The 144,179-nt window shown below is 46.3% G+C and overlaps 1 long non-coding RNA gene across 1 annotated transcript; it reads right to left on the reverse strand.

Annotated features, from left to right (window-relative positions):
* Positions 1–24,616: 24,616 nt before the first annotated feature.
* LOC120875308 lies at positions 24,617–79,215 on the reverse strand. The gene is made up of 2 exons (XR_005723943.1): positions 78,893–79,215; positions 24,617–27,105 (listed from the first exon to the last, which is right to left on the reverse strand). It is a non-coding gene; the product is annotated as an uncharacterized LOC120875308 (long non-coding RNA).
* Positions 79,216–144,179: the final 64,964 nt, after the last annotated feature.

Genomic DNA, 144,179 nt, shown 5'->3' on the forward strand with positions numbered 1-144,179 from the left:
CTCCTAGAGGTATCCCAGCGAGAAGTAAAGATACCATTGGCAGGACATCCTGCCCCAGACTGTTTCTCCTCGTGTCTTCTTGGCCAGTATGTTATGTGCTCTAGTTTTCTTAAACCAGTTGCGGAAGAGGAATAATATTATTGTCATGGTATGTATCAATTAGGAATCATTGCTCAGCCATAAAACAGAAAGAACTTGGGTCATTTATAGAGATGTGGATGGACCTAGAGTTAGAAAGAGGAAAAAAATATCCCACATTAACACATATAATATGAAACCAAGAAAAATGGTACGTGCCTGCTCAGTCATGTCTGACTCTTTTAGCCCCTATGGACTGTAGCCCGCCAGCCTCCTCTTGTCCATGGGATTCTCCAGGCAAGAATACTGGAGTGAGTTGCCGTGCCCTTCTCCAGGGGATCTTCCCGACCCAGGGATAGAACCTGGGTCTCATGCGTCTCCTGCTTTAGCAGGCGGGTTCTTCACCATTAGCGCCACTTGGGAAGCCCAGGGAAAAAATGGTACTGATGAATTTATTTCCAGGGCAAGAATAGAGACACAGAAGTAGAGATCAGACATGTAGACACATGGGGGAGGGGGAGGGGAAGGCTGGACGAATTGTGAGATTGGGATTGACATATATACACGACCACGTGTAAAATAGATAGCTAGTGGGAACCAACTATAAATGTAAAGTGCGGGGAGCTCAGCTTGGTGCTCTGTGATGACCTAGAGGGGTGGGATGGGGGTGGGATGAGAGGAAGATTCTAGAGGGAGGGGATGTATATAAGCATATAGCTGATTCACTTCACAGTACAGCAGAGACTAACACAAGTATCCCAATAAAAATTTTTTTGAAGGGATCATGCCCTGGGCTGGAAAGGCCATACCTTCCCCCAGAGTCTGAACAAAAGGGATCTGTGTTGCAGAAAAGAAGAGAGGAACGACTTTGGGGTAGTTGCAAAGGTTTGCGGATTGCCTTCAGTGTGCCAGCCCTTGAGCTGGCCTCTTGCATATCGGTTCGATCACATCACCCTCTCTGCAACATGCAAGCGGGTATTACTATCCCCATTTCCTGAAGTTGAAGCCCAGACAGTTGAAGAGTGATTTGCCGACGGACGGTCCCACAGCTGGTTCCTGGGAGAGCTGGGATTTGACTCTGATTCCACCTTGGGGAACCACTCTACGTGCTGATTTGGAGAGGTTTTGCAAAAGTAAGAAAAACTTCAGCTTGGAAATAGCTGGCTAATTGAGGGAAGAGAAAGAAAATTGTATTCCCTTGCTGGAGGTAACCTTGTGTTTTAATAAAATAGTTTAAAGGGAAGAGAAATAGCTTCCTGTTGGCTGTTGAGAAGCCTAACTCTGAGCTGCTGAAATATTTACTCTCCTGTAATTGTTGGCCATCCCTCAGGCTCAGGCAAACTGCTGCGCAGGAGGAAAGAATCAGCAGCGACTCCATGGGACTTTCACAGGAAGAAACTCCTGCCAGTGGGTAGCCGTGGTCCACTAATGGGCTCCTTGGGAGGCTCATTGGGGATTTATTTCCAGGCGGAATTAATTTCTCTTTAGAGGGAAGACTCTCGGCTGCCTCTTCTGGAGGGAGTGGAGGTTAGATCTTGCTAATTTTCTTTCTAAATGGCTGGCAAAATTCCCCCTCCCCCACCAGGCACATGGGCTGTGCTGGCAAATTGCTTTGGACTTGAAGGTGGTTTTGTTTCTAATTCAGATACAGTCGGTTCATTTTAACTTCCACGTACTGGAGGCATCTACTCTGAGCCACACCCCGTGCCAGAAACTATGAAAACACATCTGGAAGGTCCAGTCTGCCCCCAAGGGTTCCACTGGCAGTGAAGAGAGGGATCCCTGATAACCTAGGACAGAGTTGGGATGGGGTCTGGGTGTCCTCAGAGGTCAATTCTCCCACCTGGGGAAAGGCAGGGGCAGGAAAGGAAGGCTCCCTGGAAGAGGTGAAGCCTAGCATTAAAGGAAGGGTAAAGGAGGCTATTTCAGGGGGAGGGAATAACCATGACAGCCTAAATGGCAAAATCACGAAAACCTAAATGTGAGTTGCCTGCTCTACCCCGGGCACATACCATAGAGCAGCAAAAGGAACAGACAGCATCCTAAGTGTTCTGCATTTATAAAATTATGCAATTCTCATAGCAAGGTGTGGAAAGCATTTATTATTGCTCTTTTACAAATGAACAAACAAGCACAGAGAGATGAAATAACTCAGTGAAGCTAAGTATATGGCAGAGATGGGATTAGAAATCAAGCACCCTGGCTCCAGAGCCCCCTGCCCTAAACTACCAAGCTGGATCACCTCTCTTGATGTATTACACATATAAAAATTATTTAAACACTGTTACATTTACTGGGCTTCCCAGGTGGCACTAGTGGTAAAGAATCTGCCTGCCTGCAGGAGACACAAGTTCAATCCCTGGGTTGGGAAGATCTCCTAGAGAAGGCGTGGCAGCCCACTCCAGTATTCTTACCTGGAGAATCCCATGGACAGAGGAGTCTGGCAGGCTACGGTCCACAAGGTCTCAAAGAGTCGGACACAACTGACGAGATTTAGCCCACACATGTATTTACTAGTGCAGCAACGTGTACGTGCACGTGAAAGTGAAGTGAAGTGCAAGTTGCTCAGTCGTGTCTGACTCTTTGCAACCCCTTGGACTATACAGTCCATGAAATTCTCCAGGCCAGAATACTGGAGTGGGAAGACTTTCCTTTCTCCAGGGGATCTTCCCAACCCAGGGATCAAACCCAGGTCTCCTGCATTGCAGGCAGATTCCTTACCAGGTGAGCCACCAGGGGAGTCCAAGAAGACTGGAGTGGGTAGCCTATCCTTTCTCCAGGGAATCTTCGTGACCCAGGAATCAAACCGGGGTCTCCTGCATTGCAGGCAGATTCTTTACCAACTGAGCTATATGATCTTACAAATCACTAGGCATCCAAAAAGAAATTCGAAAGCCCATAACCATATATAAAATTTAATTTGAAAAGCTTAGAATTTACATTTTCTTCCAACCTGCTGATGGCTTGTCTTAGCCATCTACACTGTTGAATAAGCAGCTTACTGGAAGGAAATGAACCACAATGGGTTGTGATTAGAGCAAACCAACCAGGGAGAACATATGTTCTGTAGGAAGTGGTATTTAGGATGGAAAAAAAAAAAAAAACCCTTCCTTTGTTTTGAGGTCGCTACACGTATTGGAATGGTCTTTCTGACTTTTCTCTTCTATGGTGTTGAAGTGAATGACAATCATGACTTATGGATGCAGAACTCTACAGTTTACTAAAACATCAAAAGCCTCTTTTGCCTCTCACTACCACTTTCAGAAGGAATCAGGGCAGTGGACGTAGTTTCCAATTCACAGACAAGGAGAGGAGGCTCAGGGATGTGAAATGATGCCGCGTGGGTCACAGAACAGGCAGTGGCAGAACATCCTAAGGAGTAGAACCAGAGAGACAGGTAGCTGCGAGGAGCAGAAGGGAGGCTCTGAATGGAGACTGCAGGCGACAAGTGGACGCCAAGTGATTCTAGGAGACTAACGGCATACGGATGGCTATCAAATTTCTTTTTTTGGATGCCTAGTGATTCATAAGATCATGCCACCTGAGGTGCAGAGAGAGGCGGTCAGAAGACCACTGGGCAGAAGGCCTAGGACTCTTAAATCTATGAGAACAACCTGGAATAGGAAGGGACCAAGAAGCATCTGATCTTCCTTGGATGGTGACAGCGTCACCCAAAATATTTAAGCAAAGAGGCTCAGGAGTTAGGCAGGCTTGGATTCAAAATCAGGTGTTCATTCTCCCTGAGCCTCATCTGTGAGATGAAGATCCAAAAGAACCTACTACATAGCATTAACTGAGATGACATATGTAAAGATCGTGTGATAGCGCCTGGCACAGGGCAAGTGCACTGTATTTGAGTAATTGTCACGGCAAGTTCTTGGGATGCTTAGCAATAAGGAATATAAAAGGTTTCACTTGCTTATCAGTTGTGCTAAAAGGCACTTACTACTGTGATAAGAGCTAATGTTTATTGAGCGATTTCTATGTGCCAAAAACCACTCTTGGTTTTTCCAGTAGTCATGTACGGGTGTGAGAGTTGGACCAGAAAGAAGACTGAGCACCAAAGAATAGATGCCTTTGAACTGGGTGTTGGAGAAGACTCTTCTTAGTTCCTTGGACAGCAAGGAGATCAAACTAGTCCATCCTAAAGGAAATCAGTCCCGAATAGACTGATGCTGAAGCTGAAGCTCCAGTATTTTGGCCACCTGATGCAAAGAACTGACTCATTGGAAAAGACTCTGATGCTGGGAAAGGTTGAAGGCAAAACGAGAAGAGGGTGGCAGAGAATGAGATGGTTAGATAGCATCACCGACTCCATGGACGTGAATTTGCAAACTCTGGGAGTTCGTGAAGGACAGGGGAGCCTGGTGTGCTGCCGTTTATGGGGTTACAAAGAGTCAGACTTGCATTGACTTAAATCCACCATGAGTGTACAGTAAAGTAAAGTAAATTAATTAATTTTTTTAAAAAAGCAAAAACCAACAAACAAAGAATTGGACACAACTTAGCAACTAAAGAGCAATAACAAACATCTCTCAAAAGACCTTTCATTTATCAATTAATTTAATCATCCCAATGACACCACAAGGTAGGGACTGCTTTGACAATAGAGTCAAATAATGGATCAGAAAGCTCACAGAATTTGAGTAACTCACCTAAGGTCTACACAGCTAGGATTTGAAGTCCAATCCTCTAGAAACTGCACTCAGCCACCATACTATTCTGCCTCTCACTGTTTAATATCACTCTTACTATTGTGACATTCTTGTCATTATTCTTTTCTATTATTATTCTCACTGTGATGCTTCCCATCAGCAATGGGTTTTTCAGACATAGCCTTCTTGTAATTGATATTTCCCCACTGTTTCCTTTGTGCAGTTTGGGGCTACTACCATCATCTGAGCAGTGAATAATGTGGAAGATCCTTGGCGGAGTATCTTGTTGAGGACACATGTGGGTTACATCCAACTGTAGATGCTGCTGCAAAGACTTATCTACTTTCCAGAAGACAGAGCTCCCCAGCTGTCACGGAAAGCTCCTTCCTGCACCTAAAATGGAACATGGACTTTTGGTTAATGAAACTGAACTTAACACACCCTGCCAAAGTGGTTTTTTGTTGTGTGTGTGCTCAGTCATGTCTGACTCTTTGCAACCCCATGGACTGTAGCCCATCAGGCTCCTCTATCCATGGGGATTTCCCAGGCAAGAATATGGGAGTGGGTTGCCTTTTCCTCCTCCAGGGATCTTACCGACCCGGAGATCGAACCTGTGTCTCTGGGATTTCCCACACTGGCAGGCAGACTCTTTACCACTAGCACTACCGAGGAAAGTGAACTTAACACAAACTGCCAAATTGAGGAAGGTCTAAAAAATAATAAAGAATTTGGTTAAAACATGACGTTGTGGTATTGCATCATCTTTCAATTGGCTTTCAAAATGACAAGTTTTATAAGATTAAACTTAACACAAATGTAAAGGCAGCATTTAGAGAAAGCAATAAATTATCATGCAGAACCCTGAAGCTAGCAATTTAGGGAGCTAAGGCCACTGCTAGGTCTGAAAAAGCAAGAAGAGGGAGTGGTTATCAGAGCCCAGATACAGAAAGATGTATGAAGGAGCCACCCAAGAGGCAATGTGGCTCTTGCATGGGCCACATAGTGATCCATCAGGGAGGGAGCAGGGAGAATAAATTTCTGGATGGCCTCTTCTCAATTCCTGCATTCTCCACAGGGGCTTCCCGTTGCCTGAACTTAACTGGAAGCCAGAGGCAAGGGAGGCACTGCTGTGGTTCATAGGGTTCAGCCTCTTGGAACACAGAACAGGGTGAAGAATAGTAGAGAAATATTCGGAGAAGCAAATTGAAGACATTCAGGGCTGCTAGTAAGTGATGGAGCTGGCAGGTAGGTCCAGGCAGCCTGATCCCAGGGCCCACGTTTGGAACCAGCACCTCTCACTTTGAACTTGGCAGAGAGAGCTGGGCCCACAGAGTCACCAGTGCACCAAAATCACCTCTTGGGGATTTCCACAGAGCTTCTCAGGCACTAAGCCTCACCCATGAATTATTCACTTGTCACATCAATATTTGATTTCTAACAAAAGAGCTGACTTTAAGAGTGCTGTGGTGCAGAATGGAGCCAATCTGAGCCCAGGGCTGCAACCAACTCTTTGTAGGTCTGATTCACCTTTGGCAGTTAAATGTTTTGGAATAGATAAGAGTCCATGAAGTGTTTCATGATTATTTTATACATTGAGGCTGGCTATCAAGATGATGGTATATTTATGAACATCAAGGGCATCCAACCAATTGAAGGCAGAATTCAATTCTGAGAAGACTCATATGATCCCGGAAATTGAAAGCCCATGCTTTGAGTACCTCTTGAGATGAAAAACACCAAAACAGCGGGTTCTGGGATGACCCAGTGTTACTAGACAGTGGCATGAAAAGTTGAGAGTGTTTGTTCTAGTGTACGTGCCAGTCGACTTGCCAGAGGCTGAAAAGAGCCCCATTCCCTCTATACCTTTGGTACCTTTGCACTTGGTGTTTTATCTGCTTATAACATCCTCTCCCTTTAATCAAATGACCAAATCTTACTCAGTATTCAAGTATCACCTTTTCTATGAAGGCTTTCATGATTTTTCCCCAGGCAGAGTGAAACCTTCTTAAGGAACATGATATTTATCTGTCTCCTCCCACCCCCAGACTGTGACAGCTTTATCCCATGGTCAGAGACCATGTCAGAATTACATCTGGAGACCATGTCACAGTCATGTCCGGAGACCATGTCACTCATGTCTAGCCTAGCAGGAAGCCTGCTCCATACCCTCTGGATTGATGGATAAAAGAGTTAATGAAGCCTGCAGTTTCAGAGGAAGCTATCTTTAGTGCTGGAGAAAGGACTCAATAAATTTCTATGAGAAATCCAACTGAAAATTCCTGTCTGTTCTTTGGGTTCAGTAGGGAACCTCAGCTGGAATTCTGAGCTCTAAAAAACGTACATGTGGCAAAAATGTGCAAGAAATATGTGTACTGGGTTACTGGGTTTGTTCTCAGTATGTGTGTGTGTGTGTGCGCACGCATGTGTGTGATTTTAGTCCCTGGAGGTCAGTCTATCCCTAAGTTTCTTTGTCTATAACATAAAGATCATCCTACCTAGCCTTCGGGGCTACTGTAAGTTTTAAATGCGATGATACACTGATATATGAAAATTGCTGGGCACATATTCAGCAATGAATGATGATTTCTTGCTCCCTCTTTAGGCTGTCCAACCTATGATTGCTAACATCAAGTGCAGGACTCCGCACGGTATTGTTGCCAAGGCAATGTGAAGCAAATTCCCAGAGCACCAGCCAGGAGGCTACGGCATGTTTCTCACACCCCCCTTAAGGTTTTCCCTTCCCACTGCCTTGGTACCAGCCTATGTCCCTAAAACCTTTCATCTCGGACTTCGTGCTGAACTGGTTTAACCTCCCTGGGTCTGATTTTTACCACTTGAATCCATCTCCCATACTCCAGCCAGAGTTATGTTCCTAGAGTGCAACTTAGACCAAACCACTAAGCAGCTTAAGTATATGTCACTGTCTCCTCCCTCCCAACTGAGCTGAGTCCAGGTTCACTGAGATAGCAGTCAACGCTAGCTGACATCTGGCTCCGCCGTTCCTCATTTTGCACTACTTTCTCCACTCACCCAATGCTCTGAGAGTGGAATTTCTCTCTTCTTTGTGTAATTCTGCCTGTCCCTCATTTGAGCCTTTGCCCTTGCTGTTCCTTTGATCTGGGATGCCCTTGGTCCCATCTTCATGCTAAGAGCAACTTGGCTTTCAAGAATCAGTTGTATAATAACTAGAACTGGAGGCTATCTTTCCCTTCCTGATACTTAAAGCTGATTCTGTGTCTCTCTCCATGGCTCACACAGCACCACAAACCACCACCATCACCACTACTGCTATAGACTGAATAGTTGTGTCCTACAAAAATTCACATATTGAAGTCCTAATCCCCATGCGTTAGAAGGTGGGCACCTTTGGGAGTGGATTAGCTTATGAGGATGGAGCCCTCATGAATAAGATTAGTGTCCTTAGAAACCTCAGAGAGATACCTTACCTCTTCTGCTATGTGAAGACACCTCAAGAAGATCCCATCTATGTACCAGGAAGATGGTCCTTGTCATATTGAATCTACCAGTGCCTTGATCTTTTTATTTTCTAACCTCTAGAACTGTGAGAAATAAATGTCTAGGATATCACCCAGTTTGTGGTATTTTGTTCAGTTCAGTTCAGTTGCTCAGCCGTGTCTGACTCTTTGCGAACCCATGAACCACAGCATGCCAGGCATTCCTGTCCATCATCAATTCTTGGAGTTTACCCAAACTCATGTCCATTGAGTTGGTGATGCCATCCAGCCATCTCATCCTCTGTTGTCCTCTTCTCCTCCTGCCCTCAATCTTCCCCAGCATCAGGGTCTTTTCAAATGAGTCAGCTCTTTGCATCAGGTGGCCAAAGTATTGGAGTTTTAGCTTCAGCATCAGTCCTTCCAAGGAACACCCAGGACTGATCTCCTTTAGGATGGACTGGTTGTATCTCCTTGCAGTCCAAGGGACTCTCAAGAGTCTTCTCCAACATCAAAGTTCAAAAGCATCAATTCTTTGACGCTCAGCTTTCTTTATAGTCCAACTCTCACAACCATACATGATTACTGGAAAAACCATAGCCTTGATTAGACAGACCTTTGTTGACAAAATAATGTCTCTGTTTTTTAATATGCTGTCTAGGTTGGTCATAACTTTCCTTCCAAGGAGTAAGCATCTTTTAATTTCATGGCTGCAGTCACCATCTGCAGCGATTTGGGAGCCCAAAATAAAATCAGCCACTCTTTCCACTGTTTCCCCATCTATTTCCCATGAAGTGATGGGACTGGATGCCATGATCTTCGTTTTCTGAATGTTGAGTTTTAAGCCAACTTTTCCACTCTCCTCTTTCACTTTCATCAAAAGACTCTTTAGTTCTTCTTCACTTTCTGCCATAAGGGTGGTGTCATCTGCATATCTGAGGTCATTGATATTTCTCCCGGCGATCTTGATTCCAGCTTGTGCTTCTTCCAGCCCAGCCTTTCTCATGATGTACTCTGCGTATAAGTTAAATAAGCAGGGTGACAATATACAGCCTTGACGTACTCCTTTTCCTATTTGGAACCAGTCTGTTGTTCCATGTCCAGTTCTAACTGTTGCTTCCTGACCTGCACACAGGATTCTCAAAGGGCAGGGCAGGTGGTCTGGTATTCCCGCCTCTTTCAGAATTTTCCACAGTCTATTGTGGCCCACATGGCTGAAGGCTGTGGCGTAGTCATACAGCAGCTCAAATTAACTTAGACCACCTCCACCATTACTGTTGCCCCCTTCCCTCCCCTCTGCTTCTTCATCACTGGGCTTGACCCTTGGGTTGGGAAGATTCCCTGGCGAAGGGAAAGGCTATCCTCTCCAGTGTTCAGGCCTGGAGGATTCAGGCCTCCTGTAGAGTCTATGGTGTTGCAAAGAGTCGGACATGACTGAGCGACTTTCACTTCACTTTAAGACTGGCTTATAAAGTCCTCCCACACACTCCCTGCTCTTTCTCTTTCTGTCACTGCCATCAGGACCAAGAGAAGGACAAAGCTGTAAGATGTAAGGAGGCTGGGTCCTAGAATTACCATATGGAACAAGGAGCACTGACTTTGGATTATGATGGGGTAAGAAATAAATTTACTGTGTTCAGTCAACAAGAATTTGGGTTCTGCTACTGCAGATAGCATTCATTACCCTGACTAGTACACCAGAGTTTGGGTAAAAGAGGAAACTGTGAATTTGGGTTCTGCTACTTGTAAGTCATATGACTCTGGTCAACTTGCAAGCTCTTTTTCTTCCTTTGTGAAACGGGGATAACGAAACCATCCACCTCATAGGGAGCCTGTAGTCTAAAATGAGATCACGAGCAGAAAGTGCTTAGCACAGCGCTTGGCACAAAGTGAAGTGCCTGTCAGTGTCTGTGATTGTTAATGTTATCCTCTGCCTGGGGTGTTGGGCCTTGAAACTTCTACTTTGCTTCCTGCCTGGCATTGCTCCTTGTGTTTCATCTCTTTTAGGAAATGCATAGAGTGAGGAGGCTACAGTTTGTTGCACCTTCTCAATCACTGCATCAGTACAGAGGGCAGTGTTTGTACAAAGAGCGGGCCGCTGTAAAGGGCTGGGAGCAAGGGATGTTTTTTAGAGGACGTGATGTCCAGAGGGCTAACTAGGTGTTAACTTGCCCTAATTTTTATCCATTCTAAGTGATTCATTTCCTCTAAGTGATTGGGTTCTGACAGAATGTGGTTCACTGGAGAAGGGAATGGCAAACCACTTCAGTATTCTTGCCTTGAGAACCCCATGAACAGTATGAAAAGGCAAAAAGATAGGACAATGAAAGATGAAACTCTGGGAGTTGATGATGGACAGGGAGGCCTGGCGTGCTGCAGTCCATGGGGTCGCAAAGAGTTGGACACGACTGAGTGACTGAACTGAACTGAACTGACTGAAGTGATGGGGGGTGCACCTATAATGATGGCACATGGTAAGGAATGGGCAGCACTTTTTTCTTTCTTAGAGGCACATAAAATGATGCACCCTAGACACACAGGATTGATGGGTGGAAGTGTACGTGGGAGGAGCAGGGAATGAGCTTCCGATGAAGCAGGGGCATAGGCAAAGACCCTGAGGAGGGGAGAACCTGGCCCACAGCGGGGGCTCTCATGCCCAGGGGTGGAGGCTTCTTGCTGTGCTGCAGATTAAGCATGGAGCTGCTGTCTTACATGGAGGGATGAGCATTCTTGAACTTTGGCAGCAACACATTCTGCTGAGATGGAAATGAGGAAGCATTATTCTTGGCACTCCCATGAAGACTGGGAATAAGAGGGCCTGGGCTGCTATGGTGATTGTACAAGGAGATTACACCACCACCATCCTTACCCTCCCCATCCTATCCTACAATTGTCATCTCCTTCTGTGGCCCACATCCCAGGCTGCCTCAATAAAGATTTATTCCCTAACCACAGAGATCCATGGGAAATTGGGGGCTGTATCTTATTTATCGTTGTGACGCCCACCCCCCCCGCAGTGTGGCACCTAATGTCCTGCACACAGTCGGTGCAAAATAAATACTTGCCGCATTGAATTAGATGAAAGAAAACCTGGACTCCCACTCCGGGGCACTTCATGCTACAATGAGGCTTCACACTGACACTTGTAAACAATCTGGTTCAGGGTGATCCTGACCATGAACAAGTCATTGTGGGCAACTGGCTTTTTTCCCCCCTTAGCATTTCTTCATTCCTGTCTCTAGGAATGACAACACAGGAAACCTTGGGAATTTTTTTTTTTTTTTAATTCTCAGATCTTAACTCAACATTGGAGATATCATCATTTCTAGGACTACAGCTGTGAATTTAGAAAAATAATAATAGAAATTCATTGAAAAAAGACTTAAAGAAATTTATTAGTTCTTGCAATGGAAAATCAGAAGCATGCTATCATCAGGTATGGCTGGATCAGGGGGCTCAAATAAGGTAATTTCTAGTAGGCTTCTTCCACATAGTGTCCCTTCTTTAGATTTACGAGGTCCTGAATGAACACTGTGGCAGATGCTACTCCCAGTCTCTGTAGGAGACCCACATTACTCGGAGTCATCTCCTTGAAGGCCATCTTTGTAAATGAAGCCGCAGACATCCCCTGTCCTCCAAGTCCTTTCCAAAGAACCACTCCCTTCTCAAAGCTCCAGACTTGACCCTTTTATATCCTCAGTGTGAGCAAAGGGCTATCTCAACACTCACCTTGACATCTAATATCTGTTGTATCTGGCTGCTTCACTCAAAGCTATTAGACATCCCATTATATAATTTCTGTGCAGCTGTAGGCAAAGTTGGAAGTGGATATTGATCTGAAGTTAGCTTGATCTCAAAGCTAAGATAACTTAGAAAGGATCAGAATGAGTGATGGAGACTTGGAAGTTCTGCTCATGGGATTGAGGCAAGTATACCTCATCCCCAAGTCTCTGTTTTCTCATCCAGATTGCCTTCACGGGGGTTTGACTGAGATTCAACAAGGCAGTGATTTGCACAGAGCCATTGTCGGTCCTGGATCATAAGAGCAAATCACTGTTGTTGGATAATGACATGTATGAACACCTACTCAATTCTCACAGCAAGCCAACGTAACAGGCTCTGTTGTTAACACTCCCATTTCACAGGCAAGATCATTAAAACACAAAGCAGTTGAATAACTTGCCAAGGTCTTCTGGTTAGTGAGTAGTAAAGATAGAATTTGAATCTACAGAGGTGAACTCTAGGACCTTGGTCTTCATTGCTGTGCCATACAGTCTCCTAGTAAGTTGTAGCTCCTTTGCTCCTGCCCCTTGAATTGAATTCAGCTGACTTTGCCTCAGTCCCCCCCTGCCATATTGTCCACACCTAGTTCCATCTTCATTATAGCTTGTCAAGTTACACAGCCCTGTGAGGTCGACTGCGCCAAAAATTTGGAGTTATAGCTTATGGATGGAGGTTTGGAAGAGTTTGCACAAATCTGTGTCTTGGAACAAATCTGGTTTTTTATATACATGACAGTCTGCATGCCAGATTTATGAAGCCAATATATATTCGCCATTTGGACGAGAATTCTCTGGGGGATAAAACCCAGTGGCTGGCTATTAACAAAGAAAACAAATCTATCACACTACTTGGCAGGAGAGTGCGGTACTTCCAAGTGACATCAGGAAAATGGGTTGTGTCTTTTTCCCACCAACTGGCAACCACATTCTCCACAGAGGGAGCCAGCCTGTAGCCCAACGCAGCCTGTAAGGCAGGAGCTATGCTAGGCCTGACCCTTCTACCTGGTGTCATTAGGGAGGCAGGCGGTCCTCATGTGGTCACGACACCTCCTGAGAGTACAACTCTGGGCTATTACTTTCCCTGCTTGAGCCTGTCTCCCCACCAATAAAACAGAGGGAGGGGTGAACCAGAGGATGCTGAAGGTTCCCCTGCAATGTATGATTGCAAATCCAGAGTCTGTGCGTAGTGCACTGTCAGTGGTTTGGATGCTGAGGAGCGACCATAAGACACCAAGTGAGATGGAAATCAGCATTTTGCAATCAGAGGTGTTAAGTAAAGGAGGGTCAGGAGGAAAGGTTTAGGTTCTCAGGATCTCAGAATAGGTTTCTATCTTTTCTAGCTCTTATCCTATTGTACCTATACCCTGAAAGAGAGTGAGAAGAGATGCTGGGCTGTTGTCTCACGCTGGACCTTTTTGATTGCTAGAAACATGAACTTTTTTTTTTTTTTTTTAAGTCCCTAAGACCTCAGCCCAGAAAGGGAAGTGATACACCTGGGCTTGAGGGACTCCTATTCTTCTTCAGATCTTACTGGACATGAGCTTCAGTCTCTAGGACCAGCCTCCTCTCATAGCCAGAAATCAAATGAGCAGTGCAGGGTAGTGGTTAAGCATTTCAGTCAGCCTGGGCTTAAACTGAAGCTCTTCTACTTATTAACTTTGTCTCATTAGCAGATCTGTTAATCCGTCCAAGCCTCAGTATTCTCAATTGTAAAATGTAGATGAGATATGAAACTACCCCAGAAAGTGTTGCAAATATTAGAGTGCTCAGTAACTTTTAGCTATGATGATGACAATAATGTCGCAGCTTTGCCATTCAAGCCACCAACAGTCTTTCTAATCTTTAGTCTAATTGTTATAGGTTGGTTTTGGCCCATTCAAAGCTGGTCACGTGGGAAGTTACTCTGATCGACTCAACCATGAGCCAGTCAAGAGAAAGGGGGAGCGCGGAGACGTAGGACTTAGAAGACAACAGTTCCTCACTACAATCATGTCTACTAACAGCAGAGCAGCAAGCAAAAGAAGGAATTCTGTTTTTGCAAACAAGATTGTAGGTATCCATTACAAGATCCGGTAGCTGATTCCCCATTAACTAACAAAGCCACCATTTCAGGACCTCTCACATCTGAATATGCTTTTTAACAAGGCTCTGGGTGGGGCACAAGCAATGTATCACAGGGCCATAGGTCTGGTGAAAGTAATATATTTAACCACAATTGATTAATACTGCTGTCTTTTTCCCATCTGATTTCCCCTCCATCATACCTTCCTCTGGGTCAGGTAATATTGGAGCGGCTGTGAGCATATTTAGTATCTGGCTAAAGGGATGTTGAGTTAGGGACACATTTATTTTTAGTTTTGTGGACTAAATTTATGTCATTCAGTCTCTTTCACATACAGTTAAGCTATTGATAGCTCACTCTGTGCAGGAAGAGTTTCCAGGGAAATTGTCACTCATTTAACTGACTTAGCTGGCATTATGACTAAAAGTACAAAGCCAGAGATAGATTCTTAAATGAACACAACCTATGGCACCCAGCAGCAGAAATATGTGGTTAACAAAGGGGGAGAAATAAAGTTTGAAATATACAAGGAAGAAGCTTATCTGGAAAATTTCTGATTCCTTCAAGCTCCCAGAGTCTCATAGTTTGGAAGATTTTAAGCACACATGACAACTTGGAACTTACAGTAGGAGTAATGAGGTCTGCATATGATAAAACTGTTTAAGTCCTGCACTGTGGGTGACATCTTGACATCTTAAAGGGCCTAGCAAATATTTTGGAAACTCATTTGGAAACTCAGAAGATATTAGATGCAGGAACTTTATTCTTAATGTGGGTGTGTAGTTGGCATTTAAAAATTTCATTTTCCTATTGATTAATGATATTTTCAAGTGATTATTGCTCATTTGTACATGTTCCTTTATGAAATTTCTATTCTAGTCTTCTGCTCATTTAAAAAAAAATGGGTTTCCCTTGCTTTTATTAGTGAACTGCATATGATCTTTGTGTATTCTGATGACAATTAAATTATTATGAATGCTTTCTTCAGTCTGTTTCAACTTTTCTAATGGTATCTTTTGATGGACAAGTTTTAAATTTTATGAAATATCATTTATCAGTTTACTGTTTTCTAGTGAGTGCTTTCTGTGCCCCATCTGGGAAATCTCTACTGATCTCAAGATTGAAGTATTCCTTTGTGTTTTCTTTAGGAACTTTGTAGGTTTAGCTTTTTCATTGGTCTTAGACTCATATCAAGTTAATTTTGAATAATTTGTATAAGACAGGGAGTAAAGGTTCATTTTTTCCCTCCATAAGGATATTCAACTGATTGAGCATTATTTGTTGAAAAGATTTTAATTTCCCCATTAAACTGCACTAGAATTTTGTAAAAAAATCAATTGCTGTATTAGGTATGGGCTCATTTCTGGCTTTTCTATGTTGTTCCATTCATCTCTTTGTTGCTCTTGACATCAAATACCAACACATCTTGTTAATTCTAGCTTCTGAGTGAGTCTTGAAGTTAAGGAAGTAAACCCTCAAACTTTGTCTCTTTTTGTAAAAAATTAGTTTTTATATGTCCTTTGAATTTCCATATAAACTTTAGAATCAGTTTGTTTATTACTGCCCAGAAAACCTACTGAAATCTGATAGAGATTGTTTTAAATACATAGGTCAAACTTGGGAAAACTGAAATCTTAACAATATTAGCTTCTGGGTCCATGAATATACAATGTCTATTTATTTAGATCTTTAAAATGTCTCTTAGCAAGAATCTATTGCTTTGATCACAGACCTGACATATACTTTTGAATTTATTTTTAGTGACATCATACTTTTTTGCATTAGTATTTTGTTCCCAATTATTTGGGGGAGGGAAGCATTCAGTTTTTTACCATTAAGATAAATTTAGCTATAGTCTTTATTTATGGATATCCTTTAGTACTTTGAAAAAGTTATGTTGTATTCCTGGTTTGCCAATAATTTTTACCACAAATGGGTGTTGAATCTTGTCATATTGTTTTTCTGTGTCCATTGAGACATGATCTTATGTTTCTCCTCCTTTATTCTGGTATATATATAAGGCTTTTAAGTTTTTTTATTTCTTTTTGAGTCACGTTTAACAACTTGTGTCTCTTAGAGAATTTATCCATTTCATCTAAGTTGTTAAATTCCTTGACATGTAATTGTTCATGCATGCGTGCGTGCTAAGTCAATTCAGCCATGTCTGATGCTTTGCCGCTGCGTGGACTGCAGCCTGCCAAGCTCCTCTGTCCATGGGACTCTCCAGGCAAGAATACTGGAATGGGTTGCACGCCCTCCTCCAGGGGAACTTCCCAACCCAGGGATGGAACCTGAGTCTCTTACATCTTCTCCAGATTCTTTACCACTAGCACCACCTGGGAAGCCCATAATTGTTTATAATATGCCATTATTATCATTTTAATGTCTCTAGGCTACATAGTGATATCCTTTCATTCCTGATACCAGTAAATTGAGTCTTCTCTCTTTTTTTCTTGATCAGTCTTACAGATTTATAATTTTATCAATCTTTCCAAAGAACCAGCTTTTAGTTTCACTGACTTTGTTTCCTATTTTTCTGTTCTCCTACTTCACTGACTTTGCTCTTACCTTTATCCCTTTCTTTCTACTTACCAGGATTCTTACTTTGCTCATTTTTGCATGGCTTCTTTATTTAATTTATGTATTTATTGCCTGTTCTGGGTCTTCACTGTTGCATGGGCTTTCCTCTAGCTGTAGCGAGCCGGGGCTACTCTCTCGTTGCTGTACAGGGGCTTCTCACTGCAGTAGCTTTTCTTGTTGTGGAGCATAGAATCTAGTGTGTGTGTGGCTTCAGTATTTGTGGCTTGAGAGCTCAGTAGTTGCGGTTCCCAGGCTCTAGAGCACAGGCTCCGTAGCTGTGGCACACGGGCTTATTTGCTCCTTGGTTGTGGGATCTTCCCAGACCAGGAGTCAAACTCGTGTCTCCTGAGTTGGCAGGCAGAGTCTTTACCACTGAGCCACCAGGGAAGCCCTCCGTGTCGTGTGGCTTCTTCACGTGGAGGCATAGATTATGTGAGTGCTTAGATTTTCTTATTGAAGCTTATTTTATGTTTTCTGAGGCAAACAGTAATGTTATGCTTAATATCATTTTTCATTTGTTCATTTCTGGCATATATAAATTGTTTGCATATCAACCTTAAATCTTGCAATCTTATTAAATTCACTCATTATTTCTAATAGTTATGTTGTGAATTTCATAAGATTTTCTATGTAAACAATAGTACTATTTGTGAATGAAGATGATTTTACTTTTCTTGATCTAACCTTTATGACTCTTACTTATTTTTCCTCCCATTGCACTGGCTGGGACCTCTGGTATGTGGTTATGGGTGCGTGCTCAGTCACGTCTGACTCCTTGACCCCATGGACCTGGCAGGCTCCTCTGTCCATGGGATCTTCCAGGTAAGAATACTGGAGTGGATTGCCATTTCCTTCTCCAACAGGTGACTAAAACTTACTTTCACTTTCACGCTCCAGGCTTCCCTGGTGGCTCAGACAGTAAAGAATCTGCCTGCAATGTGGGAGACCCAGGTTCGATCCCTGGGTAGGGAAGATACCCTGGAGGAGGGCACAGCAACCGAGTCTGGTATTCTTGCCTGGAGAATCCCATGGACAGAGGAGCCCGGCGGGCTTACGCTTTCATTCCACGGGGAGATTTGGTGCCCCCCTCTTAGGGTGGCTTTTCACCAACTCTTTGCTCTGCTGATTCTCTCATCTTGCACCAGAAGTACCGGATCCATCGGAGGCATTCACGATTACCAGGATTAGATTCATCCCACTCTGTACATAGAGGTTTCAGAGTGCTGCGATACGAGCTTTCGGTGTATCCATTGCGACTTGTGGCACAAACATCTAGATTAGTTTTATGTAGAAATTTGTTTCAGATTGTCTGCTGTTTCTTTGTTCCTTGATCTTGTTTTCTAAAGTGGGAAGCATATTAAATACTCTTCCAAAAGAGGAGGTTAGTGTGTTCAGTTGGGAACACAGACAGCTGAGAAAGAAGGTTGCCCTTTTACGTGGTCACTGCCAGGAAAATCTCCTCAAAACCACTAAAAATAGTCATATTATATATTCCAGTCTATGGAGTAACATCTTTTTGTTATCCTGCCAAGATTAGGGAAACAGTACAGCAGTGATTTCTTTATAAATATTGATAGAGGAGTTTGGCATAGAATATTTAAATTATATCTATGACAAGGCACTTGGTATAAATGCCTAGAATGTGAATTGTAAATATAGTTATGATAATGTTTACAAATAGTGTTTACAAATTCTATTCTATAACTTAATGCTGACAAATAAACTATGGATTTAGTTTTGGAATTGAAAACTAAAAAAGAACAGCTATCAGCCCTAACAGTGAGTATATCCATGCTGGTGTCTACCAAAAAGACCAGTTCTGAAAGGAGGGGAGGAAACAGGATGGAGGGTCTAGAATGAGACACCCAAATTATCTTGCACCCAAATTATTGGAGACATAATCAGAATTATATTAATATATTTCATGTATAAAAGTATTTAAATTTATATTTCATAAATGGAAAATACTTTAAATTTAAGGAGGAATAGTAAGTCTTAGAGTGTTACTATCTATCCTTGGAGACTTTATTCAGATATCATTGCCTCTAAAAAAGTGCTCATACACATAATTTGTCTCAAGGCCATACAACTAGTAAGGAACAGAACTCTTCAACTCCTTACGCTTTTCAATGCAAGATCACTTTTGCAAGAGGAGTCTAGAATATCATGTTAGAAGAAATAGTTGGTTGGGACCATTTACAACCAAGCAGTGCCTAAGACTCCATGCTCCCAATACAGAGGGACCCATGTTTGATCCCTGGTCAGGGAACTAGATAGATCCCAAAGGGCACAACTAAAGACCCTGCATGCCACAACTAAGACCCAGAACAGCCAAATAAATAAATATTTTGTGGTTATTTATTTATTTATTTGACTGCACCGGGTCTTAGTTGGTTGGTTACTAAGGTGGTTACTAAGGCTGGCTTCAAAGGAGCTGAGGAGTCCTGTACTCCAATGTCTTGAGAAATAAGGCTCAGTAAGCACCTTCTGGGTACCAGACCCCATGCTAGGCACTGAACATGTGCTAGACACATGAGCTATAAACCTGATCAAGTCTTTGCAAGACAGCATCCTATTTTATAGATAAGAGAGCTGAGGCTCCCAGAAGCGAGCCAGGCTCACTGTGTAAGAGAGCAGAGACCAGGCGTTATGGTGACCTCTTCCAGCAGCCATGACCGTAACTCTGTCTCCTGGAAAAGTAAAGAGCCAGCAGAGGAAGGACGTGCTCGTATCCGACTGAGACTGGAGGCTGGTCTCCATCTGCTTCATCCATTCCACAGAGATTCTTCTGAGCACCTGGAATACAGAAGCTTAAAGTACAGGGCACAATCTGTCTGCACGAAAGAGCTTTCAAATTTCCCATCCTGCCACACTGTTCACAACACATTCACATATATACCTTTGTCTTCCTAATGAGTACTTTTCTTTTAATTTTCGTTTTGAGTAGAAGACAGAGCTAAAATTTCAAATTACTGATGAAGAGCTGATTATGCTCTCATTTTAATATAGGGCCACTTCCAAGTCTCCGATACTTATTTTTCAATTAAATAGACCTTTGCATCATCCCGGGTGAAATGAATCACTTAATATTGTCAGGAAAAGGATTCTGAAACACCACGGAATCTGATTTTTGTGTCCTTATTGTTATTCCTTAATGGGAAAAGATTTTTAAAGACATGTTTTTTAATTGCTGGTATTAATAGTTAATGGGCTTCCCTGGTGGCTCAGACAGTAAAGAATCTGCCTGCAATGTGGGAGACCTGGGTTCGATCCCCTGGAGAAGGAAATGGAAATCCACTCCAGTATTCTTGCCTGGGGAATTCCATGGACAAAGAAGCCTGGTGGGTTACAGTCCATGGGGTTGCAAAGAGTCAGACATGACTGAGCTGCTAACTATTAATAGCTAATAGAAGCTTGCATTCCTTAGTTTCCAAAATGCTATTACATAAAAATGTAATCCCCTGGAGTAAGAAATGGAAACCCACTCCAGTATTCTTGCCTGGAAAATCCCATGGACAAAGAGCCTGGTGGGCTGCAGTTCATGGGGCTGCAGAGTTGGACACGACTGAGTGACTGAGTACACAGCACAAAAATGTAATCTACACAGCAGAACTGAGAGATCAGATTTATTAAATGCATGACAGGAAAATGAAATATTCTTTCAGAAATATTAAGGATCCATCTCAAGATCAATAGTCAATCAGTGGCAGAGTTGGGACTCAAACACAGATTTTCTGGTTTTGAGCCCCAGCCCCATTTCTGAAGGTCATCCTGGTTCTTAAAATAAATGAGAGAGTGGTCCCTGATGAGGAGTGAGTGATAGATTTGGTGCTCACGCTTACTGCTGAAATACTCACAGGCGACAGAATTATCCACCAGTTTTTCAGGAGGAAAGTGTGGGAGGAAAGACTTATTGCCCAGCTCTGGTGGCCAAAGCTCACATCAAACCAGAGTGTCCCACTGAAGCTGAGTTCACACATCTCTTTAACACAGAGGCAGAATCTTTAGAACTTCAGAACCCCAAGTTCAACAGCAGAGTCGTCAGAACTAAAAACACTAAAGTTGGACTCTTTAGAACAGAAAGCAAAGAGACTAAGGAGAAAGCAGGGCCAGTCTGATCAGGTAATGTCTCAGAGGCCAGGACAATAGAGGCTCAGACGGTGAGAAGGTAATACAACCAGGAGAAGGACAAGCATGTTGGGCTGTGTTCCCTGATTCCTATTCAGAATTATAAATACCAGTCTCTGGGAACTGACTAAGGGGTTAGCTAAGCTAACGATGTATGAACTCCAAAGGAACCTACTAGTTTATCCTGGAATGTGCAGGTTTGTGAGGAAGTGTTTGAAGTCCACATTTCCTGGGCTGGAGGTCCCGGAGATTCAGAGAGCTGTAGGCATTCCTGGAGTCCTGGTTTGTGGCTGGTCCATCCCAGTGGATCATCAGTTTGTGCTTTTGATCTTTTGCGATAGAAGCATCTTCCTGGTTTAGAAAAAGATGTCAGCTTACAGGTCAGGGAGATGTGAGGAGCAAACTGGATCACCTCTGCTCGATTTAACTTCGATTCCTTTAGTCCCAATGCATGCTGCATGTGAAGTCGTTTCAGTTGTGTCCGATTCTCTGCGACCCTATGGACTGAAGCCCACCAGGCTCCTCTGTTCATGGCATTCTCCAGGCAAGAATACTGAAGTGGGTTGCCATGCCCCTCTCCAGGGGATCTTCCCGACCCAGGGACTGAACCCACACTTCCTACATCTCCTGCCCTGGCAGACGGGTTCCTAACCATTAGGGCCACCTGGAAAGCCCAGTCCCAGTGAGACAGATACTAATTTAAAATGTTGTCCTTTTATTGCTGACTAGCTACTTCCAAGTACCTTAGAAGCATTCAGCTGTTACCCTTTGGCTTCCTGCCGTCTGCTAGTGTGAGGAGTGGATGGGATGCTTTGAATGTCTGAATAGGACGTTGGGTTGTGCTGTCCTCCAGCAATTAGGGGCAGGTGACAGAGTTGATGTCCAGGATTTGGAGCCAAGTCTCTGCATATCTGGCAGGCTGCTGTCCCAGGTAGAGAGAGGCATGCTGCAGAGACATCCAATCATGACTCTTACCTGATTCTGCATTCTCCATTATTGTCTAATAGAAATAAAGTAAATAAGCACACCTCTTAACAGTGAGTCTTGTAGTGAAAAATTATATATTATGTGATCTTATTTCTCATGGCAACATGTAGCCCTTCTATGAAAAGCACACACCAGTTTTGTACAACTTGTTTACAAACAACAGAAAATATTAAGTCTGTCCATTCCATCTGCTTCCCACAAGAGGAAAGAATCATTATGTAGTAAGGTCAGAAGGTACCCCAGTCCACAGGGGCATCTTTCTGGGGCCGTCTCATATAGAGGTCCTTCCATTAGGGGGCGGAGCTACAGAGCACTCCAGGAGAGTCTCTCAAAAGAGAAGGCAAGAATTTGGCCTCTGGAACTTTCTCGTCCCAAAGTGTGACATGATCATAGCCAGTCTGGGTTCCCAAAGTAGCTGTTAGGAAATTGTTTAAGCAGCCAGTGAGACTGTCTCTATGAAAAACAGTGAAACAAGGAGGCGGGGGGGCTTTCTGGTGTTCCGCAGGCAGTTGACAGAAAAAGGGAGCACTTAGACTAAGTATGGGGATGGCAACAGTGAGAGACAGTGAGCTGGGGCCCTGGGGCTTTGAGGGAGACAGGGATGGGAAATGAACAGAGGACGGGAAAGAAGGAGAGAGAGGAGGAGAGCGAGAGGGGACTGTGGGAGAGAAAGAGACAGATAAGAACTGCTCCCACATTAGATGCACATAGGTGTTTGTTAGAAGCAATGTGAATGTAAGTTTTGATCCAGTGTTTCTTTAGTAAATGGTACTCATATCCAGGGGCTTCCCAGGTGGCACTAATGGTAAAGAACCTGTCTGCTAATGCAGGAGACATAAGAGACATGGGTTCGATCCCTGGGTTGGGAAGATCCCCTGGAGGAGGTCATGGCAACCCACTCCAGTATTCTTGCCTGGAGAATCCCATGGACAAAGGAAGCTGGAGGGCTACAGTCCATGGGGTCACAGAATCAGACACAACTGAAGCGACTTAGCACACACACACACACATGAACAATGACATGTGGGTTTAAGTGACATTCTTTGGCTGCAAAGGTGAAGGCAGCAGCTTCTGGACCCCTGGCCACATGACGCCATGGTCCCCTAGTCAAAGTGAAATTGTTATTTGCTCAGTCGACTCTTGGAGACCCCGTGGAACCTGCCAGTCTCCTCTCTATGGAATTCTCCAGGCAAGAATACTGGAGTGAGTGGCCATTCTCTTCTCCAGGGGATCTTCCCAATTCAGGGATTGAACTCGGGTCTCTCACATTGCAGACAGATTCTTTACCATCTGAGCCACCAGGAAACCTTTGCTAAGTCAACTCACCTTTCCGGGCCACAGTTTCTGTATCAATAAAAATGAGGTTAAAACTCCTGATGAGACTTGGGGGTTATTAGCACCCCCTGTTGACAGATGAGGAAAATTGAGGCTCACAGAGCTGGTCATATCGATCATATAAGGCAGATTGAAAGTCAGGCCCAAGCCGTTTCTGGCCATCGGTAAGCACTTTGCAGCCCCAAACCACCAGGGGCACACTGCCATGGGTGCCTGGCCCTCCCCTGCCAGAACCCAGGCTTTCCGAGTTGCTTTCTAGGGTAGAAGTCAAAGGTATCGATTCAGACCTGGTGGCCAGACCAGTTGTGTTATGACCTGGGAGAGGCAGGTGTAGTGGGAAGCTGTGTGACGTGACTGGACTGGTCCAAAGACTCCAGCAGAGCTCAGACCCACAGCCTGGGCCCCTCAAGGTCTGTGGATAGCACAGAGGTGAGACAGGTATGATTCTGCTGGTTTCGAGCTGTGTGACCCTGGAAAAGTCGATCAGCCTTTTTGAGCCTTTCTCCTCATCTGCCAGGGCTTCCCAGGAAGCCTTCAGTGGTAAAGAGTCAGGCTGCCAATGCAGGGGATGTGGGTTTGATCTTTGGGTAGGGAAGACCCCATGGAGGAAGGCATGGCAACCCACTCCAGTATTCTTGCCTGGGAAATCCCATGGACAGAGGAGCCTGGAGGGCTGCAGTTTGTGGGGTTGCAAAGTGTTGGACACAACTGAGTGAGTGAACACACACACACTTCATCTTGTGAGACGGGGTAGGCACGGACATTTCACGGGCTGTTGTGAGGGTCCCTTAAGATGGGTGGGAAGTCTCAGCCCTCGGGCTGGTCATTTGGGTTGCTGCTATTCGTGCCAAGGCTGGGCTCGGCATACTAAGCCCCAGGGCCACCAGCTGCCTGCCCATCACATCCCCACGAGACGCCTTGAGATCATGGAGGAAACTATGAGTTTGCCCAGTCTGTGTTCTTGGGCTTTGCTAAATGAGGGCAGAAATGAAAGACTCTCTACAGGAGAGAGCGCTGCCACTCGGGTTGGCAGTCATTGAACGGGCAGCTTTATTTCCAGGCTGTGGATTAGGACAGTGTAGAAGGACCATCGGGGAGCTGTTGAGAGGATCAGAAAGGCAGTTTTTCCCCTCAATAAATTTCAAATTAGTGCACTTGAGAAATCACCAGGGTTTCCACAGTTCAAACAAAACAGTTTCATTGGAACAGAGTCCCATTCAGTTTTGTCTGCATAAAAAAAAAAAAAAAAAATCAGGACATCCCTGGTGGTCCAGTGGTTAAGACTTCACCTTCCAATCCACGGGGTGTGAGTTCAATCCTGGTTGGGGAGTTAGGATTCCCAAATAAACAAACAAACAAACAAAAAAAACAGAAAATAGGAAAACAAGCAAAGGTAAAACAGAAACAACACTGTAACAAATTCAAAAAACTTCAAAAATGGTCCACATCAAAAAAAAATCTAAAATAAAATAAAACAAAAATATATATAGGTAAAGGAATGATGTGAAGGTTTAAAAATACCAGGACGCTTCAGGAGGGAAAAAGGACATCGGTAGATTTTTTTTTTTTCCATTGCACCTTTATTGTTTACTCTGTTTACTGTTCAGAATTCTCACAGTCTTTCTAGAACCACACGGAACCCGTGAGATGGCTCCCTCCCGCAACAGTCCATTATATTTCTAAGCAGTCTCCTCCTGACCTCCCTCCTCAAGTCCTCACATGGCCAGCGTTGTGCCAGGATGCAAGGGGTTCCCAGGGGTTATTTATTCTTAGGAGGGAAGGAGGGCAGGGAGCAGAGCTGGCCCTCGGCAAACCATGGGTGTGCATCCAGCCCCGCGGGCCCTTTCCTGGCCAGTCCCTGCCTCTCCATTCCCTCTTTGCCCAGCATTTGATGACCCTCAGCAGGCTAGGGAATCAGACAGCTCTGAGAATTTGCGTTCTGACTCACCACTACCAGCTACCTGACCTCAGGGAAGTTTCCCCATCTGAGTTTCCCTTTCTTCCTCTATGATGTGGGACAGAGACTCTCCAGCTCATTTCCTGTGAGCATTCAATGACTGAAGGAATACAGGGTCTGGCACGGCGCCTAGCACACAGTATGTCCTGAACACACATCGACTTCCATTCCTTCTGGTGGGGAAGAGAAGACTCCTGATGAGGGCCAGGTGCTCGGGGCATCTGCTTTAAAAAGAGCCTGGTCTTTAACACAGTCCAAGAAGTGACTCTATAGGTGAAATTTCAGACACCACGACATCAGGAGGGAGAGACGTGGCGGTGACCTCCTGGACATCATTTGACTCCACCTAGGCAGCCTGCTGCTCCTTTTGCCCACAGGCAAGGCTGGCGCTGGCAGAAGGAACACTACCCTCTTTATAAGGCCATGCCGCTGCAGCCAGTGAAAGGCCCATCTCAGGCAGTTAGGAGAACAGGGCGCATTCATCCTGATTCAACCGCCCCTGCCAGGGAGGAAGTAGCTTCATGTGGGTGTAAACCAGGAGCTTGAAGAAATGTAGCAATCTTTTAGGGTGACCGGTGCACCCCCTTCTAGTGCTCTTGAAAAGTCACTTGTTGCAGGGGTGTGCTCCCAGCCTCAAACAGCCAGGTGAGCTCTTACAGCGAGAGAGTCCAAGTGTCATCTACACCCCACCTACTTTGCAAAGGCTCCCAGGAGGCTCACTACAGGAATTACGCACCTAACGCTGAGCTTTCCCCACCTTGTCCTTCCCACCCATCTTTCATGGCATGTGGCCATTAAAATCAAATCTCATCGACAAATGGTCACAAGAATGAAATAACGCTGCCAATGAGAAGCTGAATACTCCATCCTATAGTTGATCCACAGATGTAGCCGTGCCCTTCCTCCATGGTATTCCTTGCAAAAAAAAATTTTTTTTAAGCTGATCTATATCACTCAGCCCTGTTCATGCATAATTCTCAGTAAGGATACGGTACATCCAAACTCCACATGCCCCCAACCGTTTTACATCTCCGGTATAACAACAAAAAGTCGCTCAGTGGACAATCTTAAAACATGCACCAACCAAGACCACAGCTGGTCTTACGGGAAAATGTCCTCCAGATCGAAAAGCATGAGAGGGAAACGATTCCAGATAAGAGAACGAGGACTAGAGCGATTACACAACAGAACAACTGCAGTCTAAGGTAGATACAGCAGGTAAAACCAAGGAAAGCTGTATGGATCCAGGAGCGCTTCTCCAAATATTTGGTTCATGCTAAAAAATAGAGCACATTTATTAAAAATATATATTTATAAACCTTGATATGAACAGATACACACATCAAGCCAATGAAAAAAAGAAAAAATAAGTTATCTCCCCAGTATCAAATAGTTAGACACTTTTGATGAATGGGATGCTTGTCAAGGATTGTCCCTGTGGTTTTTTGGTACCAAACAGTTCATCGAGTTAGGAGGAAATATGTGTCCTGGGAGACAGGCCGAGAGCTGTGTCTGCTATGAGCTTCGTCCACCCTTGTTCCTCTTTTTGAACACGTGACATCCGTTAGTGACCTGGGATAACCCATCTTTGCACCCATCCACTCCCTGATGGTGTCAAAGGGCGGTTTTCCAAGCATCCTTTCGGGTCCCCTGCCAACGATGTTGAGTTCCTTGCTGTGTGAATGAGTTTTGGTGGATTCATTGTGCTTTAGTGTCTGCTCCTTGCAGCAGGATTGGTTGATTTGGGTGACCCTTTATCAAGTTCGAAGGTGCATCTGATTGGGTGGTCGGTATGTGTCGGTCAAGGCTGCTTGTTGGCGCAGTGTCTGGTCACCGATCTGCCAACACACAGGACTCCTCCTGTCTTTTGGCCATCCTGAGGCCTGAGGACCCACTGGGCCATTCACAGAGTGGTGTAGATGTATACAAATATGATGACGATCAGGTTCAGAATGGTCCCAATAATCCCCAGCATCGCCAAGACACTCTCTTCTTTACTCTCTTTTTCCTGGCCTCCTCTGTCTTCGTCATTTCCACTCGTGATTACCATCTTGGTGGCAAATGTCTTTATCTTCCTCCCCAGACTAATCTGCAATTGGAAAGAGGCAGCACAAAAAAATGACAGTTTATAAGCATCCTCTCCAAAGCCTGGCAGACCGGGTGGGGGAGTGATTTCATGTCTGGGGACTAGGTCTTGGGTGGGCCCGAAAAGTCTCTCATGGAGAAAACCTTGGGACGCACTGCTCTTTGGCCATGGAGAAATGGCAGAGCATGGCTGATCACTTTCAAGGATGAAGACTGTGATACTGGCATAAGGAGCTCAGCCCTGGGGTTCAGCTTGGCCACCACCCATTCTACTGGGATTTTGCTTTAGTCATTTTCCTTGAAGCAGAGACAGACAGCTGCACAGTCAACCCCACCCTGGACAAGTGCAGTCCTGCATGTGCATGAAGCGGGCAGGAGGGCATCATGGTCACAGTGTGCTGTAAACACTGGCCACCCTGTGAACAAGGGTGACTGAACCTAGGGAGGGCAATTTACTGAGATCAGAGAGGATGGAGAGGGGGGAGGGGGACAGCATCATAAGAAACCCACATCACCGCCAGCGGGAACACACACTGGTAAAATCATTCTAGAAAGTTCCCTGGCATTACCCAGAGAAGCAAAGAGATAGTCCCCAGCTGGGCTGAGCACCTGACCTCCTGGATGTTCATCTAAGAGAAATCCTTGTACCTGTGAAGCTGGAGACGGTGACAGGAATGCTCCTGTGAGCTTCAGCTGGGAAGGCAGAGGACCAGAAGTTACCCAAACAGGCATCAAGAGTTGAAGAAACGGACATGTGGCTCCTACGATGGACGCGTCCACACCAAAGAATATGACACGGAAGGGAAATGAACGCTCAGCGGCTACACGCAACGGTGGGGATGAGGCCCCATCTTGTACGAAGAAGCATGGTGCAGAGAATACCCACAGCACGTGTCAATTCATAAAGACTCAGACAGGGCACATCAAACAAGTATACTTAGCGACACACACTTTGGTGTTTGTAAAATGCAAGAGAATGACCAACAGAATTCAGGAGAGTGGCTACTTACAGGAAAGGACAGAGTGGGAATCCCCTCGGAGGAGCAGCAAAGACCTTCAATATACTGGTCATTTTCCATTTGTGAGGCTGTGCGGGAAGCATGTGGAGGTTCGTTTTTTATTTTTATCCTTTCAACGGTTTCAGAGATTGCCTGACATATATGATGTATTTTGCAATAACTAAGACATTTCTATTTAGTCTTTAAAATCATAAATATGACCATTCAGGGGGCCTGGTGGGCAGCTGAAGCCTTCTTTTCCACTGATGACTAACAAACAACGTGGGGGGTGAAAATGACTAATGTGTATGAGATGGCAACAGCAACAGCCTGTCCTACTTGATGAGATGGGACAGGGACCAGGCCAGGGCCCCTGGCTGAGCCTCTTCTATTACAGAGCTGTGTCTTTTCGAGCTAGCAGGCTTTTCAGGCTCCAGAGTGGTGACAATTAATTTTCTGTCAACCTGACTGATTCCTGGATCCTGGGGTGCCCAGACATTTTTCAAACATGATTCTGGGTGTGTCTGTGAGGGTGGTTGCTGGATGAGATTGACATTGGAATCGGTAGACTGAGCAAAGCAAAGGTGCCTTCCCCAGTGTGGGTGGGCCTCATCTAAGCAGTTGAAGGCCTGAATAGCCAAAAAGGGCTGAGTGAGAAGGAACTCTTCCTGCCCGACTGCCTTTGAGCTGGGATATCAGCTGTTTTCTACTTTTGCATCCAGATGGAAACCTAGGCTCTTCTTGGGTATTGAGCCTGCCAGCCTTCAGACTGAAATGAAACCATCAGCTCTCCTGAGTCTCCTGGTTGCTGACTCACTCTGCAGATCCCAAGACTTGGGGGTCTCTATAACGACATGGGGCTTCCCAGGTGGCACTAGGGGTAAAGAACCTGCCTGCCAATGCAGGTTAGACGGAACAGGCGCAGGACAGGAAGATCTCCTGGAGGAGGGCATGGCAACCCTCTCCAGTATTCTTGCCTGGAGAATCGCATGGACAGAGGAGCCTGGTGGTCCAGAGCATCACCCAGAGTTGGACATGACTGAAGTGACTTAGCACATGAACGATATGAGCCAATTTCTTAAAACAAACCTTTATCTATCTATCTATCTATCTCTGTCTCTCTCTCATTGATTCTGCTTCTCTGAAGAACTCTTAACAAGTCAGTTCAGGGGTCAAAGGATATCTCAGGACAAACATATTAGAAGAATCACAAAAAGGACTCCAGGTAGGCAGAGAGGGTGGCTGCCAGGTGAAACGCCTGCACGCCTCTTCCTTCCTCTGGGCACATGAACCCCTGCAAGGGCCAGGTCACACCTTGGGAATCTAGTCTGGATTCAGGACACAGTCTAGGTGGACAGATTTCTGTGTGAAGGAAAGACACACACTGAAGACCAAGGGAACTGATGCAACAGGCACGTGTGCACAAATGAACAAATGTGTGCCTTAAAGGGAAGTCTCATTCCCTTCACAACTTTGGTTTACTTCACAGACTCAGAGTGGGTTCCTACCACCCTAAAGTGGTCAGGGCAAGACTTCCATCATTTCAGAGCTATCCACTCTGTCCTAGCCAATGGGATGAAACTTATTGGAATAACACCTGTATACAGAATGTAATTTCTAATTAAAATTGCTTCTTAAATGAAAAAAAGTAGCTTTAGCTAGGCAAAGCTTCTAGGCTGGATATGTTTGGTTTTCTTTCTTTTTCTTCCCAGTATAGTTTTTTTTTTTTAATGATGTGTAATACACAAACAGAAAGGTGCACAGACTTTAAACATACTTGATGAGTGTTCACACCTGTTAGCTGCCACCAACATCAATAAACAGAACCTTCAATTACCCCAGGAGGCTCCCTATTCCATTCAATCCTTTTCTTCCTTCTTCTTGAAAACCGTTACCTTGATTTCTAACATCCTAGGCTAGTTTTGGAGAAGGAAATGGCAACCCACTCCAGTGTTCTTGCCTGGAGAATCCCAGGGACGGAGGAGCCTGGTTGGCTGCCATCTATGGGGTCACACAGAGTCGGACACAACTGAAGTGACTTAGCAGCAGCAGCAGCAGGTAGTTTTGCCTGTTTACGGATTTTATGGAAACAGAACCATACAGGATGTCCTCTTTTGAGTCTTTCCCCCTTCAACGTTATGTTGTGTGTAGCTTAGCGCGTTCATTCTCATTGTGAACAGTACTCCATTATATAAACAGGCCCACTATGTATGCATTTATTTTACTGCTGATGGGCATTTGAGTTGCTTTCAGTTTGAGGTCATTATGCTATTCTGAACATTCGTTTAAAACATTCCCCAATGTTTTAAATGAAAATTTTCACATACAGAAAAAAAAAAATTACACTGAGCACCCATACACTCAGCAACTAAATGCCACTATTAGCCTGTTACTATGACTGTGTGGATCACAATAAACTGTGGAAAATTCTGAAAGAGATGGGAATACCAGACCACCTAACCTGTCTCTTGAGAAATCTGTATGCAGGTCAGGAAGCAACAGTTAGAACTGGACATGGAACAACAGACTGGATCCAAATAGGAAAAGGAGTATGTCAAGGCTATATACTGTCACCCTGCTTATTTAACTTATATGCAGAGTACATCATGAGAAACGCTGGACTGGAAGAAACACAAGCTGGAATCAAAGATTGCCAGGAGAAATATCAATAACCTCAGATATGCAGATGACACCACCCTTATGGCAGAAAGTGAAGAGGAACTAAAAAGCCTCTTGATGAAAGTGAAAGAGGAGAGTGAAAAAGTTGGCTTAAAACTCAACATTCAGAAAGCGAAGATCACGGCATCCGGTCCCATCACTTCATGGGAAATAGGTGGGGAAACAGTGGAAACAGTGTCAGACTTCATTTTGGGGGGCTCCAAAATCACTGCAGATGGTGACTGCAGCCATGAAATTAAAAGACGCTTACTCCTTGGAAGAAAAGTGATGACCAACCTAGATAGCATATTCAAAAGCAGAGACATTACTTGATGACTAAGGTCCGTCTAGTCAAGGCTATGGTTTTTCCTGTGGTCATGTATGGATGTGAGACTTGGACTGTGAAGAAGGCTGAGCGCTCAAGAATTGATGCTTTTGAACTGTGGTGTTGGAGAAGACTCTTGAGAGTCCCTTGGACTGCAAGGAGATCCAACTAGTCCATTCTGAAGGAGATCAACCCTGGGATTTCTTTGGAAGGAATGATGCTGAAGCTGAAACTCCAGTACTTTGGCCACCTCATGCGAAGAGTTGACTCATTGGAAAAGACTTTGATGCTGGGAGGGATTGGGGGCAGGAGGAGAAGGGGACGACAAAGGATGAGATGGCTGGATGGCATCACGGACTCGATGGATATGAGTCTGAATGAACTCCGGGCGTTGGTGATGGACAGGGAGGCCTTGCATGCTGCGATTCACGGGGTCACAAAGAGTTGGACACAACTGAGTGACTGAACTGAACTGATACTTGCTTTTATTCACTCACCTAGAGCCAGACATCCTGGAGTGTAAAGTCAAGTGGCCCTCAGGAAGCATCACTACGAACAAAACTAGTGGAGATGATGGGATTTCAGCTGAGCCATTTAAAATACAAAAGATGATGCTGTTCGAGTGCTACACTCAATATATCAGCAAATGTGGAAAACTCAGCAGTGGCCACAGGACTGGAAAAGGTCAGTGTTCATTCCAATCCCAAAGAAGGGCAATGCCAAAGAATGCTCGAACTACTGTACAATTGCAGTCATTTCAAATGATAGCAAGGGTATGCTCAAAATCTTTCAAGCCAGCCTTCAGCAGTACATGAACTGAGAACTTCCCAGTGTACAAGCTGGGTTTCAAAGAGGCAGAGGAACCAGAGATAAAAATGCCAACATTTGCTGGACCATGGAGAAATCAAGGGAGTTCCAGAAAGCCATCTACTTCTGTTTCACTGACTACGCTAAAAGCCTTTGAATGTATGGATCACAACACACTGTGGAAAATCTTTAAAAGATGGAAGTACCAGACCACCTTACCTCCCTCCTGAGAAGCCTGTATGCAGGTCAAGAAGCAACAGTTAGAACCGGACATGGAACAATGGACTGGTTCAAAATTGGGAAAAGAGTAAGACAAGGCTGTATACTGTCATCCTGCTTATTTAACTTATATGCAGAATACATCATGTGAAATGCCAGTCTGGATAAATCACAAGCTGGAGTCAAGATCACCAAAAGAAATATCAACAACCTCAGATACACAGATGATACCACCCTATTGGCAGAAAGCAAAGAGGAACTAAGGAGTCTCCTGATGAAAATCAAAAAGGGGAGTGAAAAAATTCATTTAAAACTCAACATTCAAAAAATGAAGATCATGGCATCTGGTCCCCTCACTTCATGGCAAACAGAAGAGGAAAAAGTAGAAGTGGTGACAGATTTTACTTTCTTGGGCTCCATAATCACTGTCAACAGCGACTGCAGCCATGAAATTAAAAGACACTTGCTCCTTGGAAGAAGGAAAGTGATAAGAAACCTAGACAGTGTATTAAAAATACAGAGATATCACTTTGTTGACAAAGGTTCATAGTCAAAAAGTTATGGGTTTTTGCAGTGGTAAAGAATCTGCCTGTCAATGCAGGAGACGCTGGAGATGTGGTTTTGATCCCTAGGTTGGGAAGATCCCCTGGAGTAGGAAATAGCAACCCACTCCAGTATTCTTGCCTGGAAAATTCCATGGACAGAGGAGCCTGGCTGGCTATAGTCCATGGGGTTGCAAAGAGTCGGAGATGACTGCGTGCACACATCATCTTTCCAGTAGTCATGTATGAATGTTTCAGTTGAACCATATGGAAGGCTGAGCACCGAGGAACTCATGCTTTCACATTGTGGTGGTGGAGAAGCTTCTGAGAGTCCCTTGGACTGCAAGGAGATCAAACCAGTCAATCCTAAAGGAAACCAAACCTGAGTATTCATTGGAAGGACTGATGCTGAAGCTGAAGCCCCAATACTCTGGCCACCTGATGTGAAGAGCTGACTCACTGGAGAAGACTGATGCTGGGAAAGATTGAGGGCAGGAGAAGGGGACGACAGAGGATGAGATGGTTGGATGGCATCATCGACTTGATGGACATGAGCATGAGAAAACTCCAGGAGATAGTGAAGGACAGGGGAGCCTGGCGCGCTGCAGTCCATGGGGTTGCAAAGAGTCAGACATGACTTATTGAACAACAGCGTTTGTTTTCTCAGATACCTATCCCTGCATCTTATCCAGCCATCTTTTGGGGGTGCATTTCAAAGTAACCTGCAAATATCATTATCTGTGTCAGGCGCTCAGTCATGCCTGACTCTTTGCAACCCCATGGACTATGGCCCACCAGGCACCTCTGTCCATGGGATTTTACAGGCAAGAATATAGGAGTGGGTTGCCATTTCCTTCTCCAGGGAAATATCATCCATTTAAATACTTCCCTTTAAATACTGCAGTTTACATGTATTAACTAGAGTCAATGTTTGTTTGCAATGTTTTCTTTTGATGTAAATCTGTGCCATTTCCTATCGGCTCCATCCACCTAAGAGAAGAACTGCTAGGGTATAAGGTATAAGTGGTTGTATCCACTCACTTGTTTCTGAGTGTGAGGTTGGCCCCTTGTTTTATCTTGGTGATTCCATGGCCTTTGCATGAGGGTCACAAGAAGGCAAAGGGACATCCATTCCCTTCTCTGCCCTGGACAGACATCTACCCAAGCACCGGTTATCTCTTTCATGGGTCTCTTGTTTTTTGTAGTTCCCTTAGCCAGACTTCAAGCCCTGAGAGCAAGCTTTTGAAACTCCAACACCAAGCACAGGGCTTGGAATGGACCAGGCATTTGGGGAAAGTGCACTGAAGGACTGTGTGAGTGGGTGCTGCAGGTTGGGGGAGCAGGGGGCGGGGAGTGAATCTGGCCACCCCTGTCTCTGCAGGGCAGGGAAAAGACCACCAAGGTCGGTCTAAAGAGACACAATTAGTGCTGCCCTTACAACCCAATCCCCATCATTGCGGTCACTCAAGCAAAACAAAGTGCCAGTCATGGAGGCTGCTTGGTTTCAAGGCTTAATTTAGCCTCTTCCCTGAGTTAACCCAAGACAGCTCTGACTCAGGAGGAAGTGGAGGAGAATAATCAGGTCGACTGTGTTTACTTTCTGAGGTCTCTGCAGCAAACCGAGAGCCCAGAAGAGGCCTTCTCCGACTCCCAAGAGCTGCATTCCCAAAGTCTGCCTCCAAGGGGCTTGAGTCATCAGCCTGAATCTCCCCAGAGAAATCGCGCTGGGAGTGCAGCCGGATTCCCAAGGGAGCCACTGAGGGTTTCCTCGGAGAGAAGTGATTGGAACACGGTTTTTCTTGGGAAAAGCTGTCTGGCCAGGGAGTGGAGGAGAATGAAAGAGGTTGGGAGATTAGCTGAAAACGAGACCAATAACAGAGATGGGAGGGGAAAACAGAACCAAAATAAAACAGAAAGGAAAGTTGGGGACTAGGCAACTTCTGACATGAAGCCAGCTGCATAGGCATAAGTCCATTTATTCACTCCCTCACTCATTCCTACCTGCCAGGGGCTGGAGTGGGGCAAGGGGAGTGAGAGTTAGCTGTTAATGAGAAAGGCATTTTGGGGGGCATGATAAGAATGTTCTAGACTTAGATTTTGGCGATGGCTGCACAACTCTGAATCGTACACTTTGAAAAGGTGAATGCGGTGGTTTGTGGATTTTATCTCAATAAAGAGGTTTATCTCAAAAAGAGAGCATTTGCAACAGCAGTGGAAATATAAATTACCTAGAAATCAATCTAACAAAAATATGTAAAATTCTCTAAAAAGAAAAGTTTACAGACATAAAGTTGCACCTCCATAAGAAGGAAGGCACACCATCTTCAAGGAGGGTGAGAGTCAATATCTAGAAAACAGGAGTTCTACCTAAGGTTGATCTATATACAGAGCTACTACAGACAAAATTTCTACAGGGTCTTTGGTGCTACCTAGCAGGCTGATTCTAAAATGTATATCAAAGTGCAGAGAGATAATAATAGGCAAATTATTTATTAAGGAAAAATAAGGAAAAGGAACTTGCCTTATAAGATATCATGAATTATTATACAGCTTCAGGAGTTAACCCCTAGAAAAATAAGTCCAAAGAACAGAAACAGCCACACATATATGGACACTGCTCATCACTGGGGAAAATGGGCTTCTGGATAAACAGTGCTGGAATAATTGGGTAACCATATAGAAAAAAATCAAACCAAATTCCACCAGTTCCAGAGGGATTACAGACAACTGCAAAAAGGAAAACTTAAGAACTTTTATAAGACAATATAAGTGAATATCTTTATGACCTGGAGGCAGAGGATACCTTATTGAGACATAAAAGTTCAAACTATAAAGAAAAATAGTAATAAATTCAAAAGCATTAAGTTTAATACCTCTGTTTATTTAAAAAATGTCATAAAGTTAAGCCATAATCTGGGATATATATATATACACACACACACATGTGTGTATGTACTATGTGTCTACATATACATACTATATACACTGTATATCATACATATCATGTTAGTGTCATGCCAGTAAGAAAATGATAAAACTCACAGCAGAAAACTGGGCAAAAACCATGTTCAGGCACTTCTCAAAACAGTAAGTAAGCACCGAAAAGCTAAACCTCAGTAATCAGAGAAACGCAAATTAAAATACAATGAGAAAAAAAATTAATAAAATACAGTGAGTTACTACCCAACAGCCATGATGGACAAGAGGTAAAAAAATCAGAGAAAACCATTCAACACTGACAAAGGCTGTAAAGCAACAGGGAGGCTTGTTGACCAGCTTCGGGAGTACTGGGGCTTTCCAGATGGTTCAGTGGTAAAGATCCTCCTGTCAAGGCAGGAGACGCAAGAGACACGGGTTCGATTGCTGAGCTGGGAAGATCCCCTGGAGAAGGAAACAGCAACCCACTCCAGTATTCCTGCCTGGAGAATTCCATGGACAGAGGAGCCTGATGGGCTACGTCCGTGGGGTTGCAAAGAGTCAGACCTGTGGGAGTGGCTGAGCACACGCAGAAGTACAACTTGGTCCCTGTCACTTTGTAAGGTAGGATGCTATCATCTTGTAAAGATGAGTATACTCAGACCCTGGTGACCCAGCATCCCACCTGTGGGCACATACCTGGGTACACCTGCACCAATGTCCAGAGCAGCCAAGAATGCTGACAGACAGCAATGTCAGTGTTCGCACCATGTTGGGAACAACACAACTGTCCATCCACAGTTGCCTGTCATATATTCTATATGGCAAGAAAAGGAGTGAAATGCTGCAGCCTGCAAAAATAAATTGCTACAACATAGATTTAAAAAGTAAGCCACCAAAGACTGCATAAAGGATATTCCCATCTATATGAAGTTCAGAAACAGGGGAAACTGAACAAGTTGTTTAGAGATAAGAGTGAGTGAGTGAAAGTCACTGAGCCATGTCCAAGTCTTTGGGACCCCATGGACTATACAGTCCATGGAATTCTCCAGGCCAGAATACTGGAGTGGGTAGCCTTTCCTTTCTCCAGGCGATATTCCTTCCCTGGTGGCTCAGACGGTAAAGCATCTGCCTACAATGCGGGAGAACTGGGTTCAATCCCTGGGTCAGGAAGATCTCCTGGAGAAGGAAATGGCAACCCACTCCAGGATTCTTGCCTGGAGAATCCCATGGATGGAGGAGCCTGGTAGGCTACAGTCCATGGGGTTGCAAAGAGTCGGACATGACTGATTTCATTCATTCCCAACCCAGGGATCGAACCCAGGTCTCCTGCATGGCAGGCGGATTCTTTACCAGCTGATCTATCAGGGATAAAATTACAAAGAAAAGCAAGAGAATAATAAACCAAAAGGCCAGGGGAGTGATTACTACCAAGTAGAGAAGGGGAGTGGATGGGATTGGGGACCCCTGAAGTACTGGTAATATTTCTTAAGTGGGGAGGTGGGTACAGGGATGCTTGTTCTTTACACAATACATTTTCTAAATAGACTTTTGATATTCATCCAATAATTAATACAATTAATTAATGAGTAATTATTTCAGCTGAATACTTACTAATGAAACAAAGCTTATAATAAAAACAAATTTAGAATTCATTAAAACAACTTAAAAAAAAAAAGATCCACAGGGTTCTAAAGACTAGAAGTATTGAGTGCTATGTAAATATATATGTGTAAATTTCAGGGGGATTCCTGTGCTCTGTAACCAGGAGGGGCACCCTCTCTTCAAAGACCAAGGTGATGTTATGGAACTCTGCTCAATGTTATGTGGCAGCCTGGACGGGAGGGGAGTCTGGGGAGAATGGATACATGTGTATGTATGCCTGAGTTTCCTTGCTGTTCACCTGAAACCATCATAGCATTGTTAATTGGCTATATCCCATACAAAAAAAAAAAAAAAGACCAAGGTGATTGTGCGAGGTAACAATGCCTCAGGTTTTGAGAAAGTGATATTCAGTGGGAAGAAATGACAATGCAGCCCTCAGATGCATCTGACATCCTATCTCGGCTCTGTGGTTTCCCAGCTGTGTGAGTTGGGCAAGCGGCTTCACCTCTCTCAGACTCAATTTCCTAATCTGTAAGGTGCGGCTTAATACTCAGCTTGTAGGGCTAAATAGAATGGCTGTGAACTGAACTACTGAGATTAATGAAGATGATGTGGATGGTGATGGCACTTGTTCTCGTGGCCCCATGAGCCTCCTTTCCTCCAGCTAAACACCGACCACCCCTAACTGGTTTGTGCAGTCTCGCCTAATCACGATCCTGCACCTGGAAAGACCCATTCCAAAATCACAGCATTTACGAGGAAAACAGTACTCCAGGAAAGGTCTTCCCAGCCTGGTGGGGCAGGGCTATCCCCTCCATCCTTCTGGGGCAGCACACCCACCAACGCTGCCCAGAACCACACTGGCTTTGGGGTCACCACACCACGCTATGGAATCGTCATGCTACAGAGCCACGTGGACCACTCCCAGTCCGAGCGAAGTGAGTGTTTGGAAGCCAAAGCCAGGACTGAGTATTCTGACTCGGTTACATTTCAGCAGGCTGACTTCTGCCCATGGAGCTACCCCGTGAGGCCGTCTCAGCTTCCAGAGGACCCCTTCTACCTACCCAGTCCTTCTCCTCCAGCTTCAAATTGTCCACAAACTGGACATGCACACCCCCCACGCTGTTGTCCAGACGACTCACGTCCCAATTTTTGACCAGATTTCCAGGGTAATGCTAACGTGTTCGTAGCATCACAAGTCATTTGACTTCTATTGTTTGCTTTCCCCTTCTATGCATATTTCTCTATCTTTTTTGTAAGATGCTGTGAAGTCCAGCTAAGATCTCTAGGTCTACCATGCCAGTGACCTTGCCAGAGGAGGACACGGCTGAGAGAAGCAGTCCTAGGGACCCACACTGGGTCCTGGTGTCCTAGGCGACCCCAATTCACTTGCAGGGTCCCCTTCTCTACACCCAGTTCCTCAGAGCTGCTTAGTAAGTCACACATCTTCCTTCAGCTGCCACTTGGCAATCAACAGCAAACAGGGAATGAAAAAAAAAAAAAACTCACAGGATTATGAAACATTGCGCAGCAGTTTAAAATGAGGATCAAAAGACCAAGTGGCCTAAAGGCAGATGCCCCAGCTACGAGATGGGGGAAAAAAAACCCATAAGATATTGCAATTCAGTCCTACTTAGGATTCCAAATAATAGTTTTAAAGCCTCACTAGAACAGGAGAAAAATGCCTGGGGGGAGAATATTTTGAAATTTTCTGTCATGTAGTTGATTATGTTATTTTAGATGTGAAGAGCTGACTCACTGGAAAAGACCCTGATGCTGGGAAAGATTGAAGGCAAAAGGAGAAGTGGGCAGCAGAGGATGAGATGGTTGGATAGCATCATCGACTCAACAGACATGAATCTGAGCAAACTCCAGGAGATAGCAAAGGATGGGACAGCTTGGAGTGCTGCAGTCCATGGGGTCACAAAGAATCAGACCCGAATGAGTGACTGAACACACGTTGTTTATATTCCCTCTTATTCAAATCACATATATGCGTAAATAAAACCATGAAGACTCCACGTGCTTCTGTCTTTCTAAGAGCCTTAGAAAATTCACTATACGAGTGAAAAGGACAAAGCAGGCAGCCTTCTCTGTGACAGTACCTCTCTGCTGGGGGAAGGAAGTGGGGAGGAGGCTGGAATTTGAGCTGGGAAAGGGGTGTGGCTGCGTGTGGGAATGCCAAATGTTAAAAGTTCTGACAGTGTTTTTGTTCCACCAGAGATACTCAGGCCACATGGACCTGACTTCGGCACCCTTTAATTCTAGCAGAAATTCGCCAGTCTTGGGACTAAACCTGTGCTCCCCGACATGCTAAGAGTTACCACTCATTCAAGACAAGGAGGGGAAAGACTATTTCATTCAAATTCTTTCCAGGACTCGCTGACCACCTTCCCAGGAGTGGCTCTGGTTCAACTGTAATTCCCAGTGTTTTTCCATCTCAAGGACATTTTTATATTGTTGGAGGGAGGAAGTTTCATTCCATTCTATTTAACGAGGATGAGCTTTTGCCTGAACATTCAGAAACGCTGGATGACAAATCCAGTGGATGATGCCAGAGCATTAAAGAACCACTGACATCTCCCTAGAGAACAGATCTCAGTGGTCACTTAAAACACAGCATCCCCTGGGGAACCCATAGACCAGGATTCCCAACAGTATCCTCCAAGCATCCACAGAGCATCCGCCAATAGAAAACCAGGTCCCTCGGGCATCTCGTGACCCAGGGAGGGGGAGCCATAAACATCACTATGGTGATGTGAGCCCTGGGCACCGGGGAACACACAATGGGGAGTCCCCACTCACCTGAGGCATGCAGGGAATTCTCCCAGGAAGATGGGAGGGAGCTAAGCTGAGACCTGAATGGCTAGCAGGACTAGTTCAGCCCATCGTAGAAGAAAACTAGGCATTAGGAGATTGGCAGGTGCAAAGAAAAGGTGAATGTGAGAAAGGCTGCATGCAGTGAGTCTGGGGCGATGAAGCATCCTGGTGAGTCTGGGGACAGCTGAAGTCTCAGGGGGAAGAAGAGGCCAGTACAGGAAGGAGCTCTTGTAAACCACACAAAGACTATGCAATAAGTACATGGATGCTCGTTTCATATTTATTGTCTCAACCACACATATACACTATTTATACGTGAGATGGGCTTCCGCAGTGGCTCAGCGGTAAACAGTCCGCCTGCAATGCAGGAGACATGAGAGATGCAAGTTTGATCCCTGGGTCAGAAAGATTCCTTGAAGGAGGGCATGGCAACCCACTCCGGTATTCTTGCCGGAGAATCCCATGGACAGAGGAGCCAGGCAGGCTATAGTCCACAGGGTCGCAAAGAGTCAAGAGTGACTGAGTGTGAGCACAAGCACGCAGAGAAACTTCATGAAAAAATTGCAAAAACCCATTTAGCTCCTAAATCAGACCCCAGTAAGTAAAAATTGGCAACTTGCTCTCCAAGATGAGATGTTCGGACCAGGTGGCCTCCAGCTCTGCCTCAGGAAATCAGCTGGGAAGCACTGTCCGAGGGACAGACACCCAGCATCCAGGTCAGGTCCTCTGCAGAAGCTGGGCAAGAGTTCTCCAGAGGACAAACTCCTGCTCATGTGCCCACACCCAGTCTAAGCAGCCACAGAACAGCCTGTGCTTCATTAGATGCTACTCAAGGCAGATGGCAGCTCGGACACACCTGTGAATTTACCCCCGGGGGTTCCAAAGAGCCATCGAAGAAAGAACATTTGTAAAGCATTTAACCTGCTCAACAAAGGTTTACAATTGTTATTATTACCATTACTGAGTCCAAGTTTGTACTGCTCATCAGAGACATGGTTGTTGGGTCAAAGAATAGCTACTTTATTTGGAAAGCTGGAAGACTGAGAAGATGGTGGACTCATGTCCCAAAGAACCATCTTGCCTGAGTCAGAATTTGGGCTTCTTTTATACCAAGAGGGGAGAAAGTAAAGTCAAACATTTCTTGGTTCTGGTCAGCCTCCAGAAAGGATGTGCTAGTTTTTTCCTTCCTGCAGTTATTCACAGGTGGGCCTGGCCAAGAGGTTTCCTGTGAGCTAAACAAAGTTGTTTTAGCTTAATGCTCATTACCTGGGAGACAGGGTTCCCAGAGATGGGCCATTAGGTATAATGTAAGCTTATAGGCATCATCCCTTTAGTGATTAACGTGTAATGAAATACAAAGGTTTTCTCCTCTATTACATCATCATTATCATTGTCTTTTCCTGACAGATATTGCTGGATCTGCACATGAGACCCGTCATGACATGACCAGTAACTTCTCTAGCTACCCAAGAAGATAACAATCGTAGCTGCTAATCAGTAAGTACAAGGTGTGGGCCAAACTCTATATTGTCATCCAGCCTGTCAGCCACTTGAAAAATATTCATTGAGCACCTTCTGTGTGCCAGACCCTATTTGAAAGTACTGGGATGCAGTAGCAGCCAAAAGAAGTGCTTGTCCCCTTTAAGAGACACAGAATTGAGACTCAAAATAGTTACTGAACACCTACAACATGCCTGGCACTACCCTAGGCACTAGGGATATGGCCGTGAATAAAACAAAGAACTCAAAACTGAGTCAGGATCGAACCCAGCAGCCATCCCCTGCCGCCCCCTCACGCCTCTCACTCTGGTCCTACAGCCCCCTCCCCTTAACTCCCACCTTGGTTCTCTGACCTCAGCACATCTGCCCACTCTCCTTCCAGCTTGGACAACTGCCCTTCATCCATTCAGGTTCAGCATACTTGGCAGCCTCTCTCCAAGGATCCCTTCTTGACGTCGGGAGGCCCACTGCAGACCGCGTTTGGAGCATATCCAGTCCTATTCTATAACCATCACTTTATCCGGGTCCTTCCCTACTCAGCTGTGAGCTCCTGAGTCTGGTTCATCTCCGTGTCCCAGCCCTCCCCGACCTGGCCTGGAGTTCCTATGGTGCTCAGTGTACTGCAATAGCAAGTGAATGAATGAATGAATGAAAAGGTGGACTCAAGGGAGCCTGGGGAAGCCCAGGGCATATTTCTTCTCTTGTCTGCCATCTACAAATGGTAACACCATTTGCACTCAGAGTGAGCAATGGACAGACTGGGACCAGCCCCCTACCTGCTCCTAACCTGGGAAAGAGCCTGGGCAAATCTCTCTGTGCTCAGCTCACCCGTGTGGTCAAGGAGAGTGTGGGTCCAGATAATAAGATATGGGGGTCCTCGTCAGTAGCTGGGCTTGTTTTCTTTCCCACCTTGAAGTCTGATGAAAGGGAGGCTTAGTTTACTATGTGGAAGGTAAGAAAAGTTTAAACACTGATATAAACAGAAAAAACAGCTCCCTGTACTAACCCTTTAAGGGACTGGTTCCAAATAGGAAAAGGAGTACATCAAGGCTGTATATTGGCACCCTGCTTATTTAACTTATATGCAGAGTACATCATGAGATACGCTGGACTGGAAGAAACACAAGCTGGAATCAAGATTGCCAGGAGAAATATCAATAACCTCAGATATACAGATGACACCACCCTTATGGCAGAAAGTGAAGAGGAACTAAAAAGTCTCTTGATGAAAGTAAAAGAGGAGAGTGAAAAAGTTGGCTTAAAGCTCAACATTCAGAAAACAAAGATCATGGCATCTGGTCCCATCACTCCATGGGAAATAGATGGGGAAACAGTGGAAACAGTGTCAGACTTTATTTTTGGGGGCTCCAAAATCACTGCAGATGGTGATTGCAGCCATGAAATTAAAAGACACTTACTCCTTGGAAGAAAAGTGATGACCAACCTAGATAGCATATTCAAAAGCAGAGACATTACTTTGCCGACTAAGGTCCGTCTAGTCAAGGCTATGGTTTTTCCTGTGGTCATGTATGGATGTGAGAGTTGGACTGTGAAGAAGGCTGAGCACCAAAGAATTGATGCTTTTGAACTGTGGTGTTGGAGAAGACTCTTGAGAGTCCCTTGGACTGCAAGGAGATCCAACCAGTCCATTCTGAAGGAGATCAACCCTGGGATTTCTTTGGAAGGAATGATGCTGAAGCTGAAACTCCAGTACTTTGGCCACCTCATGCGAAGAGTTGACTCATTGGAAAAGACTTTGATGCTGGGAGGGATTGAGGGCAGGAGGAAAGGGGGACAACAGAGGATGAGATGGCTGGATGGCATCACTGACTCGATGGACATGAGTCTGGGTGAACTCCGGGCGTTGGTGATGGACAGGGAGGCCTGGCGTGCTGCAATTCATGGGGTCGCAAAGAGTCGGACATGACTGAGCGACTGAACTGAACTGAACTGAACTGAATCAGTCTTTCTCTCGCTCAGATGAGAGTACACTTTTTAGTTTTGGGAAGAGTGAATTATATTAGCCTAGACTTCCCTAAGATCAGCAGGTAGCTCCAGGGCAAGACGGCTTAAACTCAGCAGTGAAAACAAGACACAACCCCACCAGCCAGATCACACCTGCCTGCTTACTACTCCCTCTGGGCCATGGACCCCACTTACCAGGAGAACCTACTCCCAATTCTCAGGAGAAGCAGGAAGTAGGGAAAGAGGTGGGGACTCTGGGGAGCTGTATCTGAGTTCTAGTTTGGCCCCCAGTGAGCTGTGTCACCTTAAATACATTATCCTCTGTCTCCAGTCCTCATCTGTAATCAATTCGAGATGGACACAAACCTTGACTTTCAAGAAACAAATATTTTCCAACCGTGGAGGGTAAAGCTTACTGGAGGGAAAGTTGGCAACACCCAATAGAACTGCATGTGCATTTATCTGCCAAGCTGGCAAGCTCACTCCTTGGACAGAGCTCTGAAGATATTGCCCAGCACTACAAAAATATCCATGCAGTTTATTCAATGCAACACCATTGGAAAATGCAAAAATGTGATAAGCAACCTAAACACTCAGACACAGGAGGGGAGCTGAATGAACTCTGGTAGAGCCACACGGTAGAGTACTATGCAACTGTAAAGAAGGAGGGCAAAAGAGTGAGATGAACTAAGCTGGAGATCATTGCGGGACTTACAGTTAAATTAGAAAAGCAAACAGTGAGAGTGGAATGCTACAATTCATTCAAGAATGAGGCTGTAAGATATACAACCTGCTCATCAGTATAGAGGAAATACAGAAAGGCTAAATTAGAAATGAAAGAGATGGGCTACCTAGAGGAGGTAAGAAAGGGGTAGAGAGAAGTCAAGGATGAGATCAGATTGGCAGGGATGAAGAGGGAGTGACATGTCTCCGAGTATATCTTTTGGTTCAGATCTGATGGAGACGCACTGTGATGTTTCATATGATCTTCATATGCACATAAAAAAAGCAACTAAAAACAACCAAGATGTGAGAGAAACTCAAAATAGGATGTCAACGCTAACAAAAGGACCAAATTACTATAAATAAATAATATAACTACACTGAAGAGGGTGGGAAAGAAAAGCATTAACTTCAGTGGCTTTGGAAAACCATGTTTTTGAATGTGTAGTGTGGCACTGAGGATAGAAGATGTTGTCATCACTTAGTAAATGCATTTCTCACAGGGATGTGGGTCAGAAATTCTGAAACTACTCTATATTGGAGTTGAATACATGTATCTGCGATAATGAGAACTGGGCTTCTCACTGCTGGAGAAAGGAGTTACAAATAAGGAAAGGAGGGAAGGTTAAATGAACCTTGTGCTGTTGAACCGGAATTAGAGCTATCAGGATAGACCTGTGGTTTTTAACATACATACAGATAGGTGGATACAGAAATACAGATGAGGATATTTAGTGCATCACCATGTAATTCCTAGCTGTGTCCCTGGGAGGGTCTAAACGCAGTGATACCTCAGTAGCAATGAGCACACCCAACACCCAGATCTTGGTTTCTATACACCATTCTCCAATGAAAGGAACCAGGACCTTTGGAGAAGTGGCTTGCCACAGGATTTGGGAAAGGAAAATACAAGATAACTTTGAACATCTTATGACTTGAAAAAATAAAGAAATGCTCACACACACAAAAAAATGAGTGGGGCTGGTCAAAAACACAAGTGCAAAACTGAAGGTGTTCCTGATATGAAGCCAAAGCTGGAACAACATAAGCAAGAAAATAAATAGCCACAGTAACAAATCATAGCTTATGGAATAATGTAAATATCCAGGGGTCTATATAGCTATAAATAACCACATAAACAAACAAATGGGGGAGAAGAGACGGTTCTTTCTTACAGTAGAATTCCAAGTAATAAAAGCAGAAATAAAGAAGGAAATATTATCATTAGGCAAAGCTTACTGTTGTAGAAAAGACCCATTGATGGAAGCTAAAATTAATGGGTGAAAGTTTAGGGAGAAACAGCGTTTGCTTAGTCTCCTGGGTAAAGTACCTCCCTCAAGACATCTAGTAATTAGAAAGGAAAGATAGGAACTTGGCAGTGGAGAAGCCTGGCAGACAGCACCTTAAACAGGTGGCCAAGGTCAACATCACCAGTCATGAGACACAGACACTCTGAGCCCCTGATAGGAGGCAACGAGCAGGACACGGCATCACCTCCATGGGATCCCCGCCAAAAATGGACCAGCTCAGAACATCGCACAAGCCCAAACTGAGGGTCATTCTACAAAATAACTGATCGGTGCTCTCCAAAAGTGCCAAGATCATGAAATGCAAGGAAAGACAGAGCAACTGTTACAGACTAGAGGGGACGAAGGAGCCAGGACAATTAAGGGAGGTGGGATCCCGGGTGGGACGCTGGAACAGGAAAAGAACCTGCGTGGGAAACCTGCTGACATCAGAGTAAGGTCTGCGGTTTAGTTAGCAGCCGTGTACGATGCTCTCTGCCTGGGTTTGCTCACTGCACTCTGACCATGCAAGACGTGAACCTGAGGGGAAGCTGGGGGAGGAGAACTCTGTGCTACTTCCGCAACTGTAAGTCTAAGTTAGTTTTTTAAGAGGCAATGCTTAGCATCATCATTCAGTTACTTCACAGCTGCTTCTGCCAGATCACCAGGCCTTTGCCGGGCCCTACAGAACTGTCTGTGGCACGTGTGTGGGCATGCTCAGTTGTGTCCGACTCTTTTGCGACCCCATGGACTGTAGCCTGCCAGGATCCTCTGTCCGTGGGATTTCCCAGGCAAGAATACTGGAGTGGGTTGCCTTTTCTATCTCGAGGGGATCTTCCTGACCCAGGGGACAACCTGCATCTCCTGTACTGCAGACAGATTCTTTACCTCTGAGCCGCCTGGGAAGCCCTGCTGAAGTGTCAGTCACTCTGTGGGGGCTGGAAAGGGCACCAATCCTTGGTGAAAGGAGCTCCAGAACTGCAGGGAACTTGTGGCACATTTGAACGTCCTCAGCCAGGGCTGGGGTCCTAAAGCGTGCACAGTCAGTCCCTGCAGAGGTCCCAGACTGGGCTGTCTCTCAGCTCCCCCACCCCTCTGCAGACACCCCACCCAACCCGTGCCCTGCTTTTCATGAGCACCCAGGACTCAGGGCCTCCGCCTCTCAGGGGCTGAGTCTCAGGGACCCGGGTTCCAGTCACTTCAGATTCTGCATTTCCAGACTGACTATGGGGCCCCTGGTCAGCACCCACCTGCACTGCACTTTGAACCAGGCCTCTGCCTGAGCACAGCTCCTAGTTCCTGTCTGAGAAGCTTGCTCGGTGACCCCACGCCTGGGCTGCTGACCTTCATGTCCATCCCCATCCTCCAGGGAAAGACTGCTTTGCTCCAGAAGCTGACTGTCGGCTGGCGCTCTGCTCCTGAGGCCCGTCTGCCCCTCAGCCCTGCTCATCTTGTGGCATGTACCCCACTGACCAGTGTCCCACAGACCCCCAATGCCAACTGCTTCCCGGCCTCAGTCTGTCTGCCAGACCACTTTTTCCCAGCTCCCCAAAGATGCAGGTCCTGGCCAACCACTCAGGCCAAGCAGCATATCTCCAGGTGTATCAGGCAAGATCCCAGATCTATTCTCAGGCAACTAGCAGAACCCACGTTACACGGAAGTGAGCTGCCAAACACATGCACAGCCCACAGCATCTGCCAAAACCCTCTGCCCCAGCTGTGGTGGGTCCAGATGACCAGAGAGCCTCGACACGCTCTACCCTGGAGGGCCGGACCCATGTCCCCTCCCTTGGGGTAACACCACACAGTTGGCAGTGACCCTGTGCCAGTTTCTGGGTCCAGCCTGAAGACACTGGCGGCTTCCACTTCCTACCCTCTGGAACACTGCACTCCGGGGGAAGCCAGGTGCCCCGCAGGAAGGTCAGTATCCCTAGGACTGCCTGCCGCAGAGAGGCCCGATCCTGGCCTGTGGAGAGGAACGAGGAAAGAGAGGCTGAAAACCCTGGCTGTGCCAGCCACCCCACCCAGGTACCAAACGTCTGCGCGGAGGAACCTTCCAACCACATGACTCCAATGCAGGAGTGCTCAGGCGGAAACTGCCCCATCAAGCCCAGTCCACCCACAGAGCCTTAAGAGATGATGACCACTCATGTTTCAAGCCACTTAGTTCTGGCTGGTTGTGCAGAGGATGAGACAGTTGGATGGCATCACCGATTCAATGGATATGAACTTGGGCAAACTCTGGGAGATGGTGAGGGTCAGGGAGGGCCGGCGTGCTGCATGAGGTCGCGAAGAGTCAGACACTACTTAGTGACTGAACAACAACGACGGCACCGCAGCAAGAAATAACATTGGCTGAAAGAGGCTTTTGTTTGCAACCCTCCAGGAGAAAGAAGCTTGTCTTCTGCAAGTAACAGCAAGTGATTACAGCAGATAGTTAAACAGACAGACTGTCTTCTGGGAGAATAGCAAAGATCATGAACATCAGTTTTCTCATCTGTAAAGTGGGTGGCATAATTCCCCAGCGAGTCAGATGAGAACTGGGTGACCAAGCTGGCTATATCTGAGATCTGTGTCCAGTGGGTGTCATTGGGTGTGGAAGGGGGTGGGGAGGGGCTTCATTCTGAAATCCACAGATGTGAGTTCAAATAGATCCAGACACCTAGCAGGGACTCAGGGTATTGAGTCTGGCTGCCCCTCATCTGGACAGTCCTGCTTGACTAAGCCATTATCTCTCACTTCCTGCTGGCCAAGGGACCTTGGACACCCAGAGGACAGTCAGGGGAGCACGGGGTGATGGAGCCCTTCCTAGGGGCCAGGCAGTGTTCTGGGCACTTCACATCCATGGACAATTTCAACCCTCATAAGAACCACAGAGGAGGAAGTGCTGTCATCATATTTTATCAAGCAGCAAAGTCAAGCCAGTGAGAGGAAGGGACATCCTAAAGCAGGTCCCACAGCTGGGAGGTGTCAAGAGATCTGGACACACATCTGGCTTTAAGCTTACGCTCCCAAGTACCCTGTTCTATTGCTTCCTGGCAAAAGGCCACAAACCTCCCTCCCTCCATTCATCTCTGAGCCTCAGTTTTCCTGGTGTACAAAATACGATGGGAACACCTACCTGCTAAGTGTTGTTGAGAGCTGGACCATAAAGAAGGCTGAGCACTGAAGAACTGATGCTTTCAAACTGTGGTGCCAGAGAAGACTCTTGAGAATCACTTTAGACAGCAAAGGAGGTCAAACTAGTCAATCCTAAAGGAAATCAACCCTGAATATTCATTGAAAGGGCTGATGCTGAAGCTCCAATACTTTGGCTGCCTAATGCGAAGAGCCGACTCACTGGAAAAGACCTTGATGCTGGGAAAGATTGAGGACAAGCGGAGAAGGGGATGAGAGAGGATGAGACAGTTGGATGGCATCACCGACTTGATGGACATGAGTTTGAGCAAACTCCGGGAGCGAGTGAAGGACAAGGAAGCCTGGTGTGCTGTAGTTCATGGGGTCGCAAAGAGTCAGACACGACTTAGCAACCAAACAACAACTGAGAAAATGTATGTTCCTTAACCTCCCCAAAAAATCACACAAGGGAGAGGACAATCCTTTTAAGGAAACTCAAAGTGAAGGTCGTGATCAATGAGGAACAGAAGAAGCTGAAATGACTGTGAAGGAATGTGGACCCTTCCTCCTGCAGGGGACATGGAAGCAAAAGTCTCCATTCTTTGCCCCCCCACCCCAGTCCAGACTGAGAATTTTAACTAGCATATGAAAAGGATGTGGCCAGAAAGTCCTTTAAAGCAGGTCCCCAAATCTACAGGATCTAATGCCTAATGTAATGATGATAGAAATAAAGTGCACCATAAATGTAATGAATCATCCAGAAACCACCATGCCCCCACCTCACAGTCTACAGAGATTCTCTTCCACGAAACTGGTCCCTGGTGCCAAAAAGGTTGGGGACCGTGGCTTTAAAGAAGTGAGTTCCTCATCCCATCTCCTGATTACCCAGCACTTGTGTGTCCCCATTTCTCAATGCCCCTGGGGGAGGTCCTGGGGTTTCTGGAGGACAAAGCACAGTGCCTATAATTGAGATTTCTTAGCACTCAGGTCTTGCTGAGCAAACAGCTCAGCCAGCTAGCTGTGGATCAACAGCCCGTATTTCACGAATATTTTTCTTTGGAGGGTTGTACCCATCAACATTTCACTTTCTCAGGAGCATTTGCATCTTGATGTGAATTTTTTTCTCGACACGACCAGACAGCTGGGTGGGGTTTACCATTGACTGAGATACCAAAATCCCATCTCTGCATATGGATGCTCCAAAGGTGTTTGTGTCCTCGCTGGAAATAACATCCGTCTGAATGATAGCCTTTCTGAAGAAGCTGCTACTCACATGCAGAGAAGTAAGGGCTACAATTTTGATCCAATGCGTGTCTAAAACTAAAGGGGAAAAATTTTTTTTAATGGATTTTGCTATCAGGTCTCATCCTCCCTCAAACATATATAATATAGCTCCTGCCTACCTGATCAAATTCCCCCTACTCTCCTTCTCAGTCTTTCCTATACCAACTGCACCCTCAACCCTTTTGGCAAATATCACCCTAGACCCTTTGCACTTGACATTTTCTCTATCAAACACTTTGGCCAAACTTTTGTGCTGACTTGCTCCTGCAGTATTCAAGTTTTGCTCAGATAGTCTGCTATCAAAGAACTCTTCCTGGCTACCCCATCTGTAAAGGTCCTACCTCTTCACCCTTCATTCACATACTTACTTTATTTTCCTCAAGGTACTGATCATGACCCAAAAGCATATGATTTTTTATTCTTCCTCTTCTTCCTCGCTTAGATTAGCCACATGAAGCAATCTTGTCCTCCAGGGAAGCCCCAGTGCCAAGAACAATGTCAAGTGAATTGAAGAGACTCCATAAGTTGCTTTAAACAAATGCATAAGCGCCCACTTTCCAGATGAGACACTTGTGGCTCACTGGGGAGGTAAACGATTTGTCCATGACAGCAGGATCCAGGGGCATCAACCCTTACACTGTCGTGAGCCCAAATCTATCAGATTAACTCTTACAGTCTATATTTGCAAACCTTCTTTCTTTTTTTAATTATTTATTTGGCCACCTCAAGTCTTAGTCATGGCATGTGGGATCTTCGTTGCATTATGTGGGATCTTTTGTTGCAGTGCAGAGTCTCCAGTTGCAGTATGCAGGTTTAGTGGCTCTGGGGCATGTGGGATCTTAATTCCCTGACCAGGGATCAAACCCACATCCCCTGAATTGCAAGACAGACTTAATCACTGGACCACCAAGGAAGTACCTATATTTGCATAATTTCTATTTCCTGACTCAACCCAAGCACATTGGCCCCCTTGACATCTCCGACACCGATACCATCTACATGGGGGCTGGTGCCCAGAAGATGCTCAGGCAACATCTGCAGAAAGAAGTCTGAATGCACGAGCAGGATTCCCTGTCTGTGATTCACATGGGGGAGAGGAGACGGGAACATCAGGGGTCTTCCCATCTGACCACTCCCTGGTCACTCAACCCCTTTTCTAATATCTTCCCCGCAGGGGTGCCCAGATTTCTGCTGGAACATCTCAGGGCTGCAGGAATCACCGCCTCCTACGAGTAATCGCTCTTGTCAGAAAGTTCTTCCACCAGCCAGACGATAGCTTGTGCTCCTTTCTCTGCTAAGCACATGCCTTTTGGAACTCTTCCTTGAATCACTTCCTACCCATCTCAAACGTTATGTTAGAAAATAAAAGAGAGAATCAATAAATGATTGCTGAAGATAAAAGGCGGGGGAAAAACACGCTCTTAAAATGCTAAAGAAGGCCGAAAAAGAGAGAGAAAGGAATTCAAGAAAAGCACTTGTAAACCGCGCGCCCTCAGTCCTGTCTATCTGCACATAAAACAGCCCAGAACTTCCCGCTGCAAGACTGTCTGTCCATAAAATGGGGATGTGGGCCAGATGGGTTCACCGCTTCTAAAGGCAGTGCTGCCCCTCTCTTACTGCCTTTTGTTAGATGCTGACAGGTGGTCAGAAATCCAGCACCACTTGCCCTTCCGGGACTATTCTCTGCCTGGGACCCTGAGCACCATGTCCTTCATGGGAGCAGCTGACATGGATGAGCACTGTGTCCAGGCTCCCCACTCATTGCCTAGCACAGCCCTGTACACAAGGCGGCCTCCGTCTGCAGCCTGCATTCAACAGACTTACGGCTCCCCACGGGGAAAGAGGGTGGTGGAGGGATAAACTCGGAGTCTGGGTTTAGCAGATACAAACTACTACCGATATAACAGATAAACAACAAGGTCCTCCTGTATGGCACAGGGAACTATATTCAACATCCTGTAATAAACCGCAACGGAACAGAACATGAAAAAGAATATATGTATGTATAACTGAATCACTTTGCTATACACCAGAAACTAACACAACATTGTAAATCAACTATGCCTGCATGTTAAATCGCTTCAGTCGTGTCCAACTCTGCGACCCCACGGGCAGTAGCCCGCTGGGCTCCTCTGTCCATGGGATTCTCCAGGCAAGAATACTGGAGTGGGTTGTCATGCCCTCCTCCAGGGGATCTTCCCAACCCAGAGATACAACCTCCATCTCTTACGTCTCCTGCATTAGAAAGCGGGTTCTTTACTGCTAGCGCCACCTGGGAAGCTCCCAAATACTCCAATTAAAAAAAAAGGGGGGGGGGAATAAACAGGAACCCAAGGCTGCAAATGGCAGACTCCTCCGATGCCCTGGGCTCCGCCCGCGGCCCAGCGACCGTGGAACAGGACTCTCCCTTCCGCAGCTCTGGCCCCGGCTCTGTCCTCAGCCACGTCCTGCCATCCTCACCTAGTAACATTCAGCTCTCGCTGTGCACAGAGGCTGAGACTCACGCTGAGGGCAGACTGCCCCCTCCCACCCCTTGTAATCAGCACTATTCTACGCTTACAGAAAGACTCCATACACATTTGCGGAATAAACAAAAACCGTCAAGGAACAGCCAAAAGCTCCCGATACGTGCCTGCATCTCAGGTCCCCTGTGATTTGAGGACCTTCCAAAGCTGAAGGGCTCCTGTGAATTTCCTGTAAGTAACTGTACTGTTTCCTCTCCACAAGTCAGAACATTCTAAGTAGAAAGCTCTCACTAGGAGGGTAAGTGAACTAAAGAACCCGTGGTTAATGTTTACTCCACGTTTTCCCTATTTTGCACCTTATCTGGAGTCATGAACCCCTTTGAATTCTTCCCTAAGCAGGCAGAAAGCCCTGGGCACCTAGAAGTCCTTCTAGGGGGCGCTGGTACACTGGTACACTGGGATGCCCATGTGGCCTCCTCAATGAGAGGGTCTCCTGTCCCGAGAGGGAGGACCCAGGTCTTTTCTGGGGTTGCAGGGAGCCTGGGAGTGGATTATGCAGGCCTCCCACCTGGGGAAAGGACATGGGGTCTGGGAGAAGCAACCAGTCCGGGACTAATCTGCATGTCCCCTGACCAAACCACTGGACTCAGAAGGAACTCAAGCAGACCTCCCCCTGGGGCAGCAGAGACAAGTGCACGGGAAATGTGACCCCAGTCAGAAAGGAAATGAGAGAAAAGGAGGAAAAAAAGCAAGCATCTGCACCTGAGCAGAGCGTGGGGAGTGCCCCTGCCCAGCTGTGTGACTGAGGCTGGCCACTCCCTCTTTGCAGGTCTCGCTGTTTCCATCTTTAAATTAAGTGAGGTGGACAAGATACCAGACAATCTGTGGGGCTGCTTCCAGCTCCTGCATCCCATTATTCAATAGCCTCAGTCGGGAAATATATGAGAGAGTAGATTGGGATCAGAAAGCCAGGCACCTGTTGAAGCCACCAGCATCTGCCAGCAGAAATAACTCTTCCTCCTTCGCCGAGAAGCTGGGCCAATTGCTCTCCCTGGCATTGCACAAGGCATGCTGCATCTCACTGATGCTCTGACTACCCTCGGCCTCTTCTGCTACACTTGGTCAGATGAGAAATGCGTCTTACTTCTTTCTGGATGGCCAGCACCTAGCACAGGGCTTGGCATGCTGTGGGCACACAATAATACTTGATGGGTGGGGCTCCAGCAAATCGCCGAGATGGCTCACAACACCCACTCTTGTGGGGACTGCTGACTGCCTCACCAAGTCCAGGGTCTCCTTTTCCCTGGTACACAGCCCGGCTTCATTTCCCATCCGTCTTGCAATGAAGTGTGGCCACGTGACTGAGATCTTACCACCGGGCGCGAGTGAAGTGATGCATGCCAGGGCTTGGGAGGTGGAGCAGTCGAGCTGCGCTCTTTGTTATTCTTCCAGCCTGGGACAAATGGCGAGAAAGTCTTAAGAGTATGGAGAAGTCCAAGATGGGGAAGTTGGGTCCCCGCGCCGCTGCCTGGAGGAGAGTTGTCCACCCACCAGGCACACCCACTGCACTGTTTATGCATGAGAAATAAACTTCCAGTGTATCTGAGACAGTACATTTTGGGGTCATTTGTTATAGTCTTTCTGTTTGCCCTAACATTCTCTCTGCCCTTTTAAAAATGGAAAAGAAAACTGTTGAATTGGAAAAGGGGAAACTTACAGAAAAGCTGAGGCATTTGCAACATTTCGTTTAGAACTGGTGTTTCCAGGGCTCTGAGGATCAACTCCCTCCTCTGCTTATTGACACACTGATGCCACCCTTCTCCCACAACCTATTATTAGCAGAAAATGCCAGCGTTCCGACAGTCAGCAAAGTGAATGAGTCTGGGCCTAAAATCAATCAAGTCTCTTGAAAAACAGGTACCGAAGACCTACTCATTATAAAGCATGGGGATGGATGCCCTAAATTTGCTGTCTGTGTTTCCAAACCCTAAATCAGTCTGCGTGGTCTGAGAGGCACAAGTACAATCATCACAGTCAGAGGTGGTGGAAGAGCGTAACTGACATTAACAGAGTCCCAGCACTTCCAAGACGGATGGAAGTCAGAGGGCAGGGTATCCAGACATGAAAGATACAGACCTTTTTATGGGGGGAGGTGGTTAGTCATATACGAAAAGAAAGAAGCACTCAGCTACCAAGAAACAAAGTTTCACCGAAGAGCAGATCAGAAAGCACAGGGCTGGGCGCACCAGCTGCGCTCTTCCTCCTTGTGGGACCTTGGCCAGCTCCTCAGTCTCTCTGAGTCTGATCACTCGTCTGCCCGGGAAGAAACTTACAACAGCTGCTAGACTTTTCTCAACTCCAGATAAACAGGCACATGAGCCAATGGGCAACACGAGAGAAAGATCCAGATAAGCAAACACAACAACTGACCTTAGAGGAGAGAAATAACTCATGGGTTAAAGCAAATAAAGAAATCACAATTTTTAATTCATATCCTACCACTCAGCATAATAATAGTTATGGAACAGAAATAGATTCTGAAATAGATTTCAGAAACAGAAATACATTTCCTACCAGGAAAAGGAGCAGAGAATATGGGAAAGCCCTTAGGATTTAAAAATATTTCAGCAAAGATGTTTTTTAAAAAATGACTTTAAAAGATGGACTGGAAAATGAGATCAACAAAATCTAGAATAAATAGCAGAAAGTCAAAAAAAATAAGAAAATACGAGAAGAAAAAATGTGGAAATACCTTGATCCATTCTGGAAGGTTTAAGAGCCAACAAGTAAGGGGTTCAGAAATGCAGAATGGACACAGATTGGAGATATGTTAAAAAATCAAATATATTACAATCTCCCAGAGCTAAGAGACTAAGTCTTCAGTTTACAGAGTCCATTAAGTGTCCAGAGCAATGAATGAATGAAGAGTATCCTCAGGTAGTGCATTAATGTGAAGGCTGAAGAAAAATTGTTAAAATCTGCCAGGAAAGAAAAGCGGGAAATAGACTACATGAAAGTCTTTGACCATGTGGATCACAACCAACTGTGGAAAATTCTTAAAGAGATGGGGCTTCTGTGGTGGCTCAGAGGGTAAAGAATCTGCCCGCTATGCGGGAGACCCAAGTTCAATTTCTGAGTTGGGAAGATCCCCTGGAGGAGGGCATGGCAACCCACTCCAGTATTCTTACCTGGAGAATTCCATGGATGGAGGAGCCTGGTGGGCTACAGTCTATAGGTCACAAAGAGTCGAACATGACTGAGTGACTAACACTTTCACACGTTACCTGTCTCCTGGGAAACTGTATGCAGGTCAAGAAGCAACAGTTAGAACCAGATATGGAACAACAGAATGGTTCAAAATTGGGAAAGGAGTTCGTCAAGGCTGTATACTGTCACCCTGCTTATTTAACTTATATGCAGAAATGCTGAGCTCGATGAAGCCCAAGCTGGAATCAAGATTGCCAGGAGAAATATCAACAACCTCAGATATGCCTATAATGTCAGAAAGTGAAGAGAAACTAAAGAGCCTCTTGATCAGGTTGAAAGAGGAGAGGGGAACAGCTGGCTTAAAAGTCAACTTCATAAAACTAATACCATGGCAACCCGTCCTTTATTTCATGGCAAATAGATGGGAAAGAAGTGGAAACAGTGAAATTTTATTTTATTGGGCTCAAAAATCACCGTGGACAGTGATTGCAGCCATGAAATTCAAAGACTCTTGCTCCTTGGAAGGAAAGCTATGACAAACCCAGATAGCATATTAAAAAAACAAGAGACATCACTTTGTTGACAAAGGTCCATATAGTCAAAGCTATGTGTTTTCCAGTAGTCATGTACAGATGTGAGACTTGGACCATAAAGAAGGCTGAGTGCTGAAGAAATGATGCTTTTGAATTGCGGTTATGGAGAAGACCCTTGAGAGTGCCTTGGACTGCAGGAAGATCAAATCGGTCAGTCCTAAAGGAAATCAACCCTGAATATTCATTGGAGGGACTGATGCTGCAGCTGAAGACCCAACGCTCGGGCCACTTGATGTCAAGAGCCAATTCACTGGATGCTAGGAAAGATTGAGGGCAGGAGAAGAAGGGAACAACAGAGGATGAAATAGTTGGATGGCATAATCGAAACAAGGACAAGAGTTTGAGCAAACTCTGAGAGACAGTAAAAGACAGGGAAGCCTGGTGTGCTGCAGTCCATGGGGCTGCAAAGAGCCAGAGCCGACTTAGTGGCTGACCAATGACAACAGAAACTCTGCGAGGGGTCTGGAATCAAACTTCTCATCAGCAAGTATAAAGCTCTAAAGTCTTCCAGATTCTTTAGGGAAACAATTTTGAACCAGAAGTCTGCCCTCAGTGTGAGTATAAAATACAGATATTTTCAGTTTAATTTCCAAGTATCTTTTCTCAGGAGACCCCAACCCTGGAAAGCAATAAAGGGAAACCCAGATGATCTCAAGGGAGCAGACATGCAGAGGAAGCAGCCTGCTTCAAAAACAGAGAGGGTCTTGAGAGGACAAAAAGCAAAAACGAAAAAACCGGCAGAGGCTTAATGGAGCAGGTGGTATGAACAATAGGGAGAGTATGAAAAAAATGAAGATAACAATAAACGCAGATAAAGCAAGAAGGAAAAAGAAAGACAGTGAGAAATCCCAGTGAGGAAGAAAAAACAAAACACAAAACCCTGAATAATAAGGTCATGATCCAAACAAAAATATGGCATGATTTTAAACAGTGGACGGAGTTTCAGCTAAGAGAATCCATCTGAATCTGTTATGGAACGTTCTGCCATGAGGGACCCAGGGGTTGTGCAGCTGATCTTTGGAGGAAGCAATGGAGCCCCAGGACACAGTTTAACCCAGCATCAGACACTTCTGATAGAGCAATTACTACATCAAGTCACCTGTCGGTTTTGATTTTTAGAGTCAATTTACAACAAAGCATATGGCAGAAAATACAGGACCAGAGGTAAATAGAAACAACCCCGATGTAACATCAACCATATAAGGCATGTGATTCTGAATCTGAGAGGAAAGGCTGGAAGAATGGCAAGACACTGATAACCTCAACTTCCAAAACATGGAGACGGAAGCGTCATGGAAGGGTAACGGGGAAGACATTTATATAAATAAGTAAATAAAAGCACTAGAGGAGCTATTTGAACTTCACTTGCAAGTAGTTTTTTTCTCCCCCAAACTTACTTATTTTTAATTGAAGGAAAATTGCTTCACAATACCGTGTTGGACCCTGCCATGTATCAGCGTGAGTCAGCTGTAGGTACACAAGTGTTCCCTCTTTAGCCTTCGTCCCACCTCCCACCCCTTGCCACCCCTCTAGGTTGTTACAGAGCCCCGATCTGAGTTCCCTGAGTCATACAGCAAACTCCCATTGACTGTCTATATTTTACACACGGCAGTGTATATGGTTCCATGTTTCTCTCTCCATTCGTCCCTCTTCTTCCCCCTTCCTCTCCGCCCGTGTCCATAAGTCTGTTCTCTGTGTCTGCGTCTCCACTGTTGCCCTGTAAACAGATTCATCAGTACCATCTTTCTAGATTCCATATATTTTTGTTAATACATGATATTCGTTTTTCTCTTTCTGACTTACTTGGCACATACCCCGAGGAAACCGAAATTGAAAAAGGCACATGCTACCCCAATGTTTATTGCAACACTATTTACAATAGCTAGAACATGGAAGCAACCTAGGTGTCCATCATCAGATGAACGGATAAAGAAACAGTGGTACATATATACAATGGAATATTAAGTTGGAAAATAAGTTTTTTAAAGTTCTCAGGCCCCCTAAAACATCTGCAGACTTATTTTGTGTCTGTATTATTTGGAAAAACAAATACTTTCTGTTGATCAAACAACTTTCTGTTGATTGAATGCGGCAGTAGAGAGCTATATAGTTTGCAGACAGTTTAGGAGTGTTAAGAGTCGAGTCTCCCTCCAGCCTTCTCTCTGGGAAGCCTTCCTCACCAAAGACTCCCCCCTCTCACATTAGGCCTAGTGGTGGGCTAAATCCCTGATGGGACCTTGTAGGGATTCTAAATCATTGCTAAAATGCAGTAAGTCTCACTTTGTGGAAATGTGAGGTTTAGTGACCTATGACTCTGACATGGGGGCTGACTCCTGTGACCTCCTGTGAGGCTATAATGGTAACTACGTGGCAGAGCACAGTTGCCTGGCTGATTTCATCACCCCAGTGCCTGGATTTGGGCTTGACTCATCCTACAGCAACTCTCCAAGGCCCTGACCCTACACCCGTGAACACATGCACCAAAAAAAGGCCTACGCATGCTCTGCTGGAGTCCAGTTCTGTGGACACAGAGCTAGGCTGGGGTCCAATAATCCTCCCATCAGCTCAAATCTGCATGCAAATCTGTCTTTCCTGCCCCAGGTCTGATGGCCTGCCCCTCCCACTGGTCCCTGCCAGGTCCCAACATGTTTTTGCCTGGAGCTGAGCTTCCAGGTAAAGAACCCACCTGCCAATGCAGTAGACATAAGGGATGCAGATTCAATCCCTGGGTTGGAAAGATTCCCCTGGGGAAGGACATGGCAACCAACTCTAGTATTCTTGCCTGGAAAATCCCATGGACAGAGGAGCCTGGCGGGCTATGGTCCATGGGGTCACAAAGAGTCAGACACGACTGAATTGACTTAGCACTCTCCCCTCCCCAGTTCTTTCTGCCCGGACTGCCCTCTTTGAGGAACTTATTCTGGTTTCAGTGCTGGTCTGAGCTCTGACCATTATCCAGAGATGCCGCTCTCTGACCTGACTCCCAGAAGGGTGAGCCTGCCTCGTCCAACTCTGCCCTTGGCGCCAGCCCAGAGCCACCGAAGAGATGCTATCGGGAGATGGCACACATGGACGAACGCTCCACCCAATGGAGATGCCACACAGTGCCCGGGCACTCAAACAGAGCTCTTCGAATGAGGATGCTTCTGGCCTCTGGATCCTCCCATCCTGCCCGTCACTAAATACCTCCAGAGCACACCCCTCTACTGTACACCCCTCCACTCCCATCAGCAGCTTGCCAGGGGGGCCGGTTGGCAGGCTCCTCTCTTTAGAGCTCTTGAAGCTCTGCAGTGGTGCAACAAGAAGCAGGTCAACTGGTGGAAAAGCCTGCTCTTTCAGGCACAGCCTTAGGGGTTTTTTTTAAATGTAAAAACCTAACAATCTAGAGACCTACAGCTCAGCACCTGCAGAAGGTCACGGGCCTGATGCCAAGCCTTCTTCCTCTGTCGACTGGAACAGTTTATACTCAGAAAAAAAAAAATGTTTTGATGAGCATGGAAGCCACAGAGGCCTGCAAACCCTGAACCTCACGGAGCTCGACTGCCTCTGTCCCTCCCTTAATCTCAGGCGGCCCAGGGAGGGAGCCCAAAGCCCACTGGGCTCCATCAGGGCGTGACGATCTAAACTAATTCATCTAGGGATCCCCAACCCCTCCTTGCACAGACGTGGCACAGAGCGTGTGCTCAATGACAGCTCATTAGTGGGAACTGCGGCGCCTAATCCCAAGCACACACGTTCTGACAAAATGGCATTTGTTTCACCCCAAAAGAACACCAAGTCCAAGGACATGAGCTTTTCTTCCCTGAAACACTTTCCCGTCCCACTGACCCAGAGCGGGACCACCCCGCACAAGCTGCCCCTCTTCCCTCTTCTAGAAACTTGCTGTTTCCCTGAGCAGAGTCTGCCCAGTCTGGGCGTGGCAAATTGGCTCTCTGCTTTTGAAAAAACATATCTTAATTTATTTCTTAATTTTTGGTTGTGCCCTGCATGGCATGGAGGATCTTAGTTCCCTGACCAGGGATTGAACCCATGCCCCCATGCAATGGAAGCGTGGACAATGAAGCACTAGGCCACCAGGAAAGTCGACTGGCTCTCTGGTTTGAGTCAACAGGCACAAGGGTGTCTGGGCACCAGGCACTGTGCTAAATCCACCACACGCATCACGTCTGCAAGGCGGGGCCTCAGGCTGGAGGATGAAGCAGGCAGGCCCGGCAGTGGAGCCGCAGTCAGTCCCGGTCCCACATCTCAGCCTTGGAGGCAGTGTCCATGGGAGCTTTCTCAAGGACTGCTGTCCCGGCCCCACTGCAGACTGCCTGAATCCTAATGCAAAACAGAAAAGACCCTGATGCTGGGAAAGACAGAAGGCAGGAGGAGAAGGGGACGATACAGGATGAGATGGCTGGGTGGCATCACCGACTCAATGGACGTGAGTTTGAGCAAGCTCCGGGAGTCGGTGATGGACTGGGAAGCCTGGCGTGCTGCAGTCCACGGGGCTGCAAAGAGTCGGACACGACTGAGCGACTGAACAGCAACAAATGCAAAATGAGGAGGCCCAGCGTCAGGATTCTCCAGAAGGCCCTAGCAGGCAGTTGAGGTTGCATACTCGGGACTGGGCACGCGGCCTTGGGTCATGGTCTTCTCAGTGTGCCCATGTATGGCGCACCTGGCGCTCTGCTGGCTGCTGGGGGAGCCTGTGGTCTTTCAGAAACAGCCCTGCCCTCCAGGCACATTCGGGCAGCTTCCGGAACCAGGGCCACACACCGAGGGGGAAGCCAGCTCCAAACTGTCAGAGCTACAAGGGGCTGGTGGAGCATGGCCCTTGTGCTGAGGGTCCTGGGCCACTGGGATTCTTCCTGGCGGCCCCTCTTCCTTAAAGGGCCAGGCAGGCAGTACCTTCAGGCCTGCCACACCCATGCCCACCCAGGGTGCCCCAGACCCCCATCTCTTAAGACCCGAAATTCCCATCCTCCAAACCTAAGCATCCCAGGCTGCCCTCTCTGCTACCAACAGGACAGACTGCTCCTGCCCAAACTCCCCTACTGCCCCCACCCCATGCCCTCTCTCCTCTTGGGTCTCCTCTAGGTCTTGGCAGAAGACCCCTTCTAGAACTCTCTAAAGGCTCCCTGCTTCCCTGGTGGCTCAGCAGTAAAGAAGCCACCTGCAATGGGAGCGATGCAATAGATTTGGGTTCAATACCTGGATTGGGAAGATCCCCTGGAGGAGGGAATGGCAACCCACTCCAGTATTCTTCCTGGGAAAAATCCCATGGACAGAGGAGCCTGGTGGACTGCAGTCCATACAGTTGCAAAGAGCTGGACACAACTGAGCAACTGACCACACACGCAGACACACACACACAGAGACACACACTCACACACAGGGTCCCTGCCTATCCTCCTCTCTCTGGTCTCCTCTGGCGACAAGATTTTCCCACCCTGTGGGCCACAGTTGCTGCAGACTGGACAGATCTAGAGCACTGCGCATGTCCATGCTTCCACTTGTAAACACAACACGTTTACGAGAGGGCCAACTCCACCCACCCCCAGTCCTTTCCTCAGATCTGTCCCACCCGTCCCTGCAGCCAGATGGTGAGGAGCCGGCCTTGACAATGCTCTGCTCTTCAATCAAGTCCTGCCACTTACTCCTCACACATCGCCCACATTATGACTAGAGCTGACATTTCTCAAGTGTGGGGTTTTAATAAACATACACCAGCTCACCGTATCCTGAAGCAGCCCTGAAGTGCACACGAAGCGAAGAGACTCGCCCACGGGCATCTCAGGGGCCCCCAGTGCCTGCCACGGGGTGACTGAGTTTGTAAATACGTGGCAGATGCCATGCATCCAAAGCTGTGCTGGAGGGAAAATAGAACTGACCAGAAGTCCCTGCCCTGAAGATGTCTGTGAACTGGTGCGGAAAGAACCAGACTAGCTCGAAGGTCTAAGGTCTGAGCCACCTCCCCAAACATAGCTGCCCCTTGGTCTCCCTGAAGTCAGAACGATACCCAGACTGAGCAAGCACCGGTGCCGTCTGGAGCCCTGAAGAAGGATGCTCCAGCCAGCCGGACCACCCTGCATCCTCCAAGACACAGCGTGCCCACGCTGCCACCCACTCACTGCATCCAGGCTTTGGCAGCATCCCAAACAGATGCCCAAAAGGTACAACCTGTCCCCGTGAGCCCTAAACCAGCAGCAGCTGACTTCTTGCCCCATCCTAACTCAGAAGCCAGAGGGCTCTCCAGGAGTATGTGCCAAGTCAACCTGAGAAGGGGACAGGTGAGACCCCTTTGGGCCAGAGATAAGTGACTACTCATAGAACCTTCTGGTTGAAGACATGGTCCACTAGAGACCCCGCCACCCAGGCAGTCTCTCAGAAGATGGATTGTATTTTGTTCCCCCCAAAGACAATTCAACAAAACAAGTTCAAGTCCTGACCACTGGTACCTGTGACCTTATTTGGGTCTCTGGAGATGTACTCAGGTTAGGATGAGGCCACACTCGACTGGTGTTGCTTAGTCACTGAGTCGTGTCCCACTCTTTGTGCCCCCTGAGCTGTAGCCCACCAGGCTCCTCTGGCCATGAGATTCTCCAATCAAAAATACCGGAGTGGGGTTGCCATTTCCTTCTCCAGGGGATCTTCCCAACCCAGGAATCGAACCTGCGTCTCCTGCATTGGCAGGCAGATTCTTTACCACTTGAGCCACCAGGGAAGTCCCTACACTGGTTAGGATGGGTTTAAATCCAATGCCTGGTGTCTTTATAAGAGAAAAGAGAATGTTTGGTACAGAGACACTCGGTACGCAGGGAGAACGTCATGGGATGGAGGCAGACACTGGAACGATACAACTATAGGCCAAACACCACCAAGGACTGCCAGCAATCACGAGAAGCCTGCAAGAGGCAAAGGCAAGGTTTTCCTCTAAAATCTTCAAAGGGAGGGTGGCCCTGCTGACACTGCGATTCCAGACTTCTGGCCTCCAGAATGCATTTCTGTTGTTTTAAGCCATCTAGCTTGTGTTATTGTTACTACAGCCCAGGAAACTAAGCACTCAGCAAGGACACGGACAAAGGAGCAGCCAGATCAAAAAGCCCCGCCCACGTGCAGGTGCTGTGCAGAATCACAGGGCTGTGAGTGTGGTAGGAAGTCGTCCGTGGGGTAAGACCTGGCAGTACAGAGACCCTGGTCCACATTCCTGCTCCACCCGTGTGACCCTCTGGGCATGCTCCCAAGGCAGTCTGAGCCTTTTTCATCATCTGTCATTTCAGGCCATTAAGCGCCACCCATCCACCCACAGAGCTGCAAAATTCAACCGGGCCCGAGATGGGCTTTATGAACAAAATGGTTGTATGAATTACAAGACTTTCATGGGAGAGCTATGACAAACCTAGACAGTGTATTAAAAAGCAGAGACATCACCTTGCTGACAAAGGTCCGTATAGTCAAAGCTATGGTTTTTCCAGTAATCATGGACAGATGTGAGAGTTGGACCATAAAGAAGGCTGAGTGCCAAAGAATTGATGCTTTCAAACTGTGCTGCTGGAGAAGACTCTTGAGAGTCCCTTGGACAGCAAGGAGATCAAACCAGTCAATCCTAAAGGAAATCAACCCTGAATATGCACTGAAAAGACTGCTGCTGAAGCTGAAGCTCCAATACTTTGGCCACCTGATGCGAAGAGCTGACTCACTGGAAAACACCCTGATGCTGCGAAAGAATGAGGGCAGAAGGGGGAGTCAGAGCATGAGATGGTTGGATGGCATCACTGACTCAATGGACATGAACTTGAGCAAACTCCAGGAGACAGTGAAGGACAGGGAAGCCTGGAGTGCTGCAGTCCATGGGGTCACAAAAGAGTCAGGCCCAACTTAGCAACACAACAGTAACAACAACATGGAACAAAGTGGAAGTCGTTCTAAAAGCCAGTGGTTTTCTCCAAGAAGGGAATTTAATGTTCAAAGTTGACGTTACTCTCAAGGCTGCCCTCTAGGAAAGTGAAACTCAATATAGCTTTCTCACCAGAATGCATTTTCAAAAATCAGTTGACTCATTTGAGTGTCTCTGCATACTGAAAACATTTGCTCTATTTAAAAGTGTTTCCCAGCAAGGATTTCTAGTTTGCAAATGTTGCTTCCACCTCCACGTTACCAATCGGGCTGTCCTTCTAAATCACAGACTGGTTGGTGTCACTTTTGTGCACCCCACACTGGGCTGGCTCTGACTGTCACGGTTCTCCGTGCTCTCCCAGACCTGTGTCCACATTCCTGCGTCCATCCCCCACCTGGGGAGCATGCTTCCTTCCTCGGGCCAGTGCTTCCTCCTCATCCTTCAAGGGCTGACTAGGGAAACACCTTTACGGGGAGATTTCCAGGGCAGCTCTGTTAGTCTCTGAGCAGTGTGTTCATTGTGTTAGCTCACCCATATCACACGCTTCCCTCTGTTATAGATGGGACCGTCACCTTCACCCAAAAAGACCCTTTTTAAGGAGTCAATACCTAGAATCAAATCTCACTCCTTTTCGTGCCATCTGTGCCACTCTGGACAAGGCTTTGAGCTTCATTTTCTCCATCGCACAAGATGGAGGCAATAACAGTGACTACGGGAGGCTCGGAATTAAATAGTGCATGTCAGGCTCTGAGCCCAGTGCCAGCACATGTCACTATCATTAAGTGACCTCTGAGGCTTCCCTGGTAGCTCAATGGTAAAGAATCTGCCTGCAATGCAGGAGAGGCAAGTTCAGTCCCTGGGTCGGAAAGATCTCCTAGAGAAAGGAATGGCACCCCACTCTAGTATTCTTGCCTGGAGAGTTCCATGGACAAAAGATATTGGCAGGTTATAGTCCATGGGGTCGTAAAGAGTCAGACACAACTGAGTGACTAACACTTTCACTTTTTTTCACTTTCAAGTGACCTCTACAGGCTCCTCAATGCCTGTGGATCCCCAGCGTGAGTCCACAGACCAGATAAGGGGGACCCACAGGCATTAAGGAGACCAAGGTCTTAGCAACAAAAAGAACATGTTGATTGGTTAATTAATTAGATATAATTAAGTGAATTAATGAAAAATAAATACTCTTTGGAAATTCCAATAGTAGAGTCTTCCTATTTTTTTCCTTCGTATTCATCAACTGAGAATGCTAACAGAGAGCAGATCAGAATTTGGCAATCTCATGCTGATTCCTTGATTAAACAAATTTCCCCACCTGCGGACATCAAAAGGCTAGCAACTGCAACCCTACACCATGAAATGGGGAAGTGAAACCTCCCCTCTGCATGCACTTCCTGGGGAAATATCCCAGTTACATGTAAGGACAATCAGCTCTCCCCACCACGTGACTCCAGCGGCCCAGCCACAGGTGCTTAGAGCAGAAGCCTCCCACCCCCGAGCCAGGCCACTCAGCTTCTCTCCTGGGAATCCAGGCCCCCAAGGAGAGGGGGTGAGGTGTGAGGTCATGCAGATACAGGGCTGAGGCTGCCACTTGGGGATGACCACGATTGAGCCACAAGCTCAGAAGAACAGAAGAGAGAGCCAGAGTTGAGAGATGGGAGCAGGAAGGGGGTGCCAGATGGTGAGACCCCAGGCTCCCGACAGGGCGAAGGGAGACCCCAGGCTCCCGACAGGCGGAAGGGAGGTGTCCTGACAGCTGATGGTTTTTCCGTGACTGTTTCTCCTTTGTGAGGCCAGACTGCACTTCTTGTTTTGGTCTCCATGACATGCCAATTCCTTATCCACCATCTCCTAGGGCTTATAATAATCCACGTGTTGATTTTTCCATCTTTCCACCCCTCTGGATTCCATGAGGGCAGACACTGGGTGGGTCCTATTGGGACAGAGCAGCTTCTCAATGAAAAGTCTCTGGGTGGATGGAAGGATAATTATAAGCCTGCTTGGGGTGGGGTGGGGTGTCTGAATCCTGCCAGCCCATGTGCTAATCAAGACGCACGACTTCCCCGGGAACAGCCCCGAGAGAAGTCATCTGTCTGCGCTGTTACCTCTCTAAATCTTCCGGGAAAACAAGAAGTGAGAGAGCCCGAAACCAGAACCAGACAGGGGTGACTGCTCGTGGGCTTATGGGGAAGAAGCCCCTGCCTAAGTCCCTTCTCACAAGCAAGGCCCATCCCCAATGAAGGACCAGGTGAAAGAGGCGGCCCAGAGTCATCGGAAACATTCTGTTCTCAGTCCTGGTTCCAGCCCAGAGGATGTAAGACAAGAACCTAGGGCATCATGGTCCAAGGCAGGAGAATGGCCTGCAGAGCGGGGACCGGAATCAACTGAGAAGCAGTGCAGGTTGGGGGAGAAGAGAGGAGAGGACATGGAGGGATGGGAGGGCGGGGGGTCGGGAGAGAAAGGAGGCAGAGAAGGAGGTGCAAGGAGGTCTGACTTCTCCACGAGATGCAGCAAGCACAGGGCTGAGGACCCATGAACATGTTTCCATCTCTTTTAAAGTGAGAAGGAAAAAAAAAAAAAACACTTTGTACTTAGAAGAAAATGTTACAATATATAATACAAAAGTATTCCTCGTGACATTAATTCAATAATGAGATACAGCTTTTAATACTTTTTGAGGCGGAAAGGCCCATGGAGGCAAAAGGGCCGGTGAAAATGAGCAGGAGGCCTGGGTGCAGGGGAGGGAGGCAAGGGGATGAAAGAGGCGGTGAGGAGGGGTGATGACACGTGGTCTGCACCAGCGCCTCTCTGAACCAACGAGCAGACATCAGACTCTTAGCAGCTTTGTGTGCTTCTTCAGGGAAGATGCATGGAAGACGACAGGCTTTAGGGAGCTCCAGTTTCCCGCAAAGCAAGGTGGTCAGTGTTTGTAAATGTCAGTGGAATGACCAGATGTGCTCAGGGTCGGATCGCCTGAGTCACAGCCCACTTGGCTGCCGACCACAGACCACCACCTGTACAAGCCACCCAAGCTCTCCACGGTGGCTTAAAACGTGTCCCAAATTCCTCAACATAATTCCCTTCAACAGGGGCCCCGATGTGGACAGCCTTAGTGATTTGCTTCTAAGGGACAGCTTACGCCAGAAGTGACGCTGAGTGAGTTCCAAGACCATTAAAGGGAGATACAGACAGCCCTCCCACCCCTGGGTGCCCTCTTGGGACATGCGCACTGGAGCCCTGAGCCACTGTAGGAAGTCCCGGCTGACCTGGCCTGCCTTGCTGGACAGACCATGTGGAGAGACTGCCCAGAGATCCAAGGAGCCTCAGCTGTGCCAGCTCCCTCCCCCACACCCCCAGGCTGTGTGCATCCTCCAGGCCCAGTGCCATGCATGGAAGTGAGGAAGCTTCTGGATGATTCCAGCCATAGCCACAGCCTGACTGCAATCTTACATGAGGCCTTCAGCAAGAACCATCTAGCTGAGCCCAGGCGGCCCCTAGACTCCTGAGCAAAAATAAAGTTTTAAAAGCCACTATTTGGAGATGTTTTATATGCAGCAATCTCTAAGCCTTAGTTTCCCCATCTGTAAAATGGGAATGATAAAAGTAACTGCTTTCTTGAGCTGTTGCTCAAATTAAATAGTCCATGGAAAGACATTTAGCAGTCTCCATCGAGACTAAGCACCTAGTATGTAAAAGCTATGATTATCATTGTTATTACAACCATTGTATGGAAGAAAAACAGGGCTTGGCGGACTAAGGCAAACTGAACACACTGTGACTCCGATTCTGCGTGGCTTGACCCTGAAAACGGGTTCAACTAAAACACGCATGCTCCCCGGAAGAGGCTGTGCCAGTAATCAAAATCTCATTGACGGGACTTCCCTGGTGGTCCAATGGTAAAGAATCTGCCCGCCAATGCAGGGTACACGGGTTCCATTCCTGATCCAGGAAGATCCCACATGCCATGGGATAACTAAGACTGTACTCCACAACCACTGGGCGACCCTCCTAAAGCCTCTGCTCTGCAACAAGACAAACCACACCAGTGAGAAGCCTGAGCACCAAACTAGAGAATCGCCCCCACTCGCCTCAACTAGAGAAAGCCCATGTGCAGCAATGAAGACCGGCACAGCCATAAATAGTAAAGTTTTGTAAAAGGCACTTAAAAAAATCTCATTGAAGAACTGCCATTCCCATCTGGGAGGGGCTATGTTCTTGACCAGAAAAGCAGAGGGACGAAAGTCAGACACTCAAAACATCTTTAAAATAATCACCCTGCCTATGTGCATGGCACTCAGACATTTTCCAAAACATTTAGCCTCCCTCCACAAGAGGATAATATTTTTTAGCTCTGCTCTCTCCTTTCGTTAAAAATAAGTATAAATAAGACAGTGAAAACCTGTGAAACTTGCCAGCAGGTAGATTACTTCTGTCCCAAACTGCCGTAACACACGGGCCTCCCAAGATTATTTATCTAATACATATATTCAAACAAGTTTGGGGGTAATAACCTGGGAAAGTTTGCAAACAATTCCTTCACGTTCCTGAGGGCTGTGACGGATGCATTTTATGAACGGGAACTGTACTTATATATCTGCCTAATAAAGCCTTGAAGGTTTTACTGTTGTGAAATCAGCCGGCAGTACTGCCATCAATCAGCTCTCACGCATTTGGGAGCACCTACTTGATAAGGCGAAACACAGCCGGGAGAGCCGGATTGCTACAGAAGCTCATCAAACAAGTCCCTTTCCACACAGCACCCCTCACTCAGCCCCAGGAGGCCTGGAGTCACTCCAACGCTAAGCGAGCTCTGTCCATGGTGCTGGACATGCAGGAACAGAGACACCGATGGGGATACAAAGGGTGCTTTGGACTAAACTCAGGTACATCCAAGGAACTTGGAGAATCTGGGTGGCAGGCTTTCCTGGATGACTGATGGGGCTTTTCCGGATACCCCGAGCTCCAAACAGACGGCAGCCTCAGTGCTACGCATGCCCAGATCCTGAGAAGCATTCTAATTTGCTCTGATACCATTCTCTCGAGTCACATATCCATACAAGGTGCAGAACTGCAATGAACCACAAAAGGGCCAGAGACCTAGGGGGTCACTCCCAGCCCCCTCCAACTGGGGTTGCCCAGAACCGACTCTGGGCCTGACTTCCAAGAGGAAAGGCAAAGGAGCAAGGAGAAGGCCACATCCTTCCTGACTGGTTGGGGGCAAAGCAGCACGAGTACAAACTGTCCATTTCCAAGTGGACTTGCGCCAACCCTGGGCACTGGCCAACTTCAAAGATCATGACCGGCTCCAGACTGATTTGATGCCCTGCTGGGCTCCAGTCCCACTGTGTGACCTTGGGCCAGTTGCTTCACCTCTCTAGGTCTCTATTTCTTGACCTACAAATGGGGCCTTTGAGAGGGTGGAGCTGTGTCCCTTCCCCCAGCCCAAATTCCCAGACAGTGAGCCTGCCAGCGGACAGCAGTTCTTCAAACTGCCCATGATGCTCTGCCCTTGGCATGATCTGGCAGTCAGCCTGCCTTAGGGAAGGCTCTTTTTCCAGGGCCAAACTCCCCAGAAACAGCTAAGAATTTGCCCGCTGGCCTACAGGACACACTCTGTATTTCCCTCTCCTTCTCTTAGCAACAAGAAGGTGGAGGATGGAAGTGGCATAACCACATTCACTAGTGACCCCGGGACCCTCTGCCTTGTGCCCACTCCACCGGCTCTGCAGAAGTCACCTGTCCTGCCAAGGATGCCAATTCCAAGGCTAACGATTAGATCAGCACAGGCTTGGGTTCTTGACACTGACCCTCTTCCCATGCATCGAGTCCAACGCTTGGGGGAGCTCAGGGAGGCCGGCCGGCAAACACACACCCTGGATTCTCTCAGCTGTGGATGTAGGTCTGGGAGCATCGTTTTTAGGCCAGGAGCAGCCTGAATGCGCTTGCAGAGTCGCGGGGAGACCCATGGCTCAGTGAATCAGGCTGGGACACTGCCCGCTCCATTTCCTGTTGGCTGGAGGCCACGATGGCTGGGCAGCAAGTGCCGCAGCCCGCGGCTACCTCGCTCTCCCTCAGAGTCCGGCAGGGTCGGTGAAGCTGGGATCTGGGCAGTGGGGCCAGACTGTATCTATCCCTCAACAGATACATAGCAGTAGCAGGGTGCAGGTCACAGTCACGCTCATCCAGACAGTCACACTCATCCCACAGAGACAATGTCTTCTTTTTATACATCTGTGTGTTCTACATACCTTCACTGTAATGTAGAATTTACAAAGGGAGTGTGAAACAGGATCACCAGCTATCTTGTTAAAAGCCACACCCTTGCTCAAGCACTTCTCATGGCTCTCATCACCTGTGAGACCCAGTCTTCCAGACACACTCCCACGGGGCCAGGACTGACTCACCTGTGCTCCCGCAGCCCGATGCTACAGCCTTGCACCACCTGCTCATCTACCTGCAATGACCCAGCCTCTGCACCATTGCTCTCCTCTTCCCTCCTGCCTGGTATGCTTCTGGGCTTCGTCTTTGCTTGGCAAATCCTTACTTGTCTCTCAAGACTCATGGCAAATGGCCCCCACCCTCCCCGATCTAAACCCACCTCTGCCTTCAGAGGGCACATCAACCACTCTAATTAGCTACAGATAGTCACACGTTTCCCCAACTGTCTCTGAGTCCACTGAAGACAAAGAGCATCTTGCCAGGCTCCATCCCCACACCATCCTTCCTGATGGGCTCTTAGTTGTGGCCTGGTCCCTGTGTCCACTGCAGGAATGTGCAAGATGGATGCTAAGAGTGAACATGCTTCCTTCCACAAGATTCAAGGAAAAGCACCTACTGTGGGCAGGACCCAGAAGGGTCTGAGGTTTGCATGGCCTTTTTCAAGCGATATACTGCCATAGACTGGCTTCAAGGGACCCTGAATTAATGTTGTATGTTGACCCATCTAAGATCATCTTTATATCTTCCATCTCTATACCAGGTCATGCACTCAGCTCTGCTTGGAGACAAATCTTACAAAGTGGTCCATCTCTCCCTCCTACTCAGCACACAATACTTCTGAGTGTGGTTTGCTTCACGCAGGCCCCAAGAAAGCCACTCTGATAAACCTTCCACCTCTTCCTCGGTGAAAGACGGAGGCCAGAGGACTCTGGTCCAGGCCTCACTGTTCCATCTGCATGAAAGCAAGAGGCAGTGTCAGAGACGAAAGCAAGCAGACGCCAGAGCCGCTGCGTCTCCCGTGTATGGGGGCCCTGCAATGGTGCCTGGACATAGCTGGTGCTCTGGGCATGTTTCTGGAAGGAAGAGAAGGAGGGACAGCAGGCCCCCACCCCAGGATTAACTGTGGCTGAAGAAACATCTCACCCAGTGGAAGGAATGGAATCAGGGTCTTTCTAAAAAAATTCCTCTGGAAGAGAACTCCAGACCCACTTCGATGACCCCATCAGGGATGAATCACCCTATAATACGGTGCTCTGAGTTAAAGGGCTGCTCCTAAAACAATGCGTATGTGGCGGGGGGCCTGGAAGCTGAGACTGGCCCCGTGAGCGTGACAGCGTCACCTGGACAAGGTTTCAAAGCCATGGGGGCACGTAGCATGGCAGCTTATCAGGGCTGCTCCCCACCTGCTGAGCCCCCTGCCCCTCCAGCCCCCAGGTCCCGTGGGCTCCTGAAGAGTGACAGGGCTGCAAGCAGTTGTGAGGGTTTCAGAAACATCATGGAAGCTGGTGTGCGGCTAGAAGGGGAGAAGCAAGGGGCGGGGCAGGCGAGGTTGTGCAGGGCCCTGGAGACAGCCCCTGTCAATGCTCTCGGGGACACTGGTGAGCTCCCAGCAGAGAAGACCGCGATCCTTTAGAAGGCTCCCTCCAGCGGTGGCTGGAAAGCAAACTGTCGAAGGTGGCGGGGGAGGAGAACAAAAGGTTGTGAGAGAGATAAGAGCAGCTGGGGTGGAGGTGGAGAGACAGGTCAGCATGAGTCGGGTGCCGTATTCTAGGTGTTTGGGGGCAGGAAGGGGCATGAGTGATCAACCACCTGCAAGAGCCAGAGGTTCTCACCTGCTTATTGCTCCTGAGCTAAGAATTACAGGGAGGGTGCTAAAAATACAGATTCTGGGCCCCCACTCTCTGAGGTTCTGACTCAGTAGGTGCACAACAAGACCCAGGAATCTGTATTTTAGTAAGCTCCCCCGATGCTTTCATGGAAGTGGCCTCACTGTATCCCACTTGGTAAAAACCCTACATTATGACTCAATCCTTGAACCTAACAGCCCGTGGAGAGTCAGAGTGGGATGGAGGCTTGTACCCAAGGGCCCAGGTGAGATGAGAAGGGGAGCCGGGCTGAAAAGTAGGCCCCCTGACTCCCAGGCTGGGCCCTCCTCCCTGGCCTCCTTGTTCTGCTGCAGATGGGCAAGGGTGCACTCCCAGGCCTACAGGAGGCACGCAAAGATATACTGCAGTTGTCCATCGTCTACCAGTTTGGCCCCAATGCCCAGCAGTGCCTAGACAGAGCTGGTGTACAACAGATTTTTGTTCAGCCATTGATGATCAACACCTGTCCAATGGGAGAATGATGGGGGCAGATCTCAGTGATCAAGCAGGACCAGAGAGGCACACAGGATGGAAGAGATAGCAACACTCCTGGACAGATGGACAGAGCAGCTCTGCAACTCCACAGGGATGCCCTGGAGCAGGCCAAGGACAACCAGACCTCGTGGAGAAGCAACCTCAGCATCTACAGAGATTTTTGGACCCATGTTATCTCGATAAAACTGTGAAAAGCCTCAGCCTTACCTTATAGTGAACAAGTATATCCTTCCACTCCTGCCTTCCACGTGGAGAATGGAGATTTCCACGTCTATCTTTAGAGTTTAACACTGCAAAGCCAGGCTAACTCTCTTAGAAGTTTTCATTACAGCCCTCTCACCAAGTTAACAGGAACGTGTGCTCATAAATTGTTTCCAGTTTAGGCATGATACTCTTAAGGCACATTCACTTTATTAAAAAAAAAAACTTTTTAATATCAATCATTAAAAGATGGTGACTGTCATTATCATCTATCTTCTGAATTTAAAAAGAATCAAGAATCTTTCAATGGGGAAGGGGGTGGATGTTAGGCCAATGTGACTTGCGTGGTTTATCTGTGGCAGAATGAGAGAGTCTTGGTCAGGCTCCCAGACTATATAAGCAGATACAGACTCAAAAGCTGGGATGATGAAAAAAACAGGAAGCCCTGGGCATTCCTTATGTGTGCTTCTGCTTGGAGGTGCTAAATGAGGCATACAGAGTGGCTCATCACAGTTTATTAAGAAACTGAAGCAAGTGAGAATACACAGACCCTCCCCAACATCCTATCTGATCTGTGATTCTGGTTTCAACGATGCTGAGTGCAGAAGCATTCAGCCTAGCAAATACTAAGACAAGTCCTCGAAGTCTGCCAGAAGGGTTTACAAAGGTGCAGGCTTTTTAACCCCAGGTACGATTTCATTTACACTTGTCACAAGCCACATACGAAGATGGTATGAGACATCTAGAATTCTTTAGTAAATTTATTCTGTGATTCTCGATGCTGGAAATGGATGTTAAATCATTTCTACTTACTGGGCCCCAAATAACTGTTCGTAGGAATCACCAATCAGAGGCCAGGGACTTTACTGCCTTCTTGCCTCACCCCGCCCCCGCAAAGCCTCTGTACTGCCACTTTTGTATTCTCTGTCACTGAATAACCATATACTAAAAATCGGGCCCAGAACTGAAGCTACCAGGAATCTGTTCACTCAAGGTTTGGGTAAAACCTTGCCATCTTTGCTGATAGCTCCACAGATCTGGAAGAGTGTCATCCATACCCAGGATGGGTCTATGGGTCTCTATGGGTCTCACTGGGGACAAACCATGTAATTTCTAGTTCACCAGATCAAAAACAGTGTGCTGGCTGCTAAGACATTTTGGTACTTTACCGATGACAGATGAATCACAATTGAATTTTTCAACTCATTCTGTCTGCTTTTTTCTCATTAATCACCTATCACAAATCTCAGTGCTCTTGGCATATAAGCCATTTAGGAATCCAGAGGAGACGGAGGGAGGGTCCTTTTTGTTAAGACATCACTTGCTCTGATGTGGGCAAGGCCAGAATAGGTGCTGAAAGGAATTTAAACTGCTGGTGAAGACAGTCCACTTGAGTATCATTGCTAGAATGTAAGGACGGGTGATTTCAATGAGCTCGCTTTAGCGTCTGTGTAAACTTGTGCGTTGCAGACGAGATTCTGGAGTCTCCTGTCCTGGGTATGGATGACACTCTTCCAGATCTGTGGAGCTATCACCAAAGACAGCAACAGCTACACCAACGTGGGTGGGCTTCTGCAGGCTCCACCAAGTTTCCGCTACGACTGCATCTCTATTCCAGGGCTTGAAAAGTTCTTGAAACTGACATTCCCTCCTCCAAGCCCTGGAAATTCGTAAGAGCTGGAGGAGGATCTTTATATGTTCCTCCTACTTCCTTCTCTCCTTTGTTGTGTGGGGGAGGATTAACCCGTGTGGCATCCTGGAACCGCAGTCATACTCATTTTGGAAGCTTCTGTTACATAACTTTTAGTCTGTGTCCCTTTTTGTGAGGTGCAGGCTGGCACTGCCTTTCAAAATATCCCACGTGTCAGCCTGTGATCGCTCCCAGGGTGACATGGGAACTACAGAGTTGCTTTAGCTTCCTCCAAAGAACCACCAACTCTAACCTTTATAGGGTAATACTAGACTTATTTCTAATTATCTTTCGAATCTAATACATTCGACACAGAGTTCAAAGAAACTCAACGGCTTGAATGCAGAAGTCTTTCAAGAACTGGATGGCTCCCCACCCATGTTACCTACATCAGAGCTACATGCTCTCTCTGTGCCATGGTGCTATTTAGAAATTCGACAAGAAAGAACACAATTTGGTTTCCAGACACACTGCAGCACTCATGGAAATGAAGTCTGAGGGGCAAGGGCAAGGATGTGTTTTCAACCCTAGCCCCTGAAATCGTGCTTTTTTCTGCCATTCCACAACTGTGTGACCCTGAGTGACATACTGCCCCTCTCTGACTTCGGGCTCTGAATCTAGAAGAGGGGTTCATAAGATCTACTTTTCAGCAGAGTGGGGAGGATTAAATGTGTAAAGACTGGTGGTTCCTTTCTTCCACCCTCTTTATCTGACAACAATTGCAGCTTCGCTAGGAATGCTGACCTCTGACCGCAGACTGCTTAAGTGTGACAAGCCAGGCTGCCCAGGGAACCCAGCAAAAACACCACTGCCAAATCGACAAACTTCTCACCATTTCTCAGCTTCAGCTGAATTCAAGGCTCTAATTAAAGTACTTTCCATTTTCGAAACAACTGTAAAGGGTAATTACACACTTACCCTCCTACCTTCCAGGAACAGCCTGAAAAGACGACGGAGAAACCTCCACGGCCCCTGGACCTCAAGCTATACAGTTAGACGTGACACTTCTCCTACCCCATGGGCCCAAATTATGTAAGAGCTCCTGCGGCTCCGGGCACAGAGACCCTAGGGAGGGTCCTGGCTCAGCCCTCTCAGATGCGTGCCGAGACTCCACCCCGCAAAGGTGCCCTGATGGGGAAACTGGCATCACTGTTTTTGAGATGAAAAGTTGTTTCATCACATACTCAGGGTTGCTCCCCCTTAGGATAATCAAGACGACTGTTTATAATGGCCCGTTCTTTACTGTTTATACGGATGTTTAATAGGAAACGTTATGTAACCTTAAAGCACAGAGCATTCTGGAGCTATTAATAACCAGCTGCATCTAGATTCCGAGGACTCTTTGGGCTTAAGAGTTGAAGAGGCCCTCCTGGCACTAATATACACACATGCCCAGGGACAGAGAGACACATAACCATACAAGCTCACGGCACAGACATAAATGAAGACCCCAAGAACGGGGATGACTCGTCCAAGGTCACAAAGCCAATTATCAGAGTCAAAAATAATTCCTAGGTCTCCTGGCCTCTGGAAGATGTTTCTTTTCTCTAGACACCCCCACCCCACCCCATAAGTACCTGTGTACCTCCTAAACCCTGTACAAGTACCACAGTGTCCAGACTGGGTTCTCACAAGGCAGGGGCTAGTCAGCCCCAGTCAAGAGTTCCTGGTCTAAACACTCCAGTTAGAAATGGGACACTCATGAGCAAACGTCTTGTCATTCATTTATGATAAGACCCCTCCTGCCCTCTCAACAGAAACAGGAGGCACTGAAATATATTTGAACATGAGGCCATTACAGGTGTGGTATGGAAGAGGTCCACTTTAGAGATTTTCCAGAAAAGAAGTGGGTTTAAGACAAAGCAGAATCAAAAATGGAGATTTTGTTCTCAATCGCACACTTTCCCACCAGGAAGGTTAAAAAAAAAAAAAAAAGAGCAAAAAAAGAGAGAACTGATGAATTAAAAACTATAGATGAGGAACAAGGGTAACGTTTTCCCGGGAAACTCAGCTTTGGGTAGCAACAGCATGATATATGACACAAAAACTGTTCTCTCATAATTACATTATCATTTTCAAAAGTAACTTCATGAAAATTGTTTCTCTGCATTCATTTTTATTCAAAACCTCACCCGTTAGACATGAGGTGCTAAAACACACAACGTTGGGAGATTAATATGCCCACACAAGACGCATTACTTGCCATTCACAGACCCTGCGAGCTTGTAAAAAATAAAAGCTCTGCTCTGGTTCTGTGAACAACAAACAGTCATAAAACCCACTGGGAGCTTAGTTTCTGGGGAAAAAGGTGGGATATGCCTGCTTCATTGGAGATTCAGTAACACTTTAAAAGGTTCATTAATCCGGATCTTTAAAAGACCTATGACAACTCCATTAAGAGCCCATAGGTCAAGTTGATGAATTTAGCTGTAATCAACAGGCAAAGACTAAGTCAAGGTCTAAACAGCCTTGTGGCCCGTTTCATGTGACAAAACCTCTGAATACCTGCTGAGGCAAGCGCCACCACTCGCTAATACAATCAGCAAACAGTGCAGAGAAGAGCGTCTAAAAATCACTTTATTTCCTGGCATTACTGGGTTAGTTGGAGAAGGTTTTACCTTGCAACTACGATGGATTCCTTCTGGAAAGAACAGGCAGGCTCACCAGCTGGCTGCTTTCAAGCTGGCTGGACATCCAGTCGATGTGCTGTATTTCATCAGTTCTTAGAGATCAATGTCATCTTTCCAAATGCAATGCCTAACCTGCCCCATAACCCCAATCTGGCACCTTGGGACGTTTGACAGCTATCATGCTTTAGCCCAATAAATAATCCACTAAAGCATGGCCCGGGCTTCACCTCCTGTGGATGCAACCTGAATTTTGCAGCTCCCTCGGGCACTACGTCCTGCTCTTGGAGATCAACAACCTATTCAGTGTGGAGCTATTCTTCCAAACGTATGTGTCTGACTAGCTCACACACCTCAGCTCTGGCCTGTGACCCACCCTTCTCCCACTTGAAGAATAATTTCATTGGAAGGGATCTGAGGGTTCACCCAGTGTAACTCTTGACATTTCACTATCAGGGAAACCGATGGCCCTTCCCTGCCCTGACACCAGGACCATCCAAGTCCTGTAGACAACCAGGTCCAACACTTGCTGACTCAACCGAATAAACAAGCCATTCAGATGAGGACCAAAAGACTCTGTGTGGCTTCCCCCTTGATGCTCGCTCTAAGTGCACTTAAGCAGACAGTTAAAAGCGGCAAAGCTGGAGAGCTGGGAGCAAGCAAAGGCTTCCAATCTACATGAAAGCCCCCTCTCCTTTTCTTCTGGATTGAGCTGTGGGAAGTTCTGCTGACAAGGAGGGTTGGCAAACATGAGCCAAGATGAAATTTCCAACAGGGCTGATTCCTACACAGTGGCCATCTGGGATCAGCCAGTTAAGTAACCATCTCCAAGACTTACACAACCAGGGGCAAGAGCCTTGATGAGCCCTCACCCTTTAGAAAGGTTCAGGACTCAGTTCTGAGGCCAAGCATGTGCTAGGCACACGCAGCGCAGAAGCAGCACACAGGAGGATCCCAATGCCCACCTTTTTCTCCTTTAAGTGGTCTGGGAGAAAAAAGAATACAAGAAAGAGAGCACCCAGGGGAACATCTCTTCCTCCCACATGAATGGAAGTGGCTGAGCACTTAACAATTCACATTAAGGCTGAGCAGTTGCATGATGAAGGGAGGGATAAAAACATACATGTCACCAGCGATTTATGTCATCCGAGCAGGTACTCATCAGCACAAGTGTTTTCACACAGGCGCAGCAACTCCAGACAAAAGCAGGTAGCAGGAGAACTGGGACAGGTGTGCTTGTTACAAACGGATCAGCTCTCCAGGGAGCGGGGGAAAGCGCTCCCTGGTTGCCAATCTGTGGTCTCCCTGGTTTGCACTTCCCGGCCCTGTGACCTTGACTAAGTCATCAACCTCCTTGGGCCTCAGTTTCCTCATCTGAGCCAGAGAAGAAGGGGAACCCACTTCCTCGGGTGGTTTGGAGGCTCCCTGCCCTGCACAGCCTGGACACCCTTTTCCAGGTCACTATATATGAATCGTCTCCTTCCCACAAATGATGAGACTGAACCCAGGTTGCCTATGTCATTATCTCGACCAAACAGGTCTCCCGCCTGCGTGTCAAGCCCGTATCCACTTCCCTGATGGCCCAGGGAGGCACCAGGTCTCGAATGCAGCCCGACAGTGTTCGGCCTCCAGGCAGGGCTTGGGGAATGGGGGAATACAGGGGTTCAATCGGAAGCGCCGCGGGCAGGCTCTGGGCGAGTGGGGGCCAGGCAGGGGCTCAGAGGCAGCCTCCGGGGTCCGTGGCAAAGGGGCTTTGTTCCGGTGGCGGAGGGCCTGGCTTACCGAGCAGCGCATCCGGAGGCGGGCGGGGGGGCGCGCGGGGCACGCAGCAGAGCCACAGCCCGGCCGGAGCTCGGGGCGCCCAAGCCGAAGGAAGGCGAAGAGGAGGAGGAAGACGAGGTGGAGAACCAGGAGGCGGCCGCCGGCTCCCGCCTCATTCTCCCGGGCACCGCCGATCCGCTGGCCGCCGCCTGCTGGGGCTGGCCGCCCGGCGCCGGACCCCGTGCGCGCGGCTCATGTCCCCGTCCGCCGCTGGCGAGGTGTGCGCGCAGCCGGGTTGTCTCCGGGCGGCGCCCCGGGGCTCCTCATGCCCCGCGCGGGGCTCGGCAGGAGGACCTCGGGGAGGCGGCGCGGAGGGAAAGAGAGGAAGAGAGAGCGTGAGTGCGCGCAGAGCTGCGCCCCGCCGGTCCGGGGGCGGCGGGCGCCCGGCAGGACCTCGCTGCCCCACCCACCGCGCCGCTGCGCCCGGCTCTACGCGCCCGCCCGGTGGGGCACGGAGCCCCAGAAACTTTAGCACATGGCCGGTCCGGCGGCCGTCCCCCCCCACCCCCTCCATCTCGCTTCCCCTCCCGGGCCCAGGTCCCCGAGAGCGGCTTACCGGCGACGACGGCGATCGCGGCCGCGGGGTGCCCAATCTGCCGCGCGCGGAACTGTGCGCACCGGCTGGGAAGGAGGGAAGGGCTGGCGGCGTCGAGGTCCCTGCAGGGGAGGGGCACCTCGGCGGCGACCGGCCGCGCGGGTTTAAGGGAGCCGGGGAGGCGGGCGGCGAGCCAGCCTGGGTCCGCAGACCCCGATGGGGGAGGGCCCGTGCGCCCCCCGCCCCCGCCCCCGGCCCGCGGCGCCGCTGCTGACGACGCGCGCGCGGGTTTCCCCGGCTCGGGGTCTGCGGAGCCAGCCCCCGTTACTTAGCGACTCGCTCCGGGGAGCCCACGCTGACGCGCGCGACTAGCGGGGCTGCGGCAACCGAGCGAAAGGGAGGGGAGGGGAGGGGAGAGGAGGGGAGAGGAGGGGAGAGGAGCTCCGGGCTGCGGGGGGGCGGTGCGGGGAGGGCGGGTGGCCGCGGCCGGAGCTCCTCCCTCCGCCTCCCCTTCTGCGCTGGGGAGGGGGCCCCGGGGAAGACGTCCTCCAGCCCGGGCCTGGAGGATGCGGGGTGGGGGAAGGCCCGCACCGAGCTGGGGCGGATGGGGAGGGGGGCGCCGCGGAGATGCGCCTTCCCCTTGCTAGGGCTGCAGCAGCAGGTGGCGGCGACGTGGCCCGTGGAGACCCGGCGCCCGCAGGCGCTCAGACAAGGGCCGGGCCGGGGCAGGCACGCGAGGACTGTGGCAGTGGGCGCGTGGGTGTGTGCGACACGCTCCCACCCACGTGGCATACTTGGGGACCTGGGGACGCGGGCGGAGGAGGAGCCTCCTCCTTCCTCTGTTCTCTCTCTCCCTCCTTCCTGGATTTCTGCTCCTGCGCTGCGCTGACTGTCTCTTCCTCTTGGAAGCCCGGGTCACTCAGCTCGCTGCTTTCAGCTCCTCCTTCCTTAACGCCCAAAAGATGACCCAGGATGTCAGATGTCGGGAACAGCTTCGTGCTGTTCAAACCAAGCCCGGTGTTGGCAGTTCCCCACCCTACCCCCTCCCTGTATCCAGTTGCCGACATTGGGGGAGGGCCCTTTAATCTGACTCGGGGTACCTTCCTATTTTGAGATTTGGGGCCCCTCCAATTGCCTGCATTATGCGGAATGTGTCCTAAATTACTTCCCATCTTCCACAAAACTGTGTTCCTCCCCAGACCTGGTAGCTAAATATTAACACCTAAAGTGCACCGTAAATGTGAACACGTGTTAGCTGTAAAGCTACAGCCTGATCCTCTGGGAGACCCCCCAAATTCATCCCAAAGCCAGGGAAAGTAGGCAAGAGTTTGTGAAAGACCTCATCGCAGGCAGGAACCGCTTTCCCGGGTGGAACAGATGACTTGTCCAGGTCCACTGGGTGCCTCAGAGCAAGCAGAGCCCAGGCCTCCTGATGTCCCAGCACCCACATACCCACTGCCGCTCTTCAGCAGCTCCGTGCAGGCAGCCTCACCTCCTTCCTCCTCAGAGGACCTCATTCCTGCTGCCTTCCCTCCTGGACCAAGCCCATACCCCTTTTTAACCTTACTGTCCTCTCCGGTGTGCCTGCCAGGAGAAAGAGGCAGCTCATCCACAGAGGAGAAGGGATCTCCCCGTTCAAGAAAGTGCCCACATCCTAGCAGGGGCTCTCACCAGGGCAGATCCCACCCCTGAGGGGCTTTAGAAAATACCATGCCCCGAGTGGGTTTTTTTGGCCCTGTGACAAGACTTTTCCTAGTTATTAGTATTGCCATCATCATCGTGAGTATTACCGAGATGCCATTAACTCTTGTTGAAAAACCCTGCAAACCCATCCTGTATCTGAAGAGACAGAGGTCCAAGGACTTCCCTGGTGGGCTAGTGATTGAGAATCTGCCTGCCAATGCAGGGGACATGAGTTCAACCCCTGGTCCAGGAAGATTCCACATGCCGTGGAGCAACAGAACCTGTGGCCCATGACTGCTGAGCCCACGTGCCTAGCTCCCATGCTCTGCAACAAGAGAAGCTCCTGCACTGCTGCTAAGAGTAGCCCCCACTCACTGCAACAAGAGAAAGCCCTCACACACACAGTGAAGACCCAGAACAGCTGTAAGTAATAAGTAAAAAAAAAAAAAAAACATAAAAAATGGAACAGAGGCCCAAAGGTAGCACTTTTCTGAGAAAACCACTTGGCATCGCAGCCCATGCCCCACAGTTGAGATCCAGCATCTTCCAGTGCAATTGAGAGCAACATTTCTGACTTTCCAATCAGTTTTTATGGGTGGTGGCAGCCTGGCAGCTGGTCCGCAGAAACTCCAGAAGGACTGCTTCCTGGTGCCATATTGGCAGCTGGCTCTTTCTTCAGCCTAGACTTTCCAATATGCAGCTCTAATTGGACATCTGATTTGGTCAGGGAGCCCAGTGCCGACAATAAATACAGGTTCAGGGCTTACATTCCACCCACAGCCTGTACTGGGGCCCCCCTGTTCCAAGAAACAAGGCAGCCTGTGGGGAAATGTGATTTGACAGTACGAACATCTCATTCACTGTTCACAAAGATCTGAAAAATAATTGGCTTGTGTCAAAGTCAAAGCCAGCACATTCATCCTTTACAGTGTGTATATGGGGAGGGGGGGCAGAGGGGAGCAAGAAGGCAACAGGCAGGACTTCCTCTGCATCATATTGTTATTCCTCACGCTTTTCTCAGTAAAGGTGGGGAATATATGAACACGTTGAGGCTGAGGAAGCTCGTGAGTCCCAAGGGCCACATCTTTCCATGATGTCCATCTGCACTGCAGTGCAGGAGGTGCCCCCCTAAATTAGTCAGGAGTGTCCCCTGGAGGTTAGGCAGAATGCTAGGCACCAAGGATGCAAAGATGAATTAGATAAGCCCTCTGTCCTCTGAGTCTTCCTCAGGACATCTTTAGAGGGCTTAACTCATGCCACCTATTAATACTAAGGGTTTTAGCTACAAGAGTTCCTTTTAACCTCATTAACCCTTCTCTGCATGCGTGTGTACCAGGTTGCCTCAGTAGTGTCTGACTCTGCCACTCTATGGACTGTAGCCCACTAGGCTCCTCTGTCCATGGGATTCTCCAGGCAAGAATACTGGAGTGGGTTGCCATGCGCTTCTCTAGGGGATCCTCAAGGGGACCTAAGGATCGAACCTACATCTCCTGTGGCTCCTGCATTGCAGACAGATTCTTTAGCACTGAGACACCAGGGAAGCCCCCACCCTTCTCTGAAGGATTTTCTGAAAGGTTATATACATTCCCTAAAGTCACATAGCTGGCAAATGATTGGACTTAGGTGTTGCAACTTGGTCTCCCTGACCCCCGAATCCGTGTTCCTAACCATTTCCTTGTTTTATCTGCCAGCCTTAAGAAAAAAAAAAAGAAAGAAATTAAAAGATGCTTGCTCCTTGGAAGAAAAGTTATGAGCAACTTAGATAGCATACTAAAAAGCAGAGACATTACTTTCCCAACAAAGGTCCATCTAGTCAAAGCTATGGTTTTTCCAGTAGTCATGTATGGATGTGAGAGTTGGACTATAAAGAAAGCTGAGCACGGAAGAATTGATGCTTTTGAGCTGTGGTGTTGAGGAACACTCTTGGAGATCCCTTGGATTGCAAGGAGATCCAACCAGTCCATCCTAAAGGAAATCAGTCCTGAATATTCACTGGAAGGACTGATGTTGAAGCTGAAATTCAATACTTTGGCCACCTGATGTGAAGAACTGACTCCTTGGAAAAGACCCTGATGCTGGGAAAGATCGAAGGCAAGAGGAGAAGGGGACGACAGAGGATGATATGGCTGGGTAGTATTACTGACTCAATGGACTTGAGTTTGAGTAAACTCCGGGAGTTGGTGATGGACAGGGAGCCCTGGCGTGCTGCAGTCCATGGGGCTGCAAAGAGTCAGACACGTCTGAGCAACTGAACTGAACTGACTGATCGCCATCACCATTAGACTCGCAATTTTATTTTGAATTAATAAACCCCATCTTATGGGGATTTCCAAATACTATTGTTGGAAGAAAAGACAAAGTGATAAAAGTGCAGACCTCTGCAGGACTGTAGCTATTTGCACAGAGGAGGTGGTGTTTTAGTCGAGTCTCTAGGCTTGAGTAGGTACTGGAGGGTAGAGAGGGCGGGAGCAGCAATGGAGGATCGGAAGGAATGAGTGGGAGAATTCACAGAGCTGTGAACAAGCAGCTCATGTGGGAAGGGGCTGAGACCCAAGACAGGAAAGCCAGAGGCTGGACAGGAGCTGGGGAAGCCACGGCATCTGTGAATGCTGGTCCCTTCTCTGAAGACACGGGCAGGACCCTCTGCTGAGCCGGGGCCTTGGGGTGGGGAGTGGGGAGGGAGGAACAGTGGGGCAGGGAGCCAGAGAGAGGACTCAGCCTCCAGGCAACCTCCAGGCCATGTACGACAGTGGCACCTCCCATCATTCACAGGGGCCACGGGTCATGATCCCTGCCAACCTCAGCGCTCTGCAGGCCCCTGCCAGGGACAGAATTCATCACACAAGTCCCTTAATGCAAGAGCAACCTTGGCAATGTGTAGTGGTACATGGTATGCAGAGGAGACATGGCCCTCTCACCCATTCTCAGAATTTTTCTACAGCTCATTCATTCATTCAATATTGCAATATTATGTTTAAGATTATAATTTGTTTATGTGCCCGGCACTCTGTTGGCTCTGGTGGGGAAAGAGATCAGTCAGTGGTGGGGAGTGATGGCAAGACCAGGGCTCAGCGCTGTGCTGACTACAGGCCATCTGGTTGCACAAAAGAGGGGCTCTTCCCTGGATTCAGGGCATTGAGGAAGGTTTCCTTGGTGGGATGATCCCTCAGCCTCAAAGCTGGTACCTTGCAGAGCCCATGGCTTGAACCTGGGGCTTCTTCCAGGGTGGCTGGTCTGGTCCTGATAATTGTAGCATCTGAAATGAGCAGTGTTGGTGCTAACAAGACAGCCAGGGTTAAAGACAGGGCCTGTATGGGGGGACAGGGGGTAAGGGGCAGGCTCTTGAAGGACAGGTAAAATGAAACACTCTCCTGCCTAGAAAAGGAAGCTTTAGCTCTGACTCTTTCCTTTCCACCACCCATTTTAATGTGGTTATCAAAAGAATTTCACCAGCCACACTAAAGAAGAGGTGAGAGACTTGGAATCGGGACAACAGGAGAGAGGACCGTGGGAGAAAGAAAACAGATAACTTGGAAAGAGGGTATTATCACCTTCAAACAGCTGAAGTGTGTGAAAGTCGCTCAGCTCTGTCCGACTCTTTTTAACCCCATGGACTATAGCTTGCCAGGCTCCTCTGTCCATGGAATTCTCCAGGCAAGACTACTGGAGTGGGTTGCCATTCCCTTCTCCAGGGAATCTTCCTGACCCTGGGATTGAATCCATGTTGCAGGCAGAATCCTTACTGTCTGAGCCACCAGAGAAACTTCAAACAGCTGAAGGTCTTTCTTATCATAGGAAAGGTTGCATTAGATTTTATGTGTGGCCCCCAAACGTTGAACTGAACCACCAGGGAGACAGTTTTTCTTCAGGACAAGGAAGACTAACACTTAGATCGATGAACTAAGGCTCACAGACAGCCATATCTGGCCCTCTGACTGCTTTTGTAAACAGTTCTATTGGAGCATACCCTGCCCATTCATTCATGTATTGGCTATGGTCCTTCCATGCTACAAGAACAGAGTTGAGTGTTTGATGCAGGGACTGTATAGCCCATTAAGCCTAAATAATTCTGTATCTGGCCCTTTGAAAAAGTTTGCCAACCCCTGAATTAGAGCAACCCAGATACCAAGATATCAGATACAAGATACCAGAGGATGAGATGGTTGGATGGCGTCACTGACTCAATGAACATGAGTTTGAGCAAGCTCCAGGAGTTGGTGATGGACAGGGAAGCCTGGCATGCTGCAGTCCATGGGGTGGCAAAGAGTCTGGCATGACTTAGCAACTCAACAACAAGATACCAAATGAGGTGCCTTGGGAGGTGGGAAGTTCCCCATCACTTGGGGGTATTCAACATAAGCTGAAGTCGTGTTAAGCAGTGATGTGGCTAAGAGTCCAAATGACCATTGAGGTCCCTTTGAGATCCTAAGGATCAAGCAGTTAATGACAATTAACACATTTCTTCAGTACCCACTGGTCATATAGGCACAACTATCAGAGAATAAATCCATCTTCAGGGCAGCTTCAGTAGGACATCAAGCCTACAGTGTTTCATCACCAGACCTGAAGTCCATCAAACAGAGTGATGGCTTCCTCTGCCTGTTTGATATAAGACAGATGATGGGCAGATTCAGGCAATTATCTTCCCTGGTGGCTCAGACAGTAAAGAATCTGCCTACAATGAGGGAGGCCTGGGTTCAATCCCCGGGTCAGGAAGATCCTCTGGAGAAGGAAACAGCAACCCACTCCAGCATTCTTGCCTGGAGGATCCCATGGATAGAGGAGCCTGGCAGGCTACAGACCATGGAGTCGCAAAGAGTCAGATACGACTGACTGACTAACAAGGGTGAGCCTCTTCAGGAAGTCTTTACACCCAAGCCTCAGTTACAAGGAAGATGCATTCACGTGTACTCTCACTGATGAATGAGGGTAGGTCGTTTCTGGGCCACAGACGTACCCACAAGGCTCACACGTTACTGTGTGTTTAAAAGGAATTCCCTACGAAATAAACTAATTTAGCTTTGGTAGGCTTCTGTTGGGCTTTCCACGTGGCGCTAGTGGTAAAGAACCCGCTTGCCAATGCAGGAGACTTAAAGAGACATGGATTCGATCCCTGGGTGAGGAAGATTCCCTGGAGGAGGGCATAGCAACCCACTCCAGTATTCTTGCCTGGAGAATCCCATGGACAGAAGAGCCTGGCGGGCTACAGTCCACAGGGTTGCAAAGAGTCGGACACGACTGAAGTGACTTAGCATGCACACACACAAGCTTCTTTCAGGGTCCTCAGGGACGTCATTCAGAACACTCAGTGCCAGACCTTGAACTGGACAGAGCAGCTGCTCTTGAAAAGCTGGTGGCCTGCGCCCCAGCTCGCTCGGCCAGAATGTGATGAATATCTGGTAGATCCCAAAGGCAGGGAGAGACTCACTCGGCCAGGTGCATTATCCAGCAAAGCAACGTTGCTGCACAGCGCTGTTAACAGAAATTTGTTTTCTTTCCAAGTAGAATTGCAAAGAAAAGCAAAATGTTCTCTTTAGAGGAGAAAAAAAAGTCTGTGGCCCTTTCACTGTTTTGTCCTCAGCTAGATTATATATAAACAGGGTCAGTTCCCCCACCTCAGACTGTCTTGCAAACACTGTGATGGACACAGGACACATTTTTGTGCAGTAATCCACAGCCTGTGTGCAGAAGCAAAGATTTCCCAGCCAGACAAGGAGAAGGACCCCTTATGAAGTGCACTGGCAAAGACTAACTTGATTAAATACTGTTCTTAATGACCACACGAAGGACTGCTTTCTGATCCTTACTGGCCCAGACCCATTCACACCATGGTGAATTTCAGGTACTGATTTTCCTAAAGCCTTTGTCTCTTGCCTTGAGTTTTCATCCCTTTCCCTAATCAAAAGAAAACAACAGCAGCAACAAACTCATTTCATGTTTTTCCATTTCGTATTTTTCTTGCTGGTGCTTTTGCTTTCTGGTGACAGTTAGATAATCAAGGTATGTACTGATAGGTCGCCTTCCGCAGTCGAGAGACAGACACCCCTAAGAGCTTTTTCCTGAGAAACATTCAGATGTTATTCAAGCTCTGACGCATCCATTCTCAGACACTTAATCACGCTCAAAACCCATTTGAACCAAAGTTTTGCTAGCTCTCTGGCTAGGGGGAATCTTGGTGTTTACGTAGAATTTTAAAAGAGCAGAGAGAATGCTTGGAGACTCCACCTGGCGATAAACAAAAGAGATGCCTCGGAAAAGCCTCTCAGCATTCCTTGCCTTCACAGGCACCCCTAAGCCGCCCTACTCCTTTGTCCTGTCTTTCTGTGATATGGATTGTCTAATCTCAGTGCTGAGGCCACATATGCCACCTCACCTCTGTTCCAGGCTCCAGAGCCCATGAACCTCAACTTTGCTCTATTTTTTTTTACCATCTGCCTTAGTCATAGCTTGAATGGCATTGAATTCTTAAATGAGGGTTGATTGGTGTATGTTTACAACAACTTACAGTGCAGGGTGCAAGGTACTAATAGCCTGGTCCCCAGATAATTATAAATAAAATGACTCCTAGATATTTTATTGAAAGTTACCTGGTGTCAACATTCTTGGTTGCAGCTCCCAAGGTAAAATTTTAAAGTATTATTAAATTAATCTCCCCATGTACAGTCAAGTACAGTCAAGCACACATTACCTTATTCCAAGGATTACTATATTAATGTAGTAATTTAGTTCTGCTGGGGAGATCTTCCCATAAAATAGACATTTCCATAAAATTACTGAAAATGTGAAGGTTGTTGAAGTCATTCATTCTTCCTTAGTTTCAACTATCCATAATGTTAATTGCTCTAAAAGCTGACAAATACTCTCCAATGACAGGGAAGCCATGGTCATTAAGAGATAACGTGCCACAGAGCTGATATACGATCAGAGACCTTGAACCTGCCCCCTCCTCCACACACACCAGGTTAAGCTCATCATCTGCTACTGTTAGACCATTGCTCTGTCACCTCAGGCATGTGTAAGAGAGAAATCACTTGCCTACAAAGAAGACAGAAGTTTTCATACCTTGTCTTTCTGATCAAGATCCTTGCTAAGATTTTTTATTTGTTCCAACAAATTGGCCAGAAGCTGACCTGGCCTGTTGGAGACTGCCTGAAACCAAATCCTATTCAAGGAAGCTGGTTTCCTTGCAATCGAGTCCTCTAAACAAATAAAGAGGGAGGGGCTTCCAATCGTTTATGAAAAGGTATCTTATAAAACACATGCATGCTTAATTGCCAGGGTGATTACATGAATAACCCATTTACGAAAATGTCCCAAGATGTTTCACCGAGTTAAGAAACTTTTCAAAAGGAATAATCAGGATACACAAATTTCTGCTGAAGTTTTTTCATCATGTTTACCATTATCACCATCTTCATCATCATCACTAGCATTTCTTGAACCTCTATTCTATGCCAGCCACTTTCACATACGTTCAGTTCAGTTCAGTTCAGTCGCTCAGTCGTGTCTGACTCTTTGCGACCCCATGAATCGCAGCACACCAGGCCTCCCTGTCCATCACCATCTCCCGGAGTTCACTCAGACTCACGCCCATCGAGTCAGTGATGCCATCCAGCCATCTTATCCTCTGTCGTCCCCTTCTCCTCCTGCCCCCAATCCCTCCCAGCATCAGAGTCTTTTCCAAGAGTCAACTCTTCTCATGAGGTGGCCAACGTACTGGAGTTTCAGCTTTAGCATCATTCCTTCCAAAGAAAGCCCAGGGCTGATCTCCTTTAGGATGGACTGGTTGGATCTCCTGGCAGTCCAAGGGACTCTCAAGAGTCTTCTCCAACACCACAGTTCAAAAGCATCAATTCTTCGGTGCTCAGCCTTCTTCACAGTACAACTCTCACATTCATACATGACCACAGGAAAAACCATAGCCTTGACTAGACAGACCTTAGTCGGCAAAGTAATGTCTCTGCTTTTGAATACACTATCTAGGTTGGTCATAACTTTTCTTCCAAGGAGTAAGCGTCTTTTAATTTCATGGCTGCAGTCACCATCTGCAGTGATTTTGGAGCCCCCCAAAATAAAGTCTGACACTGTTTCCACTGTTTTCCCATCTATTTCCCATGAAGTGATGGGACTGGATGCCATGATCTTCGTTTTCTGAATGTTGAGCTTTAAGCCAACTTTTCGTTCTCCTCTTTCACTTTCATCAAGAGGCTTTTTAGTTCCTCTTCATTTTCTGCCATAAGGGTGGTGTCATCTGCATATCTGAGGTTATTGATGTTTCTCCCGGCAATCTTGATTCCAGCTTGTGTTTCTTCCAGTCCAGCGTTTCTCATGATGTACTCTGCATATAAGTTAAACGTTATTTCAACCTAAAATTCACAGAAATGCTGCAAGTACATCTCTTTATCCCCATTAAACAGATAAAGAAGCAATGGTCCCAAGATTTTTAATCTTGGAAAATGTCAACTTAGCTGATGAATATTTCAGGTTGTTGCTGCTGCTGCTGCTAAGTCACTTCAGTCATGTCTGACTCTGTGTGACCCCAGAGACAGCAGCCCACCAGGCTCCCCAATCCCTGGGATTCTCCAGGCAAGAACACTGGAGTGGGTTGCCATTTCCTTCTCCAATGCATGAAAGTGAAAAGTGAAAGTGAAGTCGCTCAGTCGTGTCCTACTCTTCACGACCCCATGGACTGCAGCCTATCAGGCTCCTCCACCCACGGGATTTTCCAGGCAAGATTACTGGAGTGGGGTGCCATTGCCTTCAGGTTGTTAGAAGTGATGAATTTAATGGTAACAGTAAAATATCTGATCAGAAAAGGCTTTAGCTAATAAAATGCAATGTGCTCTGTTACATCAATGAACATACATGCAGAACTTTCAAGTAATAATTGTTTCTCCCTTTTCAGAGTTACAAAAGAAGCAGGGTCTGACTTATCTCTTTGCCTTCTAAATGGCTAGTATTTTTAAAATTATTGTTATTTTCAGAGTTTACCCACTCAAAATAATCACTGTGTTTACTTTTGAACAAAGAACAAATGTTCTTCATTTCTTACCTGTCGTGTTTTAAACTATTAAGGTTTAACTGTCAACTCCCTGTTAAAACATCACTGCAATCCATTACACTTTTAGAAACCATTAAATATACAAGTCCAGAAGGTGCCTCTCTGTTCGCTTCCAGCCCATTCCGGTTTCCTGAAGTCCTTTCAAAGATCACTCACTAACCGTGTTTCATAGCAGTTTTTTCATAGAGCAAGTCTTGCAACTGGCTTGCTGCTGCTGCTGCTGCTGCTAAGTCGCTTCAGTCGTGTCCGACTCCTAGTGACCCCATGGACTGCAGCCTACCAGGCTCCTCTGTCCATGGGATTTGCTTGAGTAGGATGGAAAAGGTGGATGCAAGTGTAATCAGTAAAAATGAAACTGTGTTTATTTGTTGCCATTTTAGAGGTGGCTGGCATCCTCTGTGTGTGTGTGTGTGTGTGTGTGTGGTGAGAAAGAGAGGGAGAAAGAGAGTGTATATGCTTCATCAAATAGCTGGAGAAGTTATAAAGGAGGAGAGATGCAAATTGATAGTACAGAAAGCAGCAGGCAGCAATGGGTCTCTCGTGATGACTTTGAGTTAATACTCCTCCGGGGAAGATGGAACAACAACAACAAAAAAGAAAGCACACGTACAGCAAATTCTGTCCCACAGAGTTAAAAACTGTCGGGTCAGCCAAGCTTTTCTGGCAAAGCAGTACAAAATATATGTTTACCCTGTTAATTTTAAGTATTACAACTGGACAGTGACTAACATCCAAAGGTTATAATCTGCACTGGGGGTTAAGTATGATGGAAGAGTGATAAAGAAAATGCAAAGTTTGTTTTTTTTTTCACAGTAACTTGGGAAAACACTGCCTTGAAAAGCTAGTATAACATTGCACTTCTCCCCTCAATATAAGATAAACTAATATGTATCACAAATCCAACCACAGTACTGGAACCAGGAGTTTCTTTGGTGCAGTGTTATTGAGAAGCATGTACAGTCAGGGCCAACTTGGGGAAGTGAGGGGCTTAAGGCATCTAGAGGGTTTTTTTTTTTTTTGTATTTTTTTTACCCTGTTCTGGAGATAAATTTCTGGGAGCAGTTCATGGAGCCATATTGATTCTTTCATGTGTGTGTTCAGTCACTAAGTCATGTATGGCTCTTTGTGACCCCATGGACTGCAGCCCACCAGGCTCCTCTGTCCATGGGGTTTTTCCAGGCAAGAATATTGGAGTGGGGTGCCACTTCCTTCTCCAGGGGATCTTCCCGACCCAGGGATTGAACCCACGTCTCCTGTGTCTCCTGCACTGGCAGGTGGGTTCTTTACTACTGAGCCACTTGGGAAGCCCCGCTGAGTCTTTCACTACGTGGCCAATATGTGCAGCTTGTAAAAATGTATCGATGGCTATTTTCCTTTATGCATGGTTGATGTGGTGGCTAGGGCAGCAACGGTGGTTACCATCAGTGGACCACCTACCAGCAGACTTGCAGAAAGCTGGCCCTGCACGTGTTGTTTCAATGAATCCTTCTACCAAATTGAGAGGTGGTTCAGGTATTACCCTCCATTGTAGAGAAAAAAAAAAAAAACCACCACACAGATCAGTGGTACTAAGACATGTCTAAAGTTGCTGCCTTAGTTATCCATTGCTGTGTAACATATTACCACAATGCCATGACTTAGAACACACATTTATTATTTAATAGTTATTGTAGGGCAGAAATATGGGCATTGCTTACATGGGTCCTCTGCTTCCAAGGTGTCTCACAAAACCGCAACAACGTGCCCATCAGGGCCAGTGTCTCATCTGAACACTCAACTGGGGATGTAGTCACTCCAGACTTTTTTTGCTTTATTCCACACTGTTGTTGGCAGAACTTATTTTTTTTTAAAGGTTACTTTCCACTTTACAGTTATTACAAAATATTGGCTATATTCTTGACGTTATACAATTTATACTTGAGCCTACCCAATAATTTCTGCCTCCAACACCCGCATTCTTATTTTACCTCTCCCCAACCCTACTGGTAACAACCAGTTTGTTCTCTATATCTGTGAGTTTTCTTTTTGGTTATATTCACTACTTTGTTGTACTTTTAAGATTCCACATGTAAGTGATCTTGAAGAGTATTTGTCTTTCTCCGTCTGATGTATTTTACTAAGCATAATGCCCCCCAAGTGCATCCATGTTGCTGCAAATGGCAAAGCTTTCTTCTTTTTTGTGAGTGAGTAGTGTTCCAATTGTGGAGAAGGCAATGGCACCCCACTCCAGTACTCTTGCCTGGAAAATGCCATGGATGGAGGAGCCTAGTGGGCTGCAGTCCATGGGGTCATGAAGAGTTGGACACGACTGAGGGACTTCACTTTCACTTTTCACTTTCATGCATTGGAGAAGGAAATGGCAACCCACTCCAGTATTCTTGCCTGGAGAATCCCAGGGACGGGGGAGCCTGGTGGGCTGCTGTCTATGGGAGTCAGACACGACTAAAGCGACTTAGCAGCAGCAGCAGCAGTGTTCCATTGTATATCTAATTTCTTTTGGGAAACCTGTCTACACTTTGACAGTTCCCACACATGAGACCCACATTCCCATGAATGAATGAAAACCAACATGAACAGCAGCTATGATGCAGGCACGTGACCTGGGCTTTTTCAATCACATCCCTACATGAGAACTGGATGTGGAAGTGTTACATGAGGTATCAGTCTAGATCACAACCCAGGAGATGGTGTCTACAGGCACAACAGAGGAGAAATCTATTCCTCTGGGGCAGCTTCTGGTATCCAGCCTGGGGTGATTGGTGCCAAGTAGTGGGTATTGGCTATTATGGCATTCTGGGGTGCTCAGTATTAGTTGTGGCTGTGTGGTTTCTGAATGCATGTTGTCTTAACCCCATGAGATAATGAATGGAATCGAATCTTTGATTTTTCAATAAGAACGCTGACCAATATGACAAATTTTTCCAGCCCTGACAAATTTTTTTGGCGTCCCTCTTGGCACTTCCCCACACTCTCTGTGCTATGATTGGACTGCATTAAAAATAGTCGGAGTCACCAAATACTCCATTCTTGCTTTGCATCTTGGGCTTCTCCACATGATATTCCCGTGTCTGAGATATTCTTGCATGCACAGGTGCTTCAGTCATGTCTGACTCTTTGCAACCCTATGGACTGTAGCCCACCAGGTTCCTCTGTCCATGGGATTCTCCAGGCAAGAATGCTGGAGAGAGTTGCCATTTCCTCCTCCAAGAGATCTTCCCAACTCAGGGATCCAACCCACATCTCTTATGTCTCCTGCATTGGCAGGCAGATTCTTTACCACTAGCGCCAATTGGCTAGCCCTGAGACATTCTTACTCCCCCTTGTTAACCTGGAATTCTCCTATTCAGTTTTCAGGTTCTATCTTGGTGTTACTTTCCCTAGACATTCTTTCCTGACTGTCTGTGTGAATGGTCTGTTTTTGACCTAAACGGCAGCCCATAAACTATTGCATTTTCATAAACTATTAACTCATCTACAACTATCCCTAGATTATGAGAAAACAACATGCTTATATTATTCACCCTTTGCAGTGGACAGCCACTGTTCTGCCCACCCACACTTGCTCTTATTCTGGAAAATATTGTATCTAATTCTGTTATACTGGTAAGAATGAGGCTGTTATCTTCTTGCTGGTTCCAATCCCTCTGGTAACTAGTAAGGTAGAAACCTGTTGCAAGCTGGCTAAATACAGCCGTTCATTAGGATTTTTGAACAAGAAGGGAGAAGAAGTGAGCTTCAGATCCATCCAGATTCCAAATTTTGAGATGTGAGTCTGGGGATTTTAGAGGTCAAGCCCCGTGTGTTATTTATCTGTTGCACAACAAAAAATACCACAAACCTAGTGGTGTAAAGCAATACACATTTACTATCTCAGAGTTCCTGTGGTTCATGAATCTGGGCACAGATTTCCTGAATTTCACCTGAGAGCTACAATCAAGGTGTCCATCAGTGCCCGAGTCTCATCTCAAGGTTCAAATGGGGAAGGAACCCTTTCCAAGTTCATACGATTATTGGCAGAACTCAGGTCCTTGAAGCCTACAGAACTGAGGGTCTTGGTTGGTTGGCTGTTGCTGGCCAGAGGCCACCTTCTCTTCCTGCCTGCTTGTTGGCTGAGGTTGCTTTCAGTTCCTTGCCACTTGAGACTTCCCAACATGTCCACTGGCTTCATCCAAGCCAGCAAGGGAAAATATACTAACAAGAAAGGTGTTACAGTCTTCTGTAATATAATCTCAGACGTGACATCTCATCGCCTTTGCCATATCCTCATACTGAGAAGCAAGTCACGGGTCCTGCCCACATTCAAGGAGAGGTTATACAAGGTTATGAGTGTTCAGAGGTGGGTCTTATTGAGAATCATCTTAGATTCTGTCTATCACACACATTCTGAGTAGAAAAACTCATCTGGAATAAAACAGAAGAAAGAAAGAAATGCTGAGGGTATTACAGATTTTCATTCCAATTCTTCCTTAGTCCCAACTATAATCCTACAGGTTACCCTTTCCCCACATAAGCAAGTGTGTTTTTGTCTGTTCTAAACAAAAAGGTTGTAACTAATATATTGTTGTATTTTTAGAGTCTAGCACAGTACATGGAATATGAAACATGACCTTTAATAATGTTATACTGAATTAAATTGAGAAGTCTGCCACTTGTTCAAATATTAATATTTTGGCAATTTTAAGCCACCAAAACATAGGATGTTGGAATTTAGAGCCCTCCTGTTTAACTTGTTAATTTTACATTCTGGAGACATTGAGGTTGAGAGACAACGATTGAGTAATCTGTCCCTTGTCACATAATTAGTCATATAGTAATAGAGTCAGAGCAGGGTTCTAAATGCCAACTCTGAGTCTGGCCTTCCCAAGGAGGGGCGAAAACCATATCCTAAGGTCTGAGCCCTGAAGAATTGATGCTTCTGAATTGTGGTGCTGGAGAAGACTCTTGAGAGTCCCTTGAACTATATGGAGATCAAACCAGTTGATCCTAAAGGAAATCAACCCTGAATATTCATTGGAAGGACTGATGCCGAAGCTGAAGCTCCAGTACTTTGGCCACCTGATGCAAAGAGCTGACTCACTGGAAAAGACTCTGATGCTGGGAGATTGAAGACAATAGGAGAAGGAAGCGGCAGAGGATGAGATGGTTAGATAGCATCATTGACTCAATGGACATGAATTTGAGCAAACTCTGAAAGATAGTGAAGGGCAGAGGAGCCTGGTGTGCTACTGTCCATGGGGTGCCAAACAGTTGGACACAACTTGAGGATTGAACAACAGCAAAGGCAAGATGAGGTATAATGCAGAACCACGGATAGTAGCTCACACGTGCTGGCCCCTCTAAGCATTTAAGCCTTAACTACTCAATGGTTTCCTGAATCCATGCATTAAGGATTGAAATTAAAATATCTGATGTACCAAGTAAGAACTTAGCAGGGTGAAATTATTAGTTTTGATGTGATTAACAGTTTCAATATGTATGAGAATCATATAGCACATCCCGCTTATGGCTATGAGTACATAATTTTCCTTAATGCTTGTCAGACAAGGAATTTAGATTAGTTGCTATTTTTTAACACAGTTTCAGTAATTCTTGATAATCAATTTGTTTCAGAAAGAATTCAGCATTCTTGCAGTTCAATGATCTAAAAATATGCTCTAGGGAAAAAAATTATTTTATAGCCTAATGCAGAGTGCGTCTTTTTTTTTTTTTTTTTTTTTTTGCTGAATAATGTTCTTTGTTTCTGCAGAGTCATGTGCATTCCCCACTGGTTTGGTTCAGATAGTTAAAATAGTTGAAATGTTTTGCTTGCTCTTTTTAATACTTGAAGGGTGTCAGCGTGCATTTTGGCACAGCTGGAAATGGCCCACAGGGGGTTCTCTTTACAATATTTGGAAAAGGTAATCTCTCAAATTTGCTAGTTGTAGAAAATGGAACATAAATACTTTCAGATGAAAAATATTACCTGACTTAAATATCTCTGAATGTGCGGTTTTAGGGCACACTGAGTAGGAAAGTGTTTCGTAAACTTTGAGGCACTATACAAATGCTAGTTGCTGTTAGAAATAACAGTATCATTGTGGTGGAATTTGCTATTAAGAGATGTAGAGGGATACCTTTTCTATTTGACACACACAAAAAGGGTAGCTGCTAACTGGCTAAAATTTTGGACTTCAGTAGAAGAAGTTGGGAGAGGAGCATTATAGTACTCACTGGGTGAGGCTCACACTTGAGTTAGCAACGGTCAGGTTCATCTCCCCCAGCAGATGTCGAACTCCTTGAAGTCAAGAAGTATGCTATTCATCTCTCTGTCAGCCCCTTCTCCACGCCAAGTACCAGACTCTTAGCAAATGTTCCTTCCTTTGCAGTGAATGCCTTTCCAAGCCAAGTCACCCAAAAGAATCAGTTCTGTATATTGTAGAAGGACTGACTTTGCTTCCTTCACCAAATCACATCTTGTAGCTTTCTTTCCTTTTTCTTTTGGCTTTCTGTAAGCAGTCAGAAGCTGTAACACTCTAAAAGGATGCTAATTAGAAGTTAGTATAACTCACAGAGAAAGCTCTTAAAAATGGCAGACATGAAGATGAAACATGATAACAGAATTTGCAAAATGGGTCCTTACTTTACTATATCATGTGGCATTAAATACTTTTAATAGAACCACATCTTTCAAAAGCAGAGAGGCACTGCTGGCTGTTTCTATTGTACCTCTATAAATTGAAATTATTGGCCTGTATTGCTGTTATCTGATAGAACGGGTTCAACCTCACAATTTGGGAGGGGAGAAATGATCTGAATGTACCCTGAGTTTTTATTCTTTCTCTTTCTCATCCAGTTGTCAGCTCTGTAGAATGGAATCTCAAGAAGACCATGAGATTTGTTGGCTGTATCTTTTACTAGCAGTGTGACCTTGGGCAAGAGATTGATGTAAGTTTCAGTTCATTCATCTGTAAAATGGGGATCCCAGGCTTGTCTCCGAAGCTTCTTAAGAGAATTGAATAAATCCATGTGGAAGCTCTGTGCAGTGTGGCAAGGACCTACCTCCTTCCTCCTCCCTTTCTTTTCCTCCTTCCTTCTTCCCTCTCTCCTCCCCCCATCCTTCAATTCTTCTTTCTCTACCTTAAAATCATTCTCAGGGCTTCAGCAAGATACATTCTCCTTGAAGGTGGAAGAAAGAATAAGAGGAGAAAAGAAGAGAGAAAGAAAAGCAAGATGGAAGTAGACCCACAGATTTGCAGACCTCCCTGGTTTGCTTTGTTGGCAGCAATAGTGTGGGTCAGAGAGGAGTCAGTGAAGGGGCACAGGTGGCCTTGACTGTGGCATCGAGGGCTGACCACCTGGAGTGCAGCCTTGGCTCAGCCTTGACTGTCTGTGAAACTTTGGGCAAGTCATTTGGCCTCTTTGAGCCTTAGTTTCCTCATCTGTGAAATGGGCATAATAGCTGCTGTCTCACAGAACATTAGATAATGGATATGACAGTCTTATATAAACTGTAAAACTCTACAAAAGTACCAGGGATTATTTGATTGTTAGTTAATAATGAACCCAAAAGCACTTGGAAAATCTAAATCCTACTTTCAAAAGGGAACATTTTCAAGCTCCTCCTTTCATTTTAAAGGTGCAGAACCATAAAATACCAGTGCATTGGCTAAGAGGTCTATTTTATATCCAGGTATTTGGGAAGGGCTGTAATTGAATTTCATCATTAATGAAACTGATAATTAGGAATGGAAGTTCCATTTTTATTTCTCCAACGTACACTTTTTATTGCACATCTACAGTTGGCTGGATTTGGGGCTGGGCCCTAGAGATGGAGCGAGCCAAGTCTCTGGCCCCTTTACCCATCCCACCCCTCAAGAAGGGTGGAAGAACGTTTCCAGTAGAGGAGGGGCTAGGGATCCCTGAAGCAGAGGGCTTCTAGGGAAGCTGTAGGTCACAGCAGGGATGCTAGTTAGGACATTACTTGTAAGTGGATTCATTCTATCTTGAACCTAATAGGTTTCTTTTTCATATTATTTTCTTACTAATTTTGCTGTTGATTGCTAAGTGCCTAGGAAATAAACTTACTACTCACCACTTTATTGGAAAAAGTCTGCGTCCTTCGTGTCTTTCTAAATGAGCTCTACGGACACTAACCCATAGCATTTGAGAACCGGGAAAGGGCCTTAGAGACAACATATTCTGGTTCCCTCATTTTACAGAGTGTGAGCCAAGACCTGGAGAGACCAGGTGACTCATTCAAGGTCACACAGTAAATTAGTAACAGGGTTGGGAACACAATCTAACCTCAGGCTCTTTCCATGACTCCCAGCTGCGCCCAACCCTAAAATGTGTTCTTATCTTCCATGCTACCGACAGTGTTCCAAGTCACCATTGCCTATTTTATTTTTTTCTTCTAAGAAATATATACTTTGTCTTTTAAAATTATTTTGTTATTTTTAGAATTTTTTTATTATTTTTAACATTATTTTATTATTTTTAAAACTAGCTTTCAGATGATTCAAGATGTATATAGATTATACTCTTTTAAAGTCATTATAAAAGATTAGCTATATTCCCTGTGCTGTACAATATATCCTTATAGCTTATTTATTTTATACATAGTACTTTGTACTTCTTAATTCCCTACCACTTTTTTGCCACCGCTCCCCGCGCCTTCCATCTCCCCACTGGTAACCACTAGTTTATTCTCTATGCCTGTGAGTCTGTTTCTGTTTTGTTATATTCATTCATTTTATTTTTTTATATTCCACTGATAAGTGATAACATACAGTAGCCATCCCTCTCTGTCTGACTTATTTCACTAGCATAATACCCTCCAGGTTCATTCATGCTGTTGCAAATTACTGTCTGTTTTCTGAACTAATCATTCAGGATCCAAGGTTAAGCTAGTGATGACCTGGGTAACTTTCTTCCAGAGAAGACAGCACTGATGAGAAATTGAGTTTGGCATCACAGGTGAACACATTCTGGTTTGGTTATTTCGGGATAGCACTTTGCTTGGGGTACTTCATGGCACTCCAGAGCCCTGGGAAAAAAAGTCTAAAACTAGTAAAATCTCTAGTTTTTTTTTTTTTTTTAATCTCCACTGAGAAATGTTAGAACAGAGAACTGGAAGCCTGGACCAGGACCTAGCTCTGGATCATCTCCCTAATTTTCCGTATGACCATAGGCATATGTCACTGTGCTTTTTCATTCATTGATTTGGTCAGACAGTTACACAGTTCATTTAGTCATTAAAATTGAGGGCCTCATGCTTGGCACGGGGCATACACTCACATATCAAACATGGGAGCGGACACACAGCAGGTACATAGTGTCCTGAAGTTCCTGGGCTCATAGAAGGTTTGGTGAAATTGCACCTAATTTAGATGGGGGCGGGGGTGGGAGATGGCACTGAGATCCAGGGAGGAAGTCACGAAAGAGGAGGAGTTAAATATAAGGAAACCCTGAAGGATTAATAAGTAACCAGTGGATCTCAGAGGTACAAAATAGTATCCATCCATCCATCCGTCTATTTCTCTCTCCATGCACTTTATTGACAGGTGTTAAACATCTCCTAAAGATCAAGGAATAAGGAGATGATAAGCTAGTTTCTATCCCCAAGGAGTGCCCATGACCTTGAGCAAAAGACTCTGGGGCCACAAAGGAGCATCTGGCTTCAGGGAACAGTAAGCCACTTGCTCTGACTGGAGCAGAAGCCCCTGTGAAGCAGCAGCAGAGGAGACACTGGAGAAGGGGACAGGGCCTTGTACCCCATGAAAGGCCTTAGGAACCATCATAGGGAATTCGTGATGTACCTGAAGGACCAGGAGGACGGTTTACGGGAAGATCAGCACAGGGGAGGAGAAGGGCAGAGAGCCGCCTCAGCCAACCTGGGATTTGGGAAGCTCTCTCTGGCTGAACAGTGAAGGATGAATGGACGGGGGAAGAAGAGAGAAGAGCAAAGAGGGCGAGTTAGGAGACTCTTGCTGATGTCAGGGGGACTGCCAGGGTGACCTGGACGAGGACGAGGGCAGGAAAGATAGAGGGGGCATCACTGAGCAGGAATCAGAAAATCTTATTTTACACACCCCTGACACTACAGAGAAAGTTAAGAGATAACAAGTCTCACCCGTGGTCGTGACCTGTGTTAAGGCATCACCCATGAATCTCAGTCCCAGGGAAGCCGGACGTGCACCAGCTGCCAGCTGGAGCCACATGTTCCCCTCTGTTGGATGCGTTTCTTCATCCGTCACACCTGAGACTTGAGCTGACGCTCCGCTGGCTTCAGCTGCGTGACCGTCTCTGCTCTGCGTGCTGACAGCTGACCCCTGAGCTTCTGCTTTTACCAAGGGTGTTTAGGGTCTTAGCATAGAAGCAATTTTAATAGTCTGACCCCCTTGGAAGACAGGGAGCCAGAGGAGAAAGTGACGACCTGCAGTGGAGTAATCAGAGAAGCCACCCAAGGAGGAGGTGGGCTGGGGGGCACAGCGATGGGGAGGGATCTCTCTAGAGGAAAGGGAAGCCACTGCATGGGGCCAGAGCAAGACAGCACGGTGGTCCTGGCGGGATGGCCCTGGCTGCCTACGGCCAACCGCTGCCGTGACTGGTCACAGCATCCCAGGCTGGCTGGGGAATACAGTGAATAGACTGCTGAGTGCAAGCCCGTGGCAACCTCCCTTGCTAGGATGTATTCTGTGAGAGGAGAGAAAGGACAAAGGAGACATTAGAAAGAGAAGGACGAAGTCACCTTGCAGGTGTGGATGGAGCTTGATTACTCGGCCTTGAAAGCCAAACAACAGGCAGAAACACACACGTCTCCATCTCACCCCCTTCCTGCTCCTGGAACCGTGATGTGGATGGTCCAGTTTAGTGCCTGAGAGTGCTGGCTCCCTTTCCAGTTCCCAGTCTAGCCCAAACCTCAGGCAGTTTACTCAACTTCGCTGCACCTTGATTTACTCATCTGTACTATGGGGTTACCTTTTCATGCTGTTCATGGGGTTCTCAAGGCAAGAATGCTGAAGTGGTTTGCCATTCCCTTCTCCAGTGGACCATGTTTTGTTGGAACTCTCCACCACGGCCCATTCATTTTGGGTGGCTCATATACTCAAAGCCGTTTTTTCCAGTAGTCATGTACAGATGTGAGAGTTAGACCATAAAGAAGGCTGAGCGCAGAAGAACTGATGCTTTCAAACTGTTGTGGTGCTGAAAAAGACTCTTGAGAGTCCCTTGGACTGCAAGAAGGTCAAATCAGTGAATCCTAAAGGAAATCAGTCCTGAATATTCATTGGAAGGACTGATGCTGAAGCTGAAGCTCCAATACTTTGGCCACCTGATGCAAAGAGCTTACTCACTGGGAAAGACCCTGATGCTGGGAAAGATTGAGGGCAGGAGGAGAAGGGGAGCAAACTCTGGGAGATAGTGAAGGACAAGGAAGTCTGGCGTGCTGCAGTCCGTGGGGTTGCAAAGAGTCGGACACAACTGAGCAATTGAACAACAGCAGCAACACATGGGTTTGGGAATAAAAGTACCGACATGCCCTGCTCTGTCGGGATGATGAAAGCAGATAATGTGATTAAGATCCTAACACAGTGCTTGGTGTGCCATAAGGGCTCCGAGCAGGTTGGTCCTGCTTCAGAATGGTCCAGAGGGTCCTTGGCTTTCCGACCTGCATAGTGCTTCCCTGTGAATATCTTTGCATGATTCCTTCATCCTCACCCACTGTTGGTCCCCATCAGAATCCTGAGCTACTCTACAACCTGCAATGTGGTTCTTCTCTTCTAAAAGACTCCTGTCAGTTTCGTACATTTTGCATGTTCCCCTCCCTGAGAAAGTGGGTTTTCAATGATAAACGCTATTTGAAATGACATACGTTCCTCCACTACATTTCCACGAGCCCTGTATGGCTAGGAGAAGGATCCACCAGGATACTCACAGTGAGTATGCTCAGCTGTGGAAATCCTTGGGCTATAAATAGTGTGTGTGTGTTTTTAATACGATGGACTCATTTTCTCTGATCATAAAATCCATGGCTTCTATTTATAGCCACAATGATGCTCTGCTAGTACTGAGGGATTTTAAAAATAGGCTTCAGGAAATAAGATGTGCTCGGCCAAGTCTCTCAGTCCAGAGGCAGCAGAAGGGGCCTGGAGATTTGGGACTGGGATTCAGGGTCTTGGCATTAACCCTACGCTGTCTCTAAGTCATGCTCCATTTCAGCTTGCTCCTGGCCTTATGCCTTCAACTTGCATTACTTTTGCTTCAGTGAAGAGTTTTATTCATTCATTCATTCATTGGGAGCTTACTCTGGGTCAGCTGTGATTGCAGGAAATAGAGTGTTTCTAGTATCAAGGTGCTCATAGCCTAGTGGGGGAGAAACAGACCTGTAAATACACACAGGACTCCATGATGAGACTGATAAATGCCAAGCCCAGGTATAAATAAAGACCCGGAAAGCACAGAAAGAGGTTCACCTAATTCTGTCCAGGGCAGCAGAAGAGTCACCTCTGTTGGGGTGAATAGTGACCTCCAAAGATACCCAGGTCCTGATTCTGGAATATGTGCATGTTACCTTATGTGGCAAAAGAGACTTTGCAGGTGTGATTAAGTTAAGGGTCTTGGGATGAGAGATCATCCTGGTTTAGCAGTGGGCCCAGTGTCATCAAAGAGTCCTCATGAGATGGAGGCAGAAGGGTCAGATGAAAGAGAGAGGAGAAGAGGAGATGTCTCCAGAAGCAGGGAGAGATTTGAAGATTTGATGTGCTTTGAAGATGTAAAAAGGGGCCAGGAGCCAAGGAACAGAGCTCTAGAAGCTGGAAAAGGCAAGGAAAAGGATTCTCCCTGAGAGTTAAGGAGGGAGTGGAGCCCAGCCAATATCTTGGTTTCAGCCCAGTGAAGCTGATTTCAGACCTGTGAGCTCCAGGAAAGGAAGAGAATCAATTTTTTTGTTTCAAGCCATCAAGGTTATGGTGATTTGAGTTAGTGGCCATCAGAAAATGAGCATACCACCCAAGGTAACACTTTAGCTGAATGGTTGTAACAAACAACTGATGTTTAGGGCCTCTCAATATCCATTCCCTTCGGTTGGTACCTGCATCCAGTTTTTGCTTAATGTTGCCCTACTCAGCACCACCAGTGCGGCACTGAGGCCAGCTCAGCTCCAGCCCTGGGGTGGCCCAGGCTGTCCTTAGTCGCTCAGTCATGTCCAACTCTTTGTGACCACCTGGACTGTAGTCTGCCAGGGTCCTCTGTCCATGGAATTTTCCAGGCAAGAATACTGGAATGGGTTGCCATTTCCTACTCCAGGGGATCTTCCCGACCCAGGGATCAAACCTGCATCTCTTTCCTCTCCTACGATGACAGGCGGATTATTTACCACTGAGCCACCTGGGAAGCCCCAGGGTTTAGACTCAAACTTATTAGCATAGTCCATCCCCCAGGCCACATAATTGGCTCTGGGCTGAAGTGAAGTGAAGTCGCTCAGTCGTGTCTCTTTGCGACCCCATGGACTATAGCCTATCAGGCTCCTCCATCCATGGGATTTTCCAGGCAAGAGTACTAGAGTGGGTTGCCATTTCCTTCTCCAGGGGATCTTCCCTACCTGGGAATCGAACCTGGGTCTCCTGCATTGTGGGCAGACGCTTTATCCTCTAAGCCACGTCTAGGGCTAGAGCATACAACATATGTTGATCCAATCAGATGTTAAAAGAATTGCTTTCCCACCGCAGCTCAGCTCTGGATGAGCAAGGAAGCGTGTAGCCCCAGAAAGACCCTCTTGGAGTCAGGTAGGAAGAGTCATCCTGAGAAGAATACCATCTCTGAGCAAAGGGAATCTGGAGATGGTGAGAGATGCAGGGTCCTGGTTGTGTGCCTGAGCTTCTGGACTTTTAAGATGCACAAGTCAATTACATTTCTGTAACAGTGAATTTTAGGTATCAGGTTGACTGAGAATAAGGGTACCCAGATATTTGGTTAAGACGTGATTTCTGGATATGTCTGTGAAGGACATATCCAGAAGAGATTAGTGTTTGAATTGATGAACTGAACAAAGCAGATGGCCCTCCCCACTGTGGGTAAGCATCATCCAATCCACTGGAGGCCTACCTGGAACAAAAAGGCTGAGGAAGGGATCATCCGATCTCTCTCTCTGATTGGCTTCAAGCTGTGTGTGTGTTAGTTGTTTCATCAACTCTGTGAACCTGTGGACTGCAGACCTCCAGGCTCCTCTGTCCATGCGATTCTCCAAGCAAGAATACTGGAGCGGGTAGCCATTCCCTTCTCCAGAGGAACTACCCAACCCAGGGATTGAACCTGGGTCTTCTGCATTGCAGGTAGATTCTTTATCATCTGAGCCACCAGGGAAGTAGTCTTCGAGCTAGGATGTGGATAATCAAGCTGGGTCATCAGTCTCCTCCTGCCTTTGGACTCAGGTTCAGACTGCAACTTACGCCACTGGCTTTCCTGGGTCTTCAGCTTGCCAACCACAGATCTTAGACTTCTCAGCCTCCTAACCATGTGAGCCAATTCCTTATAGTAAATTTCTTGATATTTATCTCCTATTGGTTTGGTTTTTCTGAAGGACCCAGACTAAAATAGTTTTAATATTAAAAAATGTTTTGTGTGACTTTTTTTGTTACCAGCCCCTAAAATATCAAATAAAGAATGGGGAGGTTCTGCTGTGAGCAGAGGGAAGGGAGAAGACTAAACATGAGGTCAGAAGCCAGTGTTGTGACTGCCGTATGGATTTGTGGAAGCAGTCAGGCAAGCGTGCATGCTCAATCATGTCTGAATGTCTGCGACCCCCGTGGACTGTAACACGCCAGGGGATTTCCCAGGCAAGAAAACTGGAGTGGGTTGCCATCTCCTCCTCCAGGCTGAAGAGCCTAAGCCACTCCATTTTGCCAAAAAAAAAAAAAAAAGACTCCATTTTAGAGTTCTGGGGAAAGAGTCTTTAGAAATCCCCTGACCTCACCCCACCACCTGCGAGCCAATCAGATCCCAGATCAGGATCTCCTGACTTTATGTTCAGGACTTATGACCTGCCCAGGAAATTCGAATTAAGCCCAGGAAATGAAAACCAATCAGAACCCAACACCTAACCCTTCCACAGAAGGCAACCAATTAGACATCTCCCAACCCGGAAACTCCCGTTTTTCGAATTTTTCGCAAGAGAATACCCTATATAATCAATGTAACCCAGAGTTCGGGGCTCCTCTCCTTAGCCGCTGCGTCGGTAATAAAAACTCGAGCTTGGTAATAAAAACTCTCTTGCTTTTGCATTGGATATCAGCTCCCTGGTGGTCATTGGGAGATTTCGCGACTTGGGCATAACAAGGCCATCTTCCCAACCCAGGGATCAAACCCAGGTCTTCTGTGTTTCCTTCATTGCAGATGTATACTCTACCACTGAGGCACCTGGGAAGCCTCAGTATTTGTGGAGAAGGAAAAGGAAACCCAGAGTCTTGAAGGCCAAGATCACAGTGTCCAGTGAGAGATGGCTAAAGATAGATTACAGTGCTGTGGGTGTCAGAGCTCAAACAAGGTTGCTGCTACTGCTGCTAAGTCGCTTCAGTCGTGTCCGACTCTGTGTGACCCCGTGGACTGCAGCCTACCAGGCTCCTCCGTCCATGGGATTTTCCAGGCAAGAGTACTGGAGTGGGGTGCCATTGCCTTCTCCGGCAGAAGAAGGAGGTTGGCTGGCATTGATTCTAAACTCTTTGTCTTACAGATAGGAAATAAAGATGCTGATACGGATAAAGAAGCAGATAAGGAGACTGACAGAGAAGCTTGCTCCAGGCCACCCAATGAGTCAGGGACTCACACAGAACCAGAAGCTACTCCTCTCTAGTCTCCCTGCCTGCTGCCCCCCAGGTCTGCTTTGCCCTGACTCTGCTGTTGTGTAAGTGAATGGTCAGCCTAAGGCCAGGTCAGCCACTTACACACAGGTGCCCAGAAGCCCAGCTGGGCAGTCTACAGCTGGGTGTTCCGGGTGGTCCAGGCTCCAAGCGGAAACCCTTTTCATGCTTTCTCGCTATATGTGGCTCACTGAGGAAACAAAGGACGACCCAGGACCTCAGGTGCTTTTTCGTAACTACAAACAGTTTGATATAGAAGACAGCGTGGGAGAGCGGGAGTCCCAGAACTGGGTCCAGCCGAACTCTGCCTTTCAGAACTCTATGCCCAGAGATGGTTGTTTAACCAGCAGCCCTGTTGTCATCCATGTGACCTTGCTACCTTCAAGGGGTAGCAACTATGTAGAGACATTGGAAGTAAGGTGCTTTCTCAGTCGTAAAATGCTGGCATCCCCCTAGACAGGCGTCACTCAGATTATCCCTTCCCTGAAGGATGCTCCGTAGAAGCTGATGGCCTTGACAGCAGGCCCATATGGCACTCCAGGGAGCGGGCTGGCTCCCAGGGCCAGGCTGTAGTTCAATGCCTTGATCTAGAAATAAGCCATCTAGGAATCTGCCTTAAACTGAGCATGGAGAAGTGTGCCCAGGACTATGGAAACACTCATTTGAGTCTCATTGTTGTGCTTCTTGGTGCAAAAAGAAAGCAAGCTGTGGTGGGGAGTAGGAGGGATGTCTTTAAAAATAAGAGAAATTTCCCTCCCAGTAGCTCAGTATAAGAGTGTGCCTCTTTATCCTCCTGTCAATGAAGAAGACACAGGTTCGATCTCTGATCTGGGAAGATCCAGCAAACAGCAGTGCAGCTAAGCCGGTGAGCCACCGCTACGGAGCCTGTGCTCTAGAGCCCGGGAGCCACAGCTGCTGAGCCACGGACTGCGACTACTGAAAGCCACATGCCCTAGGGCCGTGCATTACCACTAGAGAATAGCCGTCGCTCTCTGCCGCTGCAGAAAGCACACGTGCAGCAACGAAGACCCAGCACAGCCATAGATAAACTTTTTGAAAAAGAAAAAAATAAAGACTCTGCATCTTTTATGCAGCAGAAGTGGAACATCAGCAAGTGGCATCAAAATATAAGCCATAAATGTAGAATGTCGCAGAAATGGAAGGAACTGTATAAATCACCGAACTGCACTCATTTTACAAATGAAGAGACTGAGGCCCCAAGAGCAAAGCACCTTGACCGAGGCTGTGCAGCAAGTTCATAGCGTTGCCAGGCCTGGAACCTGGCTTTTTCTGGCTCCGAGTTGTGTACCTTCCATATGGATGCCCACAATCTGGTCTTAGAGCTAGGGTGTGCCTGTCTTCCTTAGCTGGGCATTTGTATTGACCAGAAAACACATGTCAGTGTATCAAATATGATGATATTTACTTGTTATGCTTTGGAGACATAAACAAATCTTTGCATGAGATGTTATAGCATCCGGGAGATTTCTTTCTCTAAAATAGTGTGAAGTGCTTTTCAACAAATGTGAACTCTCTGTTTCTAAGCTGCCATTGTGTCCAGCTCTAGGTTCACACTGAACCTTTCCACGTCTTCTCTAACAGCCGTAACACCCTACGAGTCACCATCCAGCCCACTAAAATGCAGGATGTGCTATCCTGGGTTCCACCTGACATGGCTTTGGAATAAAATCTGGATTCAGATGCTGGATTTGCCAATCACTCACTTTGCAAATTTGACCAAGGGGCTTCTTTTTATTATGGGAATCAAATTCCTCTCTAGTCTTTGCTGCTTCTCAAGTTTGAGGAAAGATTACATACAATGTACACAAGACACCTGAGAAGTATTTTTCCCTGGAGACTCCCATGGACAGAGGAGCCTGGAGGGCTACAGTCCATAGCGTCGGATACGACTGAAGTGACTCAGCACGCACGCACGCACGCGAGATACCTAGTTGATGGCTCAGTCCATTATTCTATTGGTGTTGCCATACCAACCATCATGAAATGACAGATACTGGGAGACGGCGAGAGGAGAGGCTTTTGACCACCCTCAGCAGCCTTAGATAAGGACCTGCTCCACTAGAGTCCATTTTAATGCAACTGATATTACTGAAGATCCACAAGACGCCTATGGAAGGGATGCTAGGATGAAAGAATCACAATCACTGCTCTCAAGGAGCCCACAGTCCAGCGGAGAGGCAGATAAATATGAATTATCACACAGGCCAAAGAGAAATCCTGGCAGAGAAACAAAAGAGTCCACAGTAAGAAGCGATAAACCCCAACAGTGGGATCACACCATTGTAGACCTGGTGAGAGCATTCATGATCAAACTGCACAGCTTCAATTTTTGATGGAGTCGTTGATTCATTCCTGAGTGGAGCCAAATTGGAGAAGTTGCAGGGTAGACTCCTCAAGTGCCACAGCCAGCAGAGATAATTGCTAATGCAACCTAGGAAGGATTTTTCAATCATTGATTTCTGTGCAACAAGGATGACTGTTCTTTAAGCTAATAAGGAGCACTTTTAAAGTTGTGCTCTTTCTGCCAAACACAAGGGTACATGAACTTTCCTTCCATGACATCAGAGTGTGCTGTGCAGAAAAGACTCTACATTGTGAAAACAAATTAACTTTTGCTTTTCTTATGGAATGGATCTCTGCAGTATCAGACTAGGAATGGAACCAGCAAGAACTGTAGGCTACAGATAGGAAGACACGATCCTAAATAGACACTATCCTAAATTGTGACCTTTGAGTAATTACAGATGAAGAGAAGAAAACATTCTCTGTCCTGTGATAGGAACATTCTATGACACAACTGGTTGATACTAACATCCATTTTATTTGACTTCTTTATTGTAAAATGTTGATGTATAGCAGAGGCCAACACAATATCGTAAAGCAATCTTCCTTCAATTAAAAAAGATCTCTTTCTAATATGTTTACAAAATGTTTTCATATATGTGACTAAAAAATATGATTTATGATAAATAATGGAACCCAGCTTTCAAATATTCTTACAGTTCCCAGCCTGTCAGACTGCTACAGCCTATGAGAAGTAAACAAAAGTTTTTTTTGGATTGTGTTCCCAGAAATGCTCTTTAAAGGAGAAAATTCTTCTGCTTGTGTTTTTTTTTTCTTCCATGCTCCTGCCTGGAACACAGATGTGGTGGCTGGAGCTGCTGCACCCACATTGCAACCATGTAAAAAAGGCTAAGAATAACATAGTGTCTCTGATCCTGAGCCAATATCAGCCAACCCCTACTTTTGAATTTGCCTTTTTGTGAAAACAATAAATCTATATTGTTTATGTCACTGTTATTTGAGTTTTCCACAGCATCATCCAAATGCAAATCCCTAAATGATAAACACTGATATTGGAAAGTGGTTTAAGCTGTGTATCGGCATGAAATCCTAATGAGGATAGATGTAAAATGTAAGATGTAAAAAGAACCAAAGTAATAACAAAGAGGGTCTGGATAGACCCAGAACTTCTTCCCTACCCCAGGCCAAGAATTGCACTTATTGCCTACTAGTAGGGGTTGGTGTTTGCAAGTATAATCAAACAGACTTATATTCCCCTTAATTTAATTTGCATTTGCTTTTTATTAGCTTTATTGATATATAAGTGACACAAAAAAACTGCATACTTTTAACATATAAAACTTGATGATCTTGAACACATACTCACATTCTGATACCATCACCACAATCAAGATAATAAACATCCATCACCTCCCAAATTTCTTCATGTGCCCTTTTAAAAATTTTTTGTGGCAAGAGCATTTAACATAAGGTCTATGCTCTTAACAACTTTCCAAGTGCACAATACATACTGTTAACTATGTGCGTGAGGCCGGGTGATAGCAGATCGCTACAACTCATTCATCTTGTATTAGTGCAGCTTTATACCCACTGAACAACATGGTTATTTCCCCCTGGCAACCACCATTCGAATTTCCGCTTTATGAGTTTCAAAAATTATTAAATACCTGCAAATTCAGCAGCAGCTTTGTTTTAGAAGAAAAAAAAGTAACTGTGTTAAATGTGCATGATAGAGAACCTTGAAGACAATCTGCTCAGGTATACCACTTTCTTCTTCAGTATCACAGTAAGTTTAAGCCAAGGTCTCTGACTCTAGCCAGAGTCTGAAGTTTCACTCACCTTGGTCCATCAGCATTGATTGCAGAGCAGCATGGAGACATGTCGTTTCCCATAACTTCCCCGGCTTTTTACTGTCCAAAGAATGACAGCATAATTCAAGGCATATTGAAGAACACTGATGCTCTGTCTGGATTTTCTATTTGGTTTAACTGTTTTTTTCCCCCCTTTAATTAAATTTCTGTTGCTGTAAGGTAGAAAACTTATCACAGGGATCAGCTCATGACTTCTAAGTCACCCTCTTTCATTAGCATGAATCAGCCGCACTAATCCAGGTTTCATGTTTGCTAATCTATTCTAAAGGATTGGTCAGTTTCTTTTGCCACCAATTAACTGTGTTGCTTGACTTGTGCCATCATTTTATGTGTCTCACAACAAGACAAGAACTTACTTATCCAGACATTTCTCCAAAGAAGACACAAAAGTGGCCAACAGGTATATGAGATCTGCTCAACATACCTGCTCCTAATCATTGGGGAAAAACAAATTAAAACCATCGGGAGACATCAACTTACACTTATTAGAATGTCCATTATCAAGAAAATGAATAAGTGTCAGTGGTAATGTGGAGAAATCGGGAGCTTTGTACAATGTTGGTAGTAATGTAAAATGGTGGGAAACCAGGAAAACAGTATGGAGGTTCCTGAACAAATTAGAGATAGAACTACCACGTGATCCAGCAATCCCACTCCTGGATATATATCCAAAAGAATGAAAAGCAAGATCTTGAAGAGCTATCTGTGCCTTCCTGTTCATTTCAAAATCATTCATAATACGCATGGTATGGAAACAGCTCAAACGTTCATCAAGAGATAAATGGATAAAGAAAATGTGGTATATCCACACAATGGAATGTTCTTTCAGCCTTTGCTGAAGGTTGTTCAGTTGCTAAGTCCTGTCTGACTCTTTGCAACCCCATGGACTGCAGCACACCAGGCATCCCTGTCCCTCACTATCTTCCGGAGTTTGCCCAAGTTCATGTCCATTGAATTGATGATGCCATCTAACTATCTCATCCTCTGTCACCCTTTTCTCCTTTTGCCTTCAATCTTTCCCAGCATCAGGGTCTTTTCTAATGAGTCAGTTCTTCGCATCAGGTGGCCATAGTACTAGAGTTTCAGCTTCAGCATCAGTCCCTCCAATGAATATTCAGGGTTAATTTCCTTTAGGGTTGACTGACTTGATCTCCTTGCAGTCCAAGGAATTCTCAAGAGTCTTCTTCTTCTGCTGCTGCTGCTGCAAGAGTCTTCTCCAGCACTGCAGTTCAAAAGCATCAATTCTTTAGCACTCAGTCTTCTTTATGGTCCGACTCACATCCATACATGACTACTGGAAAAACCATAGTTTTGACTCTATGGACCTTTGTCAGTAAAGTGATGTCTCTGCTTTTTAATATGCTATCTAGATTTGTCATAACTATTCTTCCAAGGAGAAAGCGTCTTTTAATTTTATGGGTGCAGTTTCCTTCCACAGTGATTTTGGAGCCCAAGAAAATAAAGTCTGTTACTGTTTCCATTTTCCCCCCATCTATTTGCCATGAAGTGATGGGACCAGATGCCATGATCTTAGTTTTTTGAGTGTTGAGTTTTAAGCCAGTTTTTTCACTCTCCTCTTTCACCTTCATCAAGAGACTCTTTAGTTCATCTTTGCTTTCTGCCATTAGGGTGGTGTCATCTGCAGATCTGAGGTTATTGATATTTCTCCCAGCAATCTTGATTCCAGCTTGTACTTCATCCAGCCCAGCATTTTGCATGATGTACTCTGCATATAAGTTAAATAAGCAAATGAAATAAGCCAGTCACAGAACAGGTAGTTCATGATTCCACTTACAGGAAGTATCTAAAATCGTCAAATTCATAGAAGCAAACTAGAATGATAGTTGCCAAGGGATGGTAAGATGGGAGGTGGGGAATTGTCCAGTGTATATAAAGTTACACATGTGTAAGATGAGTAAGTTCTGGAGACCTGCTGTACAACAGAGTGCCTGTTGTTAACAATATGAATCATGCATTTGAAAATTTGCTAAGGGCTTCCCTAGTGGCTCAGTAGTAAAGAATCCTCCTGCCAACACAGGAGATGTGGGTTCAATCCCTGATCAGGGAAGATCTCACATAGCACAGAGCTACCAAGCCCATGTGCTCCAGAGCCTGTGCTCAACAAGAGAAGCCACTGCATCAGAAGCCCAGGCACCACAACTAAGGATTAACCACCACTCTCCACAATGAGAGAAAAACCCACGCAGCAATAAAGACCCAACACAACCAAAAACAATTAAATTTAAAAAAAAATTTGTTAAGAGGGTAGATCTCTTAAGTGTTTTTATCAGTTCAGTTCAGGTCAGTCACTCAGTCATATCTGACTCTTTGCAACCCCATGAACTGCAGTACACCAGGCCTCCCTCTCCATCATCAGCTCCCGGAGTTCACCCAAACCTGTGTCCATTGAGTCAATAATGCCATCCAACCACCTCATCCTCTGTTGTCCCCTCTCCTCCTGCCCTTAATCTTTCCCAGCATCAGGGTCTTTTCAAATGAATCAGCTCTTTGCATCAGGTGGCCAAAGTATTGGAGTGTCAGCTTCAACATCAGTCCTTCCAATGAACACCCAGGACTGATCTTCTTTAGAATGGACTGGTTGGATCTCCTTGCAGTCCAAGGGACTCTCAAGAGTCTTCTCCAACACCACAGTTCAAAAGCATCAATTCTTCAGCACTCAGCCTTCTTCACAGTCCAACTCTCACATCCATACATGACCACTGGAAAAACCATAGCCTTGCCTTAGACAGACTTTTGTTGATAATGTCTCTGCTTTTCAATATGCTATCTAGGTTGTCATAACTTTCCTTCCAAGGAGTAAGCGTGCACACATACAAAAGCAAAGGGACTCAAAGAAACTTTTGGAGGTGATGGATATGTTTATAACTTTGATTGTGGGACCTCTCTGGTGGTCCAGTGGTTAATTAAGAATCTGTCTTCCTTTTTAAAAAAAAAAAAAAGAATCTGTCTTCCAGTGCAGGTTACATGGGTTCAATCCCACATGCTGCTGAGAGACTAAGCCAAATCACCACAACTACTGAGCCAGGGCTCTAGAACCCACTAGTTAAAACTACTGAGCCCAAGCACCTAGATTTGGTGCTGTGCAGCAAGAGAGGGGACTGCAATGAGAAGCACACATGCCACAACGAGAGGGTAGCTCCCACTCTCCACAAGTAGAGAAAAGCCCTCGCAGCAGTGAAAACCCAACACAGCCACAAATAAGTAAATCATTAAAATAAACAACCTTGATGGTGATGATGGTGTCAGGGTGTATGCATATGTCCACACTCATCAAATTGTGCCGTGTTTTTATATATCATTTATGCTTCAACAAAGCTGGAAAAAAAGAAAATAAATACAAAATTATGTACACACAGGTGCTCATACACAACATTTAGGTTGTGGATTTGCATTCTTTCCCCCAGATCCTGTAAACACGCTTGATCACTTGATCCTTGCTTTTCAAGACAATGAGGCAGTGTGGGATCCCTAGCCACAGATAATTGCTTCACTCTCAGTAAATTTGCAACTTGGAGCTCTTTGCTCAGGCTTTTCTGCTTATAATAATTTTTGTTTTAACAACCCACCAGAAGGTAATCTTTTTGAAGACATCACAAGTGACAATTAGGGATTCAATTTAAGATAAAAATCCAACTCTATGTGGTGCTGCCAAGTCAAATAACTCAAATTAGGTAACAACTCCAGACAGGTAGAGACAACATTTTCACAAAAGGCAAATCCTTTTTAAAAACTGCAACCCGATTGCAGGCCCATTAGCCTTTGAAAAGACACGATTCGGCAACTGAGAAAATACAATGTAATAACTGTCATATGGAATTCACTAAAGTTAATTTTTCAATAAACACTATGTTAAATAAATTTCAAAGTACAGGTGTAGCTGAAATCTGTGATTTTCTTACTGCCTCTTTCTAACACTCAGAAGTCAAAGAACCGGTGCAGGTATCATTAGAGTCCCTTCAGTCTCAGGAGAATTCCTGCTCCATCAGGCAGAGATGGGGGTGGTTCTGGGGTCACTGAGGGTGCTGCATAAATGGGGCTTGGTCACTGCAGATGGTTATCCAGCAACTTCTCTGGACTATTGCCAACAGTATCCTAGTATCAACGACAATCAGAACAGCATTTGCCTAAAACAACCTCATTTGAACTTAGCCTTCCTTGAAGGATGGATGAGATGGTGTATTAGTCACATGGGGCTACAATAACAATAGCATAGACTGATAACTTCTAAACAATAAAAATTCATTTTTCACAGTCCTGGAGGCTGTCCAGGCTTCTAGCCTGGTCAATACCCTTGGTATTTGACCTTGGGGTGCCAGTGTGGTCTGGTTCTGTGGAGAGCCCTCTTCTAGGGTATAGATGGCCCACTTCTTGAGGTGTCTTCATGTGGTAGAAAGAGGGAGAAAGAGTTCTCTTCTGCTTCTTATCAGAGCACTGACCCATCCTGAGGGCCCCCCCTCATGGCTTAATGACCTCTCGGGACACAAGCACTCAGTTCATTGCAGTCTGGGAGTGGAGGGGGGTCAGTGGAGGAAGGAACATAGGACAAGAGGAGGCAATTCTAGGAGAAGAGCAAGAACAAAGCTCAAAGACGGGGACGTGTCTAGGAGGCCTGAACAGTGAAAGGGCATCTTGTCATGACAGGAGGAAGTGAGGGGTAAGGAGCCTTGACTCAGGAGACCTGAACAGGGCTCGCTGCAGCATCCTGGGCCGCCAATTCCATGCCATGCTGTGTGCGCGTTAGTTGCTCAGTCATGTCCAACTCTTTGTGAACCCCTGGACTGTAGCCTGCCAGTCTCCTCTGTCCATGGGATTCTCCAGGCAAGAATACTGGAGTGGGTTTCCATGTCCTCCTCCAGGAAATCTTCCCAACCCAGGGACTGAACCCAGGTCTCCTGCATTGCAGGTGGATTCTTTACCATCTGAGCAACCAGGGAAGCCCAAGAATACTGGAATGGGTAGCCTATCCCTTCTCCAGGGGATCTTCCCAACTTAGGGATCCAACTGGGGTCTCTGCATTGTAGGCAGATTCTTTGCCAGCTGAGCTACTAGGGAAGCCCTCTCTCCCATAATATGAAATTACAAATTTTTTCAACTCCATTTGGCAGAAGTTAAAAGAGTTACGAGGTATTTGACCTTTATCTTATGCCTTTTTAAAATGCTTTTAAATATCAGGTCAACATTAGCATTTAGACCAAAATATGAACACTTTTTTCCGTCAAACTAGCCAACTAGGATATCACTTCTAACCTTGTGTACAAAGATGACATTTCCCGCTAAACAAACTCCAAGTCATGAGTAATTACTCCATGGCGACACTTCCCAGCATTCATGTCTCACTGTGATGTTGGTCACCTAGACATTCCACTTCTAGATTTTCAGAACCCCCCTGTTCTCTGATTCTGACAGTTCTTAAGCATGTTTTATTATAATAGGAGCCACAATACAAGGATTAAATGGCTGGGCAGTGCTCCTATGGGACTCTCACGCTGATCTGACAGGAGGTGGAGCTGAGGTATAATGAGAGTGACGCAGAGCTGCTGTAAACATATGAAACTTCGCTCGCCCACCTCCTGCTACGTGCCCTCATTCCTAGTAGGCCACCAACCAGTATCAGTCTAAGGCCCGGGGGTTGGGGACCTCTGCTCCTCCAGCTTAAAGGTAAGCTCATGTTCACCCCTCAGGCTGCATTCTACTAAGATTTGTACCAAAGGAACAAGCAGGAGAAAGAGCAAATTGTTGAGCTTAACACCGAGCTTTCTAGAAAAGGATACCCTTCTTCCCTCTCAAATCACCATGCCTTTCTTCGTTGCCTAATGAATGTCTGTCGCATACAAAGAATATTCTCAAAACTAAATTTGATTATGTCTCATGAGCCCAAACACAGGTCGGTGTGTTCCACTCGCCTTCACCTCCCCAGTCCCGGTGCAGCAAAAGAATAATGAGAAAATTAATTGTGCATTTTAGTTCTGTTTTTTAAAGAAATGAATTAATAAATAAGGTGAGATCCTGTCAAATGCTCAGCTCCCTGTAGATCTGTTATCCAACTTCTTTGTTCATAATTCAAAATCTTTTCTAATGAGTGAATTTTTTCAGCTGCAGGATGCTGCTTAGTATTTCAAGGACTTCTCTGAATAGTAATATTTAGGACAAATTCCCTTGATCAAATCTCTCTAGGCCTTTTCAGAAGATGCAGAACACCTCATCCAGCTGACACCGATATAAAGAGTAAAACCCAAACCATGTTTCTGAATTCCCCATCCCTGATACTGGACCCTTTACATCATCTTGTGGGAATGCAGGTGGTGGGGGCAGCTGGAAGGAGAGGCAGAGCCCAAGAAGGGGAGAAGATGAGATTCAGAGATCTGTGCATCCTGGTTTTGCTATGTATCACCTGGGACTCTGCTAATTGAATTAGGCGCTCTCATTTTTTTTCCCTTTGCACCTTGCAAAGTGACTGGTGGTTCAGTGAAACCATACACACATTTTGGGTAGTTTTGAGCAAGAAGGAAGCCTACCGCATTAGAATAAAGAAAAGAATTTGGTGCAAATGGGTTCAAGTAAACATCAATGGGATGTGTTTAGTCAAAAAGGTGGAAAATCATTTGAGGAGGAACATGATGTATGTTCGGAAACACTTGGTGTGTGATGGTGGCAGGAGGAGCAAGTGTTCAGGTGCAGACGGGGTGATGTTGTGGTCAGAAAGATGTAAGGGAGCATAGGCGAGAAAGGAAGAGGAGGAGGCTTGAATCCCTGTAGCCTTGCGAGCTGTGAGTCAGGGACTCAGGGGATGTCAACCAGGGTGCTGAGGGTCTGCTTAGGCCCTCAGGCCAGGTGTGTGGGTATCCACCCTGGTCTCCCTGTGTGTGAGGTCCCTTCTCATGCAAACAGACTAAACAGTGACAGGCCCCAGAAAGAAACACATGGTCTTAGGGGATTCCCCTGGGAACGGGCATTGAAGCAGAGCTTGAGCCGCATTTGATAGAAGTTGAAAGGCATGTTGTGGAGAAGAGAGATCATTGACAGACAGACAGGTAACCATGCATGCAGAGTAAGAGAGGGCTGGGCTGTGTGTCTGAGAGCATCGTGGACTTGCCTGTTCAATCTCCCATGGGACGGTTGCAAATTGCAAAAGAAAGAAACGCTACATGCTTTTAAACCTGCATTGCCTCTTGTGCCCTGATTATACTATCACCGTAGTGGGTCCTGGGCTGGGCCAGAGCTCACGGTGTCAGTGGCTTATATGCGCTTGTGTGGTTGTTGTGGTTGGTGGTTGGTGTCGTTGTGGTTGTTGTGTTCTGCAGTGGTTTGCTGACTCAGTTACTCTTGTATCCCTTGCAGTAACAGAGAAAGATTGAGCCCACCCAAAAGGAGGCAAAAGAGAGGAAAAGGCAGTTGACACATATCAAGTATCTTTCTTATAATAGGCACTCACTAAATGTCAACTCTATTCACTCCTAGGGTTTTATTTGGAAAAAAAAAAAAAGGTAAAAATTGCTTGTCATGAATATGCATAGAAACTTTAGATCCTCAGCACCAGGTACATAAAAATCAGAGTTGCATGCTTTTCAAGCAATGGTTAAAATAACCCAGTGATGGACTGCCCTGATTTTTTAAATAACATAAGATTTTGGACCTAATTATTCCAATCAGAAAGCAGGAAGGAACTTGGGTGAAGGTGCAGAGGGCTCAGACCCTGGATCTGACTGTACCCTGACTTGGTATCACCAAAGGATGCCAGGAGCCTCCTGCCTACCAATCAGCCCTAAAGATGGAATCCTTGTCTGCCCATCTTTCTGAGTTTGGTAGACCATTCTAAAATCTGCTTTATCCTTTGTGGGGGGATCAGACAGACAGAAGGCAAAACTCAGAAATGAAAATATTATGCTTTCTTAAATTAGAAAAAAAAACCTAAGCATTTAAAATGACTGTTTTTCTTCACTTAAACTTGCCAAAAATTAAAAATAGTTTTATAAAGGTTACTAATCCTTACAGTCAAAGCTATGGATTTTCTAGTAGTCATGTACAGATGTGAGAGTTGGACCAGAAAGAAGTCTAAGGACCAAAGAATTGATGCTTTCAAATTGTGATGCTGGAGAAGACTCTTGAGAGTCCCTTGGACAGCAAGGAGATCAAACCAGTCAATCCTAAAGAAGATCATGCCTGAATATTCATTGGAAGGACTGATGCTGAAGCTGAAGCTCTAATACTTTGGCTCCACCTAATGAGAAGACCTGACTCATTGAAAAAGATCCTGATGCTGGGAAAGATTGAAGACAAAAGGAGAAAGGGGCAGCAGAGTATGAGATGATTCTGTAGCATCGGTGACTCAATAGGCTTCCCTGGTGGCTCAGCTGGTAAAGAATCCATCTGCAACAGAGGAAACTATAAGCCAGGTGAAAAGGCAGCCTTCAGAATATAATAGCAAATGAAGAGAAAATAATAGCAAATGAAGCAACTGACAAAGAATTAATCTCAAAAATATACAAGCAATTCCTGAAGCTCAATTCCAGAAAAATAAATGACCCTATCAAAAAATGGGCCAAAGAACTAAACAGATGTTTCTCCAAATAAGACATACAGATGGCTAACAAACACATGAAAAGATGCTCAATATCACTCATCATTCAGTTCAGTTCGGTTCAGTCGCTCAGTTGTGTCCGACTCTTTGCGACCCCATGAATCGCAGCACGCCAGGCCTCCCTGTCCATCACCATCTCCCAGAGTTCACTCAAACTCACGTCCATTGAGTCGGTGATACCATCCAGCCATCTCATCCTCAGTCGTCCCCTTTTCCTCCTGCCCCCAATCCCTCCCAGCATCAAAGTCTTTTCCAATGAGTCAACTCTTCACATGAGATGGCCAAAGTACTGGAGTTTCAGCTTTAGCATCATTCCTTCCAAGGAACACCCAGGGCTGATCTCCTTTAGAATGGACTGGTTGGATCTCCTGGCAGTCCAAGGGACCCTCAAGAGTCTTCTCCAACACCACACTTCAAAAGCATCACGGCGCTCCACTTTCTTCACAGTCCAACTCCCACATCCGTACATGACCACTGGAAAAACCGTAGCTTTGACTAGAGAAATGCAAATCAAAACCACGAGATACCATTTCACACCAGTCAGGATGGCTGCTATCCAAAAGTGTACAAGCAATAAATGCTGGAGAGGGTGTGGAGAAAAGAGAACCCTCTTACACTGTTGGTTGGAATGCAAACTAGTACAGCCACTATGGAGAACAGTGTGGAGATTCCTTAAAAAACTGGAAATGGAACTGCCATATGACCCAGCACTCCCACTGCTGGGCATACACACTGAGGAAACCAGAATTGAAAGAGACATGTGTACCCCAATGTTCATTGCAGCACTGTTTATAATAGTCAGGACATGGAAGCAACCTAGATGTCCATCAGCAAATGAATGGATAAGAAAGCTATGGTACATATACACAATGGAGTATTACTCAGCCATTAAAAAGAATACATTTGAATCAGTTCTAATGAGGTGGATGAAACTGGAGCCTATTATACAGAGTGAAGTAAGCCAGAAAGAAAAACACCAATACAGTATACTAATGCATATATATGGAATTTAAAAAGATGGTAATGATGACCCTGTATGAGAGTCAGCAAAAGAGACAGGGATGTATAGAACAGTCTTTTGGACTCTGTGGGAGAGGGAGAGGGTGGGATGATTTGGGAGAATGGCATTGAAACATGTATAATATCATATATGAAATGAATCTCCAATCTAGGTTTGATGCATGATACAGGGTGCTTGGGGCTGGTGCACTGGGATGATCCTGAGGGACGGGATGGGCAGGGTGGTGGGAGGAGTTCAGGATGGGGAACTCGTGTACACCCATGGCAGATTCATGTCAATGTATGGCAAAACCAATACAATATTGTAAAGTAATTAGCCTCCAATTAAAATAAATATTTTTAAAAAAGAATATAGTTAGAGGTATTAATTACTGAATAAAGGAAGGTGATTATTTTAAAATTGTTTAAATTTTTTTCCTTAACTCTTGCAATAAACTGAAGATGCTACAGAAAAAAAAAGAATCCATCTGCAATGCAGGAGACCAGGGTTTGATCCCCAGGTTGGGAAAATCCCCTGGAGAAGGCAAGGCTACCCACTGCAGTATTCTGGCCTGGAAAATTCCATGGACTGTATAGTCCATGGGGTCACAAAGAGTCAGACACGACTGAGGGACTTTCACACACACAGTGACTCAATGGATATGACTTTGAGCAAATTCCGGGAGATAGTGGAGGACAGAGAAGCCTGGCATGCTGCCATCCATGTGGTCACAAAGAATCAGACACGACCTAGCGAGTGAACAATAACAGCAAAGGCTGGCTACTAGACAAAAAAAAAAAAAGTATTTGAAGAATATCAAAGGACACAGGGAGCCCAGAAATAAACATAAAATTTTAGTATAAGAATGTTTCATCTCAGTAGAGGGGGGGAAAAAGGAATATTTCATGGGTAAGATGAATAACTGGCAAAATATTTTTTAAAAGTTCCCAGCCCACTTCGTTATACCAGAGTAAGTTTCAGATGGAAAAAGATGGACATATAAGAGAGAATCACAAAATGACTACTGTGATAGTATCAATACAAGTAAAACAATATTAGCTCATCCCTGCATTGGGCACAGTGCCTGGTGTATTTGAGACTTCCAGTAAACATTTGTAAAATCGATATGCAATGTGTTAGGTTCTCCATACATGCTTTGTATGTTTTATTTCATCCTTCTGTCAGGACTTAGACATGGGAAATAATAGTTTCCATATTTTGTTGAAGAGAAACAGAGGCACAAAGAGGTTAGGTAAGTCCACAAGGACCACCAGCTAATTAATAAGTGTGAAGGTGATGTTTAAATACTGAAATTTCAACTCCAGAGCCCTTGCTTGCTTGCATGTGTGTATCTACATATACACTTGTGTTTTTCTGATAGATGACATTTTTTAACACTTTATTACAGAAAAAGCTTACACACATATAGAAATAGAAAGAATAGAGTACAGTGAGTTTCCAAGGACCCGTTTGAAAGAAGCATCATAGCCTATCCCACTTCGTTTGTAGCCCCACCGGTTTCTCTCCACCTTGGGTGGGTTTGGAACAGAGCCCAGTCTGCACATCACTCCGGGTGAAAGTTTCTTCCCCCAATCCTGAAAGACAGAAGCATTTTTCTTCAAACATTACTACAGTTTCATCATCCAGCCCGTATGCTACTTGGCACATGGTCAGTATCTGAAAAGCGTATATTGAATGAATGAATAGATGATTGAATGAGTGAATGAATGAATGAAGTGCTCCCAGCTTTGTTTCCAACCGCATCTTCCCATTTCACTTTGCAAACCCTCTACTTCAGCCAAACAGGGTGACTTTGGGTCGCTGCTGATAGCATATGGTTGTGCTTTATTGAACATCTGTGCACTGAGCTGAAGTTTGACTCACATCCTGTGTGATTATTACTACAACCCAGAAATGAGGGAGAATTTCCCCATTTTACAGATGAGAAAAATGAGGCTCACAGAGACCAATAACTTCCCCATGGATGTGCAGTCAGGGAGAGTCAGCACTTAGATTTAAAACCACATGTCCATCTTGAAGGTCTGTATTCATTCCTCCTTGTTGTGGCTGTGACCTAGGCTGTCTGAAGACCCTGCACTTAACTCCAAAGTCCCTTATACCCCATCGCTTCCTCTGAAAAATGACAGTGTCCAGCCCACTTCTCCCTGGACCTGTAGTGTATTATTCTTCCCTGCGACCAGTATCTTTGGGAATTTCACTGGTCATATCACGTCTGCCCTATGCTAGATGCTCCTGCCACCCTTGCAATTCAAACCAGTGGGGGCATCGTGTGACGAGCAAGTACAGCTTCAGCAGGCTCATCCAAGGACATGGCCTTGGGGCCACTGTTCCCCACAGCCACCTGGAAGTGCTTTAATTGGGGGCCTGAGCCACAGATGACATCTTCATTCCAGGCCCGGAAACAAGGTGCCAGATCATCTGAGAACAGGCTGCCCAGAGCGTGGTTTGTCCTCTGCCGATGTTTATTTCAGCCAGTAAACCCCAGTCACTGTAATAGTCCTGATAATTTCTCTGGGAGGAAAAAAACCCACAAAACCTAATTTGCGGAATTGCAGAGGTTGGAGAGCCCTTCTGGCTTTGTTAGTCATACCCTAATCCAATTCCCTTTTTTAATACTGGCAGATTAATCTTTTAAAGTTATCCAAAGGGTGAAGTGCTTTGCCCAGGTAACATACCTGGCTTAAGACACAGCTCTGAGTGGGAAGCCAGGAGTTCAGTCTCTCCATTTCATGTTCCACGTACTCTGCCCAGATCCCTGGAGAAATGATGGCCCGTTAGAGCAACTTCCCACCCTAAGGATCAGGATAGTGGTTACAATTGTGTTCTGGTCTAATCCTAGTTCCTCTACTTGCCAGTGTATGTCCTTGGGCAAGTTCGAAATCTTCCTTTGCATGGTTTTCTCATCTGCAAGATGAGATGAGATGACAAAATATGATACCCACCTGGGTGGCGGGTGGTTATCGTGAAGGTCAAATACTTTAACATATACATGTAAAATTTTTAACTTTGCCTGGTACATAACAGAGCTTCCCTGGTGGCTCAGACAAAGAATCTGCCTACAATGCAGGAGACCCAGGTTTGATCCCCAGGTCGGGAAGATCTCCTGGAGGAGGAAAGGGCAACCCACTGCAGTATTCTTGCCTGGAGAATTTCATGGACAGAGGGGCCTGGGGTGCTACGATCCATAGGGCTGCAAAGAATTAGACACGATTGAGAGACCAACACTTTCATTTTTTTCACTGGTACATAATAAAAAATATGCAAATATTTGCTATTACTGTTATTATCATTATGTATCTATGAGTTACTAACTAGGTGCAGGAAATGAACAGTTGTATCTTTTAAAGAGTAAAGTTAAAATGATTTATACCAGTTTATAATAACTCCTTAATAAAGGAATAGACGAATAAATGAATATACAGATGGATGATCGAATGAGTTAGCTAATGACCTGGATATTTTTCCATGCGACATATCTATTTAACAGAGAAGTCTTCATCTCAGGGTGTTAATGGTGTGATTTCAGACACGGTGGTTTCCCAACAGGGTGGACATTTAGGGGCAGTGGGGGGAACTTCCCAAGGTATTTGATCTCTGTATTAAAATAATCTTCTTAGCTCCAATGCAGGCTAATTGGGGCTCTGATTTGCGGGAGAGAATCCCAACCATGATTGACATGCATTTAAGCTCTGGAAGTAGCTTGTCAGCTGACGGAGAGATGAAGAGCAGACGTGAACGTTAATGACCCAGAAAGACAGAAATGGATGGGAAAGGTACAATTATCTCTTGCTTGAGCATTTTCTGCCCAGTCAGGAGCATAGTTAAATTCATACTGTCTCAGGAGGCCAGAGATAAGGTTTGCCTTGCAAAGGCATCCGTTCTGTCACCATCCAGCAAGTACCTACTATGTGCCAGGCACTGAGCCTGAGGTTGGGAATGTCAAGGGGACCCAGGTGCAGTCCCTCTTCTCCATGACCCAGCAGAGAAGTAACTCAACGTTTCAGAGTGCTGCAGGAGAGGGAGTATGTCTGCACTGGATTCTTACCAACGCAAGAGGGTGGAGAGGGCTCTCTTGCATCTTCGTTGAAGGGGGTCAGAGAAAACTGCAGGAGGAGGGGACGCTTAAGCTGTAGTTCCAGGTAGGTGAAGAAGAACTTACTGTAAGAAAAGCTGTTAGCTTCCTAACAGAAGCAACAGCACGTCAAAGGGCATCAAGGCAAGTGGCCACTGGTGTCACGGTCATAGCAGCAGTGAATGCCTGGCAGGGCGGGGTGGGAAGTTGGGAGGAGAGCGATACAAAGGAACTTATACTCTCTCCTGCCAGCTGTTTGAGGGTCATGAGCAGAGGCTGATCTTGATGCAGTTAGCTCCTCTTCTCATTTTCACAGAGGAAGAAAATGCAGATGTGAAATGACTCCTCCCAGGAGAAGCAGCAAGTTCATGTCAGAGCCAGAACCTTATTCTCCAAACTCCCCCTTCAGTTCCTTTCCATCCTGCTCTGTTGCCCCCCTTTAAACTTAGGAAAATTTTTTAAATTAATTTATTTATATTTAATTGACAGATAATTGCTTTACAGTCTTGTGTTGGTTCCTGCCATACATTAACCATGAATCAGCCACAGGCATACATATGTCCCCTCCCTCCTGAACATCCCTCCCACTCCTCCAGGTTATCACAGAGGACTGGATTTGAACTCCCTGCGTCATGCAGTAAATTTCCACTGGCTGTCTAATTTTGCCTATGGTCATGGATAGGTTCCAGTCCTATTCTCTCAGTTCGTCCTACCCTCTTCTTCCTCTGCTGTGTCCACGAGTGTAAGGACATTAAAAAAAAATAATAATGTAAAACAAAAAACTCCAGTCAGAGAGAGGCCACGTGAGGACAAGGAATTCCATTTAAGGCTGTTGGAGATGGAATCTCTCTTCCACTTGACAACTCAGAGACTCAGCTTAGTCATCTATAAATTAGACAAGATTAAACTTTATATGCATGTGAACATTGACTGTCACCACTGATGGGATAAAACCTTACTGATGCCTTTGGTGAATGGAAATCTCATCTCAGTTCATAAAATCTATCTGTAGACCAGGGTTATTTTCTTGGAGAATCTTTAGCGGAAATGCTCAGGTCTCTCTGCATTAGTGGTTTCCTTTAACCCAACCATCTTCTCTCAGCCAAACTAGTACAGGGCTCCCTGGGTAGTTCTATTCAGGGAAAGCTCGCAGCCTGGCATTGGTATTCTAGGCAGCTTTGGTTCTCTGAAATGACTGCCCACAAGTTACTTGGGCACTAATTTGCAGGCTGTGTTTGTTGCATTTTGAAATGGTTCTTTTGTTTTTGGTACAGCAGACACACTGGAGGAGGAACTTGGGGAAAAGTGTAATCTATCTGAATTTGAGGGTAGTAAACAGTCTTAAGCCAAGTGCTGAGCTGTGTCTGAGCTGAGAACACTTGTGTGTCCTTGAAGCTGTGACTACCCTGGGGTGAAGGAAGTGGGAACCACTGTTCAGGGTGTGCGTCACCATAGCACACTGCGCTGTCTCCACTGAGACTCCTGGATGGCGCCTGACAGTCACACTAAACTGGAGAGAGGGAAAAGAAGTCCTTAGTGCAACTGTGTAATTAAGGTGCTGTTAAGCAGGCTTTCTGTCATCTTACAATGATGTGAGAGTTGGACCATAAAAACATCTTATAATGACCAAACCCTGGTGAGTTGCCCTGCTCATGAGACAGTGAAATGCAGAGGACTTTTTCATCTCTTCTTCCTCTCCACCTCTAGGCAGTGGTGCCCTGGTTGTTCATTTTATTCCTTGACATTTTCTCCTTTCCTGATTTCCCAAAGCTGCCCTCTTATGGGTCCCCAGATCCTCTCTGACCCCTTTCTGTGCCCTCAATGTCTGGGTTCCCCAAGCAACAGACCTACGACCCCTTCTCTTTTCTGTCTCCTCTCCCTTTCTATGGAATCTGTTGTTCATGTCACGTTGTTTCTCTGAGTGTGAACCCAAATCTCTGTTTAGTTTCAGCCTCTCTCCCAGGATCACTATTTTTTTTCCAGCATTGACCTCAGCAGCACCTTGGCTTCCTCTGTTTCCCCAGACCACGCCCCTACTCTGCCATATGCAATCAGTTAAATGCCCATCAGTTCTGCCTTTGTTGTCCCTCTGACACGTGTCTTGTGTCTTCTGTCTGTCCTGTGTCCTTGGGTCCCGAGAAGACTGCAGGAGCCTCCCAGCTGACCCCTCAGTTTCAGCCCTGCTCCTGCCTGAATTCTCTTTTAATGTTACTGCCACCCCTCACTACTAAAGCTTTCACCAGCTGTCTGTCAGCAGTCATGTGCCTGGACAGGGATACTTTTGGTAAACGAACGCTTGATTATAATATGACTTCCACTGAGCAGGGATTTGGTTGTCTTAGTCACCACGGGTCTTTCATATTTAGAGCTTCTCTGGAACAAAGCAGGTACCCAACTGATGTTTGTAAGATGAACAAAAAATAAAGTCCCTAGCACAGTACTCTCACTGATAACATTTCCCACAGAGGTACAGCTTAGAACATCTACAACTATGCAGGTACCTGGAATCGAACAATTAAGTAAATGAATGGCAGAAGGTAGGAGGCTATTTCTGACTGTTGGAGAGGGAGGTTAGTGGCAAGCTAGAACGATCCATGTGGAATGGACTAGAGTTGGAGCCATCAGAAAGAACTCATGTTTACAGATATGTGTGTGTACAGAGGTTAGTATGCACATGTAATTTCCTTTCTCTCAGCTCAGAAAATCTAGGAGCAGCAGATACTCCAACAGAACAAAGCACCCAGATCCTGGTTTCTAATTCTCCAGTAAAAGCCAACCAGGGAAGGGATACTTGGGGAAATGGCTGGTGCTAGAACTAGGGCTGGACATACGTTAGATGAGCCTGGAGCATCTTACAGTGACAGAAAGTAAGGACGTGCTCACAAAACTCATGATGATGAGAGTATGCCAAGGGGACACAAGAGCCAATAGAAAGAAGAGAAGCTGGAACAATTTGAACAACAAAGTAAATAATGAAACTCCAGGAGATGGTGAAGGGCAGGGAAGCCCGGTGTGCTACAGTCCACGGGGTCGCAAAGAGTCAGCCTGAGCGGCTGAACAGCAACAAAGTGTTGGACTATAACCAAAAGCATAAAATCAATATCCATAGGTCCATACTGATATAAGTATATGATTGAATAAATAAATGGGTGAGGATAGTCAAATCTTCCATGCAGAAAAATTTAAATCATTTATGTAGATCCTCCACGTCGTAAATGTGGGCTGTGCAAGGTAACTTCCTTCAGAAGACGACAGTATGGAAAGGGTGGTCATGCAGGTGGTGGAGGTGGGCAGGGGTGTAACTTTAGAGTGGAGAAACCTGACAAACATAACCTCAGCATGGTGATCAAGGTCAACATCAACAGGGATATTATATTGATAACATGAATGACCGATAAGTGTGATGAGAAAGGCAGTTTACCTTCTGTGGTATTCTTCACCCATACTAATCATCCTAGTTAATCATGAGAAAAAAAAAAAAAAACACAAGATGAGATATTCTAATACCTAACCAGTACTCCTCAAACTGCCAAGGTGATCAAAAACAAGAAAAGTCCGGGGACCTGTCACAGACCAGAGGAACTTAAAGGAACACGATGGCAAGATGTAACTCAGTGTCCTGGCTGGGATCAGGACATTAGGTAAAAACCAAGGAAACGAAGTACAGTCAGTGCCTGACTTGTGATAGCTCCATTCAATGATTTTTTGGCATTATACTGATGCAAAAGCAATATGCCTTCCATAGAACCATACTTCAAGTTTTGAAGTTTGATCTTTTTCCAGCCTAGTGATAAGCGGTACAATCCTCTGCTGTGATGCTGGGTGAGCACAGCTCCCAGTCAGCCGTGTGATCGAGAGGGTAAACAACTGATACACTGACTACTATCCTGTACCCAGACAACCATTCTGTTTTCCACTTTCAGTGCAGTATTCGGTAAATTACATGAGGTATTCAACACCATTATAAACTAGGCATTTTGTTAGATGATTCTGCCCAACTGTAGTCTAAGGTGAGTGTCCTGAGCATGTTTAAGGTAGGCTGGACTAAACTATGATGTTCAGTAGGTTAGTGTATTAAATGTGTATTTGGCCTAAGATATTTCCAACCTATGATATTTTCAATTTACAATCGTTTTATCAGGACTAAAGTCATTGTAAGTAGAGGAAGATTGGTATGGATTTGAGATTATATTAAAGTATCAATTATTTGTGGCAAATATATCATAATTATGTATAACAAGTACATCATCAATCTAATAAGAAGGGAATCTGTTATTGTAACTTTTTGGTAAGTCTAAAGCTATTATAAGAGGAGAGTGAAAACATTGGCTTGAAATTCAACATTAAGAAAGCTAAGATCAAAAAAAAAAAAAAAAAGAAAGCTAAGATCTGGTCCCATCAGTTCATGGCAAATAGATGGGGAAAAAGTGGAAGAAGTGACAGATTTTATTCTCTTGGGCTCTAAAATCCCTGTGGATGGTGACTGCAGCCATGAAATTAAAAGATGCTTGCTCCTTGAAAGGAAACCTATGACAAACCTAGACAGCATATTAATAAGCAGAGACATCACTTTGCAGACAAAGGTCCATCTAGTCAAAGCTGTGGTTTTTCCAGTGGTCATGTATGGATGACTACATGGGAGTTGGACCAGAAAGAAGGCTGAGCACCGAAGAATTGATGCTTTCAAATTGTGGTGCTGAAGACTCTTGAGAGTCCCTTGGACTACAAGAATATCAAACCAGTCAATCCTAGAGGAAATTAATCCTGAATATTCATTGGAAGGACTGATGCTGAAGCTGAAACTCCAGTACTATGGCCACCTGATGCGAAGAACTGACTCATTAGAAAAGACCCTGATGCTGGGAAAGATTGAAGGCAAAACGAGAAGAGGGTGGCAGAGGATGAGATAGTTAGATAGCATTAGCAACTCAATGGACATGAATTTGAGCAAACCAAGAAACAGTGGAGGTCAGATGAGCCTGACATGCTGCAGTCCCTGGGGTCGCAAAGAGGCAGACGTGACTTAGCGACTGAAAAACAACAAACTACTGTGAAATAAAAATGCTGTAAAAGATAGGAAGTTATTCAAAATGATAGTACAGCTTTACAGAAGCTAAATGGTCAAGAAGTACATAAATACTGCAATAAGTATGTCATTTTACTTTGCAAAATATCTCAGCCTTATAATGTCATAGGTAATGTTGAGGAAACAGACACATAAACAGTCCATTTAAGACAATTTGGTAATTGACTGTAGCAAGGGAAATGACTTCACCTCTCAACTATTACTGTTAAAGAAAAAATTATTCAGACACTTGTTAAATGGTGGGGAAGACTTTCTTTGAACTATTACCATAGGAGAGAGAGATCAGGGTCAACTCCAAATACAGCAAGACACGGGGAGCTTCATAGCCAATGAGCAGAGTGCTGGGATCAAAGGGTAGAAAAATATCAAAAGGAAACATCAAGGGTAGGGGTGTTTTTTTTCCTTTTTGGCCATACTCCACAGCAAGCAGAATCTTAGTTCCCCAACTAGGGACCGAACCCATGCCCCCTACACTGGGAGTATGGAGTTTTAACCACTGGACTGCCAGGGAAGTCCCAGGAGAGCCTTACTAAACCGGCTTAACAAGATTCTTACTGACTGCAGGTCAGAGTGATTAGTTACCAACAGTAGGAGACTCCAAACTGACTCAGCAGGATTCTACTAAAAAAACGGACTAGGCAAGAACAGACACAGGGACCTCAGATCAAGGCCAAGTTTAGAAGAGGGCTCAGAGCAGCCCAGCTAATGTTTGGTCAAGGAGAGAGTCTGCTATTGCCTGGCTTGGCCTCCTGCGGCGTAGCTTGTTCCAAGTAGAATCTACTTGGCTACAATAACAAGCAGTCAACCAGCCACAGTAACAAGCTACTGAGTGTACTCAGCACCTTCCACATTTATGGGACAGAGCTGCAGAAAGCACAGTGGGTCTCTGGTTTCCTCCAGCTTTCTTGCTCGTGGTGGCCCCAGCTAGGCTTCTCTCTCAGCCTATTTCTCTGCTCCTCTGTGACTCATGATCACTGCCCCAGCACATCCAACTGGACAAGATGCCAACCCAGCTAGAATACCCCAGACCTTCTTGTTGAGTGGCCCCCACTTTTGATCTCTGCAACTTAGTTCCTCTTATGAGGTTCTAGTTGGCTCAGCCCAGACCACAAGTGAGCCATTTTTGTATTTTTGAAATTTTTATTGGCGTATTCCTGACAAGTCAGCCTTGAGTCATTTCTGTGATTGGTCCAATCAGCTGCAGTGGGGTTAGAGTCACATGTTTTCTTTTACAAAAGAAATGAACAAAACCAGTGACATCAGAAGGGTAAGTTGGCTGTGGGAGCTAAACCGATTGATCTTCTGACAGATGGAATTTTGACCGATGTTCCATTCAAGAACATTACTGTGATTGCTGAGAAGACTGTAATGTTCTTGGGGCTGACTTTTACGTCTCTGAGTCAGGAGCCTATGGCTGTATTTCTTCAGTCTTTTACTATCTTGTGCTAAAATGCCAAGATGTCAGGGTTGGAGTGAAGATTATGATTCTGATTCTTGGCCAATCTCTGATGTAAGGCTACACGCTAGGAGCCTGAAGACCTCTTGCCATCCTTGTTCTGCCATCCCAATTGTGTGCACCCTGGTCCAGTCATTTACCTACCTGACTGAACTGTATTCCAATATGTTGAATTGAGGAGAAGGAACTGGCAACCCACTCCAGTATTCTTGCCTGGAGAATCCCAGGTACAGAGGAGCCTGGTGGGCTGCCGTCTATGGGGTTACCCAGAGTCGGACATGACTGAAGCAACTTAGCAGCAGCAGCATGTTGAATTGAGTGAGGAGAGCTATTGGAAGCACCATGGATCCAGTCCATGGTCAACAGTCAATGAACATTCACCCCCTGCCTGCTCTGTGACAGTGAATGCTCTCTCCTTCCAGCAGTTGGCTATCAGCTACAGACAGTAAAAGGAGAGACCGGCATTACCTGATTTTTTTAGGCTCCTCCCATCACTCACATTGACTGTTTTTCCGCTATTAACACCCAAGAACTGGATTAGTGCCCCTGTGAAAAGAGTCCCATCTCCCAGTGGGCATGTGCTCACTTGGCTGGACCCTGACACAGCACGTTTAAGGCTGGTTCTATAACTTGGGTCAGGTTGCTTAGACTTGTTAAGTCTCCGTTTCCTTAGCTGCAAAATGAGAGGTAAAAATACATTTCTCCCAGGGCCACCTTGAAAAGCATGTGATAGTATATGTAAAAGTAATACCCTCAGTCCCTGGTACATAGCAGGCATTAAATGTGATCTCTCCACTACCCTCACCCCACACCAGAAGATTCATTTATTCAGAGAATCTCCTAGCTGATGGAACATGCTGCTGCTGCTGCTAAGTTGCTTCAGTCGTGTCCGACTCTGTGCGACCCCATAGACGGCAGCCCATCAGGCTCCCCCGTCCCTAGGATTCTCCAGGCAAGAACACTGGAGTGGGTTGCCATTTCCTTCTCCAATGCATGAAAGTGAAAAGTGAGAGTGAAGTCGTTCAGTCGTGTCTGACTCTGTGCGACCCCATGGACTGCAACCAGGCTCCCCCGCCCATGGGATTTTCCAGGCAACAGTACTGGAGTGGGGCATAGCGCCCACTTATTTAAAGTTTCAGCTAAAGAAACCCTGGTGGCTCAGAAGGTAAAGCATCTGCCTGCAATGCAGGAGACCCAGGTTTGATTCCTGGGTCGGAAAGATTCCCTGGGGAAGGAAATGGCAACCCACTCCAGTACTACTTGCCTGGAAAATCCCATGGACAGAGAAGCCTGATAGGTTACTGTCCACGGGGTCGCAAGAGTTGGACGCAACTTCACTTTCACTTTCAAAGAAACTGAGGCTCAGAAGGTGAACACCCTTGCTTGAGAGCGCGACATGGCCTTGCTGCTGATGCATGATCGGGTTCCCTTAATCACAAGTCCAATGGGACAGGCTCATGGGATGCCTGTACTGGTGGGTGAAAGCCAGCACTTAAGCGTGGCTCCAGTCCACAGAATCAGTGACTTACTCCCTCACCCAAAGCTAGCGGACACAGCAGAAATGTTGAGCTGTAGTCCCAAGTCTGGGAATTCACAGGAGACAGCATGAACTCCCAGAAACCCAGGGTGAACATTGGTGCTTGTGAGGATGACAAACCAGAGTCACGGTGGTGAGAGAGGGCTGAATCTAGCCCTGGAAGTTCCACCTGGGTCGTAACGGGTGTGGGAGAGCTCCTAGTTCTGAGGCCGCCTTCAGGGGCAAACGTTCAGTCACTCAGTCACTCCCCTTTGTATCTGCCTGCTCAGCAACCATCTCCTCTTTTCTGTGTGTGTCCGTGCCGGGAAATATCCTTGGGAGCCACCACTCCTCACTTTTAACCACGTAACTCTGAATCTGACTCCATCCATTATCCTCCACTCCACCTGTGGGCCTAGCGTCTTGTCTGGCTGGCCAATCAGAGCAGAGCAAGCTGCCCTGGCCATAGTGATTGGTTCAGGGATTGATCCAGGCCAGACCAATCAGAACCATTGAAACTTAACAGGTATGTAGATTACTGGGAAAGAGACCTTCTCTCTTGAAAAGCAGAGTGTTTAAGCCTGGAGTTGCCATCTGCAAGGGGAAGACACCCCAAGAAGAGAGCCCACAGAAGAACGTTTTTGAGAGGACCCCCGCGGATACAGCCCTCCCCCTACTTGCCTTGGGTAACCAAAGCTTTGGAGAGAAACACCTCAGATCGCCCAGGTTATGTTCATTCTGGGCGTGGAACCAGAATCTGTCTCCAGCTTTGTTCCGGAAGCTACCATATTGGACAGTCCACTGGATCATGCAGACATAGTGACAAGTTTTACCCAGTTTCTCGGAGTAGCCCTGAACAATTCAGAGCAGTTACTTCACCCCAAGATGTTATGTGATCTGTGTACAAAACCTGAAGACTGTTATTGCTGTGGGCAGAGGGATCACAGGCTGGGAGATACAACACCCAGAGCCCTTTTCAGGGAAGGACTTGCTGCCCAAATACTGGTGTGCTGTTGGTGGACAGCCTGCCCCTAGCAAAGCCCCAGGGATGCTTCAGCTGCCGCTAGCACCGAGTTCAGGGCCATGGGTGCTCAACGGACCCTCATCGCATCTCTCCTTCGCCCTCTGCTTCCTTTCCCTTTCCCTTCCTTTCCCTCCCTCCCAGGGAGTGGATCCTGAAGATGCTCTTTAATAAACACTCCTCATGCTAAATTTCTCTGAGGTGGCTGCCCAAAGACCCTGCTTGCTTTGTTTCCTCCTCAGTCTCTGATTAAGGCTGTGAGTGGAGCTCAGGCCCATTTGCTAAATGCAGATGGTGCCAGTGAGTGATGAGAACTCCAGCCCAGCCTTAATACACATTTTCTTATTTAGCGAATGTTCCCTCTCCAGGGAGCCAGCAGGCACATTAGGGCTTTCATTACAACATTTACAAGATGAAGGGCCCCAGCCAGGAGCCAGCGTCTGAAAGGGAAGGAATGGGCCTGGAGCAGAAAGAGCAGGGTCAGAACTGGGGCATGGTAGGAGGAGTGAAGTGGCCTGGGAAAGGCAGAAGGTGTCAGGGCAGAGTCAGCGGGTCTGGCTTCATCTCTGGAGAGAGAAGGAGGGAGGAACTCCTGAGCAACTGTTTTCGGGAGGCACAGGGCAAGGGAACACCCCATACAGCATCTCTTCAGTTTTTGTCTTCCCAGCTACACAAGGAAGCCAATATAGCCGTCTTCCCTTTGGTGATGAAAAGCTGAAGCTCAGAGGGGTTAAGTAGTTTGTCCAAGGCCACACTGTCTGCTTGGACTAAGAACACTTGTTTTCTGGTTCCAGGGGCTGGAAGTCAAGCCTCTGCCATCTTGGTCCCCAAATTTCCTCCAGCCACCAAGCACTTAAGCATAGGAGGCCACTCTGAAGCCTCTACTGTGTTCAACTCACAGGAAAGATTTACACTTTGACCTAGGAACTGAACCACTTTCTTTCAACGTTTGCCAAGAAGCTGTGTGCCTTACAAAGGCATCTGACTCCATACTCTGTGTGCAAACTCCACTCCCGAGGCTGGGCTCATGGAGAGGGAGGGGCAGAATGAGGCCCTGGGGCAACAAGCCCCACCTCCAGGTCTCCCACGGCAGGCAGTGTTACCAGTGTGAAGTCGGGCACTGGGTGGCTGAACTGAGCCATAACCCGGCTTGCATGACACCAGAGTCTACTCTGATCCCTGCCTCGTGTGGCCTTGGAGACTTCAGTCCTCAGCATGGAGGAGACAGGCCAGGCGTGCTTGTCGATGAATGACTGAATGAATGCTTGGGTGATGCTGTTGATCAAGAGCTCCTGAGGCAGGGAACAGAGCCCTTTGCACACGTGTATCCACAGCTGGCCTCATGCAGGAGGTGTTCAATAATAACAGTGGGATGACTCACGGGACTACGTGGGTAGACGGATAAGTTTTCTGGGATCTCTGCCCAAGCAGGTGCCTAGATTTTCCTACTGCTTCTTCACCAGTAACAAGGGGGTCTGGCCTGGCTATCTGCCCCTGTGAACTTGCAAAGACCAGATGACTGTGAGGCCCAGGTGTCTCTGGTTAGAGAGCTGCTGGGACCCCAGGTCAAATGTCTGGCACTGGGTGCAGGAGAGCTCAGCTCTCAGGATCCCCTCCTCCAGTGGGACCGGAAGGGGAGATCAGCCACTGCCTCCCTGAACATGGCAGGAACCACAGAGCTGGGACGGGGGCGGCGGCCCTCTTGCTGTAGCTTTGGAAGAATCCACCCCTGGAAACACGGGCCCATCGATCGTCACCCACCTGTGGCTTGCTTCCTTGCACTTCTGCTTGGCTCTAAGTATGTGCCTGGGCTGACTTGGTGGTCCCAGAAGAGGAGAGAGACATAGAACAGAGCCAAGATCCAGCTAGCTATAGGTGGCCTTGGGCACAAGGATGACAATGGCAGAAACACCTAGTTGAACCCAGATTAGGTCAGAGCCAACATTCAACTGTCAACTCATGAGAAACACTAAATTTTTAGGTTATCATGGTGATTGCAGGAGTGAAATTAAAAGATGCTTACTCCTTGGGAGGAAAGTTATGACCAACCTAGATAGCATATTCAAAAGCAGACACATTACTTTGCCAACAAATCTCCGTCTAGTCAAGGCTATGGTTTTTCCAGTGGTCATGTATGGATGTGAGAGTTGGACTATAAAGAAAGCTGAGCACTGAAGAATTGGTGCTTTTCAACTGTGGTGTTGGAGAAGACTCTTCAGAGTCCCTTGGACTGCAAGGAAATCCAACCAGTCCATCCTAAAGGAGATCAGTCCTGGGTGTTCATGGGAATGACTGATGTTGAAGCTGAAACTCCAGTACTTTGGCCACCTGATGCGAAGAGCTGACTTATTGGAAAAGACCCTGATGCTGGGAAAGATTGAGGGCAGGAGGAGAAGGGGACAACAGAGGATGAGATGGTTGGATGGCATCATCGACTCGACGGACATGGGTTTGAATGGACTCCGGGAGTTGGTGATGGACAGGGAGGTGGGTGTGCTGTGGTTCATGGGGTTGCAAAGAGTCAGACATGACTGAGCGACTGAACTGAACTGAAGCCTTTGAGTTCTGGGATGGTTTATTGTATAACTATAGCTAGCTGATTCAGGTGACCTCAGGAAAGTTACTTAATCTATTTGTGCCTCACTTGCCCATTTGTAAAGTGGGGGAATTGATAGTACTTGCTCCATGGAATTTTTCTGAGGATCAGATGAGTTAACATCTGGAAAACACTTAGAAAGATGCCTGGCTCACAGCAAATGCTGTATACATATCTGTCTAGTAAAATACACATCTTGGTGTTTATTTCAATAGGATCTGTCTCCTCCATGTGACTGAAAGCTCCATGAGGTTAGGGTCCACACCTATTTGCTCATAGTGTACCAATGACTATATACTGCTTGGCCCATAAGAGGCATTTAGTAAATACCTGTTGAGTTGATAATAGTTTTTCCTCATCCCTAACACACATATGAGTTGTAAGATAGAATACTGAACTTCCTTTAAAAGAAAAAAATCTACCATTTAATGAACACTTACTAAGTGCCAGGCACCACATTATACAACTCATGTACCTGTCGGTCTGTTAGAGCTGCCAAAACAAAACAGCACAGACCGAGTGTTCAAAAAGCTGACATTTATTTTCTTGTAGTTCTGGAGGCTGAAATTCTGTGATTAGGCAGCAGCATAATCAACTTCTATTACAGGCTCTTTTCTTGGTTTGCAGAGAGCCTCCTTCTCACTATGTGCTCATGGAATGGGGGAGAAGGAAGAGAGAAAATGAAAAGGCGATGTGTCTGGTATTTCTTCTTATAAGGGCACTAATCCCATCATGAGGATGCCACCCTCATGACCTCATCTTAACCTAATTACCTCCCAAAGGTCTCATCTCCAAGTACCATCATATTAAAGGTTAAGGTTTCCAAAAAAATGAATTCGTGGTGGGGTGGGGGGTGCATGACACAAGGTGATCCAGAGCAATGTCTGAAATGATAGACTGTCTTCACGGGAGAGATGAAGAAACTGAGGCTTGGTTGGCTTCACCAGCTGAGCTTGGTTAAGTCACTTGTCCACATTCACACAGCTAGGAAGTAGCAGATTTGACCCCAAGTCTGAGACTTGAATTCCCATGTTCTTCCTGTACCCTGCACACCTTAGTGTTGGTAAGTGGCATATCTCAGCTAAGATGATGAAGGATAATGGAAAGAGTTGCGGTATAAGAAGGGGTCAAGTCTCTGAAATTGCAGTCTTGGCCTGAAACAGGAAGCCAGCCCTTGGAAGGCAATCTTTAATTAGATGAGCTCAACTTCCTCTCTCAGGACTGTCTGGCTGGTGCTCTAACTGCTAGAGGAAGCCCCGTGTCAGCTTGTCCTCCCAAGGTGCAGTGGCCTCTCCCTCCGCCCTCCTCCCCATCACCAGCATGCATTTTCCAAAGGTGGTTTATTGGAGTTTGTTCCCCCAGGGCCACTTCCTGAGCAGAAAACAGAGGCAGCAGTGAGATGCTTATGTGGTAGTTTTCTTCCTCGGGCAAGTGTTAGAAGGGGTGGGCAGCCCGTCTGAGTAAGCAGGTCTGGGTAGCCTGGGACTTCAGGGGCCAGGATGCTTGGAGCTGCTGAGTCAGGCTGTCCCTGCCTCTGCCTTGCTGGACCCTCTGTGGGACTCAAATTGGAAATGGCCTCCTTGTCACCTCCCTGCCTCCTTCAGCAGCCCTCTCCTACCCTTTGGTGACATCACACTGCATCCTGGGGCCCTTGAAAGGAGGAGGGGCTGGAGGCCATGGATCATGGCACCGAGAGCCAGGGGTCTAAGAATCTTGTGGCAGCTGCAGCCTATGAGCTGTGCAGCCTATGGATAGTTACTCAATCTCTCTGAACCTTGATTTTCCCGTGTGGAAACTTAAGAACTGTAAGTGCTCTGGGAACTAGAATTTAGTATCTGAAATAATAATAAAATATCTTTTTTTAAAAAAAATTCACCACGTTCTACACCCTAGGTTTAGAGCAAAGTACTTTATATCTACAATCTCATGTAGACATTACAAAAACTCCATGAGGAATTGTAGGATTGAGTCACCTTTTTTTTTTTTTTTTTTTAAACAAATGAGGAAACAGTCTTAGGGAAGTTAAAGTTGCTTTCAGTGACAGTGGGTTAAACTTAGGGCCTCCAGTGAGCACTCATTTCCATCTTCATCATTTCTGACAGAACCACAGTTTTACCCAGGTAACCCTCTGGCCCCATGTGCCTCGGGAGAAGGTGGCCACATCCCTGGATCCAGGACTCAGTCCAATTATCCCTAAGCCAAGCAGCACATGGCATTCAAGGGCAATGCCATTGGTTCCCAATGGGCTGGCTGCTTGTGTGAGGTTCTCCTGAGCTGATGCTGTTGCCTGGATGCTGATGCTGATGGCCCCGGTTTCTGCTGGCAGCCATCTGCCCAGCATGAGGGACGCCCCCGCTTAGGGTGGAGCCAGCATTTGGCAGAGAGACTGGGTCTCCAGTGCCATGGCTGGGATGTTACAACCCCCACTGCCAAGGCCTGTCCTCCCTCTAGACATCCTGTTTTGCCACATAATCAATTTTCTTTATTTTTTTTCCAATCTAGTTGGACATCATTCAATTCATCCTGATGGAAACCATAAATAAAATGGCAGATATGATGTAAATTTAGGTCAGTCCTACTCCGAACATATGCTTTTTCTAATCAGTCCCTGAATGATAAAGCTTTCTTGTCTCTTTCATTAAATTATGGAACAAGCATTTATTGAGTGACTGTGAAGTAGGTAAACTTTACAAGCAAGAGATTATTTCATTTCACCATAACCTGGGAAGGCAGATTGAACTGATATTACTTTTTTCCCCCCGAAAGAGCAAAGATTCAGAGAGGTTAAGAGACAGAGGTAGCTAGTAAATGGCCAAAAGTGACTTCAGACTCAGATATCTCTGAATCCGGAGCATGTGCTTTCCCCCAGAATTGCACACCACTTCCCCAAACCCTGTAACCTCCAAGCTTTACCTGTCCCAGGTAAGATCATCAACAAGCCACATACTCGGACTAGTTCCCATCCTAGGTTTGTTTTTTTTTTTTTAATTAAAATATAGTTAGTTTACAATGTTGTGTTAGTTCCAGGTATGCAGCAAAGTGATTCAGTTACACATATATATTTATCTATTCTATTTTTTCTCCCTCATAGAGAAAACAAACTTATGGTTACCAAAGGGAAAAGGACCGGGGGTGAGGGGGCGGATAAATTAGGAGCTTGAGATGAACAGATACACAATACTAAATATAAAATGGCTAATTCATCCTAGTTTTTTAAATGTATTTTTATTTTTGGCTCTGCTGGGTCTTTGCTGCCTCACAGGCTTTTCTCTAGATGCAGCAAGTGGGGGCTCCTCTCTAGTTGCGGTGCCCAGGCTTCTCATTGCAGTGGCTTCTCTTCTGCAGCACGGGCTCCAGGGCCTGCGGGCTTCAGCAGCTGTGGCTTCCAGGCTCTAGAGAACAGGCTCAGTAGTTGTGGTGCCACATCCAGGCTTAGTTATTCTGCGGCACGTGGGATCATCCTGGATCAGGGATCGAACCTGTGTCTCCTGCATTGGCAGATGGATTCTTTACCACTGAGCCCCAGGGGAAGCCCCCATCCTAGTTTGTTTGTTTTTTTAATTGTTGTCATCTCTTTCCATCCCTTGTATTCTTCTTTTTAAGGGTTTATTGAGCTTGTTGCAATATTGCTTCTGTTTTATATTTTTGTTTTTGTTTGAGAGGCATGTGAGATCTTAGCTCCCTAACCAGGGATCGAACCCACACCCCCTGCATTGAAAGGCAAAGTCTTAACCACTGAGTTAAGACTCCCCTTAACCTAGGGGAGTCCCATAACCCATCCTAGTTTTAACTTTCCCTGTATACATTCTAGAAAATTGCCCATAATTCACTGGGACTTATCACCAGGCTCTTGTCTTTAATCCTCAGGTCAGGAGGAAATAAGAAGGGCCAGGACCATGTCTCCCATTGCCTCAGAAAAGGACAAGGTTCTGCCAGGAATTTCCCCCTTAGTGGAAATGCTGGGCAGGGGGCCCTTTGCCTAATCCCTCACCCTTGATTTACTTCTTCTCCAGAGGAATTATGTTCAGCAATACCAATGTATTGAGCAGCTCCTATGTGTCACGTCCAGTTCTTAGTCCCAAGGGTGGACCAGTGAAGAACATAAAGTCCCAACTTTAGGGATGATGGTTGGAGCCCAGCATTAGTTGGGTTTGTATTTAGGTGCTGCTTCTCATGCATCAGCCCCTCGTGTTTTCCCTTCTCTCATCATGCCATCATCTAGCAGGACATTTCAGAGGATAATGGAATCTGGGAAATGTTTATGTATTTTTTGAGATACTTAAAAAAATTAAATTATATGACATAGTCACCAAACTTATGCTGTATCTGAAATACATACATTTAGCATACCAATGCCTTGAAAGCCAAAGATACAATGCTATCTAATTGTCCTATTTATCAAATAAGTATATGTATTTATTCACTGTCTGTATTCACTGTGTCAATTTAAAGTTGGATGGGTCATTTATGAAATTTTTGCACCTGGTTTTATGTCCCTGGGTATGTTACAGTGTCTCCTAGTTTATATTCTATGGGAACCTGAGTAGACTTTGTATCCTACAGTTGTGTGAAAATTGTATAAATCTTAATTATGTTGAAATGGTTCATGGTGCTTCTCAGGTCTACTATATCCTCCTCAGTTCAGTTCAGTCGCTCAGTCGTGTCCGACTCTTTGCGACCCCATGAATCGCAGCACGCCAGGCCTCCCTGTCCATCACCAACTTCCAGAGTTCACTCAGACTCACATCCATTGAGTCAGTGATGCCATCCAGCCATCTCATCCTCTGTCGTCCCCTTCTCCTCCTGCCCCCAATCCCTCCCAGCATCAGAGTCTTTTCCAATGAGTCAACTCTTCGCATGAGGTGGCCAAAGTACTGGAGTTTCAGCTTTAGCATCATTCCTTCCAAAGAAATCCCAGGGCTGATCTCCTTTAGAACGGACTGGTTGGATCTCCTTGCAGTCCAAGGGACTCTCAAGAGTCTTCTCCAACACCACAGTTCAAATGCATCAATTCTTCGGTGCTCAGCCTTCTTCACAGTCCAACTCTCACATCCATACACAACCACTGGAAAAACCATAGCCTTGACTAGATGGACCTTTGTTGGCAAAGTAATGTCTCTGCTTTTCAATATGCTGTCTAGGTTGGTCATAAATTTCCTTCCAAGGAGTAAGCGTCTTTTAATTTCATGGCTGCAATCACCATCTGCAGTGATTTTGGAGCCCCCCAAAATAAAGTCTGATGCTGTTTCCACTCTTTCCCCATCTATTTCCCATGAAGTGATGGGACCGGATGCCATGATCTTCGTTTTCTGAATGTTGAGCTTTAAGCCAACTTGTTCACTCTCCTCTTTCACTTTCATCAAGAGGCTCTTTAGTTCCTCTTCACTTTCTGCTATAAGGGTGGTGTCATCTGCATATATCTGAGGTTATTGATATTTCTCCCGGCAATCTTGATTCCACCTTGTGCTTCTTTCAGCCCAGCATTTCTCATGAGGTACTCTGCATATAAGTTAAATAAGCAGGGTGACAATATACAGCCTTGACGTACTCCTTTCCCTATTTATCCTCCTACTTTTCTGTATATTCATTCTATTTCTGAGAAATTGAAACTCCAACTAAAAAGCTTAATTTATCTACTTAAAAAAGAATTGTAATATATAGTGGAACTATATGTAACTTTGTTCTGCATTTTCCAAGTCCCCTGTAAATGTGTTAGCATACTTTCACAATTTAGAAAATAGAAAAGAAAGAGAAAAAAGGCAAACGTTTAAAAAAAATAAAGTTGTATTGGCCATTAAAAGGATATGGTACAGGTACATGAATAGAAAGCTGATGAATGTAAAAAAAAGAGGTCAAAAGACATACAGGGATTTAGAATACAATAAAGGTTGCATTTTAAATCAGGTGTGTAAAATGAACTTTTCAATAAACAGTGTAAGGCTCCAAAAGATCATTTGGGGGAAAAACTACATTCCTAACAAAGTAAAATTTTCTAAGATTTACATTTTAAAGAATAATACCATAAACACACTAGAATAATATATTGGAACTTTCAAAATAATGTCAGAGAGGAGAAAAATCTAAGTCTGACACAAAATATAGAATTTATACAAGAATAATGATTGCAGCACTCTTTTTGTAGTGGCACAATACTAGAAATAACCCTTCAGTTTCTATCAGTAGAATCCTGCCTTGGAACTGAAGTTTTCCCCAGATGGACCCTTAGGTTCTTCCTCCTTGAATGGGGGATGGAGGGCAGGGCTAACTTTGCCCTGTTTGTCTCACAGGGTTGTTGGATCTGGGGAAAGACTGTCCAAGCCAAATGGTTGAGCATGGGCTATGGGGGCATGCCCAGGGGAGTGGTAGGAGAATGACCTAGGGGCCCCCAAGTAGGGCCCCAAGGAGAAGCCTGTTCTAAAAAACTTCCCTTCAAAAGGCCAGAGTGACAGAAGTGTCAGAAGTGTCAAGCGCAGAAGTGTCAGTGCAGACCGCTGGCCATAGAAGATGCTGGAGAGAGGTGGCTTCTCATAACAGAGCCCCTGGGGCACCAGAATATTTGTGCTCTGAACCAGCCCTCCCCGCGCAGGTAAAAGGAGCTCTCAGCTAAGCCAGCACCATCAACTCCCCAGAGGCCATCTCCTGATACAGCAGTTTGCAAGTTGCAACTTCATTGCCACAGCAACACCCACTAATGAAAAAGGTGGGAGGAAGAAGAAAAATCCTCTTAAAAGCCATCCACTCTGCAGCCAATTTAATATTCTTTTCCAGTGCCCAGATTGTACATGGATGCAACAAATTAGGAAGACCGCCACTTCCAGGAGGTGGACTGGGGCACTCAGCCTGCCCAGCGGGCACTCTCCCAGAGGTGGGTCATCTCAGCGCTTTTTCCAATCACAGTGAGTGCAAACATCGTGCTGGGTACTTTGGGGTTCACAGAACACTTTAATGTATCTGACGTTTCATGCCCTCCCTACAAGCAGCCCTACAGAGGTGCTTGGCTATGAGGGCCATCTGGACCTGTTGAATCTGGCTGATAGGACCCACATGATTTCCTTCATCTCGGGGTGCTGGGGGAACCTCTCCAGAAGGTTTGAGGCTGGGCTGACCCCCCTAATGAGAAGGAGCTATGGTTTCTGATGGCCTCTGCATACCTTCTTGCCAGAGACCAGCCACAGCAGCAACATCTCCATTCACAGAGGAGCCAACAGGATTAGAAAGTGACTGACGTGAGGTGGCTGTGAACACAGATCTCCGGCCCCCCTGAAGATGTAGTGCCCCCAAGGCTCTGAGCTGCCCCGCTCTAGTCAGCAGAGAATCTTCAAGTCGGCCACAGGGCTGCAGTTTGCACGGATTTTGCTGGGGCGATGCACAGAAGGAGCGGGCCCTACCTTGGGTGCGGTCCATCCGAGTGGGCGTGGCTTTCCTCAGCTTGAGTCATCATTGGAGTGGGCGGGTCTGTCTTGGGTCTATAGCGCACATAATTTAGAACCTAAAAGTGTAGAGATGCTTTTCAGGTTACCCCTAGTGGCGACAAGCATTATCAGAGGGGAGGAGCCATCCATGGACCCCCAGGGATGACCAGAAGGTGGTCCAGCTATTTCCCCCATTCCTTGTTACTGACGATTGGTGGTTTTCAGTCCCATGTGAACTGCTATGGGACAAGGAAAGCATCTGAGTCAGTGCTAATGAGGTGGATGAGCATAGAGCCTATTATACAGAGTGAGGTAAGTCAGAAAGAGAAAAGCAAGTATCATATATTAACGCACATATATGGAATCTGGAAAGATGGTACTGATGAACCTATTTTCAGGGCAGCAGTGGAGACACAGACACAGAGAACAGACTTACGGACACAGGGGTGGGGGCTGGGGAGGAAGGAGGAGGTAGGAAGGAGAGAGTGGGACTAATGGAGAAAGCAGTATGGAAGCATATACACCAAAATATGTAGATAGCCAACGGGAATTCGCTGTGCCACTCGGGGAACTCAAGCCAGGGCTGTGACAACAGAGAGGCCTGGGATGGAAGGGGTGGGAGGAGGGTGGGAGGCTCAAGAGGGAGAGCCCATATGTATACCTATGTATACCTATGCCATACAGCAACATACATCCATGCTGATGTGTGGCAGAAACCAACACTGTATTGTTCAGTTCAGTTCAGTCGCTCAGCTGTGTCCGACTCTTTGCGACCCCATGGACTGCAGCACGCCAGGCTTCCCTGTCCATCACCGACTCCCGGAGTTTACTCAGACTCATGTCCATAGAGTTGGTGATATGATCCAACCACCTCATCCTCTGTGATCCCCTTCTCCTCCTGCCCTCAATCTTTCCCAGCATCAGGGTCTTTTCCGATGAGTCATCTCTTCGCATCAGATGACCAAAGTATTGGAGTTTCAGCTTCAACATCAGTCCTTCCAATGAACACCCAGGACTGATCTCCTTTAGGATGGACTGGTTGGATCTCCTTGCAGTCCAAGGGACTCTCAAGAGTTGTCTCCAACACCACAGTTCAAAAGCACCAATTCTTCGGCTCTCAGCTTTCTTTATAGTCCAACTCACATCTGTACATAATTACTG

The sequence above is a fragment of the Oryx dammah genome, unplaced genomic scaffold, assembly GCF_014754425.2.
Source record: "Oryx dammah isolate SB20612 unplaced genomic scaffold, SCBI_Odam_1.1 HiC_scaffold_16, whole genome shotgun sequence".
In the NCBI taxonomy this organism is placed as follows: Eukaryota; Metazoa; Chordata; class Mammalia; order Artiodactyla; family Bovidae; genus Oryx; species Oryx dammah.